This window comes from Leucopleurus acutus (assembly GCF_964270905.1).
Source record: "Leucopleurus acutus genome assembly, chromosome: 2".
Taxonomy (NCBI): Eukaryota; Metazoa; Chordata; class Mammalia; order Artiodactyla; family Delphinidae; genus Leucopleurus; species Leucopleurus acutus.
The window spans coordinates 57,946,950-58,091,128 of record NC_139143.1 but is presented as its reverse complement, the minus strand read 5'-3'; the positions used below and the strand labels follow the sequence as shown (position 1 = coordinate 58,091,128).

At 39.8% G+C, this 144,179-nt stretch overlaps 4 protein-coding genes across 12 annotated transcripts; 2 read left to right on the top strand and 2 right to left on the bottom strand.

Annotated features, from left to right (window-relative positions):
* Positions 1 to 25,678: 25,678 nt before the first annotated feature.
* Positions 25,679 to 26,789, top strand: FAM163A (family with sequence similarity 163 member A; the record flags this gene model as incomplete). The annotated part of the gene is made up of 2 exons (XM_082832796.1): positions 25,679 to 25,771; positions 26,379 to 26,789. The coding sequence occupies 2 exons, from the start codon at positions 25,679 to 25,681 to the stop codon at positions 26,787 to 26,789; spliced, it is 504 nt and encodes a 167-aa protein (XP_082688922.1).
* Positions 26,790 to 44,347: 17,558 nt separating this feature from the next.
* LOC309973225 (torsin-1A-interacting protein 2-like) lies at positions 44,348 to 88,003 on the bottom strand. Of its 5 annotated transcripts, none has more exons than XR_014326817.1 (6): positions 71,493 to 71,584; positions 56,260 to 56,438; positions 53,757 to 54,272; positions 51,462 to 51,563; positions 46,610 to 50,419; positions 44,348 to 45,887 (listed from the first exon to the last, which is right to left on the bottom strand). XR_014326817.1 is itself a non-coding variant. In XM_082857277.1 (6 exons), exons 3-6 carry the CDS (start codon positions 56,291 to 56,293, stop codon positions 49,659 to 49,661), a joined length of 1,413 nt encoding a protein of 470 aa, XP_082713403.1. In that variant the 5' UTR covers positions 56,294 to 56,438; positions 76,057 to 76,136; positions 83,271 to 83,362; the 3' UTR covers positions 46,355 to 49,658. The 5 variants fall into 5 exon arrangements, 4 of the variants coding, with proteins under 4 accessions (XP_082713403.1, XP_082713404.1, XP_082713402.1 ...); XM_082857277.1 differs by lacking the exons at positions 44,348 to 45,887; positions 71,493 to 71,584 and adding exons at positions 76,057 to 76,136; positions 83,271 to 83,362 and having other exon boundaries at positions 46,355 to 50,419; XM_082857278.1 differs by lacking the exons at positions 44,348 to 45,887; positions 71,493 to 71,584 and adding an exon at positions 87,913 to 88,003 and having other exon boundaries at positions 46,355 to 50,419.
* LOC309973245 (torsin-1A-interacting protein 2) lies at positions 68,399 to 71,504 on the bottom strand. Its single transcript, XM_082857318.1, has one exon. It carries the CDS (start codon positions 70,997 to 70,999, stop codon positions 70,604 to 70,606), a length of 396 nt encoding a protein of 131 aa, XP_082713444.1. The 5' UTR covers positions 71,000 to 71,504; the 3' UTR covers positions 68,399 to 70,603.
* Positions 87,327 to 139,116, top strand: TOR1AIP1 (torsin 1A interacting protein 1). 5 transcript variants are annotated; one of them, XM_082857228.1, is made up of 13 exons: positions 87,327 to 88,072; positions 89,780 to 89,854; positions 95,633 to 95,692; positions 96,598 to 96,642; positions 121,006 to 121,047; positions 122,104 to 122,190; positions 124,684 to 124,740; positions 127,054 to 127,095; positions 127,626 to 127,694; positions 128,526 to 128,546; positions 133,701 to 133,745; positions 134,098 to 134,154; positions 136,575 to 139,116. In XM_082857228.1, exons 1-13 carry the CDS (start codon positions 87,595 to 87,597, stop codon positions 137,360 to 137,362), a joined length of 1,866 nt encoding a protein of 621 aa, XP_082713354.1. In that variant the 5' UTR covers positions 87,327 to 87,594; the 3' UTR covers positions 137,363 to 139,116. The 5 variants fall into 5 exon arrangements, with proteins under 5 accessions (XP_082713354.1, XP_082713356.1, XP_082713355.1 ...); XM_082857230.1 differs by lacking the exon at positions 96,598 to 96,642; XM_082857229.1 differs by lacking the exon at positions 128,526 to 128,546.
* The last annotated feature ends 5,063 nt before the right edge of the window (positions 139,117 to 144,179 follow it).

Sequence of the window (144,179 nt, the reverse complement as noted above, 5' to 3'; positions counted from 1 at the left end):
AAATGGGGACAAACTATTTGAAATGTGATCCTCAACGCAGATGGTGGCAGTAGGCATAGAAAGGAAGAGACAGATTAAATGCAGGAGACAAGTAAAGGATGTCAGAGATAGTACCAAGGTTCCAAGCCTTTGGGATGGAAGGAATAACAACAACAGAGGTAGGAAGTATTATTAATAACAGCTGACATTTTTTTTGAGACGCTGTAATGTCCTAGCCACTGCAAAATTAAGAGCTTTTTGTGAATCTTTTCATTAAGTCCTCCTATTGGCCCTGTAACATAGCTAAAATTATCATCCCCATTTTAGAGATTTTAGAGGTAGAAAATTGAGACCCAAAGTGATTACATGATTTGCTTAAGATTACAAAGCTCGTAAGCTATGGACCAGTATTTCAACCCAAGTCTGGCTCACAGTCTCTAGAATCCACATTCTTAACCCAGCACTGAACAGCACTTTCAACCCACCTGCAGATATAAGCTGGGATAAAGGGAGAGTTGGTTTGGTGAGCTAGGCAAACCTGGCCTCTGTAGCTGCTGTCACCCCTAAGAGACCAAGTTCACCCTTCCACTGACCTGGGTAGATGGCAGTCAGTTCTCATGGAAATTGGGTTTTCTGTTTAAGATATTTGCTAAAGAAAAGGTGTACTGTAGACTGGGGGTGGGGGGTGTGAGGGGAGAAGACAACTTCAGTTCAGATTCTGGACAGACTTGGGAAGATAGTGGCCTTTGGAACATCAGAGAATAAGGAGAGGATGGAGCTAGAGATTATCATACTAAGTGAAGTAAGTCAGAAAGAGAAAGACAAATACCGTATGATATCACTTACATGTGGAATCTAAAATATTGCACAAATGAACCTTTCTACAAAACAGAAACAGACTCGTGGACATGGAGAACAGACTTGTGGTTGCCAAAGGGGAGAGGAGGAGGGGGAGGGATGTACTGGGAGTTTGGGGTTGGTAGATGCAAACTATTAGATTTAGAATGGATAAACAACAAGGTCCTAATGTATATCACAGGGAACTATATTCAATATCCTGTGATAAACCATAATGGAAAAGAATATAAAGAAGAATCTATATATGTGTATAACTGAGTCACTTTGCTGTACAGCAGAGATTGGCACAGCATTGTAAATCAACTATACTTCAATAATAAAAAAAAGAAAAAAAGAATAAGGAGAGAGAAGAGATCAGTGGAAGAAAGTCGTGGGATAGAGGAGGAAAATTCCCCAAAGCCCAAAACATTCTTTTAAGTAAAGGACTTTGTATGGGCAGCCAGGCAGGGAGAAAAGAGCAAAAACAAAAGGAAATGAATTCATTTCCACCAGTTATTTTATCTGGGTTTCTCCAGCAATATTCCCTTTTAGGCCTCTGCACCCAAAGTCTGACAGCCTAGCAAAGCTTCCCTAATGCCTAGCTCAGAATTATCCACCGTAGATGTCTTTGTCCCAGACAGAGGATTTTGCTCTTAAACTCAGATAATATAAACATCCAAAAGAAAGGAAAGACCCAAGGAACTTAACATCATGGGACTCTCATATTGGAAGTAGCCCTTAGACCCAGGCAAGAGAGGCCTCTGCCCTAGGTCTCCTTGGCCACGCCCCTGCTCTGTGAGGACAAGTCTGTGGGGTCAAAAGGACGTGTCTGTGCCTTCTCTTTTAAACCATTCCTTTTCCCTGTCCAAACAGCCCTGAGCTGCTTCCAGGACCTGTTCAGACCTCTTCTCCCTTGTCTGTCCTTCCACGGGTACGCATACATCTGTGCAGGGTGGCCAAGAGGCAATTCTTTGGGGACAGTGAATGGAGCCTGGACTTTTAGGCTGGAGTGTCCACACTCTGTGCACATGAGGTCCCTCATGGGTACAGGATCAAGTCTGGAGTGGAAAGAGGAGGGGGGTGAGCTGCAGGCTAACAACTGGGCCAGCTGTCCCCATGCTGCCTCAATTCAGCATGGAGCTCCAAGTAGTCTTGGCATTCTAAAATTGAAACTGGATGTCCAGGTGTCCAAGTATATTTATCAAGGCAGGAGGGTAGAACACTTTTTATCTTACAGGTGCTAGCTTGATTTTTAACTTTGAGATATTTAGACATATGGTCTGTGGCCTCCATTTGTCATCTTGCCCTGGGCCCCACAGATGTTAGGAGGAAGAACTTGGATAAAAGAAACCATAAAAGTCATCTGCTTCAATCACCCAGCCAAGCTTGGGATCCCATTAAATGCTTAAACACCTCCAGTTATGATTGGCGTTGGTCTCACTGCCCCCTGAGTCACTAGACTACTCTGCCTCAGCAGTTTCTCACTTCTAAAAAGTGCTCCTTTCTTTTGAGTGAAAGTCCATCTTCCTGTTCCGAAAATAACCTTTAGTAGTACTGACTGAAGGCTTACTCTGCCAAGTAATAGGGTGCTGAGGTCAATGAGCTTTGGTGTCACATAGACCAGGATCCAAGTCCTGACTCTGCCGCTTACTAGATGTGTGCTTTGGGCAAGTTTCTTAATCTCTCTCACGTTCAGTTCCTTCATTTGTGAAATGGAAATAATAATTCCCACTTCAAAGGATTGTCATGGTTAATAAATATCTATGATTGACACTATTCATTCATTTTTTTAAGGTAAAATTGACATATAACATTATATTAGTTTCAGGTGTACAACATAATGATTCCATGTTTGTATACATTGTGAAATGATCACCACAGTAAGTCTGGTTAACATCCGTTACCACACATAGCTAGTGGGAACCTGCTGTACAGCTCAGGGGGCTCAGCTCGGTGCTCTGTGGTGGCCTAGATGGGTGGGATGGGGGAAGGTGGGAGGGAAGTCCAAGAGGGAGGGGATATATGTATACATATAGCTGATTCACTTCGTTGTACAGCAGAAACTAACACAACATTGTAAAGCAACTATACCCCAATTAAAAAAAAAAAAAGATCCACTCTCTCTTAGCAACTTTTGAATATGCAATACAGTATTATTAACTGGTAGTCACCATTGCTGTATGTTACATCCCCACAACTTATTTATTTTGTAACTGGAAGTATGTACCTTTTAACCACCTTCCCCCATTTCTCCCCCCCCCCCAACCCCCTGCCACTGGCAACTACCAGTCTGTTCTTTGTTTCTATGAGGACAGTATCCAGCCTTGATATCTTAATAGAAGCTCCAGTTCCAGTGAGGAAGGACATAGTTAGTGCCAATAAATAGTGGCTTGCTTGTTATTGTTGCCTAGGTGCTCTTACACTTTTTCTCATGGGTAAGAAATTGGCATTCGACCTAGAAGACCAGAGAAGCAGTCTGCAACACCACTTACTAGTTGTGTGACCTTAGATGAGTCACCTGTTCTCTCTGAACCTCATTTACCTCATCAACGAAATGGAGTTGATGATGACTCCATCACCTCACAGAGCTCTTATATTAAAAAGCTCCTACCCAAACAGTCATTTTTCAGTTTTTCATTCTGTAAACATGCATGAAAGGTCTACTCTGTATTAGGTGCTGAAATAGGAAAGTGTGCCCCAGCTCCTGCCCTCAAGGGCCCTACACTCTAGTGAATGAGACAAAGAGATAATAATAATTTTTTAAAAAAGAATACAGTGTGATAAATGCTGGCAGCCTGATGGAGGGGACAGTTGGCTCTGTCTCGGCAAGGTTTCATGGAGGAAGTTGCGCTTGAAAGAGGTGGAGGCAGTGGGGGGGGAATATTATGAAAAAGAAAGCATGGAGTCACATCATTTAATGGAGCAGAAATACAGCACAAAAATAAGTCTTTCTTTTAAGAGACAGGTCTTCAGATATTTGACAAAAGTTATCATAGCCTCTCCTCCCATCTTTTCTCCAACATCTTCTCTATACAAGCTCAACAAGCCCAGTTTCTTCAACCATTGTTCACTTGATTGGCTGTGAACATGGTCCATTCCCTGTATGCTCCAATGGCAGGGAATACTTAAAGGTCTCTATATATCACATAATCACCATAACCAGTTTATTAGCTATAGAATAATTAAAACCTTATTTTAAAGCCATTTATACTTTCCAAAATTCCAGGAGTCTGTAAGCTACACTACAAATCAGGACATTCATCATCTATTCACATAGTGGTGTATGGGCTTGTCTCATGGACATAGAAAAAGTATGTGTGTGAAGAGAGTATAAGGCATATAGAAAAGAGGAAAAGAACGTGTACACCCTCATGCAGAGATTTTGTGGACTGCTGGCTTAATGCTATTAGGAGACAATGAAAACCTCAATTCTAGATGGTGTCTTATTAAATCTCAAGGGATCTTGGTGGAATAGGTCAGAGACTAGGTCAGGTGTCATTTTAAAACTCTCTTAGGCTCAAAGGTCTCAGAATTGGCTTTGATGGAACTGGGTGCTTTTCCATGATTGTAAATTAAAAGGAAAAGCAAAATGAACAGAAGGAAAGTTCCCCTGGAAGGAAACAACAGCCCAACCACAGGAGCTGGAGGCCCTGCTGCTGTCTTAAATATCACACTGGGCATCGGGCAGATGACAGAGCCCCACCACAAGCTAGGTGGCTCTTGTTGGCCCCAGGCTGTCTGACTTAACATGGTGTTCATTCTCACTGTTGAATATGGGGCATTATTTGTGTAAATGAAGTCCCCTTTAAAGCCCCATCTCTGGGTGAAAAGAGCCTGGTCCTTGAAGGATAGCTGGAGGGGTACACTGGCACCAGTCCTGTCCGTTTCATTCACGGTGGCCACAGCCAGCATCTCTCAAGGTAGCAGGAGGCCATTGTGGGACAAGATCTACCTAGGACACTAGCTGTCCTTGCTCACACTCTCAGCCATCTTCTGCTTCTGCCTACCCCAATGGTAGTACTGTAGCTGCCTGCTCAGCCTGTCAGTTCAGGGCCTTGTCCTTGCTGTGGCCTACTAGGGAATTAAAGGAGGGAAGATACCTGGTTTCCATCATGAAAGAATTAGAGCCTTGGGCAGTGGTTCTCACACTTCACTGTAAAAGGAAATACTTGAAATGAGGGTGACTATCCTGGTTTATGCCAGTTGTCCCAGCATAGTTATTAATAGTGCCCCCTTTTACTCAGAAGTGTTCCAGTTTGGGCCATAAATTGAACAATCACCCTACTTAAATTCAGATAACCAGACCTCACCCACAGAGAGTCTGGTTTACTAGGTCTAGGGGTTACCAGGAATCTGGATTTTAAACTAGCATACTCAGTGTTTCTGTCGCATGCTTTAAGAAATTCTCATAGTGAGGTAAAAGCGAGTAGAAACAGAAAGAAACTATAAAAACAGCCAGAAGACAATTAACAAAATGGCAACAAGTACATATTTATCAATAATTACTTTAAATGTAAATGGACTAAATTCTCCACTCAAAAGACATGGAATGGGTGAATATTTTTTTAAAAACAAGACTCATTTATATGCTACCTCACTTTAGATGTGAGGACACACACAGACTTAAAGTGAAGGAATGGAAAAAGATATTCCATGCAACTGGGAAACCAAAGAAAGCTGCAGTAGCTATACTTATATCAGACAAAATAGACTTTAAAACAAGACTATAATAAGAGACAAAGAAGGGCATTTATGACAGACATAATGATGTAGGGTCAATCCAACAGGTTGGTATAACATTTGTAAATATTTATACACCCAACATAGGAACAACTGAACAACAACAATAAAGCAGGTATTAACTGACCTAAAGGGAGAAATAGACAGCAATACAATAGGAGTCGGGGACTTTAATACCCTGACTTACATCAATGGATAGATCATCCAGACAGAAAATCAATACGAAAACATCAGCTTTAAACAACATGTTAGAACAGTTGGGACGTAACAGATATTTACAGAACATTCCACCCAAAAGCAGTAGAATACACATGCTTCTCAAGTGCACATGGAACATTTTCCAAGATAGGTCATGTTAGACTACAAAACAAGTCTTAATAAATTTAAGATGATTAAAATCATATCAAGCATATTTTCCTACCACAATGGTATGAAATGAGAGATTAATTACAGAAGTAAAACTGGAAAACTCATAAATATATGGCATTTAGACAGCATGCTACTGAACAACCGACGGGTCAAAGAAGAAACCAAAAGATACATTAAAAAATTACCTTGACACAAATGAAAATGTAAATGTAACATACCCAAATTTGTGGGATGCAGCAAAAGCAGTTCTAAGAGGGAAGTTTATAGCAATAAATGCCTACCTTAAGAAACAAGAAAAGTCTCAAATAGTGAAGGCTTACACCTCAAGGACCTAAAAAAAAGAACAAATAAAGCCTAAAGTTAGTAGAAGGCGGGAAATAACAAAGATTAGAGCAGAAAGAAATGAAACAGTGACTAAAGAGATAATAGAAAAGATCAATGAAACTGAGAGTTGGTTCTTTGAAAGAAATCAAGAAAATTGACAAACCTTTAGCTAGATTCACAAAGAAAAAAAGAGAGAGGACTCAAATAAATAAAATCAGAAATGAAAGAGGAGATGTTACAACTGATACCACAGAAATACAAAGGATCATAAGAGACCACTGTGAAATTATATGCCAACAAATTGGATGACCTAGAAGAAATGGATAAATTCCTAGAAACATACAACCTACCAAGACTGAATCATGATGAAATAGAATATCTGAACAGACTAATTGCTAGTAAGAAGATTGAACCAGTAATCAAAAACCTCCAAACAAACAAAAGCCCAGACCAGACAGCTTCATTGGTGAATTCTTCCAGTCAAAGAAGAATTGGTACCAATCCTCTTCAGACTCTTCCAAAAAAAAAAAAAAGAAGAGGAAGGAACTCTCCCATACTCATTTTATGAGGCCATCATTACCCGTATACCCAAACCAGACAAGAATGCCACGAGAAAAAAAATTACAGGCCCTACCCCTAATGAATATAGATGTCCTCAACAAAATATTGACCGACTGAATTCAACATTTAAAGGATTTAATTAAAGTACATTAAAAGGGGGGCTTCCCTGGTGGCGCAGTGGTTGAGAGTCCGCCTGCCGATGCAGGGGACACGGGTTCATGCCCCGGTCTGGGAAGATCCCACATGCCGCGGAGCGGCTGGGCCCGTGAGCCATGGCCGCTGAGCCTGTGCGTCCGGAGCCTGTGCTCCGCAACGGGAGAGGCCACAACAGTGAGAGGCCCGCGTACCGCAAAAAAAAAAAAAGTACATTAAAAGGATTATACACCATGATCAAATGGGATTTCAGAGATGCAAGGATAGTTCCAACATCTGCAAATCTGTCAATGTGATATACCACATTAACAAAATTAAGGATAAAAATCATATGATCACGATCTCAATAGGTGCAGAACATTTGACAGTCTTCACCATCCATTTATGATTTAAAACTCTCAACAAAGCAAGTACAGAGGGCACATACCTGAACATAATAAAAGGCCATATATGGCAAGCCCACAGCTAACATCATACCCAACAGTGTAAAGTTGAAATCCTTTCCTCTAAGATCAGGAACAAGATAAGAATGCCCACTCTTGCCACTTTTATTCAACATAGTATTGGAAGTCCTAGCCAGAGCAATTTGGTAAGAAAAAGAAATATAAGGCATCCAAATTGGAAGGGAAGAAGTAAAGCTCTCACTATCTGCAGATGACATGATATTATATATAGAAAACCCTGAAGATTCCATCAATAAAAAAAAAAAAAACTGTTAGATCTAATAAATGAATTCAGTAAAGTTGTAGGAGGCAAAATCAATACACAAAAATCTGTTGTGCTTCTGTACACTAATAACAAACTATCCGAAAGAGAAATGAAGAAAACAATCTCATTTATAATTGCTTCAAAAAGAATAAAATACTTAGAAATAAATTTAACAAAGGAGGTGAAAGACCTGTATATTAAAAACTACAAGACATTAATGAAAAAATTGAAGACACAAGTAAATGGAAAGATATTTCATGCTCATAGAATGGAAGAATTAATATTGTTAATATGTCCATACTACCCAAAGTAATCTACAGATTCAGTGCAATCTCTATCAAAATTCCAGCAGCGTTTTTCACAGAAATAGAACAATCTTAAAATTTATATGGGGGCTTCCCTGGTGGTGCAGTGGTTGAGAGTCCGCCTGCTGATGCAGAGGACACGGGTTCGTGCCCCGGTACGGGAAGATCCCACATGCTGCAGAGCGGCTGGGCCCGTGAGCCATGGCCACTGAGCCTGCACGTCCGGAGCCTGTGCTCCGCAACGGGAGAGGCCACAACAGTGAGAGGCCCGTGTACCGCAAAAAAAAAAAAAAAAAAAAATCCTCCTGATCCCCCTGGGTCAGAGACCCAGGTGCAGGCTGTGCCTTGGCCTAGGCTGGGGCTTATGTTGGCTGGTCCCAGAGGGGCTACTTACTAGGAACATTTTGAGAAACTGTTTATCATTTATGTTTCCTACCAAATCCCTATCTTCTTTGTGTCTTTCTGTTTAGGAAGTTCATAAATGCTGATCTCTCTGTCTCTCTTCAACTTTACCTAAATTGGCATCCTCCCATCTCTGAGAATTACTGGTAATTCCTACTGATCATTTTTCTTTGGACAAGTCATCCTCCTTTATGATGATAACCCTTGAAAGAACAGGAAAAGTTGCCTGTGGGCTCAGTCTCTTCAAGGTGTCTTATTTAAAGAAACTCAAATCCAATATGCAAAACGTATGTGGAAAGCAATTTAAACCTTTATTGAAGATTTTGGGGAAGTCCCAATGGGATAAATTTCATTCATAATATACAAAAAAACTTAAAAAGTCTCTTTCCCATTTCCATCTCTCTCAATATCTCACGCACACAGCAGCCACCTCGAGTCTACTCCTCCCTGCAGTCTCTCCAGAACGTTTTTCAAGTACCTTTCATGCCAGCTCTTGAACTTCTCCTTTTCTCCTTTCATTGTCTAAGTGTATTCAGGTCAGGTCATATCAGTTCAAACAGCATGGTATCTCCCGACTTATCTTTTATTCTCCCCAGTCCAGGACATGAGCTGGTAGGCAGAGTTTAGCAGAAAGCAGAGGATATAAACATTATATGTTTCCCTATTACACAGTATGTTTTCCTATTGCACCAAAAAGTGTAAAGTTGCTCTTTTAACCTGTTTTTTGAGAAAGCATGGCTCATCTGGATCAGCCTAATAGTGGAGGCTTCCCTGATGGGTAGTCTGGCCACATGCAGTTTTCACCCACTTCAGCCCTCAGGGGCCAGCGGATGAAATGGGACTCCTGTCTCCATCTTCACTTCTGGGGGGCAGTTGGAAGCTCAATTTAGAATCAGCACAAGCCTCCCCACCGCATCTACAGGGTGCAAAGTGAGAGATTCCGCTGGAAGAGCCATCACAGGCCCCTCCCATGGCCAGAGAAATTAGAGCATGTAATGCAGAGAGAATTACGATTCATGGAGATATAACTACTGTTTGCTTAGTTTTGCTCCCTCTGGACGACAATATGTTGATAAGTCAAGTAGGTCAGTTTTTAGAAAAGTTTAACTTGGAACTTCACGAAGACACCCAAGGGATTAGTTGAGAATTAGCAAACCCAGAATGTGGAATAGGAACCATATATATTGTGGGATGCAGTTGACTTGAGTGTGTGTGTGTGTCAACTATTAAGAATAGGAGGCATATCTGGATGTGAATTTCCCATTCTGCTCACTAGGCCCACGGGGTTCTGCCAGGAGCTCTCCCGTGGTTTTCGTGGAGTCCCGCGCCCACCTGCACAAGTAGCAAAAGGTCTGCTGCCTGCATCACTTCATCACCTGCAAATGGACTTTTGAGAGTCCTCCTCAGGGCCCTCTTGCCCATTTTAGAATGTTTTCATTGAAGTGACTAAGGATCCTGAATAAATCCTGGTGCAATTGTTAAGGCCCCCAAACCCTGTAGCTGCCTCGTCACACCCTCATCCTGCCCTCAGCCTGGTTCCGTCAGACCCGACTGGCAGGATGAATGGACCAGGTCTCTGGGCTGGAGGACAGGAGAGGAGGCAGCTCAGTAGTGCTTCCCACACCTCCCTGTACCACATGGGTTGACAGTTTTCCAATCTTCCTGCTACATTTGTTTGTGTCCCATGAGATTTGCCTTAGATTTGGTCTAAATTTTCCTTGGTCTACTTTTATCCCATTACTTCAAATCCTGTCCCCCTTGGAGCACATTGAGCAAGCCTCCCCCTTCCTGCTACTCTGAGTTAGATGACTCTAGGGTCCTGTGACCAGTCCCTCACAGGCTAGCTCCCTCTGGCCCACTCATTAGCCTAATGCCTTGCCCTTCCTTATCTCCATCTGGCCTCAGAAATCAAACTCTCTGTCCCTTCAGTGGCCTGGGTTCTCTTATTTGTATCTCTTCCAGTCTCCTGACATCTTGCCAGCAAGGAGAAACAAACCCCATAGATGCTTCTGCCTTTCCTAACAAGCCCGTTCAGTAGTCATCAGGCTGGAGGCCTGCTGCCTGGGGATCTCGGAACACCTTCCAAACAACAGTAGAGATCAAATGGAGAGAAATCCAAGCGTGTGGTGCAGAGCAATGCATCTTGTGGAAAGGAAAAGTGAACCCCTTCCCAACACACAGGCCATGGTGCCCCTGAGCCTCCTGCAAATGGTCAGATCAGGAAACAGAACGTGGAGTCAGAACTGGGGTGGGACAGAGATGGGACCCATGGCACAGGGCACATGTTCCCTGCAGAGCTAGAACTATGCTAGTCATGGAAGAATGGTGTGGGCAGGGTGTCCCAGCTCTTCCCAAAATAGCTGTGTGACCTTGGCCAAGCCACTTGGCCTTTCTGAACTTTTTGCTTTCTGTGAAATAAGAGAAATCAAAAAACTGCCATGCCTGAACATCAAACAAGATGAACATAAGAAAACTATCAGCAGTAATGAACGTTGTTTTGAAAGGCAGAAACGGAAAGAGAGCCAAGTCCAAGGTGAACAAAGCCCTTGATACTTTTACTGGCTTCTGCACCCGTCTTTCTGAAGCAGAGAGAACAGATCCATGATCAGGAACCCTGACCCCAAGAGCTGCAGGGACAAGTGTCATCTGCACAAAATAGCCCACACCCATCTAAAATGACACATAATTAAGTCCCTCCGTGCCCTCTAGACTATTAGCACAGTGGGAGTTGGCAGGCAGAGAGCTCAGGGAAGGCTGAGAGGTGGGGCAGGTGGGGCTGGAGGTGCCGTGAGATGCTCTGTGGCAGGGGCGGGGGGGCGGTGGGCGGTGGGGGTGAGCGGGGGGAGTGGCGAGGAAGACCTCCCACAAACCTGGCATGTGTCTATTCACTAGTCTCTTTGTTTGACAAGCATGTATCGAGCAGCTGCTACATTCTAGGGCTGGGGATTCGCTGGCAGACACAAAGCAGCGTGCTTACTGGGTTTTAGATCAAAGTCACACCCCCTCCCCAGCCTGAGGGGCCCATAGCCAGGTTCTTAGGCTCTGAAGGTTTGAGGGCTCCTACACACACGCACCCACTGTTCTTCCATGATCGGCATGGTTTTTACTGGGGGACCACACAGGGCAGCCCATCTTTGGGACACCCTCGTCAGGGAGGAGGTGAGCTCAGCCTCACCTCTGACAGAGGCATCAAGGACACAGGCAGCACCTCTGGGGTGACGCTGGGCTTTGAGGAGCAGGGCTGTCTCCTCTTTGCTGTTTGTCTGCAGCAGATACTCGCTGATAACCCCGAGCACTGGATGAGCAGCTCTTCCTGCCCCAGGGAGTTTGCAGCCTCACGCACTGTGTTAGGCTGATAGGAACTGCAGAGTCACCCCCAGGCCTTCCATCTGGGGGTCCTGGGACCTGAGGACAGACTGTGCCCACTACTGTTTACTAGTCTCCCAACCTGTGAGCTCCTTGAGAGCGCTCTGCCTGTTCATCTTTGTTTCCCTGGAGCAGAGCTCAATGCCAGGCACTTACTTAGTGCTCAGTAAATAGCAGATAAAGAATAAGTGAGGGGAATAGCACAGTTTCCACGAGTATCATGCTGAGACAACAAGGTCCCAGCCAGAACGCTAGTCACGGTCATGATCAGGGGCCTTAGGGACACATTTAATCTGAGAGCTAGGTCTAGGCTAGAACAAAAGAGGAATGACCATCTATTTTCACATGCAATACCTCAGGCATAACTCATATATCAGCTGGGATCATGTGTTCTAAGGATCTAGATCGGACTTGCTCTAACCCCTGTTCCAGGGCTCATAGGAAGCCAGAATCTGTCCCAAGGGCCATCGTTCTCACGGTGACCTCTGGCTCTAAACTGCGCACACCGAATTAGTTCCTGTGTCATTTGCGTTCCACGGATATGCACCCAGGTCTGAGCTCAGTGCCTTCACTGGATTGCCACAAACAAGAAAAATATCCCTCACATTTGTGAGTTACCAACAGTTTGCGAAGACAATACAAAAAACTTAGAGACCTCCCAAATCTTAAAAGGCTTTGTCTCAAACTAACTGCTGGGGTTTTATCTGGCCAAGAGGCTCAGCAGGGTCCCCCAGTCTGGGCCATTCTTTCTGGCTCCTCTCTCTTCCTCACGCTGCCCTCCCTGCTCTTCCTGCCACCCTACACCCCAATAAATTCTTCTCACTCTCTTACACCGAGTGGTCCAGCTCTTACCAGGGTCTGCTCCCCAAACTTGGCATAGCCAATTCATCAAGGGATGAATGAGCACAAAGGGCCATCTCTCCTGTTAGCAGCACAGAGGACTTCAGGGACTCTGAGTCCTCGGAACAACACCCACCCTCCTTATAAGGCTGCAGCATTTTAAATAACCACACCCTTTCCCATAATCCTCACCCCGTAAGGGAAGATAAATCATTTACCTTCGTTTTGTAGATGAACCTCAAGGAGATCATTCATTGTCCAAAATCGCCCAAGCAATGAGCGTAGAAAACAGAATTTAACCCAAAATCTTGGGACTCTTAGCCTTGTGCTCTTTCCACTACATGCAGCAGGTGAGACCAGAATGGAAGGCTGTGTGTTGGGACAGCACTCTGCATGCAAAGCAGCTTCCCATTTGACCTGCCATCCCACTGTCTAGAATGTGCAGAACACCAGGCATTGGGAACGGAACTTTATGAAGACACAAGATCCCAAGTCTGTGCCCTCAAATGGTCTGGAATTTAAGAAGGAAGCAAAGTACAGCCACTTGACACCAGTGTGTCAACAGTACAGTTACCTGAGAACAAATAGGAAGGTCAAATAGAAATGTGCAGCATTAAGTCAATCATGGAAGGCCTCCTGGGGGTGGTGAGAGACCCCTTCTTTCTTTTTTGAGTTGGACCTCAGACATAGAAGGTTAAGTTAATTATACTCCTCAGTGTTACTTCTCAGATAGTCCACATTATTTTTCATCATTGGTCTTGGCAAGGCCCCTCTCCTCTATTATTTATTTTTTTCTCTTTTATTCTTATTCCTGTTCTCATTTTCCTCCTTCCACAGTCAGCCATTCTAGTGTATTTAATGTGTATACATTTTGGGGTGTGTGTTTTCGGTTTTGTTTTGTTTATTGAGATATAATTGACATATAACAGTGTATTAATTTCAGGTATACCACATAGTGATTCCGTATTTGTATACATTGCAAAATGATCATCACAATAAGTCTAGTTATCATCCGTCACTACACATAGTTGCCCAAAAATGTTTTTCTTGTGATGATAACTTTTCAGATCTACTCTCGCAGCAACTTTCAAATATACAATAGAGTATTGTTAACTATAGTCGCCATGCTGTACATTACTTCTCCATGACTTATTTATTTTATAACTGGAAGTTTGCATCTTTTGACCCCCTTCGCCCATTTCTCCCACCTCCACTCCCACCCCCACCCCTACCTCTGGCAACCACCAACCTGTTCTCTGTATCTATGAACTTGGCGGGGGGTTTGTCTTTGTTGTTTTTGTTTTGGTATGTGTTCTTGAAAATGTAAATTGTTGGTCTGTGTGCCTGTATTTTAAATTTATATAAGCAGTATTATACATCTTTATACATCTAATTCTGGGGTTTTTTTTTTTTCACTTAGCCTTCTGCTAAGGTTTATCCTTGTTGCTCTGTGTTACTATGGTCCACTTGGTCCATTGCTTTCAGCAGTTGCATTATCCTCTGAGGTGTGCCTCTACCTGACTTTACCCCTCCACTCTAGTGATGATCACTGAGCCTGCTTCCAATTCCCTGCCACCATAAAACACAGTGATGAACGTCTCCACACGTGGCCCCTTATGAATATATTGAGAAATTTGGGGGATACAGACCCAGGAGCAGAGTTGCTGCTTCATGGGGTCTGAACTTAACGTGACCAAGTAGTGCCAGGTCTCTCCCTCAACAGTTGTCGTAACTACACTCCACCAGCAGTGCCCTTAAATTCCCACATCTGCTCCAACACGTGACGTTATCCAGCATCCTAATTTTTGCCAGTCTACCAGTGTAGAGCGATAGCTCACTGTGGTTTCAATTTGCGTTTCCCAGATTACTAATGAGTTTGGGCATCTCTTCATTTTCTTGTTAGCCTTTTGGATTATTTTTTTTTATAAACCACCTGTCTATTACCCATTATTATATTGAGGGTCTCTTTTTTTCCCTTGATGATTTGCAGAGGTTCCTTGTATCTCTTAGAGAGGCCCCTTCTCAAACAGCACAGGCCTCTCTTTGCTGCTGTAGTACCTCATCTGGAGCAAAGGAACCGATCTGACCACCAACTCTTCCCACCCTCATCCGCGGGGTCAGGGCTTGGTGATGGCCATAAGTACAGTCAGAGTGAAAACAGCCCCTTCCTCTGATTCCCTCTGCCAGCCATGCCTGAGCATTGATGTCCGACGAGACAGGGAACAAGGAAAAAAACTGTTCCTCTTCTCCGGGGCTGCTAACCTGCTGTGTCAATTTCATGAGTTAATAAATGACTGGAGAAGGCTTAATTGCATCGGAAGAAATTGAGATCAGCCGGTGCTTAGGCCCCACTCAATTAACTTGCGCTCCTAAGGGGGCCAAGCAGGGTGCAGGGGGCAGCCAATCGTTAATTACATGTGCTAGGGCCAGCTACAGCAGGCGTTCTGCCACTGTTGGTCCAGGCAGTGAGGGAGGTGACCCTGCCTCTGGGCGCTGAAGTCACTGAGGGCAGGGGCCCTTCAGAGAGAACATAGACCCCTGGTCTTATGGGGAATGGGAAACCCATTTCCAGCACATTCTACCAGGGTGGCTTTTAATGCTCCCCCAGCCCCATTCTTCCCCTAGAAGAATGGCCTTAAGGTTCCGCATCCTGACCTCTTTATTGGCTCCAACCCACCCAGAGACACCATGTACTTTTGGTTCTCCTTGCACTCCCTTCCTCCTCCTTCTGGCCTGCTTGGCCCGAGGACACAGAATCCAGAGCCAGCCTTGTTATGGGCAGCAGATGATGCCACAAACTCTGCAAGGTCACCCGCCTCCCCTGCTGCCTCCACCCGCCTTCCCTGCTGCCTCCAGCCACCTCCCCTGCTGCCTCCAGCCTGAAATCCTCCCAAAGACCTTCATTCCTGCATCATTTCCCGAAAGGGCCAGATAGTAAGACTCAAACCTGTTAAAGACACAGATTCTGGGCCCCTCCCCTGGAGATGCTGCTTCAGTAGGTCTGGAGTCTCTGCTTTAACATGTGGCTCAGGTGATTGTTACCATCAAGCCAATTTGAGAAACCCTATTTCAGGGGACACCTTAGCTCCTGGGGAGACAAGTGCAGATGTTCTAGGAGGAGAGACAGCATCCTAATGGCAGGGCCCTGGACTGGGGCCAGGAGGCTTTGCTCCCAGCACCTCTCCAGCTCCATCTCTATCTTGCTGTGTGTGGTTAAGCAAGTCACTTGTCCTCTCTGAACTTGGTTTCTTCATCTAGAAAAGTAAAGATATTGGGCCAGATCTCTTAGAGTCCTTCTATTTCCATGGACCATTTTTGTGTAAGTAACTGGTTTGTTAAACAAGCATATTGCATGGTTTATGCTCAAAAAGCAACTTTGATTTTTTTTTCTTCTAGTATCCCTTTATTTTTTAATTTTGATTTTTTTAGTATACCCCTCCATTTATTTAGTAACCTTTAAAAGTCTTTATAGGCTCGGTGCTTTGTGACCGCCTGGAGGGGTGGGATAGGGAGCGTGGGAGGGAGGGAGACGCAAGAGGGAGGAGATATGGGAACATATGTGTATGTATAACTGATTCACTTTGTTATAAAGCAGAAACTAGCACACCATTGTAAAGCAATTATACCCTAATAAAGATGTTAAAAAAAAAAGTCTTTATAAAAATAAAATTTTATAGATTTCTACATAAAGTCTCTGTATAGCTTGTGTTATGTATATACCTAGGACCTAATAATTTTATCATCATTTTATATGTCTTTAAAATTACATTTTCTTACTGTTTTTTTGCTAGTGAAAAATGATAATAAGATGACTTAGAATGTTTCTTCTTTTTCTGTTATTGGAATGCTCTGTGTAAGATAGAATGATTTCTTTATTAAATGTTTGGTAGGTGTTTCTGGTGAAGCCCTCTGGGCCTAGGTGTTTTCTTTTCTCTTTTTCTTCTTTTTTTTTGAAAGTCAATTTTCGATGATTTGATTCTTCACATTATGTTTCAAGTAATTTACTTCTTGAGGAGGTGTTAGTAGGTTACATTATTCCATAAATGCATTCATTTCATCTGTATTTTTAGATTATTGGCATAAGGTTGTTTTTAATACCCTTTAGTTTCCTTATGTTTGCAGCATATGTGGTAATATCCATTTTCATTTCTCCTAGTCTGTAGTTGTGTTTTCCCTCACTTTTATTGATCAGAATCTCACTGAAGCTCTATCACTTTATTTTTAAAAAATTTTTATTGACATATAGTTGATTTACAATGTTGTGTTAGCTTCTACTGTACAGCAAAGTTATACATACACATATCCACTCTTTTTTTAAAAAAAATTTATTTATTTATTTATTTATTTTGGCTGCGCTGGGTTGTGTTGCTGGGTGCGGGCTTTCTCTAGTTGCGGCGAGCGGGGGCTACTCTTCATTGCGGTGCGCGGGCTTCTCATTGCAGTGGCTTCTCTTGTTGTAGAGCATGAGCTCTAAGCATGCAGGCTTCAGTAGTTGTGGCACACAGGCTGTAGAGCGCAGGTTCAGTAGTTGTGGCACACGGGCTCAGTTGCTCCACGGCATGTGGGATCTTCCCGGACCAGGGCTCAAACCCGTGTCCCCTGTATTGGCAGGCGGATTCTTAACCACTGTGCCACCAGGGAAGTCCTATCCACTCTTTTTTAGATCCTTTTCCCATATAGGTCATTACATAGTATGGAGTAAAGTTCCCTGTGCTATACAGTAGGTCCTTTTATTAGTTACCTATTTTATATATAGTAATGTGTATATGTCAATCCCAAATCTCCCAATTTATCCGCCCCCCCCTTATCCCCTGGTGACCATAAGTTTGTTTTCTACATTTTGTGACTCTACTTCTGTTTTATAAATAAGTTTATTTGTACCATTTTTTTAAGATTCCACATATAAGTGATATCATATGATATTTGTCTTTCTATGTCTGAGTGACTTCACTCAATATGACAATCTCTAGGTCCATCCATCTTGCTGCAAATGGCATTATTTTGTTCTTTTTTATGGCTGAGTAATATTCCATTGTATGTATGTACCATATCTTCTTTATCCATTCCTCTGTTGATGGACATTTAGGTTGCTTCTATGACATGGCTATTGTAAATAGTGCTGCAGTGAATATTGGGGTGCATGTATCTTTTTGAATTATGGTTTTCTCCAGGTATATGCCCAGGAGTGGGATTGCTGGGTCATATGGTAGTTCTGTTTTTAATGTTTTAAGGAACCTCCATACTGTTCTCCATAGTGGCTGTACCAATTTACATTCTACCAACAGTGTAGGAGGGTTTCCTTTTCTCAGCACCATCTCCAGCATTTATTGTTTGTAAATTTTTTGATGATGGCTGTTCTGACCGGTGTGAGGTGATACCTCATTGTAGTTTTGATTTGCATTTCTCTAATAATTAGTGATGTTGAGCATCTTATCATGTGCTTTTTGGCCATCTGTATGTCTTCTTTGGAGAAATGTCTATTTAGATCTTCCACCCATTTTTTTATTGGGTTTTTTTTAATATATATTGAGCTGCATGAGCTGTTTGTATATTTTGGAGATTAATCCCTTGTTGGTCAATTCATTTGCAAATATTTTCTCCCATTCTGTGGGTTGTCTTTTCATTTTGTTTATGTTTTGCTTTGCTGTGCAAAAGCTTTTAATTAGGTCCCATTTGTTTATTTTTGTTTTTATTTTCATTACTGTAGGAGGTGGATCAAAAAAGATCTTGCTGCACTTTATGTCAAAGAGTGTTCTGCCTATGTTTTCCTCTAAGAGTTTTATAGTAGCCAGCCTTACATTTAGATCTTTAATCCGTTTTGAGTTTATTTTTGTGTATGGTGTTAGGGAGTGTTCTAATTTCATTCTTTTACATGTAGCTGTCCAGTTTTCCCAGCACCACTTATTGAAGAGACTGTTTTTTCTCCACTGTATAGTCTTGACTCCTTTGTCATAGATTAGGTGACCATAGGTGCATGGGTTTATCTCTGGACTTTCTATCCTGTTCCATTGATCTATATTTCTGTTTTTGTGCCAGTACCATACTGTCTTGATTACTGTAGCTTTGTAGTATAGTCTGAAGTCAGGGCGCCTGATTCCTCCAGCTCCATTTTTCTTCCTCAAGATTGCTTTGGCTGTTTGGGGGTCTTTCATGTTTCCATACAAATTGTAAAATTTTTTGTTCTAATTCTGTGAAAAATGCTATTGGTAATTTGATAGGGATTGCATTCAATCTGTAGATTGCTTTGCGTAGTATAGTCATTTCCACAATATTGGTTCTTCCAATCCAAGGACATGGTATATCTCTCCATGTGTTTTTGTCATCTTTTATTTCTTTCATCAGTATCCTACAGTTTTGAGTACAGGTCTTTTGTCTCCTTAGGTAGGTTTATTCCTAGGTATTTTATTCTTTTTGAGGCAATGGTAAATGGGATTGTTTCCTTAATTTCTCTTTCTGATCTTCTGTTGTTAGTGTATAGGAATGTGAGAGATTTCTGTGTATTAATTTTGTATCCTGCAACTTTACCGAATTCATTGATGAGCTCTAGTAGTTTTCTGCTAGCATTTTTAGAATTTTCTATGTATGGTATCATGTCATTTGCAATCAGTGACAGTTTTACTTCTTCTTTTCCAATTAGGATTCCTTTTATTTCTTTTTCTTCTCTGATTGCCATGGCTAGGGCTTCCAAAACTATGTTGAATAAAAGTGGCAAGGGTGGACATCCTTGTCTTGTTCCTGATCTTAGAGGAAATGCTTTCGGTTTTTCACCATTGAAAATGATGTTTGCTGTGGGTTTGTCATATATGGCCTTTATTATGTTGAGATATGTTCCCTCTATACCCACTTTCTGGAGAGTTTTTATCATAAATGGGTGTTGAATTTTGTCGAAAGCTTTTTCTGAATCTATTGAGATAATCATATGGTTTTTATTCTTCAATTTGTTAATGTGGTGTATCACATTGATTGATTTACATATATTGAAGAATCCTTGCATCCCTGGGATAAATCCCACTTGATCATGATGTATGATCCAAGTATTCCTTTACTTTAAAATGTATTTAGTGAGAGAAATCTGCCCCTGCCCCTAGATTAAAACTTGTGCCAGCCCCATTGCTTTTTTAAAAATGTATTTATTTTTGGCTACATTGGGTCTTCGTTGCTGCATGTGGGCTTTCTCTAGTTGCGGCGAGCGGGGGCTACTCTTCGTTGCAGTGTGTGGGCTTCTCATTGCGGTGGCTTCTTTGTTGCAGAGCACGGGCTCTAGGCACACAGGCTTCAGTAGTTGTGGCTCATGGGCTCAGTAGTTGTGGCTCGTGGGCTCAGTAGTTGTGGCTCGCGGGCTGTAGAGCACAGGCTCAGTAGTTGTGGTGCCAGTCCTTGAGGCATGAAAATGTCTGTCCTTTGACCTCCAGCTTCTGGCTGAGGCAGAGAACCTGGAAGTGGTTGGCCCTGTCCTTGTGGTAGGTGGCTCAGTGCATCCCGTTAATGGTTGAGTTCCCTCCCCAGTACAAATACACCCAGTGGGGCACGTCCTTCTCAGGACAGTGAGCAGGGGCCCAGCATCACCACCAGGGGGTGTCCTTCACCCCTCCACCCCACCCTCACCCCATTCCCAGTGTAAGGCCTAGATGCTCCATGTTGAGTGGGTAAAGAATTTTGGCTTGAAGGGACCCCCCAGTAATTAGACTACACTGGGTTCCTCAATAGGGTCTCACCTCCCCCTCCTCCATCAGCACATCTGCGTGAACTTACCCATCCAACTCTCTGGTTGGTGGGTTGGCCTGAGGAAGTCGGGATATTGGAGTAAGAGAAAGGAGTGATCAGCTCTGGGCACTGGGAATACGGACAGGCCCAGGAAAGAATGGGGAAGGAGATGGGAAAGAGGTGTGTGGGACCAGAGAGAGGGGGATTGGCCATGCAGCCAACAAGGACACATCCGCCAGGGAACAGGTCAGCATTCTCCAGTGGAGTATGAAAGAGGCAGCTGGACTCCCTTCCCCCATTGAGCCTTGCTTCCCAGAGCAGGGAGAGGCTCTTGTCCTGATGGTGCATTGGGCAAGGGTTCCGGACAGCGACACTGAGGGAGGGAAACAAGGACGGGATACGATGTGGCCTTAGAGGTCTGACCTCAGGTTCTTAGGCTCAGGGACCTCAGACCAAGGCAGCCGTGGAGGTCAAGAAACAAGCTCCCTTGGGGATGTCCACTCCAGAGTCTTGGGGTCACAACCAGGTGCCAGCGTGTGGCCGTCTGTCCTCTCAGCCTCCCTTTCCAGCTCTCACTGACCTTCCGCTCTCTTCTCTGTCAGGGACTGACACCCTTGGCCATGACGTGCCCCCAGCTGCTGTCTGCTCAGGCACAGCCTGCGTGACTGGGCCGTCGCTGCTCCAGCTGTTTCACGTAAGTGTGAGGCACAGGAGAAGGTGCCCGGATGCTGGGTAGAGAGAGGTGTTGGTGGAGAGGGAGCTCCAGAAAGTCCTGGTCATAGAGGGCGGGCCCCGGGGGTCTGCAGTTGGCAACAGTTTTGTCCTTGTTGGCTGTCCTCAGCCCCTGAGTTGGTCGCTACTGAATCCATTCTGTCCAGAGCTCCTAGACCCTGCGAGGGAACGTAGGGACCTTGTTCTCAAGGCCTGAGGAAATTAATCAGGCAACTGGTGCGACAGAAGCTCCACAGCCCTGGCCCTTGGGTCCTGACTCAGACACTTGCTATTGTATGACTTTAGGCAAATCGTATAAAGGTCTGGCTTTCCCTCCTGTGAGTGGGGTTTTTGTATGGTTCAAAGGAGGTGTGTTAGTTATCTTTCGCTGTATAACAAACTACCACAATTTAGCAGCTTGCAAGAACACACATCGATTATCTCACAGTTTCTGTGAGTTAGGAATCCAAGCATCGCCAGCTGGTTCACCGTTTCAGGGTTGGTCAGGAGGCTGCATTCAAGGTGTCCACTGGGATTACAGTTTAATCTGAAAGCTCAACTGGGGAGGGATTCACTTCCACTCTCACTTAAGTGGCCGTTCGGTTCCTTTTGGGCCATTGGATTGATAGCTTTAACACCCTGCTGTCCACTGGACTGAGGGCCAGAGGCCATCCTCAGTTCCTTGCTACAACATGGGCCTCGCCAGAATCCAACTTGCTGCATCAAAACCAGCCAGGGTGAGAGCTGGCTCACAAGAGGGAAGTCAGAATCTTTGAGAATCTACTCACAGAGTGACATCCCATCCCCTTTACTGTATTCTGTTAGTTAGAGGCAGGTCACAGGTGGCACCCCCCCTCAAGGGGAGGGGAGTACACAAGGCATGACTGCCAGGGGAGAGGCTCATTTGGGGCCATCTTAGAACCTGCCCGTCATAAATGGAGACAGAAATGGAAACACGTTGTAAACTGTACAGTGAATGCTGTTTAGATTCAGGGAGTTATTGCGATCATTTGCATCTAGTTGCAAAGAGAAAATAAGCACCCCTGAAATCATAGAGAGCCACTGGGTGTGGGAATTTAAATGCTAAGTTGCACCACCAGGACTGGGCCCTCTGGGAAGCTGGCTGGGACCTGGCTAGTTGACCACATGCACTTCACATGTGCCTTCTTGGTTTCTGACTGTCAAGCCAGACTTAAGTGATCACAGAATGTCTGGGCCTTCCTTCTCCCCACAAATAACCGTGTTTGAAGGACAGAGGTTACAAGGGGCCCTCACATACATGAATCTTTTTCCTGAGTTTTTTGGTCATCTCTCTTTTACCATGAGAAAGAAGGTCAGTTTCCAAGATGGGATGTCCGCTAAGCGGCACAGTTGGGCCCTGAATGGGCCTTCAGCCCTGTGGCTCAGCCTGCACTGCAGTGCTCCCCATTTCCAGGCCACTTCTGCTGTGCAGTCTTCATGGTACTGAAAGAGGGAGGCCAGGCGTGGAAGGCAAAGAAGGGAGGGCTCTGTTCTTGTATGGCTTCATAATTCCCCGTTCTCTAAAACAGCCTGGACACATCCCAGGGGACTAGGCCAAGACTTTCAGTAGAGTGGACCACTGCTGCCTCTTCCAACTAAAGGTCACTAGGCCCCTCTGTCTCCCTCAGGGGTGAGCATGCAGGGGAAGCAGGGGAGGGTGGAGTGGTGTGGCTGTGATGGTGTGTAAGTCCTCCCAAGGCTGAGGTTCACCTGCCCGCCCCCAACAAATACCCCAGTGAACCCTGAAGCATGGCTCACTGTGCATTTGGGCAAAGTCAAATTGGTCTTGAACAAGGATGCTCTGGTCTGCATATCAGATGTGAGCGGAGAGATACAACTTGCTGCCCTCTGGTGGCAGATCAGAGTCATTACTGCCAGGCCTGTGAAAGAAACGCTGTATGGTGAGATGATTACCAAACTTTTAAGTACCCGCTGTGTGCCAGGCACTGTGTATAATGCTGCAGGAGGATAGGCTACAGTATAAGACGCAACTCCTGATCCCAGAGGACTCATAATTTAGCACAGGAGTCGAGATGTTCCCACATGAAAGTTGACAAGCATCATACCAAGACAGGATTTGAAAAGTGGCACATGGAAAGGCATTACAGTAGAATTCCAGCAGGAGAGAGTGCATCACCATGAGGCAGTCAGGGAAGGCTTCTCAGAGCCTTGAAGGATGGGCAGAATTTAAATAGATGGAGACAGTGAGAGCGTGCTCTCCCCTACCGAAACCCTTCAGGAACCCCCACTGTCTTCAAGAGAGTTAAATCCTAATTCCTTGCCTGCCTTACAGCCTCTCCAGCTTCATCCCTACCCCCAGCCTTCCCGGATTCCTTACAGTTCCCGGAGGCTCTGTGTTCTTTCACACTCCTGGACCGTGCATTCCGTCCTCTCCACCTGGTCTACTGGACAAGCCCCCATTCAGCCTTTAGGAGTCAGCTCAAATATAACATGTTCCATGGAACTTTTCCCCGAGTGGTTAGCTGCCCCCTCCTCTGTGTTCCCACAGCCCCTGGTCTGTGCATCTCTGGTTCATAAGGTATATTAAGTGTCTTTTCATCACTTGGCTATAAGCTTCTTAAGAACTGAGACTACCTGATGGGCAGAGGATTCATGCAGGGGGGACAGTGGGCGGTGAGGAAGAAAAGATAATTGGTGGTGAGCATGCAGGGAAGTGGGAGAAGGCAGAGCCTCTGAAGCTCAGTCTGAAAGTCTCCAAAGGAAGAGGGGTGCAGGGGCATGACGAAGGGCTAACTGTGGGTGACGTGAAGGGTGCTCAGAGACAAAACCAGCGAGATCTGTTAGGAAACCTTTGCACCAGGGCAGGTATGCGGTGCAGAGTCATAATTGGTGTGAAGAACAGAAGACTGGAAGAAACCAAAGAAGAATTTGAGGATTTGAAAGTCTGGGCATCTAGGGGAACACGCCACAGCTTTGTCAAACTCTAATATGCAAATTATCACCCGGGACCTTGTTAAAACGCAGGTTCTGACTCATTAGGCCTGTGGTGGGGCCTGAGATGCTACATTTCTAACCAGCTTCCAGGTGCTGCCAGGCTGTGGTCCACAGACCGCCCTGTGAGCACTTTGAGTGATTTAGAAGCGGAGCCAGGTGCACACAGGGCTCCAGGAGCACAATGGTGAGGAGCAGATGGTGTCTGGGTGAAGACAGGTGCCCCTTCCCCAGGTGAGCACAGCAGGGCGCCCGGCTTCCTGAGCAGCTGGCGTTCCAGCCCTCACTTACCCTTCGAGTAACCGACAGCCTGCAAAACCTTTTGTGGCAGCCCTGGTGGAACCACTAACAGAGGGGTTGGAGGCGGGGAGCCCACTTGGAGAGAGGGCGATGACAGCCTGTCATAATTGGGTTCGAGGTGCCAGTGTGGGCATCTGAGGGACAAGTCTCTGTCCACTAAGCACTTGGAGACACAGCTGGAGCTGCAGATTTGGGACCTCTAGGCCTGTTGATGATAGAGCCCATGGTGAGAGAGCAGGGTGAGGTGAGGTGGAGCTCAGGGATTAATCTAACCCTTGGGGCCTTTTTCAGGCTAACACTCTTCTAACAACATCTCCGTCCCTTTCATTGTCTTGCAGGTCACCGTTCCCTTTATGAACGTAAGTGCTTACAGTCATTCTGTCCTCAAGATGCCAAGTCTCCTCACACGTTCCTGCTCCGTTGACACAGCCCACCTTGGTCCCCGTGTGCCTTGGGGGTCAGGAATCCCCGTTCAGTGGCCTGAAAGGGGATTCGGCCCTCAGACAGCCTCACGTCCGGAGCGCGCCTCCCCTGTTAGCCCCCATTAGCAGGACCTGTCTGGCCAGCCTCGCCCCAACCTTCCAGGGGCCAGAATGTGCCTGCCGGCTCCCCCTGAGCTCGCCTTGCCCTTGTTTTCCCCCAGAATTGGAAAGAGAGGAGATACGCCCCTCAAATGAGTTGGAGCCAGGGTGGAACTTTTGAGGTTCAGACCCTGTCCCCTCCACCTGGGTCAAGGGCTTGGGGACCGTCAGCTCTTGTGCCCCAGAGGGCAGTGGTTAAGAGCATGGCCACCGGGGTGAACCAGGCTGGGTGGACTCTTAGCCACATCAGTCAAAGCCCCAGTTCATCGTGAGTGAAATAAGGATAATCAAGAACTATCTCAAAAGGTTATTTTTTTTTCAAAAGGTTATTTTTGAGGGTTAACTGAGATAACCAGGGGAGCGCTTAACACAGTGCCTCACACAGACTAAGGCCTCAGTGAACAGAAGTTATTATTCTCTGTGTCTCGGCCCCGTGGGGTAGGGGAAGGGGTGAGGGTTAAGCCTGATGTGAACAGAGGGGAGAGGGGAGAGGAGAGGGAGAAGAGAATTAAAGCAGAAAGACAGCAAGAACCTTTGAAAGTGGATGGAAACAGGGAGCAGAATCACACCTTCAGTTAGCTCTGTGCCGCCTCTCTTCCCTTCCTCAGCTATAAGCCCCCCAGGTTAGGCTGGCCCAGGCCACAGCTACCCTCTGTCTTCAGGAAGCCCCTGGTGTTCCAGGGCCCAGGGCCCTCCCTGCTCTCGGCTCCCCCATGCCTTCAGCTGAGAAAGTTCCAGGAGGGCTCCCGGCCCCATGCCCAGGAGGGCAGCTGCCCCTCACCTCTCCGCACACGTCTTTGCAGAGTTTGATGGGGCGTCGGGCGGATGACAGCGGGAACGGTTGTGATCACTGGCGGAATCCTAGCTACGGTCATTCTCCTCTGCATCATCGCCGTCCTGTGCTACTGTAGGCTCCAGGTCAGTCCCCTGGGCCTGTGGCCAGAGACCACCAGCAAACCACGTCCCCAACATGGGGGCAGAACCTGGAGGCCCACTTGCGGGCGTGACAAAGCCCAAAGCCATGGAATGTGGGAGGCGTAAGTCAAGGGGGCCGGGAGTTGGGGGGCTGTCAGAAGGGAGCTATGTTCCCCTCACGCCCTGCACACTTCGGACACCCAAGAGAGTGAGCTGGGAAAATACCGGGTCACTGTGTTGTGTCTCCCGCGCGTCTGAGATTTCTGGAGTGCTGGGAAGGGCACCGTGTGGGGAGACTCTGAAAGCAGCTCCCCGCACCCCAGCCTGTGCTTAGTAGGATCTGTATGTCCCTCCGTCTCTGCCTCCCCGCTCTCTCAGCCTCCGCCTGCAGTCAATGCACTAGGAAGTAGGGGGAGGAAGAGGGAAGGAACTGGTCTTGCAGGGCTGGGAGGACATCGCTGTGGACCGTGGGCCTCTGGTGTTGAGTTTTCTCTCCGGGGCCAACCAAGCGCCTGGCGCGGGGTCCTCAGCGGAGCAGGGCCGTGGGCACCTGTGCGCAGCCAGAGGGGGGCATTCAGCCCTCAGGCAGCCCTCCCCACTCTCCCCTCAGTATTACTGCTGCAAGAGGAGCAGAGCCGAGGATGCACGCGAGGAGGAGGAGGAGGATCACGACCTGCCCGCACACCGCAGAGGCCCCACCTGCAATGCCTGCAGCTCCCAGGCCCTGGACGGCCGAGGCGGCCTGGCGCCTCCCACCAGAGAGCCCTGCGGCCAGCCGTGCGGGGTGGCGGCCAGCCACTGCACTGCCTGCTCCCTATACAGCTCTCCCTTTTACATACGGACGGCTGACATGCTGCCCAACGGGGGCGGAGGCGAGAGGTTCTCCTTTGCTCCCACATACTACAAGGAGGGGGGACCCCCATCCCTCCAACTGGCAGCGCCCCAGAGTTACCCGGTGACGTGGCCAGGCTCTGGCCGTGAGGCCTTCACCAATCCAAGGGCTATTAGTACAGACGTGTAACCCCTTCCACCCCCGCCACGCACCAGCGCTGCTGCCCCAGCAGGAGCAATGGGGACAGCGGACGACACCCCCCAGCACGGCCCACAGGGACGGTCTCAGTTTTCCTGGCTTTCCTTTTCCCACAGTGGAGGGCTCACCCGGCTTCAGGCTATTGAGGGCGTTAAGAACCAGGGCAGGGCCTGGCCCCGCGGTCCACAGGTGGCGGCCTGACAGGTCATGTTGGCAGCTTAGACAGTTTCTCTGTTGGGACTGTCCTGTGGCCAGTGCCAGCACTGCCACCACCCTCTCACTTCCCTCAGTCCCCTGGCTTTGCCGGACCAGGGGAAAGCTGAGCAAAGGCTCTGGGGGTCTCCGGAGTCCTTGGGGGATGGAAGGAGAAAGGAGGGTGTGTAGGGCAAAGGGAGAGGCCAGAGCTGAGGCATTGGCAGAACTCGAGAAGGGAGAGGAAGGGGTTAAAGGGACTCTTCCGGACCTGCTTGCTGAAATGAATCCAAGAGCTAGTTCACAATCTAGTTTTGTACTTCGCCTGTTCTAGAGACTGCACTCCCTGTAGCTGTTCCAACACAGATATTGCTTCCTGAAACACATCACATCTGCATCTGCCTCTGTTTTCACAGAACACGTCGACTGGACTTTAAAGGCTGTGGCATAAGGTTATTTGTGAGGAATGCACCCAAAATGGATGTCTCCCCACAAATCCTCTTTCTCTGCCTCGGGAACCAGCTGCCCTGGCTGGAGAACCTTTTGCAAGTTTTGTTACTAGAGTTTGAGTAGCTTAGCAAAGGAAAGCCTGCTGATGGTCTCGGGGCCCTGGTCCGCCACGCTGAGCACTGTGCGTGGATGCAGCCCTGCGAGGACGTGTGCATTCCCAGGTGTGTGCACACGGGCCTGTCACCAACAGTGCACACCAGGACTTTGCCACCTGCAGGAGCTGCAGGGCGGAAGGGTCTCTGATGTACCAACTAGAAAGAAAAATCTGACTCCAGACAGCAGGAGCGAAAGGTGATCAAGGTGGCGGCCAATCCCCACGGCAGCCAGCTGGCTGGTACAGGAAGAGCCTGCGGAGTCTCCCCTGGGATAACGCTGCTGCGTGGAAGCCACGGAAGCCCCTCCAGAGACCTGGTGTTCTCCCTGGGCATCCAGCCACGAGGCCACAGAGCAGGACCCCTTCGTTTCACCACGGATGGCAGCCCTCGCTCTGAGGATGGGAGGGATTTGACTTAGCAGTCAGGTTCCATGCTGGCTGCCCTCCCTCCGCTGACCCACCCCCCAGTCACAGGACAGGGGCCTGTTTATTGCTGTGTCACTCTAGCCCCAGTCCAACTCCCAGTTGTAACTCAGCTGTGGCCTTATGCTGCTTGAGTGAATGCATCTGATGAGTTTCCCAGTTGCCTCTGCAGTGAGGGGTGGCTGTCCCCCCACTTCCTAAGGGCATTAGGAACCCCCAGACTCCCTTGCGTCACCGAATGCTGCAGAGCGTGGGGCAGGGAGGGAGCTGGCCCCTCTGCTGAAATCTTGATTTTTGCATTTGCGACAGGGAGGGTGAAGCTGGGGAAGGGGAAGAGAATTCGCCGCACCTTTTGCATCACTCTGGGCACTGGTCACCTTGCATCTCAACCTGTGATCGAGCATCACAGGGTTGAGAATCAGAGGAGCTCTAGGACCGGTCTCTTATCTCCTCTGAGATTCCATTTTCTCCAGGGAAATGAGACTTGCGCAGGTGGACTCTGAGGACCCTTTAATGCTCCATGAAGCCAGCACTCCTTGAACAATTCTGCCAGCCAGACCACTCTTTCTTGCCGCAGTCCTGGCAGGGGCTGGATGCACTTGCCAACTGCCCGATCCTGTGTGCAGAGATTTGTGTTAATGCATGAAAGACCACAGTAAAACACAGTAAATCATCAGTGGAAAGCAGACATGTTTGACCGTCCTACTGAGTGACCTCAAATGATAATATTTCTCTGCTACCAGGAGACAGCTCTAGGTGGGGTAATGAGCTGTGTTTCAGAGCCGGGAGGGACCAGCTGAGGACGGCAGCTTTTCATGCCCATCCCACTGCCAGCCCTTACTGGGCTAAGCACGCCCCCTTGACACTAGCTGCTGGGCCTGGGCATCCTCGCTGCTTCCTGACGACCAGCCCCAGTGCCTTGCTTGCCGCCCTGGGATTCCACGGTCACACAACCACAGCAGGGGCTGCCCCTCCTCACCCAGAAGTTCCAGTACCACCCGCCTTGGGAGAAATCAAGACCCAGTCAACTCTCACCTGCTTCTTGGCCCTGATCTGTTGGGGTCCCTGAGTGAAAAGCATCTCGTGCAATCCTGTCTCCTCCTAGAGCTTTCCCAGCCTAAATCAACCCACATATCAAAATCTGAGTTTGGGGCATTGGAGAGATGGCGGCCGCGGCCCTCGCCACACAGCCGCATGTTGCTCAGGGCACGGGCTCAAGGTTGCCTGCCCGCCTCCCTGCAGCCACAAGGGCCTTGCCTGTGGAAGAGGAAGCTCACCCCACTCAACCACACTGTACTTTTTAGCTGCCGAGTCTGTGCTCTGGGACACTATGTGGACACTTTTCAAACTGCACCCTAAACAGGAAGAGGAGAGGCAGGGGACACCCTGCTCTCTCCGCCTTTTCGCTCCACCCGCACTTCACTGCTCCTGCTACAGATTTCTTGTCCTGCATCTTTGATAACTTGGAGTCACAACTAAGTGAATGTCAAAATAAAGGAGGAATTGGACATAGAAATCCCACAGGGTCCTCCGTTCTTTACCTGGGGAAGGGGCAGCTGGGCATGGATTTAAGAGTGAAAGCCCCTTCTCATCGCCCAGAATGTCCTTTTTCAACACTGAGATCTACCAGCTTCCTCTCCCTTCCTGCTTCCCTCTGCCATGTCCACCCCGACACCGTGTCCTCTACCCGACACCCCCATCCCTCTCCTTGCCTCCGTCGGAGCTTTCATCCAGGAAGGATGTGTCATTTGTTGGGAAAGGGGATTGAAGGGTAGCCACGGCTGTCCCTGAGGCGGAAGGAGCTCAGTGAGTGATGCGGAGCCCTGGGGAGCAACCTGCCTCCACTCCAGGCCCCTGGGGTCCTACCTGTAATTTGGGTCAAGGTCCCCGCTCTAAAGTCGGAGGAGGCCTCTGGGTGTCTCAGGGTGCCCAGCACACAGCACCGTCCAGCCCCTCGTCCCCCAGCCACAGCTGGTGTGCTGAGCACCACAGGAATCAGGGAAGGAAGAGCTGCTGGGGCACAAAGCCTCCTCTCGCCCTGTGACCTAACATCCCAGCAATCTAGTCCTGGTGGTCAGAGGGTGGAGTTTTGTGTTAGACTTCACTTTGAACTCTGGTTCCACCACTTACCGTGTGACTTTAGGGAACTTTCTGGACCTCTCTGTGTCTCAGTTTCCTCATCTGTACAACTGGGCTCACGATGCCTACCTTATTCCATTGCTGTGAAAATTACGTGAGCCTGGCGCACACGGTAGCCATTGTCGTTAGTGGGATTTGGTGGGGACTCAAGTCTGAGCTGTGGAGGCAGCTGGGATTGCTCAGGCATCAGGGTGGAAGCCTCCTGGGGGCTCTTTTTCATCTCTCCCCCAAGCCTTCCAGAGCCTCTCCTCCCTCGCCACTTCTCCCTGCCTGTTCCAGACGCTGCCAGGACCACCTCTCTGCCCATTACTGCCTCCCCCTTCATTTGGAAACTCCCTCATAACTGCTTGTGACTCTTTGAGAGACCAAGGGTCCTATCAACCTAGGACTGAATTTTGGCGTCACATTTGCCCCAGTAAATTGTACGAATGAGGGAGAGAATATTCGTACGTACAACAGCTCAGCTCTCAGCTTGGCGCTGTGCATATTTCACTGGTTTCCAAGTTCAAGGCTTGGGTTTGAAAGTCAGGTCAGAAGGGGTCCAGAGGACATCCAGCTCCTCCTCTTGAGCCTGGACTCCCCAGATTGTCCATCCGTGGCCCTGCTGAGCCTCACTCAGAACTTGCTAGACATCTGGCTGCTCTGCTCCCAGGTGTTAGTGGGGAGGTGAGAGCGGGAGAAAGAGCAGGAGGGAGGGAGTCCCAGTGTTTGGCTGGGAGGAATGGGAATGTGCTTCTGTAGGACACCATCTGCATCTTCACAGAGTTAGGAAACCAGAGGAGAACTGGACCTGCCTCTCCCAGTGCTTTTTAGATGGGAGGAAAGAGAACCTGTAAGTATAATGTTGACACTTTGATCCTGAGTTTTGTTCTGGATCTAACTACACAACTCAAGGTTAAACAGAGGCCTGAACCTCTTCACAAAGTCTTCTGAACTCTTCTCGAACATAGGGCCCAACCAAAGGGAGAGGCCATCTCCAGACAACCCACTGTTCCCCACAACAACAGTGTAGCTGAGGAGGCCACGACTCAACCCCCAGGGGGGGTTCTCTCGAACTCTTCCTCAGGCAGGACTCCTGAGCAGGGCAGGGTCCTGGGTGAGGGTGGGAGGAGGGTGGAGAATGGCACCTCCCCCTTCTAATCTCTAAAAGGCAGGATCATCAAAAGCAACCACACACAGGCTCTGAAAAATCTCCGCGTTCTCCCAGTCTGTGAAGGCACTGTCCAGCAAACAAATTCAAATACATTCAAGAATAACAGACTTATCATGAATATTCTTAAGGGTAATATTTTCTGCCTTTTAACCCATTTGTTGGGCAGCCGTGAACTCTTCCTGAAGCTTAGGAGACGAACATTCACCCTGCCCTAATCAAGGCGGAAGTCCCCCTTTCTCAAGCAAACTGCCCCCCACAGTCCCAGGCGAGCCTGCTTCCCCAGGATGTCCTTTTCCAAGGGTGGCTGGTCTCTTGGGGACAATCTGCCCAGGCCTCCAGGGAAGTACTTGGCTCCCAACTTCTTCTCCATCCTGTCATCCCCCCCACCTCCTTCCTACACACACACTACCATCACCACCACTACCCCCAGCAAGGAACCACAGCCACAGCCAGGAGTTGGCAGGTAGATGAGGCAGCCTTCTCCCCGAGCTCACTGGCTCCCAGGCCTGCTCCACCCAGTGGGCAGGACAGTTCCAGTCTTCACAGGGGTGAACATCCAGAAGCCGGGTGGCTGGATCGCATTGGGCATCTGAGATCACCTTCCCCTCCAAGTCTCAACAGAAGATGACACAGCTCATCCAGCGCTGGCCATGGGCGCCTGAGGCCTTGGAGGCACACAGGGCTCGTGTGCTGGCCTGCCTGCAGGTACGAGCCAGGTCCCACATCCGCGCCAACCCATCCCAATATCTGCATATCCTCCTGGGCTGCGTTTTGCCTTGGGCCAGAGGTTTTCTTTCTACCCATTGGGAATTCCATCCTTGTTTCTATCAAAAGATCATTCCCTGAGAGGATCTGTGTTCCGGGTCTAATCAAGCATCCTGAAATTATAGCAGAGGCCTGACCCTCCTCACAACATCCTCTGAATTCTTTCTCCAAACATATAGGGCCCAACCAAAGGAATCCAGCATGGTCAGAAGACCCCAAAGCCCAGGCCCCTGCATAGACACTGAGGGTCTCACCAGACCCTCACCCTCCTCTTGCCTCCTTCCCACCATATGTGGCCCCGGTACCCCAACCTGAGGAGGAGCCCTGAGCTGGTGACAACAAATGAGCAGGAACCCAAAAAAAGAAAATTTAAGAATTGAGAATTTCCAATGAGGTCAAAAAGTGGGAATATAAAAGGTTGGACACCGGAAGGATACATAAAAAACAAGTACAAATGGCTTCCTATCGGGAGGGAGTGGGGAATCAATAAGATGAAGGTAGAAACAAAGCTTTTCAGTGTATGCCTGGTTATATTATTTTGACTTTGTAACTCTACATTTTGAAAAGTTTTTTCGTCTGTTAAATTATACCAAACTGTGCCTGAGAATAAGCGAGTACCTTCCTGGCAGTCACGTGCAGGTACATACCCAGCTGTGAGCAGAGCCCTTGCGGGGAAGCCTGCTGAGGCCCGTGCTCAGAAGCCTAACCGAAGAGAGGCCGAGTCTCCTGAGATGCTGCCGCATTTGGATCCTCCCAGCCCTGGGGCTGGGTCACAGCTTCTGCCTGGGGAGCCTCCACAGGCAAAGAGGCTTCTGCGCTGCAAGTAGGAAGCAGTCTTCTCCCCACAAGGCCAGCAGGCAGAAGGCTAGAGGGAGAAACAGTGTCAGCCAGCATAGGTTCCTATCAGATCATCATTTTTGAATATTTTTTGTTGTGGTAAAATATCTGTAACAAAAATTTACAATTTTAACCATTTCGAGGTGTATGATTCAGTGGCATTGGTTCAGCAGTGGACTGATTTATTTATTTATTTGAGATACAATTGACATATGACATTGTATTAATTTTAGGTGTGCAACATAATTTAATATCTGTATATAATGCAAATGATCACCACAATAAGTTTAAAGGCTATTAGCACATATAGGTACACATTTGCAGTTGTTTTTTGATGAGACTTTTAAGATCTATTCTCTTAGCAACTATCCCATATACAATATATATATTTTTTAATACAGTATTGTTAACTATAGTCACCATGCTGTACATTACATCTCCAGGACTTTTTATCTTACAACTGCAAGTTTTACTTTTTTAAATTTGGTAACAACTTAAGTTCAAACACATTCTAAAGCTACTTTTTTACCCTCACCGCCCCGCCATGCTATGTTTTTGTTGTCACAGTAGGTTCTTTTAATACTGTGCTTCTCCAGTTCACTTGCTAGCTTTCTCCAGTAGAGAAGGCAGTAGCCAAGGGCTCAGGATCTAGGCTCTGGTCTCAATTTTGCACTAATAACCACGTGGCCTTAGATGTCACTTAGTCCCTCAGTTTCCCCATCTGTAAAATGAGGGATTTAGACTATACAGCTATTCCAATCATTTCATTTTGGTATTTTACGCCCCCTTTTTTTAGAAGCTTCTAGGCAATGAAACTCAAAGCCAAAGTGTAAGGAGCCTATTGGTTCTCTAAGTCCAATCAAATGATGTCAGAACGTTTCAGTAAAGACAAAACAACCTGGTTGTCAGAAACCTGACTCGTTTGTAGCTTTCAGGAACTGATGTGTTGCAGAAAGTTATAAATGAAGTTCAGGGGCCAGAAACCATCATTCCCTTGGGTGACCCAAGTGGTTCCCTCTGCAGCCGTGTCCACAGCTTTGAGCCATGTGACCCAATTCTAAGGGTGAACCAAAGTGCTCCCAAGCTGAGCTAGGCAGGAAGGCCAAAGGGCACAAATTGTGGAAAACAGCCATGAGAGAGAAGGACTAACATAGACAAAACTGTTCATTCAACTAGCATTTGCTGGGGATGCAACACTAGGTAACAAACATTGTGCTAGGAGCTGGAGAAATATAACTGAAAAGTACCACCCCTGCCCTCAAGAGGTTTATACTCCAGGATGGAAAATTAACACATATTTCACAGGTAAAATACTAAACCCTCCAGGTATTCACTTGCCCTGGACTAAAACAGAGACTGGAGACTCAAAGGGTAGAAGATGGAGCTCATTATCCTCAGACTGGCATGGTCAAAGACAGGAAGGGGCAGTGTTCAGTGGCTGCCAGATGTGGCACCATTACTTTAGGAAGTTGATACCAGCCTCAGCACTTCTTTCCTGCCAGACATTGTCCTCATGTTAGAAAGAGCGAAGTTGCTAAGTCAGCTCAGGCTGACAAATGACCATAGATAGGTGCCTTAAGCAACAAACATTTATTTCTCACAGTTCTGGAGGCTGGGAAGTCAAGATCTAGGTATTTTCAAATATGACGTCTGGTGAGGGCCCACTTCCCAGTTCATGGATGGCCATCTTCTCACTGTGTCCTCATATGGTGGAAGAGACGAGAGAGCTCTCTGGGGCCTCTTTTATAAGGGCGCTATCCTATTCATGAGGGCTCCACCCTCATGACCTAATCACTGCCCCCCCCCAAAGACCCCACCTTCTAATACCATCACGTTGTGGGGTAGGATGTCAATACATAAATCTTGGGGGAGACACAAGCATTCAATCCATTGCAGATGGGTCTCAGGTCACTGAGACAAGAAACCATTGATCAAGGCAATTTGTAGACAACGAAGAGAGACTGAAATTCAAGCAGAGACAGGTACAGACATGCAGAGGATGTGCTAGGTTAAAGGCCTTGAGGAGGTGAAGGTACATAATGTGGTGAATTAAAGAGACACAAGAAGAAAGAAGATAGACTCTAAGACTCGATCCCAACTGTCAGGATCACAGAGTCCTAGGGCCAGAAGACAGTCAGAGGTCACATAGTCAACCCCACCTCAATGCACTGTCAACGCAAATAATCCATAACCAATCTAAAAATTGAGGGGAGTTTTACTCAAGCCAAACTGAGAACTAGAGCCCTGGAGACAGCCTCTCAGTAGCTCTGAGGAATTCCTCCAGAAAGCATGGTTTTCAGCACAGTTTTATATCTTATCAGAACGAAGAACAACAAACATGACAGGGGTACATTCCTTCAAGTTTTCCAAAAAAGACAGATTAGCAAATACACAGTGAGTCAGTATGGCCTTGGCGCCTGGGAAGGGAGCCTTATCATCAAAGGAGTACTAGCATTGATGTCCCAGGAAGGGAGGCATTTATCTTTATCTTCAAAACGGACATTCTTTACTTCTGCACAGTGCACCCTCTTCTTTAATGGTTAGGGCAGATGTACAATGTACGTGTGATGGGCCACAGACAGACTGTCCTAGTTGGCATAAAGTTCAAGCCAAATCGCGTACAAGCTGGAATGACTTCCGCATCCCTCAATATGAGAAAATTTCTTCCATCAGCCGTTAGAAACCATCTGACAGGGGAGAAAAGTGTCCTGTTTTGAGGGATAACCAGACAACTTTGGAGTCTAAGGCGATCGTTACAGAGCAAAGCCAGCCCTGGCAGAGCATGCCCCGGCGGTGCTCGGCAACTATGATTGAGTCAATCACAGGTAAATGTTGAAGGGCAAGAGCTTGAATTTGTCTTCTCATTCTCAGAAAACTTAAGCCCCTGCGGCTTCTCTACCAATGGGAAGAAAAGGACTGAGCTACAGAAAATATCTAGGTGGGAGGTGCTTACAAATAAAAAGGGAGTCATAACTCCCCCTTGAGTGTCAGCTTCTTAGACACTGGAGCCACAAGTACCAAACTAGGAAAGCCAGGAGTGGCTCCAGGAAGGGCAAGAAGGACATGGAGGATCCAGGACTTGCTACAGCTTTGTGGTTCTACAAGAAAGTATGTTTACAGCTTCTGGGCCAAATGGAACAGGGCTTGGTCATGCATGCGTTTGTGTCTGTTCCCCACGTGGCTGACAGAGCCAAAGCCCTGTCATTTCATTGCCTCAGCAATGGTGGTGGCCAGGTCACAACCAGCTCTCGGCAGCTTTGAGGAGGAGGGGAGTGTGGAATTTGGTAGACCTCGGCAGGGCAGTCGTGATGGGGATGATCAAACCAGGCAGGCATGGCTCAGCAAGCCTCCCTTCCCCCACAGATTATCTGCAGCGTCACCTGATGAATGGAACCAGCGCTCACTCCACTTTTCAATATTTTAAGAATGTTAAACTAGGGAAATTTTTTTTTTTTTTTTTTTTTTTTTTTTTTTGCGGTACACGGGCCTCTCACTGTTGTGGCCTCTTCCGTTGCGGAGCACAGGCTCCGGACGTGCAGGCTCAGCGGCCATGACTCACGAGCCCAGCCGCTCTGCGGCATGTGGGATCTTCCTGGACCGGGGCACGAACCCGTGTCCCCTGCATCGGCAGGCGGACTCTCAACCACTGCGCCACCAGGGAAGCCCAAACTAGAGCAAATTTTAAATTACAATGCCTAGTTGTGTTTTTTCCCACAGGGGCATTTCTACTCCTCCCATAGACATCTGCTCTAAACTTTAGACAGAACATGGGATCCCAAGACCACTGGGAATTAGAAAACAGAGTGAAAATGGTAAGCAAAAGTCATTTACTCATTTTTCCCAAGTATATCTGTGAACTCAAAAAACTGTCTATTTTTGCTTTTTAATATAGTGTGTTTTTGCTATATGACTATGAAAATTCCTGACAGCTGATGCTACCAGGTGGGGTTGGTGTACGGAGAGTTATTTAAAACACTAAACAACAAAAATCTAGAAGTTTAAATCCTTCCTCTGCAAAAGGCCATCCATGGACTTGAACAAGCCATCCCACTAGTCTTTATTTAGTGTTCTGTGTGCTGTAAACTTAGGCTCGATGCTGCCCACCAGGATGTAGGGAACCAGGATGTAGGGAACCAGGATGTAGGGAGGGGCAAATTATGGGGACTGAGTGCTGTCTGGACCATACCTGTGCATGCTCTGCACCCAGTTTGCTCTCCCCGTTAGATCATATCTCTTCAAGACCTTTCTGAAGGGCAGCTGTCACCTTCCCACTGGGCCTGATAGGGTCACCCCCTCAGAGGAACACTTGCATTTTCTTTCTGTGTTTTGTGTTTGGGTGCTGTCAGATGAAACCCTGTCAGGGAATAACCAGCCCCAAAACACAACTGGGAAGATAGTCTGCTGCAATGAGTGATTTGCAGGCTCTGGTGGGGTCGATCATCTCTAATGCAGGGCTGGTGACCCCTCCTGTAGCCTCTTGAAAGCACGATGCTATTAAGCCCCCAAATATCAATCTCCTTCTTTCAGACTTTGGACAGCATGTTGTTTATGGGTATGCGACTGCCAGCAAGAAGGACATTCTGCCAAATATATATTCTTGGTCATACTTCCCACAGATAGAAGAGGCAAGATCCTATTCAAGATTACCAACTTTGGGGGTGGAAGAAAATATTCTCCCAAACCAGGTGAAAGTATTTTCCCGTTGCGGAGCACAGGCTCCGGACGCGCAGGCTCAGCGGCCATGACTCACGGGCCCAGCCACTCCGCGGCATGCGGGATCTCCCCGGACCGGGGCACGAACCCGTATCCCCCACATCGGCAGGCGAACCCACAACCACTGCGCCACCAGGGAAGCCCCAGGTGAAAGTTTTGATTTTTCCTAAGTCATTGAGATAGCCAATGTTCTGTTCAGTTCTCGGCACACGGTGGGCACTTGGGAAATATTCACTGAACTGAAGGTAGCCTCATGCCTAAGATTACAGAAAGCAAAGTCAGGGGAGGAGAAAGAGCATTACAGGATGGCGGGGGAGGGGGGGGTACTAGGAGAAGACTTAAAGACCACCAATAGCCTTGGTAAGAGGGCATTTACAGCCTTAGGCCAGGAACAAATATTCTCATAGAACTTCTGTTATTCATCATTATTTGCAAAATAATCAGAATTCCATGGGAGAGGGGCTTCCTTTCACAGAGAACCATGGTAGTTAGCGAGCAGCACAGGCAGTATTGTTTTCTGTGAAGATCCTCAGTGAACTGAGTGATTCCAAAGATGAATAAATTCTCCCACTATTGGGGGTTGGGTGGGGAGGGACGGAGGGATCACTCTTATATTTGAGTGTGAATAAAATTGATGCTTTTATAGCGCAAAAGCTAAGGACTTCAGCGTACGGTAGGTTTTTAGATTTGAGAAGCACATTTTCTAGCCTCTTCTAGCTACGGTGTAATCAAAAAAACAAGACAACCCAAACTAAGCAGTTTATTTGCTTCTTGGATATGCAGAGTAAATGTCAGGAAGATGCCAATTTCCCACCAGATCATTAAAAATTGTAATACAATCCCCATGAAAAACTCTAATCTTTTTTAGACAAGGTGATGTTAAAGTTCATTTGAAAAAATAAGTAATAATGGTAGGAACTTTGTAAAAATAAATAAATGAACCACCACCAGTATTAAAGCTCCAATAATTAAAACTGTGGTGTTTATGCCTAATGACCAGCTCAATGGATCAGAAAAGAAAATTCAGAAACAGGCACAAACACATATGAGAACTAAGTTTGTGACAAAGTGGCACTTCAGATCAGTGGGGGAAGATAGATTCTCAGTAAATGATGTTTGAACAGCTACAGTAATTCAGTGAAGTAGGTCACTCTTTTTGTTAAATGTGAATATTCACTTTCAAATATGTAAACGAAGTCTATAATGTAACTCAAAGTTAAAATCACCATATGTGATAGGTTTGAAAAATCTATCATTTAATTTAATAAACAGTTATCATTGTAAGAGTAAAATACTGAATCAGTTACGTTTGTGAAAGTTGTTAATTTTATGTAAAAAAATATGAACTTGAAAACACTTAATAGGGAAATAAATTGACAGTTGATATGAATATCAAGAAAGATACATTTAGGAGAATAACATTACATTCTTTTTGAGATAAACACCACTTATTAAAATGTAAATAATAATAAGGAGATGTTGTCAAAACTTTCAGCTGTAGGTTCTGGAAATCTAAGGTACAGCATGGTGACTGCAGCTAATACTGTATTGTATACTTGAAATTTGCTAAGAGAGTAAATCTTATGTTCTCACCACAAAAAAGGGTAACTATGTAAGTTGATGAATATGTTAACGACTGTGGTGATCATTTCACAATATACGTATATCAAATCATCATGTTGTACACCTGAAATATACATTAGTTTATTTGCCAATTATACCTCAATAAACCTGGAAAAATAAATAATTCAAAGCAGATAAGAGATTAGATATCATAATTTTAATCTTCCTATGATTATTTGGGGTGCTATTAGTTAACAAAATAATCTTTAAACACTGTATTTAATTTTTAAGTATGTAATAGGGAAGAACCTTCGTATTCTATTACAGGTTAATCACTGAAGGAATGTTGCCTATAAGCTTAAATTATACATAATGGCCCATCTCTGGGAACCCTGCCTCCCAGGTAATGAGCATTAAGCTAAAATGCTTCGCAGGAATCATCCTGACCAGGCCCACCTGTGAATGACTGTAGGCGGAAAGAAATTATCAGATCCTCCCAGAGGCTGATGGGAACCAGGAAATGCTTGACTCTGCTCCCTCCCCTTTTAGTATAAAAGAAGCCTGAATTCTAACTCAGGCAGGATGGTCCTTTGTGACACGGGTTCACCATCTTCTTGGCCTGCTGGCTTTCGGCATAAAGTTGCTATTCTTTGCCCCATCAACTCGTCTCTCGACTTACTGGCCTGTCGTGCGGTGAGCAGTACAAGCTTGGACTCAGTAACAGGTATTTATTTCCATTTAGGTCATGAGTCTTTTTTTTTTAGTCTTATTAGGAATTTTTCAAATCTTGTACAGATGCATTAAAAATGATGTCAGGGCTTCCCTGGTGGCGCAGTGGTTGAGAGTCCGCCTGCCGATGCAGGGGACATGGGTTCGTGCCCCGGTCCGGGAGGATCCCACATGCCGCGGAGCGGCTGGGACCGTGAGCCATGGCCGCTGAGCCTGCGCGTCCGGAGCCTGTGCTCCGCAACGGGAGAGGCCACAACAGTGAGAGGCCCGCGTACGGCAAAAAAAAATAACAGAAAAAAAAAAAAAAAAAAAAAAGATGTCAACTTTGCCACCTCAAACTATCATGGGGAGGAAATAATTCCAAAATTATGTATAAGAACACCTATGAATCAGATATAATAAAGAACAGAGTGTATGAAGAAAAGAAGTACAATATAAATGCTAACAACTCTTATTAAATAATATTCATTATTATTTAATAAAACAAAGGGACATTTAGTCATATGAAAAGAACACTAATGGTTTTGACAGCATGCTGGACTGATGATGAATTCATCTGTGCTTCTGCTTTTCTTGCTTTCTGAGAAATTTCTGAGAATTCCTGATCACTCAGAAAGCAATATGGTGAAAATCTGATTGAAGAAATATACAGCTTATCTATGCTGTTTCTTTTGTAATTGGAATAGCTAACCACTTGGTAATCATGCCCCAGACTTTCACCACTAAATAATAACCATTGAACTGATGGCTCTTGTCAAAGGTACTTTCTTTCTTTGTTTAAATTTGCTGATTCAGGCATTAAGTTTAAAGACAACTCTATAGGAAGAAAGACTATTACCTCGAGTTCACTTGTAGTGATTATTTGGGGTGATATTTTTTAATTAAAACAAGGGGGAGAATCATTTTTCTTCCTATACCTACCAAGAGTATAATGTAAAAAATGGCACCAGCTCTTGTGCTGTGGCTCCTGTTTATTCTGGCTGCTGCTGTATACTTAAATTTTCAAATCAAATGCAGTCGCTAAAGTTTTTTTGTTACTTCGTTAGTTTCCTGTAAGCATACTGACATTCTTCTAAAAGCCATTCATCTAGATTTTACCTGGAGAATATTCTACATACAGCTTACTTTCTCAGTGAAACTCATAAACAAATGGATGAAAAATTGATAAAATGTTGTGCAATATCATTGACAATAGACCAATATGGTGATTTAGTAACCAGAAGCATATGTTTGCACTGTTCAGTAATGTGTCTGACAAGTAATTATAGCCCCACATCATGTGATGAAATTACTGGCTATAATCAGAAAGACAGTGGGGCATATTCAAATTATCTTTCTCCAGCCAAACTACATGGCATATAAGAAATTATGAAACTAACTTGTAGCATACTTACAGGAGGCATTCAAACAAGATGTTTTTTTAAAAAGCTGCTTGAAACAAAAGAATTACTGACTTTTTGTGGATAACAATACTAACTTTGCAGGGCTTGCCTAGCAGCCATCTTGCTTATATAACCAAACTGGTGTGCCTCACATGGGGCACACCAGAGCCTCTGCCTGACTGGATGCAGGCCCAGGAGGCCTATGGCTTTAGCCCCACTCGGCACTTTGTTTGTACCGTTTCTGATCCTTAAAGGTGCATCTCTTGGCTTTGTGTTATTTTTGTTTTTTACCTTTATTGAAGTATAGTTGATTTACAATGTTGTGTTAATTTCTGCTATACAGCAAATTGATTCAGTTATACATATATACATTCTTCTTCATATTCTTTTCCATTATGGTCTATCACAGGATATTAAATATAGTCCCCTGTGCTATACAATAGGACCTTGTTGTTTATCCATCCTATATATAATAGTTTGCATCTGCTAATCCCAAACTCCCAATTGTTCCCTCCCCCACCCCCTTGGCCACCACAAGTCTGTTCTCTATGCCTGTGAGTCTGTTTCTGTTTTGTAGATAGGTTCATTTGTGTCATATTTTAGATTCCACATGTAAGTAATATCATATGGTATTTGTCTTTCTGACTTTCTTCACTTAGTATGATAATCTCTAGGTCCATCCATGTTACTGCAGATGGCATTATTTCATTCTTTTTTATGGCTGAGTAATACTCCATTGTATATACATACCACATCTTCTTTACCCATTCATCTGTCAATGGACATTTAGGTTGTTTCCATGTCTTGGCTATTGTGAATAGTGCTGCTATGATCATAGGGGTGCATGTATCTTTTCAAATTAGAATTTTGTCTGGGTATATGCCCAGGAGTGGGATTGTAAGATCATATGGTAATTCTATTTTTAGTTTTCTGAGGACCCTCCGTACTGTTTTCCATAGTGGCTGCACCAACTTAGATTCCCACCAACAGTATAGGAGGTTCCCTTTTTCCACACCCTCTCCAGCATTTGTTGTCGACTTTTTTTTTTTTTTGCGGTACGCGGGCGTCTCACCGTTGTGGCCCCTCCCGCTGCGGAGCACAGGCTCCGGACGCGCAGGCCCAGCGGCCATGGCTCACGGGCCCAGCCACTCCGCGGCATGTGGGATCTTCCCGGACTGGGGCACGAACCCGTGTCCCCTGCATTGGCAGGCGGACTCTCAACCACTGCGCCACCAGGGAAGCCCTGTTGTCGACTTTTAATGACGGCCATTCTGACTGGTGTGAGGTGGTACCTCATTGTAGTTTTGATTTGCATTTCTCTAATGATTAGTGATGATGATGGCTCTGTGTTTTTCAATTTCCCGTGAATTTATTCTATTATTGTTACATGTTTGGAGTTACAAAAAGATGTTAAAATGGCATCTTAGGTAATATAATAATAAAAGGCATTACAGAGTTGACGGTTCATCTTAAGTACTGGTTTGTATATTAGAAAATCAGGGATCCTAAAAAGTGTCAGGCTACAGGTCAAAAAAGACGATTTGTGTCTCATTTGTACTGTTTGTGTGGATGAGGGCCTCCGGAGGCCCTAAATTCATGTATCATGTGGGTGGATTCTTCAGTAAAGTGTGCCCTGCCCATATATGAAACAGGATCTCCTTAAGTAGCTAAGGACTTCACTCAGTAGCTAAGATCATTCCCTAGTTTAGCTTGATGAAGCTACTTTGTTAAAGAAAAAAATATCCAATGACGCATGTTAAAAATGGTAAGGCAGACTTGATTCAGGACCCTCATTATAGGTATAGGGACCACTGCAGTGGGATGTCACAGTGGGGAGAGAGATTGGGTTCAACTCCAAATACAGCTTGGGCAAGGAGGAATTTATAACCAAGGAGCAGGGGTAGAAAACAACTAAGAGGAAACACCAAGGAAATGGGGGTTCTGGCTAAACTGACCTATCAGGCCAGAGTGATCAGACATCACCTAGGGGATGCTGGAAGATGAGGAGCCAGGTAGGATATTGAGGGTGTGGGGTTCTAGTTAAATTGACTTAGCAGGATTCTTGCTAAAACTGTGTTTTCCAAAGAAGTACACAGATAGGCCTAGAAAAATATTCAGGAGCCTGACTAAAGTTTGGTCAAGCAAAGAATCATTGTCAGCTTCTGCATCAAACGCTCCATGACCCAGACTGCAACTTCAGACTTGACATCATTTTTATCGTATACTATTTAAAATTACAATTCCTACAGTAACTAAATAACTCATAGCACCTCTCTTCCTTATTAAGCAGTTTTCACAGTATTGAGGCTTAAGTCTGTTCCTACGTATTTGGAGAAGTATCTTAACATCCTCTAGTTGTGAGTTTATGAATTAAAAAATCACGTTGCTGAAAACCCTATGTTCTTTGCCTTCAGGCTTATCTTGTCCTTTGACTTTAGCCCATTCCACTGAAAGCTCTTACTTAAGACATGCTGACTCCCAAGAGTTCCTATTTTTCTAAACTGCAGGAATAAATCAGATTTTCAAAACTGAATTCAGATTTGGTGGAAAAGTGTTCAATAAAATGTCGATAGGTCTGTTGTTTTTAGTGGGGTACAAACAGTGGGGACAGAAAGCTGGGAGAAGGGTGGGTGAGGGGCTGAGATGGGTATTCAGGTGCTTCTGTGCTCTAACTCTGGTTTGACAACATTTTACGGCAGAAATTCTTAACACACTGTCCTCTCCCACCCCCGACACACAACTGAAAGATGTCCACTCTTAACACATTCCCAATCAGCACACCTAGGTTAGGAGCAATTCCCAGAGCTCTACTTACAAGCCCTCCCTCTCTCATACTGAAGAAAACCTCGCTAAGTAGAAAGAGCAAACGAAGAATGCTAAATGAGGCCTGCAACTGATGGCCTGGTGCCTCCTGACACTCACAGGATTCTTTTAGCTCTTGAACTTGTTACCAAAGGAGGGCAGTTTCCTTTCCCATCATTAATGACCATATGCCCATTTCTATAAACTTGCTATTTGGGGAACTATAATCAAGAATGAGTCAACGGAGAAAAATTAAGGAGATTTATTTTTCGTAAAACCACACAACTAATTTGAATAAGGCACATTCTTCAACATCTATAAGAAACAAATGCAAACACAATCATGATTACATAAGGAAGAAGGGGGATGCCAAGAATTTTGACATTAATACTGGCAAAGCCTGTTTCTTTTTGTTAGGTAAAAAAAAAAAAGCAAATTGCAGTTGTTTGAAAGTTAATGTGCCGTTTCTTTTATGACAGGGATGGCAAACAGATTTAAATCTCCTGTAATCCGCTCAACCAGAAGCAGCTGCCTGGAGCTTTGGGCTGAGAAGGCTGAGGCTAGTGCGGGCACAGAAGGAAGGCTGGAACTGCCGCGGGCCTTCACATCTTCTTGCCAGCTCTACCCTACCTACTGAGCCCACTGCTTCCCAAGTCCAAAAATATTCTTTTTGGTTCAGGTAACTGCTCTTAGCCAAGGGCAAAGTTAGTTTATGAAGCCTCAATGAGGAAAAGTGGGAGATCATTTCCCAGTATAGGAACCAATCTATGGATTTTTAAAGACATCAAAACAAGCTGAAGTAAACACAGCATATAATCCTGGAAGGAAAGGCATTGAAAACTGAATTATTTATATCTTTACCAATTATTTACAGATTAGGGGATACTGGTTGTGTTCTCAGGCCCTTTGGATAAGGCTAGTGCTCTTAACTAGTTTGTATATTTTTAAAAACAGATCGAGAAGCACTGCCATATACAGAACTGATAGGGCCGTGTATTAGTTGGAAGTGAGTTTCAGTAGCCCAGTCTCAGTCTGAATGAGGCAAATTTAGGCCCACATCATTAGCTACTTTACAACCTAATACCTAAAACTTAACATAATAGGAATAAGGCATATTTTAAAGTCATCTGGAAAAACTGTTTTACACAGATATCTTTAGTTCTCTCTAGAATTGGTAACACCTTCTTTGCAAATATATTATTCATAGCAAGTATTTCCCGTGTGACTCATAAGCCTCAGTATTTCATAATCTCATAGATACCCTTAGAAATATTTTAAAATAATCATTTCATCATATTTCTATGGATTATGATAGTGATTCATAATCATTAATATTCACAATACATATATAAAGACAAACATCAACATTCCCATTGAACAAGTGATAGTGTTAAAGGTACTTTAATTTTTGAAAAAAACAAAAACAAGAGAAAACAGAACCACTAACTTTTCAACAAATTTCAAAATGAAATATATTATGCTCAGATTGGTGGACAAAATATTAAAATAAAGATTAATATTTAACCATACATTCAACATGAAAAGCAGACTAAAAACTGCTTTTATAAAATGACATATTGAGGGCTTTACAAAGATGTCTTGGTTTATTTTTATAATTGTTAGATTTTATTTTCAGATGATAAAAGAAAAAAGGTATCATGTTCCTATTTGAAAGTACTTCTCTACAAATAAACTGTGTATGGATATAAGCTTTATTCCCAATAAATGATAATCAGCTATAATGATTATATCTTCTGCTTAACATTAGTTTTTGAAGTACTAAACACCTGACTATGCTGCATAGAAACTGGTCAGATGTATGCAAATATAGTCCCAAGGCATATTTTAAAGTCATCTGGAAAAACTGTTTTACACAGATATCTTTAGTTCTCTCTAGAATTGGTAACACCTTCTTTGCAAATATATTATTCATAGCAAGTATTTCCCACGTGACTCATAAGCCTCAGTATTTCATAATCTCATAGATACCCTTAGAAAAATTTTAAAATAATCATTTCATCATATTTCTATGGATTATGATAGTGATTCATAATCATTAATATTCACAATACATATATAAAGACAAACATCAACATTCCCATTGAACAAGTGATAGTGTTAAAGGTACTTTAATTTTTGAAAAAAACAAAAACAAGAGAAAACAGAACCACTAACTTTTCAACAAATTTCAAAATGAAATACATTATGCTCAGATTGGTGGACAAAATATTAAAGATTAATATTTAACCATACATTCAACATGAAAAGCAGACTAAAACTGCTTTTATAAAATGACATATTGAGGGCTTTACAAAGATGTCTTGGTTTATTTTTATAATTGTTAGATTTTATTTTCAGATGATAAAAGAAAAAAGGTATCATGTTCCTATTTGAAAGTACTTCTCTACAAATAAACTGTGTATGGATATAAGCTTTATTCCCAATAAATGATAATCAGCTATAATGATTATATCTTCTGCTTAACATTACTTTTTGAAGTACTAGACACCTGGCTGTGCTGCATAGAAACTGGTCAGATGTATGCAAATATAGTCCCGGAGAAGATCATCTTGCTGAATTAGTATCACTTTTACATGCTGAATTTGTTATATTTTATCATCAATGCTCCTTATGTTTCCTGTATAAAACAAAAACTGTGAAAGGGTCAAAACCACCTCAGCTGCTAACACTGTTCAACTGTGTCATTACCTGGAGGATGGTGGGTCACAGGCCTGCTGAACCTTACCACATAAGCTTGGCAGCTTTCAAATGAAATATATTTAAATTACTTTATTGATTTAAAAATTAGAAGTAGAAACAACAGCATTGCTTGGGAGCTAACTGGGAAACCTAAAATTTACCCCACAGGGGAAAAAACTCAAGTCGAGAGACAGTTTATAATTCTACCAGTTGGTTCTAGAACTCTGGTATCACTCAAGAAGTGATTTATATTAATATATAACATAATTAGAGTTGTTCTATGATAATAATTAAATGGTGATGTTTGGGTATCATATATCGTATCAAATGCCCACAAGTCATTGTTCTAAGTCAAACAACCAAACTATCTATTAGAGTAATGAAAGATGAACTACTAGACACACAAAAGAAAATTTAGAAACTTGAAAAATGTAAAAAAAAATAGGTACAATTGAATAGAAATTAACCTAAGGGTACATTAGATAATAGATTTTATTTGTACATTTAAAAAATATAAAGTTTTATGCTTTAAGAATAATCATTTTATTCATGAGGACACAGAGCTAATATACTGCTTCTTTTAAAAATGATTTTTGAAATAGTGGACAGAAAACTGACAACAGTTTCAGTTGATTGCACTTATACATGGAAGGAGACATGTTTTTTTAACAAAGGCTGAACAGTAAAAAAAAAATTGTGACATTTGGAAATATTTTCTAAATTATACTGAAAGGAAATGATGAAAAACCATATTCAACTGAATGACGAAACCATCTTTGTCTCAGCTGTGATCTGAGTCACTGACAGATTAGATGTGCACACTTCATACTGGTTCTTTATAAATCTGAGGTAGCACAGGTCAGCAGGCACCAGTTCTACAAGGCACCAATGGTTTTGTGTGATGTAATGCTAGCATCTGAGATCCAGAAATATCAAAAAATATTGAATATGGCATATAGATTTTCTTCAATTTCCACTGATTTTAAATTGGATTGATATTATATTCACTATGCTTTAACTTTTTGTTCAGGAAGGTCTCTCCTCAAATCTAGTGGAAGAGTCCTTCACAAAGTCCCAAATGAAAACAGTTCCTTTAGGTATGGCCTTACGTTCAGTTGAGCACAATGTCAGGTCTTGGTTAGAACAGATCTGTTTTTCCTGTGACAAACACTTTCAAATAGATTCTTCCCCCCACGTCTTTATGCTCTCTGTTTAGGCATCAACAAAGACCCCTATATCTTCTTACTGTTTCCAAAAATCCTTCCATAATTTAGTCACATGACTTCAGAGGCCAAAACCTAACTGAAATATTCCAGGTTCATGGTGATAGTTCCTAGGTATGCCATGTAATGGGACAAATCCTTCATTAGGTCAAGATCATTTTACTAAAGTTCTGCCTTCGGGGTTGAGATGCAAATCAACAATCACTGTCTCCATAAACATCTTTCTCAAGCTTTCTTACAATCACAGAACATGGTCCAACAATTAATACTAGCTGTTAAAACCTCTTAGAATCTATATACCATTTCCACTTCCTCTCACTAAGTATAGCATCTCTTGCATTTTTCTAATTGTTAACCTAATCATACTTCTAACTAGCTGGCCAAGAAATGAACTGCATTAGATAAACGTTCCATCACTGTATAATAAGTAAACAGTATGGTAAAGTTATGCTAATGTACCTATATAAAAATCTATGATTCAACTGGTTATTAAAATCTGTTCTGCTTAAAGCACTCAAACTCTCATTGTAGACAATTATAAAATTCCATTCAGGGGAGACAGAAATGATAACAGAGATTAACCAAAAGCACAGAAATATGCTAGTAAATACTAGTTTATACATTCTGCTATTCATCTGTAAGTCTTCATTCTTCATAAATAGCATATCTCTTGATAAACCTGTATTTTATTTTCAACCTACTCATGAGTTTTAATATTTTCATTTTTTTCCTATCTTCCAAGATGCTTTTTCACTTAATCAGTGATTTTCAAACTTCATTATTAGTGGAACTCTTTATTCCAATTAAATCCAATTAAATCGTACAGAGGAGCCCAATATATAAAATGGGAAAAAGAAGAACTTCTTTGATACAAAGGGGAGGGGTGCCAGTAGACAGCCTGAAAACCACTGCTGTAAATCATTCAAGAAAATTGAAGCGAAGACACAGCCAATTGGAATTTCTTCATTTGCAGTGATTATAAACAATTCCCCCATTGTTTTCAATTTTTAAGAACACTTCTTGAGCACAGCTGCTTTTCCCTCAGAGCTCATTAACGGAACAAAAACACAGTGCCTTACATATAGTATTTAGGTAAATAAGTATTTGAATTCTTATTTCCTTTTTCATACTATTCAAAAGTGCAAAAAAGCATAAGATGTAATCCCACAACTAGGTTATTAAAATGAATTTAAAAAATATTTAACATGTGATAGAAATTTTTTTTAATTTTCAGTTTTATAATTGTAATTGCTTTAATCTGAGTCCAAATACTATCCAAAAGGCTCCTTAGAGCCTCAAGAAAACAAAAATCACTCTGTAGTTACTGAGAAGATTATCTTCCCGTGTAATGATTCTGTTGCTCTACTTTTGGATTGAAGAACATTCCTCAGTTATATATACCTGATTTGCTTGAAAGGCAAGGAAAAAAAGTCAGGTCAACTTTTAGCTTTGTCAAGCTTAGATTAGAAAGATTTTACAAAAAGTAAAAAATGAAAATTTCTTTTCTCAAATAAGCTCATTTGTGCTTTCCAGGCTATTTCCTCACATTCTTCAACCTCCTTCCATATAAATGGAAGGCTTTTAAACTGACTTTTTAATAAACCCATGCTGAACATAACCAACTCTGTGCTTAGCTTATAGAAAGCAGCCCTGTTCTTCTATGCTCCTCACTGGCTGGACAGGCAGCACCAGGTGGGAAATACGGCTCCACAGTCCACTCAGTTTGTCTGAATCCATGTGGCTGAAGGAGCTGGGAGTGTTAGAGTTGGTAAACCTCGCCCAAAGTAAATCTCGCACTTTCTCTTCAGTTTCCCTTGGGCTGACACTTGGTTCTAATGTTTCCTCCTCCAGTAGGATGGTCAGGACCAGGGCCACATCTTTAAAGGCAGCGTTCTCATGGTCACAATACTTGTAGAAGATCAAGGTGGAGCCTGCAGGAAGGGATTCAAAGCGGTGGACCACAGCAGCCTTCCGGCCCTTCTCAAATCCAGAGCTCAGCTTCTCGTCAACTGAATGCTTGACCTCATCACTGTCCTGAAAGGTTTTTCCAGCTCCATCAATCTGAATGGCAGAGACTTTCTGGGCAGATGTGTAGGCATCCGCAACGTGGTGGCTGAGGCACTTCAGGGTCTCTCTTCCCTCTCGAGCTGCTGTAAATATGATGGTGGCTGGCTCAGTGGGGTGTGAAGCATTGAGGTGCTTCTGGAGAAACTTACGTCCTCTCTGCCACAGAAAGGAACTCTGGCCTGGAAATTTATCCTTCAAATGGCTGAAATGAACCAAGAAGGCCTCCAAAGCTGGATTTTTGGGCACTTGCTGGGCCGGAGAGGAATAATAGCTACTAACAGAACTTAGCAAAACAAGAATCAGAACCAGGAAGCCAAGAAAGATGGAGCCTACCAGAGAAACAGAAAATAAAAGACAAAATTAGAATGTGAGTCAGAAGTAAAGCCTGTGGTAAACTGAAAAAAGGCAGATACGCTGTCAGATTTTACTGGCCTGTGGTGAGTTTCTTTTGCCTAAGTCCTTTAAACGTTCAGCTGTTGAAATCTACTGGAAATACTTTTTCTTTAACTTCTTAAGAAGAAATTTGAAGATAACAACATCTTTGTTAAAAGGTAAAATCTGAGTTTATCTGTTTTTTGCTGTGGCTACTGACGTGACTTAGAAATGAACTATCAGTATATTCTTCTACCATCTCAAAAGTATCTACTGCCCACCTGTAGATAGGCCATTTTTTCCTAAACCGTCAAAATGTAAAAATGCCATTTGAGAAGTTAATACTTTCTTTTTCATTGAAAAGACAGCTTTAACAGGGAACTATATTCATTTTTTTTTTTTTTTTTTTTTTGCGGTACGCGGGCCTCTCACTGTTGTGGACTCTCCCGTTGCGGAGCACAGGCTCCGGACGCGCAGGCTCAGCGGCCATGGCTCACGGGCCCAGCCGCTCTGCGGCATGTGGGATCTTCCAGGATCTTCCCGGACCGGGGCACGAACCCGTGTCCCCTGCATCGGCAGGCGGACTCTCAACCACTGCGCCACCAGGGAAGCCCTATTCATATATCTTATAATAGCCTATAATGGAAAATAATCTGAAAAAAATATACATATATAACTGAATCACTTTGCTGTCCACCTGAAAACAACACAATACTGTAATCAACTTTACTTCAATTAAAAGAAGAACAGTTTTAGTTTCTTGTTTATGAAAAGCCCTTCCTCAGGTGGGAATTCCCATTTTGTTAAGGATGGCAAAATACTGGCTGCCACCCCAAGGGAAAAATCCCCAGAACCTATTGCTCTATTCTAATAGTACTATCAAACATTAAAAAAAATATTAAAACAATGTTAAAACTATTTAAATCTGCTAGTTTTCTAGGTACTTCTCGGAGGATTTCTGAATGTGAATCACTACAGTAAGACTAGTTTTGTTCTTACCATAGCTCCGAAAATCCTTTTTATTAATCTTTCTTATGGTATCCTGTGCATTCTCCTTGTTTCCTTCCAATTTTTGTGTTTCTTGTTGATGTCTCTCAACCTCTGGGAAAAAAAAAAAAAGGAACATTATTTTTAGACAGTACACTATTGAGAGTGTGTATACCTTTATACCTCTTACCGAAGCAAAGAATTACCTGACAGGATTTCCATACTTTATAAAATTTTGCTTTATACAAAGCTAACTTCCTGTCTTTTCCTTAAGGCTCACCATTACCTTTATTCTACTTAGAATAAAATGAAATGCTGTGAAATTCACTTAAGGATAGTGTTGCTACACCCACAATCCTTCACTGGCTCTTACATCAAGGACAAAGAAACAAGCATCCTAATATTGCAGCCAAACGTATCTTAACATGTGATTTAAGAAGGGATTTAAGTAATAATGTACACAAGACTCAACATCACAGGGCAATGATGCTCTAATTCCAGTGTTCACATCTCAAAAGGCTCCTGAAGACCCCCTAATATACAAATAACAGAGACATTAAGTTTAGAGACAGGAGAGATTACTGTACAGTAATAGCTTACCTTTGCAAAATAGCTTACAAAAGCAAGCTTGAAACTTAGTGAACGAGGTATACAAAGCAAGGAGTACAAGGTTAAGAAAAGTTATGAACTATATAAAAATGTAGGTGTGGGGTGAGACACCAATCATAAAATGTGTGGGTGAAAAGGAGGGCAGTATTTTGTAGACTCTGAGCTAAGTCACTCTAGAGTCTAGATGTGTGCTTGACCCCGGCCAGGTACCTCATATAACAATGAAAGCTGACTACTGCCCATAACCCTTACTGGAGAAATAACTCAAATAACATACTCTATTAACATAAAGAAGTAGAGTCATCCTCACCTATAAACGATAGTTCATTTAGTTATATCACACCAAAACACGGGTTTTTAAAATACCATGTCACAGAATTTAAGGACTGAAAGGATCTTTAATGATCACCTACTGTAGCCCCCTACTTTACCTATTGTGACAAAAGGTCCAGGGATGTTAAGGGCTTTGCCCAAGGTCACATAAAGAGACATGGCCAAGCTGAGATTAGAATGAGGTTCCTCATTTCCTAGATTAGCTCATTCCATTATATTATGTTGCTTCCCACACATAAACTGCATTTTTAAAACAGTATTTTCTTCCTCTACTCAGTGACCCTGCATACCGGTGAAAGTCTGATGGCAGATAGTGGTCCATACAAATCATATCCATTCATTCACTTAACAAATATTCATAAAGTCGCTTCTCTGTGCCAAGTGCCACAGAAACACAATAAATGAGAGAGACATAGCCCTTGCCTTCCCGGAAGTTACAGGCTATTCTAATATTAACTAATGAAACATATATTTGAGACCAGACATTGACTTATGGTGAAACATGGAATTCTAGCCCTTAGTCAAGTCCCTGATGAACAGAATGTCTTATATTTCTTTGCTCTGGCAAATAGGCATTTCAGACTGAGCTTTCAGAGTACTTATAAAATACAAATCCACACAGTCCAAATCCATAAAATCACAGAAGGTAAAAAAAGCTGGAAGAGACCAGCTGGATAGCATCTTGTCCTACTTCTTCAGTCTGCAAATAGGAAACTGAAGTACCAGGAAGTTGAGAGATTTGCCTAAGTTCACCCAAGTTAGGAAGTGGTAGGGCCACAACTAGAATCCACATCTCTTGAGTTCCCGTGTAAAGACCTTGCACATTCCAACTATTATCTTTGTAAGGAATGATACGATGCTGTTCTCCGTAATATACAAGTGGGGAAAATCAGGTATAGAAAAATTAATCTGCTTAAAGTCCTATAAAACTGAAAGATGACCGAGTTAAGGGTCCTATACCACTGATGTTGGTTTTTAAATATACCTATCTCTTGATTTATGTAGCATTTAGTTTCCCCCAAAGTAAAAGATTTTAAAAAGTGAAAGTGAAGATATGCTCATTAGAAATAAAGAAAAAGCCAGAGGTAAATTTTTTAAAAGTCATGCCTTTACAAAAAATCATACTGGACTAATACAGACAGCAAATAAATAAAAACCGTTAAAAAATGCAGCTTATGTGTGGGAAGCAACTTAATGTAGTGGAATGAGCTAGTTTAGGATATGAGAAACCTCATTCTAATCTCAAGTCAGTTTTATCTCTTTATGTGACTTTGGGCAAGGTGCAAAGGCCTTAATCCTATGAAGGAAAGAGAAGTTCTCTGAAAAGAACAGTACAAAACAGGACAAGCTCAGGGGTTCTCTCACCTGGTGCCGGCAGTCGCTTCCTCAGTGTGTCCTGGCTCTCCAGCCCTGCACTGGAATGCCCAGGACTCTGGGTATCCTGAGGGTCAAGGACAGGTGGCTCCTGCAAAGCTCCGGGTCTGTCGCTCACATGCTCAGGGAGGGCTGCAGAGCTGCTCACTAAGTGTGCGTCTGTTCTTCCCACCTTGTCACTTGGAGAACAGTTGGGTTCTGGATCCAAGAGGTCTTCACCCAGACTTTCTGAAGGGAGCGGATGCCCTTGTTCTCCACCCTGGAAACTCTGGCTGTTCTCACCTTCTGTATCCTTTGGATATTTCCTATCATCTGTTTCATCTGGACTTTCTGATTGATCATCTGTATCTGTACTTCCTGGACCAACTGATGCTACCTCTTGGTGGTCTTTGTTAAGACCAGAGGCAGGGTTTGGGGTCTGAGCTTCTTCAGTGGGACTTGCTGTCACTGTAGTCTCCTGTGCCTGACAATTTATTGATGGATCATTTTCCAAATCCTTTTGAGGGTCTATTGAGATAAAAATTTGTAATTTTTATTTTAAAAATTTCCCTATATTTTTGTATTTTAACAAGGTCCCTGATTAATAAAAATATTTATATAGATTTTTATGGCTTATGAGGCACTCTTCCTAAACATTACTTCTCTTGATTTTCACTAAAGGTGACTGATTAAACAAATTCACTATCATGTTAATCTAACAAATAATATGAATGTAAAACTATTTTGAATGACAAACCAATTTTTGGTAGTATTAAATACATCCTCTTCCCTAATGAAATAACAGACCTAGGCAATAATCACCAACAGCAACTAAAACCATTATGCAAAAGGATAATGAGGAATTTTATGAACGAGATGAGTGAGACTGACAACTGCTGAACCCACTGATCAATCTTAACATCACAAAAAGAAGGAAAACCAGACATTACTATAACCTCCCGAATTCAATGCAATAGGAAGTACACCATACCACTTATGAAGTATTCTTGCCAAACTGAATCTGAATCTGATCAAGCTTCTAGAGCTAACTACCAGTTTCCAAGAAACACAGGGATAGAGGGATACATTAATTATGCCTCAGGAATGTAATCAGCAAAACCCATAATGAGGGAGATTCTAAGGGACAAAAGACTTTGTTTATTTAATAACAGCAGGAAATAAAAATAAATGGCAAGAAAAAAAAAAGGAGTAACCTATTGATTAAGAGGTACTTGAATGCATCAACAATGTGTGGACCACACTTTAGATTCACTGTCCTGCAAACCAGTTGTTAAAGAAATATTTATGATATAATCAGAAAACTTTGAACACCAGATATTTGATGAGACTCAGGAATTATTGTTCATCTTCTATTTATGATAAAGGTATTGTGAGAGTGTTTTTACAAAGAAATCCTTATCATTTAGAGATAAGTGTTCAAGTATTTATGGCTAAAATTATGTGACACCTAGAATTTGCTTCAACTCAATGATATGGGGGTAAGGAGAAGTAAGGGAGTATAAATGAAATCACATTAGCCATATGTTGACAGCAGATGAAGCTGTTTGATGGGTACATGAGATTCATTTCCTCTCTCTACTTTTATATATGTTTGAAATTTTCCATAATAAAGCTTAAAAAAAAAAAGAGCAACCAAAAAGATGTATCAATCAAATGCAGTATGTGGCCCAAATGTAAAGAAAAAAGAATTTAAAAACCCAACAGTGAAGAAAAAAAAATTATGAGACAATGGGGGAAATGTGAATACTGGCTGTATATATATGATGACAGCATGGAATAACTATTAATTTATTTTTTAGGTGTGATAATGCTATTTTGGTTCTTTTTTTTAGTTTTTAAATCTATCTTTAAGAGATGTAAACTAAAGTATTGACAAATAAAATGATATAATGTCTTGGGTTTGCATTTAAATATTCCAAGGCAGGCAGCAAGAGTACTATTATGTAGGTAAAAGTTGAAGTTAGATTTTGAGTACATGGGACTTCATTATACTGTTCTACTTTCATATATTTAAAAATATCCTTAATAAAATATTTAAATATACCCTTCTCTTCTGAAAAACCTACTTCATATTTTGCCTATTTTATATCATATATATATATAGACACATACACGTAAGTAGGATGAAGAATTTAAATTTCATCTTTCCTTATAATTGAAAGATCCCCCTCTAAATATATAGCATATAGCTTACTTGAGTTTTAAAAATGTAATTCTAAAGATCTACCATCTTTTTTTAAGATGCATTGTAATTTTTCCAATACTATAGGTTCCTACTATGGGAGTCTCTAAAATATAACTCTTTTTCATAATTAGGGTCTGGTATTATGGTAAAATTCAGTAAATATCAAAGAATAGGAATCATAACAAATTAAGCAATTAAGTTAATTTCTTTTTTACTTCCAAACTTCAGTTTTAGTCACCAGAGACTTTCTCTCTAGCACAGCCCTAGTTTCCTACAGCACAAACCTAGTGTTGTACAAACTAGTCTTACCCTCTGGAGGATCCCTAAGTCCTCTGTCGGTCATGTTTGCGTTTTATCTCTTCAGACTTTGGGATACTTTTTGTTAGTGTCTGGTTTTCCTTGTGCAGATGTCTTGTTTTCTTCTTGTCCCAAGTCCCAACAGGCTCATGCTTCCCGTGGACCCAGGAAACAAGGTATATATACAGGGACTAAAATAAAATGAAAAAAATTAAATGACTTTTTTATTCATACATGGGAGAAATGCCAATTTCAGCTTTATTTACTAAATCTGTTTAGTTTGAGTAATATTTCCTCTCTGAAACTTTTCTAGTGAAGAGAAAGTGTTTTCTGGATTTCATGAGGATCATATTCCAAATCCTAGACTACAAACTGAAGAAAAGCTTCAGATTATTAACCTTGTATAGATGCCATAGCCTTCTAATACATTCCAATGTGTCTGGAAGGATGTAAAAAGTAAGACCAAGTGACCAGAATCTTGAAGAGAACATCTTTGAAACTGAAATGAAAAGTAATTCTAAGAGTAAAAATTGAAATGAGAAGTAATTCTAAGAGTAAAAATTTAAGTCACTGTTGAGTTAATCACTGCAGATTTCCTTTATGTCTTCAATTTCTGTCCCATATAAATTTCTCAGAGTTTGCCTATCAGAAGCTTTCACTTATCATTAACAAGTAACAATGCACACGGGCTACCTACAAACTAAGATGGCTGTCTTGGTGTTAGGAAGAGGAAATACACATTTTGTGTTTAGTCACTGCCTTCTTAGTGGTTTTCACACAGTATTCTTTTGTAAAATATGGAGACAGGTATCGCTTTATACAATGCCCTTCTATACAGTGCTCAAAGAAGACTAAATATAAATGATTATGATCTTAAGACATTATGTTTACTCTATAGTCTTTAATTAAATGTTTCTGTAAGAAAAAACAAAAAAATAAATGATTATGAGCTGTATATAAAAGGAATAAAAATCAGAGGCAATTTATAAGTAATAAAAACTTAATCATGTCATTTTATAGTTAAATCTTATTTTTTGTCAAAAACCATACCACTCAAAGTTACTTAACCTTCACTATCTATAAAAATGATTAAGGATTGCTATGATGACTAAATATAAAAATATGTGTGAAAGAGCTTTGTAAAGTGCTACATTTTTTGGATAGCCTAGTTGAGAAGTTAGGCAACTAGCCTTTTTTGTGTCCTTCTCACAACACTCTTTTATAAAATCTAATTTTACAAGTTAAAAAATTTAATCCCAAATGCCTAGCACAGATCTTAGTATACAGCAAGAACCCCATATTTTAATTTAAAAGAATATGAATAAGTGAATGAATGCTTGAATGTACGAATAGAGTGGTGTCAACTATAAACTGAATGTGAAGGGAGGGGTTAAAAACAGGCCTCCTTTCTGCTGGTGTGAACACTTAGAAACAAGTCTCAGATTTGGAGGGTTCCTTGTCACCCTTTTATCTGCTTCAGACTCCTGGGACTAGGCTTATACATCTCCTTTTCATTACCATCATATGTTGCAATGAGGGTTACCTCCTATCCTATTTTGTGATAGAAAATAAAAAGTCCCCAATCCTGGGCTTCCCTGGTGGCGCAGTGGTTAAGAGTCCGCCTGCCGATGCAGGGGACATGGGTTCGTGCCCCGGTCCGGGAAGATCCCACATGCTGCGGAGCGGCTGGGCCCGTGAGCCATGGCCGCTGAGTCTGCGCATCCGGAGCCTGTGCTCCGCAACGGGAGAGGCCACAACAGTGAGAGGGCCGCGTACCGCAAAAAAAAAAGTCCCCAATCCTTTAAAAATAAAGTCCGGTTACAAAAATTTTAGAAAGCGAAGATGCTATTCACAATAACTGTAAGGTACCTCATGATAAAAACTAAAAGGTACCTAGTAATAAATCTAACAACACATATGCAAGAATTTTAGAGTAGGGTGAAGTTTATGGTATGTAAATTATACCTCAATAAACTTTTAAGAAAAGAACTTTTAGGGAGAAAAGTATAAAACTTTACTGAAGGACATAAAAAAGACCTAAATAGAGAAATACATATAGACAGTAAGACTCAAAGCCATTTAATGCCACTTCTTTCCAAATTAATCTATAAATTCATTGCAATTTGAAACAAAATCTTGAGACAATTTTTTTATTGTTATATGTTTCTTATGGAATGAACAAGTTGACCCTAAAATTCACAAAGAGCAGTAAAGGATTGAGAAGAGTCAAGATAATTCTGAAGAAAGAAAAAAGAATTTTGAAGAAGGGGGGATATTTTTACCAGATGTATCAAGACGTTAAAAACAATAGGGCATTGGTGTAAGAAGACACAGATTACACAGAATAGAGAGACAAGAAATACATGCATACATAAATAAAGGAAATTGAGTGACAAAAGAAAAAGAATGGATCAGTGAATAAATAGTTTTGGGACAAATGACTTTTCAAATGGGAAAAAAATTAGATTTCTACCTCCACAAAAATCAATTGCAGATAAGAGACCTAAATGTAAAGAGCAAAACTTTGAAATTTTTGGATGAAAGCATGGAATACCTTTATAATCTCAAGGTTTTCTTGATCAAGATATAAAATATACAAACCATAAGGGGAACTTTGACAAATGTGATGACGTTAAAAATGTTAATCTCTAGACAAATCATCAAAATCATGGTTAAAAGATAAATTCACTGACTATAAAGATATCAGCGACACATAATCATTAAGAGATTAATATCTAGAATACATAAAGACTGCTGCAAATCAGTAAGAGACAAATAATGCTATTTTAAAAGCAGTGGGCAAAAGAGATGAACAAGCAGTTAAATAAAGAGGACATCTAAAAGTCTACTGAATTGGTAAGAAACTTAGTCAAGGAAATGCAAAATGAATTAATGATGAGATACCATTTCACAACCACCAGCTTGGCAAAAATTTTTAAATCAGGCAATACCAAGTGTTGGTGAGGATTTGGAGATACAGAGATCTTTACTGGCAATGAAGTAAACTGTTATAGCTTTGGAGAGCAATATGGCAATACCTAGTTAAGACACACACACATTCTATAAATCGGCAATTCTTTTAGACAAATACCTTAGAGAAACTTTTCCTCAAGTGCCCAATGATGTTTGTAGCAGCATTGTTTAAAATGAGGAAAAATGAGAAAATCTTAAATGTCCATAAATAAGGAAGTGGAATTTTTAAATTGCAGTATATTCTTTTTTTTTTTTTTTTTTTTTTTGTGGTACGTGGGCCTCTCACTGTTGTGACCTCTCCCGTTGCGGAGCACAGGCTCTGGATGCGCAGGCTCAGCGGCCATGGCTTACAGGCCCAGCCGCTCCGCAGCATGTGGGATCTTCCCAGACCGGGGCACGAACCTGTGTCCCCTGCATCGGCAGGTGGACTCTCAACCACTGCGCCACCAGGGAAGCCCATTGTAGTATATTCTTAAAACATAATATTGTATATAAATTAATGAGTTAGATATCAAAAATTTATAAAGGTACAATATTAAAGCATTTATATAAAATTTAATAAACACAATAATATATAGAGTGATTCAAAAATAATTGAACAAGTAACTATATGCTAATAAAATGGACAACCTGGAAAAAATGGACAATTTCTTAGAAATGCACAACCTTCCGAGACTGAACCAGAAAGAAATAGAAAATATGAACAGACCAATCACAAGCACTGAAATTGAAACTGTGATTAAAAATCTTCTAACAAACAAAAGCCCAGGACCAGATGGCTTCATAGGAGAATTCTATCAAACATTTAGAGAAGAGCTAACAATCTATCCTTCTCAAACTCTTCCAAAATATAGCAGAGGGAGGAACACTCCCACACTCATTCTATGAGGCCACCATCAGATACCAAAACCAGACAAAGATGTCACAAAGAAAGAAAACTACAGGCCAATATCACTGATGAACATAGATGCAAAAATCCTCAACAAAATACTAGCAAACAGAATCCAACAGCACATTAAAAGGATCATACACCATGATCAGGTGGGGTTTATCCCAGGAATGCAAGGATTCTTCAATATACACAAATCAATCAATGTGATACATCATGTTAACAAATTGAAGGAGAAAAACAATATGATCATCTCAATCGATGCAGAGAAAGCTTTCAACAAAATTCAACACCCATTTATGATAAAATCCCTCCAGAAAGTAGGCATAGAGAGAACTTTCCTCAACATAATAAAGGCCATATATGATACAAACCCACAGCCAACATCGTCCTCAGTGGTGAAAAACTGAAACCATTTCCACTAAGATCAGGAACAAGACAAGGTTGCCTACTCTCACCACTATTATTCAACATAGTTTTGGAAGTTTTAGCCACAGCAATCAGAGAATAAAAAGAAATAAAAGGAATCCAAATTGGAAAAGAAGTAAAACTGTCACTGTTTGCAGATGACACACTATACATAGAGAATCCTAAAGATGCTACCAGAAAACTACTAGAGCTAATCAATGAATTTGGTAAAGTAGCAGGACACAAAATACACAGAAAGCTCTGGCATTCCTATATACTAATGATGAAAAATCTGAAAGTGAAATCAAGAAAACACTCCCATTTACCACTGCAACAAAAAGAATAAAATATCTAGGAATAAACCTACCCAAGGAGACAGAAGACCTGTAGGCAGAAACTTATAAGACACTGATGAAAGAAATTAAAGATGATACAAACAGATGGAGAGATATACCATGTTCTTGGATTGGAAGAATCAACACTGTGAAAATGACCCTACTAACCAAAGCAATCTACAGATTCAATGCAATCCCTATCAAACGACCACTGGCATTTTTCACAGAACTAGAACAAAAAATTTCACAATTTGTGTGGAAACACAGAAGACCCCGAATACCCAAAGCAATCTTGAGAAAGAAAAACGGAGCTGGAGGAATCAGGCTCCCTGACTTCAGACTATACTACAAAGCTACAGTAATCAAGACAGTATGGTACTGGCACAAAAACAGAAAGATAGATCAATGGAACAGGATAGAAAGCCCAGAGATAAACCCATGCACATATGGTCACCTTATCTTTGATAAAGGAGGCAAGAATATACAGTGGAGAAAAGACAGCCTCTTCAATAAGTGGTGCTGGGAAAACTGGACAGCTACATGTAAAAGAATGAAATTAGAACACTCCCTAACACCATACACAAAACTAAACTCAAAATGGATTAAAGACTTAAATGTAAGGCCAGAAACTATCAAACTCTTAGAGGAAAACACAGGCAGAACACTCTGACATAAATCACACAAGATCCTTTTTGACCCACCTCCTAGAGAAATGGAAATAAAAACAAAAATAAACAAATGGCACCTAATGAAACTTCAAAGCTTTTGCACAGCAAAGGAAACCATAAACAAGACCAAAAGACAACCCTCAGAATGCAAGAAAATATTTGCAAATGAAGCAACTGACAAAGGATTAATTTCCAAAATTTACAAGCAGCTCACGCAGCTCAATATCAAAAAAACAAACAACCCAATCCAAAAATGGGCAGAAGATCTAAATAGACATTTCTCCAAAGGAGATATACAGATTGCCAACAAACACATGAAAGGATGCTCAACATCATTAATCATTAGAGAAATGCAAATCAAAACTACAATGAGATTTCATCTCACACCAGTCAGAATGGCCATCATCAAAACATCTACAAACAATAAATGCTGGAGAGGGTGTGGAGAAAAGGGAACCCTCTTGCCCTGTTGGTGGGAATGTAAGTTGATACAGCCACTATGGAGAACAGTATGGAGGTTCCTTAAACTAAAAATAGAACTACCATATGACACAGCAACCCCACTACTGGGCATATACCCTGAGAAAACCATAATTCAAAAAGAGTCATGTACCAAAATGTTCATTGCAGCTCTATTTACAATAGCCAGGACATGGAAGCAACGTAAGTGTCCATCAACAGATGAATGGATAAAGAAGATGTGGCACATATATACAATAGAATATTACTCAGCCATAAAAAGAAACAAAATTGAATTATTTGTAGTGAGGTGGATGGACCTAGAGTCTGTCATACAGAGTGAAGTCAGAAAGAGAAAAACAAATACCATATGCTAACACATATATATGGAATCTAAAAAAAAAAAAAATGTTCATGAAGAACCTAGGGGCAAGACGGGAATAAAGACACAGACCTACTAGAGAATGGACTTGAGGATACAGGGAGAGGGAATGGTAAGCTGGGACAAAGTGAGAGAGTGGCATGGACGTATATACACTACCAAACGTAAAACAGATAGTTAGTGGGAAGCAGCCACATAGCACAGGGAGATCAGCTCAGTACTTTATGACCACCTAGAAGGGTAGGATAGCGAGGGTGGGAGGGAGGGAGATGCAAGAGGGAAGAGATGTGGGGATATATGTATATGTATAACTGATTCACTTTGTTATAAGGCAGAAACTAACACACCATTGTAAAGCCATTATACTGCAATAAAGATGTTAAAACAAATTGAACGAATGAAAAAAAAATGAACCAACTACTGATACATACCATAACATGGATGAATCTAAAAAGTGTGATGAGCGAAAAAAGCCACACACAAGATTATATGCCAAATGATTCCATTTATATGAAGTTCTAGAATTGCCAATGGTCTGCAGTGATGGAAAACAGATCAGAGGTTCCTAGGGGAAGGACTACTGACTGGAAAAGGGCATGAGAAAACCTTCTGGAGTAATGAAAGTGCTTCATATTTTTATTGAGGTAGTGTTTGTCACCAAACTTAAAATCTGTACATTTTATTGCATGTAGAATATCCTCAAAAAGCTTTTTTTCAAATAACAACTGAATGCTTTAAAAAACGTATTACTTGGAAACGGGGTTGTGGTCAATAAGCAGTCTGCAAAGAAATCATGAGAGATATTTCAATAATCTTGCAAATGTTCAATATACACCTTTCTTGTCACAAGGCACACATCATTCCTACAGCCCATTTCACTCAGACCCTTTGTAACATCGTTGTACATAGCCAAAACGTAGTCCCTCGAGGCTACAAGGAAGAAGTGGTACAAACACAGAGGTTCTTGACACATCCTCACAAAAAGTCACATGGTGGGGTATCTGGGAGATCTGGAGGCCACTATTCCAGAGGCAGGTCAATCTTTTCAACAGTGTCCAATCAATACCAGGAAATGTATACATTAGGAATCTCTGGACTGTGTAATAGAAGTGAGGCAGAGCCTCATGCTGATGGAAAATAGGCATGTTGGAGACTTTCTGCAGCTGTAGGAAAAACCACTCCATAAGAATGTCCAAAAAAAAATACCTTTGATGGTATCTTTTGCAAAAAGGAACTGATGAAGTGAATCCCTTTCAAGTGCAATTGTGAAATGTTGGTTTTCAGTGCCCCATTTATGGAGGTTATGATTCATTTTTCCACTTAAAGAAAACAGCCTTATCACTGGTAGTTATCTCCACTTCTCTGTGACCCTGAAATCTGCACCAAAACTTATTGTTTTGCTTTAACTGTCTCCATGAGGGCGTGAACCAGGTTAAAGTAGTAAGGCTGCATTCTCCATAACTGGAGAAAATCAACAGATAGTAGGCTGAGGGATGCCTACTATTTCGATATCCTGAGACCTCCCTGAAGAGGGACACAAATTTGCCTCAGTGCCTCTTCTTCTGTTGTGGCTACCCTGTGCTCTGTCTTTAAGATGCACCTTTTCTGCTCCATCTCAATGTACCAGTGGTAATGTTTTGTCAGCCTGGTAGGTGTTCATTGTCTGGTATATGGAATGACCTCTGCACTGCAGTAATACAACCAAGTTTAGCAGACTCCAACACATAAAATTAAATGTTGTAAGGTTATCTCTACAGATTGATGCATAATACATGTTTATATATGAATGTTACTGAGTAATAAAATTTTGAAAGTGTTCAACTATTTTATTGCTCTGTACATTGTTTAAACACATGAACACAAAGGATATATGCTTGCTTCTATGGAGGAAAGGACAGGAATAGGATGAGAACAAGAATCGGTTTCAACTGTACCTGTAAAGCCTCTAAAAAAAAGAAAAAAAAGGTTTATGTGGCAAAATGTTAGCGCATTTTATCTATTTTTTCAAATTGAAGTATAGTTGATTTACAGTTGTGTTAATTTCTGTACAGCAAAGTGATTTGTTATACATATATATACATTTTTATATTCTTTTCCATTATAGTTTATCACAGGATATTGAATATAGTCCCCTGTATTATACAGTAGGACCTTGTCGTTTATCCATTCTGTATATAATAGTTTGCGTCTGCTAACCCCAAACTTCCACTCCACCCCTCCCTCCACCTTCCCTCCCCCTTGGCAACCACAAGTCTGTTCTCTATGTCTGTGAGTCTTTGTTTCGTACATAAGTTCATTTGTGTCATATTTTAGATTCCACATATAAGTGATATTATATGGTATTTGTCTTTTTTTTTCTGACTTACTTCACTTAGTATGATAATCTCTAGTTCCATCCATGTTGCTGCAAATGGCATTATTTCATTCTTTTTTATGGCTGAGCAGTATTCTGTTGTATATAGGTACACCTTCTTTATTCATCTGTCAATGGACATTTAGGTTGTTTCCATGTCGTGGCTATTGTGAACAGTGCTGCTATGAACATCTTTTTGTTTTTGCAATGCCATGCACCTTGCAGGATCTTAGTTCCCCGACCAGGGATTGAACCTGGGCCCTCGGCAGTGAAAGCACGGAGTTCTAACCACTGGACCGCCATGGAATTCCCTATCTTTTTGAATTATAGTCTTGTCTGGGTATATGCCCTGGAGTGGGATTGCTGGACCATATGGTAATTCTTTTTCGGTTTTCTGATGAACCTCCATACTGTTTTCCATAGTGGCTGCACAAACTTACGTTCCCACCAACAATGTAGGAGGGTTCCCTTTTCTTCACACCCTCTCCAGCATTTGTTAAAATTTGTAAACTTTTTAATGATGGCCATTCTGACTGGTGTAAGGTGGTGCCTCATTGTAGTTTTGATTTGCATTTGTCGAATAATTAGTGATGTTGAGCAGCTTTTCATGTGCTTCTTGGCCATCTACATGTCTTCTTTGGAGAAATGCCTATTTAGGTCTTCTGCCCATTTTTCAATTGAGTTTTTTTGGGTTGTTGAGTTGTATGAGCTGTTTGTATATTCTGCAAATTAAGCCCTTGTCAGTCGCATCATTTGCAAATATTTTCTCCCAGTCTGTAGGTTGTCTTTTCGGTTTGTTTATGGTTTCTTTTGCTGTGCAAAAGCTTGTAGATTTAATTAGGTCCCATTTGTTTACTTTTGTTTTAATTTCTATTGCCTTGGGAGACTGACCTAAGAAAACACTGGTATGATTTATGTCAGAATGTTTTGCTTATGTTCTCTTCTAGGAGTTTTATGGTGTCATGTCTTATGTTTAAGGCTTTAAGCCATTTTGAGTTTATTTTTCTGTATGGTATGAGGGTGTGTCCTAACTTCGTTGATTTACATGCGGCTGTCCAACTTTTCCAACACCACTTGCTGAAGAGACTGTCTTTTTCCCATTGTATATTCTTGCCTCCTTTGTTGAAGATTGACCATAGGTGTGTGGGTTTATTTCTGGGCTCTCTATTCTGTTCCATTGATCCATATATGTTTTTGTGCCAATGCCATGCCATTTTGATTACTGTAGCTTTGTAGTATCATCTGAAGTCTGGGAGGCTTATGCCTTCTACTTTTCCCTTTTTCCTCAGGATTGCTTTGGCAATTCTGGGTCTTTTATGGTTCCATATAAATTTTAGGATTATTTGTTCTATTTCTGTGAAAAATGTCATGGGTAATTTGGTAGGGATTGCATTAAATCTGTAGATTGCTTTGGGTAGTATGGCCATGTTAACAATATTAATTTTTCCAATCCAAGAGCATGGGATATCTTTCCTAAGTTAATGTATTTTAGACCTGGGTACATAGGTGAATGTTATTTCCTGCACTTTTCTATATGATTGATGTTAATATATTTTTTAAATGAGTAATCAAATAAAAATATATTAGCTTCTGTGAGGAAAAGTAAAAATCAAAAGAAAAGGCCTGTGGTATGATGAATTGGGAGATTGGGTTGACATATATACACTAATATGTATAAAATGGATAACTAATAAGAACCTGCTGTATAAAAAAATAAATAAAATAAAATTCAAAAGAAAAAAAAAAAAGGAAAGGCCTGTAATGGTAACTCTGAGCCCACACACAATGAACTTATGTTACAGAGGCACACTTCAACCACAGCCTCCTATACATTTTGTCATATCCAGTTGAGAAGAGATAGGACAAAGAAAAGCTACCCATGAGAACAAAATCAGAGCTGGGAGAGCAGTAGGACCTCACCCAACCTACTCCATCCTGGAAACCTCAATCTTATGATGTATGGACTATTAATATTCCTTCTATTTTACAGATAAGGAAACTGAGATATAGAGATGTTAAGAATCTTACCCAAGAACACACAACTAGTAAAAAATATATATATGTATCATAAACATACTATAAGGCATCCTGATTCTATATTTGAATTGTGACTCTAGCACATATGACCTGGGTAAATTTGCACATATTCTTCAACTCTTCTCAAATTGCTTATTTTGGTGTTGTGAAAGTCTCAAGTGATATAATAAATCATGTAGCAACTACATCTACCACAATTATGATTATAAATGGGCCTAAAAAATGTGACAATGATTTGCCTTGGGTCATTCATCCCACCAGGCCTCTTAATCTTTACATCTAAGACCATCTGACATACATAATTACAGGATCGACCTCAGTCCCAAGATTAATCTTGTTCTTCACCAGGAAGGATTTAAGAAGTTTTTAACAATTCAGCATCAAGTTCTAACAATTGGCTTTAATCCCTGTTCTAAAACTAAGACTCTCCCTTATCCCTAGTTCTAACTTCTGCCTCATTCTCTTATACCCGTTCTAGTCCTAAAGACGTACTACATGCCATATGATTGACATGTTATCACATTTAAACCTCACAACAGTATGAGGTAAGTATTACTACATAACCTATTTCACAGATGAAGAAACTGGATACAGAAAGGTTAAAATGCCCAACGTCATTTAATAGTGCCAGAATCAGAAGACAAACCTAGATCAGCTGGCTCCAAAGCTATTATTTTTCCTCTATAACAAGTAGTTTTCAAGCTGTGTTCCCAAGCTTCCATGGAGACTCAAGGGCTGCCAGAGGAGACTGAAGAGATAGAAGGGGTATGGCTCAACTCACTTTTACAGATATCTGTATTCTGCTGATTGCCACATACACTTTGGATGTCATGGGATTCTTTCTTGCGTGCCTGTCTGCCTGGGCTACCTTCTCCTACAACTTAGAGATGAATCTTAACTTAGTCACGCACAACTCAAGACAGACTCTGCTTTAGTAGGTACTTTCCAGTTGCCCCAGCACAGTTTCCATTAAACTTCCACTCCTAGGTCTGCATTAAAATAACAGAGAGTAGTTCTAGAAGTCTAGAAATGGCCATCATTACGTGTAAGTAATTATCAACTCTCCTACAGTACAGAAGTATAGATTAATATGGCTCATATAATCCAAAACAGTGAATCAATTGTCATGAGAATTTTAAGAATACACTTATACTTTAAAATTCATTATTCATAACTATGAAGTAGAGTATTTTAGAATAATCTGCAATATTTTAAGCCAAGTAAAGTCATACTTAAAAAGACCGAAGCTGAAAAGCTACAAAGCTTTCTAAATTTTTTCCCTTGCTCAATTTTATGAACTCTACCCCATGATGTTAGTTCTGAGAGCTGACCATATATCAGGTATGTAATGATAATCATGTATGAAGGCAAAGTACCCTTCTTAATGTAATATTAAAATTAGTAATTTTGATTCCTTTCTCTTGCCTATATACTCACATACCTTATAATGACAACACACAGAACTGTTTTTGAGGAGGGCTACAATAGAGCCCTCCTCACAGTTGAGAAAAATGACTGAGTTACAACCTGAAATATCAGCAGTGACCTTCACTCTGATGTGAAACCTCTTTATATGTCACCGGCAAAGTACAATAACTATCACTACCTTACAGTATTATGAGTACTCAGTTCCTATTCTTTTTTTTTTTTTTGCGATACGCGGGCCTCTCACTGTTGTGGCCTCTCCCGTTGCAGAGCACAGGCTCCGGACGCGCAGGCCCAGCGGCCATGGCTCACGGGCCCAGCCGCTCTGCGGCATGTGGGATCTTCCCGGACCGGGGCACGAACCCGTGTCCCCTGCATTGGCAGGCGGACTCTCAACCACTGCGCCACCAGGGAATCCCTCATTTCCTATTCTTTTAAGCCAGATAACTAAATACCCTGGATATGCTGCTATGGTATTTCTCAAAGTATAGTTCATAGAGTACCTGCATAAGAATCTCCTGAGGCACTATTTGTAAAATGTAGCTACCTGGGCCCCACAAGCAATCTAAGGAATAAAAATTTCTGTAAGATCGGAAAATTTGCATTTCTGACAAGCTCACCCAGGCACTGATTTGAAAACCAATTGTATAAATCCATTTAATATGTCCTTACTATTTAAGAATGAGATTGGTTAAAACAAAGACCCTTTCTCTATTTTGCCGATATTTAAAATTGCACACATGTAGTGCTTTTTGGTATGTGTCTGAAAAAGTTTAGGAGACAATAATATTGATCATAACACCACACTCAAAAGCAATACCTCAAAGTAAATTTTCACTTTTTAGAAAGAGCTTTAGGATAGTGTAGTTCTTAACCAATGGTAAATGATAAACTAATTAGTCTTCACTCAATTTAGCAGTCCACACAGTTTATTCAGCAATAGAACAGAAGAGAACTTCCATCATGACAGACATAAGGCAGATACAGGGCAGATCTCTGGGGTACATTCTTTAAGCAGACTAACAAGTGACTTTTTAACATGTGGCAGGCATGATTTGTTGCATACAGCCATTTATTCCTTACTTCTTCCTTCCTAAAAGAGCCCTGATTTTATTAGGGGAGACAATGTGTCCTACCCAGGCAGTGCAACTCCATTCCCCTCTGCCAGGTTTCCCAGGCTCCTTTGTGAATCAAGGATGTAAGAAAAAAATCTGTGAGGGACTTTTGAGAAAGATCTTCTTCCCAAATAAAAGACACAGACTTGAAAGGAGAAAGCTTTTTGCTCCTTACTTCCAGCCTTTGACTGGGACTGAAATGTCTGGAGCAGCAACAAGCTACATTGTACTCGGTGAGAACTATGAGGACAAAATGCCAATATGCTAAAGATCCCAGAGGGGAAAGATAGCAAGAACCTGGGGCCTTGAGAACATTGTTGAGTTGCTACACAAGCACTGGATTATCTAGAATCTTAAGTGGAATTTTTAAATTGTTCAGTGGCCTCTGAGATGTTTTCTAAGTTTCTTAACCTGAACTCTAGTTTCATGATTCTTATGAACAAGTGAAGGCCAGAATGAGGCCAATGTCAGGTAAGACCTTCTTAGTTCTAAGAAAAATGCTTCCCCTAAACTGTTCATAATATATATGCAGTCAAGCTGGGTAACTCCTTGCGTCACCTATCTCCTAGGACAGGTACTTTTCCATTGCCAGGGGAGGACATTCTAAGTTCAGTCACCACAAAGACAGGATAGTCCTTGCTTATGTAGAGCCAAGGAGGTGTAGACAGAGGCATTTCTGCATGTTTTTATTGTCACCTATATAGGTGCTGCCTGACTGTGATTCCTCTGACAGTGACCAGTTATGGATAACATCATAGCCACACTGAGGATGAGCTAAATAGAGCCAATGATGAATAAATGGTTATATATGAATGAATTATATATATATATATATATAATTATCACTGATTAATATTTAAGAGGTGGAATTTAGAACAATATAGTTTATTATTAAAATGTCTAGTTGTTTTACTGGAATAATCTAGAATTCAGCTACAAGGATGCTTTCCCAGAAAAGTTTTCACTAGAATATAATGAAAGTACACACAGTATGGGGCTTCTCCTCCAGGACTACCATGTCATAATAACGTCAATAATTAGGCTGTGGAGATTTTTAGGAGTAAGCTAATTCCAAAACATAGGAAATATGGATTAGTCAGGTTCTAGATGAACAATCTGGCTTGGAATACTGATTAAATTCATGCTGAAGAAGAGATGCACAGACCCTGGAAGCAGATCCAACAACAATTTAAGCAGTTTCCCAGAGTAGTGACAGTCTGGATCAGATATAGAAAGGAGTCATTTTTCCATCTTCCTTGGGCTACTAGTACAAAACCCTCTAGAGTCTCCATGATTTTGACTGTTTCAGAAGTTATTTGCTTTGGCCAAGTTTTTTGTTCAAGGTTTTATCTGTTCTGGTCAGGATTAACTGTAATGCAGGGTTAAAACCAGCAACTCTAGAGTCATGTATCCTTTTTCTAACCAGTGGAGGACCCAGAAGAAATGGGTGGCAAGCTTTTTCAAAGGTCCACCTGGTAAGATTTTGGGGAGCCCACTCAAGTGGGAAAGACCAAGGAAGAACAAGGCTTCTATTAGCAGGATTATCAGGATAACACTCAGGGCAATAATCAGCTCTGTTAATACGGTCTAAGAATACTTGGTAACATTCATTCTCAACCAGTTCAGTTTGGTACAACCAATGGCCTAGTTCTAAACTAGGGAACCATTGCTGTCCACAGTCAGGGCAATGTGAATTATCTGAGAACATTGGGACCTAGAGAGACAACACAGAAAGCAATGTAACTGTAAGAGGCAACAATGATAAAGAGAGACACCCAAACAACCAGTCCTATTACAGGTTTGGTTTAGCACTTTCTCAGTCCAACCACCATTACTTGGAGAGGGTAAAATGTGGCTTGCACCTCCGTGCAATTCTTCAAGATTTCGTTGTCTATTTTTCACTCACTTGCAACCCAGTCTCTGAACTCAGGGACTGATCCAGTCTATGTTATCAGTCACTTACTAACAGCACAGATCTCAGAATAGCTCCTTTAAATCCCAGCTTCTCAAGAAAAGATAGGGTTCTAGTCTAAGTTAATTATTTTTTCTTGTGTGTTATCAGCTGGTGGTATCATGCAGAGGCATCTGGCTTACTCTGCTTTGCTGGTAAGTTATTATGTCTGCTTGGTGAAACAGAGGAGCTGACAGGTCCAATGGGTCTTTGGTGGGCGCTGGCACTCTTGCCGTTGTAATACACGTACCCAAGTCTTAAGGCCTTGGCACTTTATAGCGATGTAGAGGGGTCAGGAAAACCTGGCAGAGTCCTCTTGAGCGTGGATCCAATGAAGTCTTTCTTGGGAGGACCTTAATCAGGACCCAGTCACAGGTAAGTAGCTGCTGTTGAGTTGGTTGAAGGGTCTGGGAATGCTTCACATACCTGTAAATAATAAAACTTCAGACGACTCATGTGGGCTTTGAGTTGCTCACAATATTATTAGAAACATGCATTTGGATGAGAATTGTCTCATGGGTTTCCCCATAACAACTTCATATGGGTTCAAACCAATTTATCTGTTGGGAGTTATTCTTATGCTTGATTGGGCAACAGGGAGGATTTTGGTTCATTTAAGGTTTGTATTAGCTTAATTTTATTTTAGGACTATGTATTTCTTTTTCCTACTCCTTTGGAACTTTGGGAATAATAAGGTCTGTATAATCATGGTTAATGTGGTAAAACTTTGAGATTTCTTGTCTCTCTTCTGTGAAATGGGTGCCGTATATATAGTTCTCCCATAATGGGTGGGATAACATTAACAATGGTGACAGCCTTCTAAAACAGACTTCAATCCATGCAGGGAAAAGCTTACAAAATTATTAGATAATATTCTTAATAACTAACCATAGGAAGTTGGATGAAATCCTTTTGAAGGCTGAAAAAGAAAACACAAGGGACACGTCTCATTGTCCACATCTGCCTTTATAGGCTCATATGCATTTTAAGTTTAAGAAGGCAATTAAGGCACGGTCCTGAGCTATTCTTGGAAAATATATAGTAAATCAGTTGGAATTTACAGATGCTTTCATCATCTTTGTACTCCTTCATGACACTGAATGTAACAAGTAAACAAGGTAGGGTAGAGCAGGATGCATGGAACAACTAGACAGGCACCTAGGAAGTGCCACAGATCACCAGAGCACAATATATAGTCTGCCTTTCTCCAGTGTTCTTTTGTGAATTCTGAGGCCTGATCCTGTGAGAGCACTAAGGGACACTGGGGAAGATGTGAGTGTTAAAACTGTATAAAGATACAGCCTGGGGCTTCCCTGGTGGCGCAGTGGTTGAGAGTCCGCCTGCCAATGCAGGGGACACGGGTTTGTGCCCTGGTCCGCGAAGATCCCACATGCCGCGGAGCAGCTGGGCCCGTGAGCCATGGCCACTGAGCCTGCGCGTCCGGAGCCTGTGCTCCACAACAGGAGAGGTCACAACGATGAGAGGCCCATGTACCGCGAAAAAAAAAAAAAAAGATACAGCCTGAAAAGCAGAGGGAGTTATAACCCTTAGCTGTGATCAGCCAAAGCATTTTCCTTACAGACTATCAATAGCAGCTGTGATTCTCAGATTTTAAAACGGCAACTTTAAAAGACAACTGAAGAGCAGCCTCTGCCAGTGCTGCAACCTGGGGTCAATAGTCTGATGGGAGCCCCGGATGGGGTGGGATAGAATCAGTGTAGATACACTGATGTGTTTTTTGAGGTTAGGTGACAGTATGCATGAAGATTACCAACTCAGCTCCTCAGGCAGAGTGAACAGAAAGTAGGGTTCCTGACCTTTGTGGTGACAACATAGAGTATAACAGATTTCCCTGAGGGTCTACTGTCAAGAGCCACTATAGTAAAAGTTTCAGTTGTTGAATTGCGAAATCTTGGATGTCTAGTACATGAAACAAATAGATGATGAATAAAACCCACATGATTGTGGGGTTTATCACAGAAGTTAGTAGTAAAGTTATATGACTAAGTCTGACATTGAAAAGGTATAGAATTTTGGGTTTTTAGAAAGAAAAGGGGAAATTCAATTAAAACCACAACAAGATACTGTATTTCACATCCACCAGACTGGCAAAAATTAACAAGTTTGACAATGTGGGCTCTATATACTCTAGGCAAGACTACCCTCCCCTCAAACTCCACATCTCTGTTGGCTAAAGCTCCATTCCCTAAGCTCCAAATGCTCAGAATGAAGGATGCCCTTCCCCCAACCTTCATTTCTCCATCTTCAAGAGTTAAGCAAGACTAGAGCTCCAAGTATTCCTGAATCAAGAGCAATCTAGTGTTCCATATGTTCCCGACAAGACCACCCCTCCCCTCATCCTCCAAACCACAATGGGCAAGAGGGGAGTCAAAACAGGGCTCCAAAGCACTAAATGCTCAGAATAAGATCACCTATTACCAGCCTCCTAACTCATTCCTTCCTGAAAATACTCCTGGCAAGATTCTCGAACTACTCCCCACCCCCAGCCTCACAAGCTTCACTACCATTATCTGCTTGAAAGCCTGAGGACCAACCAATCTCATCACACCTGTACCTCTTTTTATGTCAATCACCACATGGAGCCCAGAGCTTCCTGGTTATACTTCATCCTCTTATAGTCTCTAATCCCCATATGGCTCTGACAGCAGTAAGATAATATCCCCTTCTCTTCTTTTTTTCCCATAAAACATGTATCATTTTGATATTAAATATTTTAGCTATTTGTCTCCACTAAAACCTAAACTCCAAGAGTAGGGAGTTTTGTTTTTATTTACTGCTGTACATACCCAATAAACATTTCTTGAATGAATAAATAATGAGACTATAGAGTAATTTGAATCCTTATACCCTAACACTAGGAGCATAAATTAGTATAACCACTTTTGGAATTAATTTGGCATTATCAAGTAAAGCTGAGGATGTGCATTTCCTGTAACTCAGTAATTACCTGAGAGTAGTCTCAGGTAACTACCCTAGAGAAAATTACACGTTTATTTAAAAACATGAATAAAAATATTCAAGGTAGTTCTTTGTATAACAGCAAAACAACAACCAAAATGCCCAAAACAGTAGAATGGATTAAAAAAATTGAGATAGTCCCACACAGACATAGATGAAACTCAAGAATATTGAGCTGAAATATAAAGAGCAAGTAGCAGAAGAATACACACATACTCACTCTCTTATATAGTTTTATTTACATAAAGTTTCAATATATTGCTTAGGAATAAATGCAATAAAGCTAAAAAGAAAAGGATAAGTACAAGGATAACTATTACCTTTGATGGGATAGGGAAGGGAATGGGATTGAGAAAGGCATACAGAGTATTTCAAAGATAACTGTAAACATTTTTTCTTTGAATGGCTGGAGGTACAAGAATGCATCATAAATCATAATAGTTTACATAATCTCTATTCAATATTTTATTTTTTTCTACTTCTGTCTTCATTTTTACTTTTTTTAACTTTTAATTTTTATTGGAGTACAGGTGATTTACGATGTTGTGTTAGTTTCAGGTGTACAGCAAAGTGGATCAGTTATACATCTACATATATCCACTCTTTTTTAGATTCATTTCCTAAATAGATCATTACAGAGTACTGAATAGAGTTAGTTCCCTGTGCTATACAGTAGGTTCTTATTAGTTATCTATTTTATATATAGTAGTGTGTATACGTTAATCCCAATCTCTATTCAATATTTTATAATTAAAAAAAGAAAAGAGTGGAAAATAGCAGTGGGCTAGAAAAAGAGATTAATAGGCAAAACCAACTTTCACCCTGTGGACAAGAAGACCAGGAGCAGTTACTCTGCTCAGAGGCAAAGTGGGTGACTGAGGAAAACAGGAGTCCTACAGAAAGACATGGATCTTTGTTTTTCTCATAATATTGGAAGCAACTATCTCTTCATGGAAATAAAGTAACAGAAAATATATTGTAAATCAACTATACTTCAATTTAGAAAAATCTCTATGGAAAGAAAAAAGAAATAAGGTAAAAGAGGCCTACCTAATGTTAATTAATGGAATTAATTTTTCCATTAGGCTACCTAATGGAAAAGAACTTCACTTGGCCAGATATTCAACAGAAAAACTCCATCTCTGAAATAATACTTTTTTTTTTTTTTTTTTTGGCCACGCATGGAGCATATGGGGATCTTAGTTCCCAACCAAGGATTGAACCTGCGCTCCCTACAGTGGAATTGCAGTCTTAACCACTGGACCACCAGGGAAGTCCCCAAGATAATAATACTTAATAATAATAGCTAATACTTATTAAGTGTCACTATCTGTTCTAATACATGTAATACATTTTACATCTATTAACTCATGTAATTCTTACAATAATCCACTCTATAGTTAAAGAAACAGAGAGGCTGAGCAACTTGCCCAGAGCCACATAGGTCTTTGTAGAGAAATCAGTATTTGAATTCAAGAAGATTGGTTCCAGAGCCTGTACTCTTAACCACTATAAGACACTGCCTTTCTGAAGCAGTGACTGTTGAGTTTTAGAAAACCCTTTCATAAGCTATTTGCAAAGCTACAGGATACTCTTCAATTGTGTGTATTATATTAAAGTGGGGGTGGGAGAAACTCTCTCCCATAATTTTCCACTTTCACACAAAAAAAGCCAGGATACATTTCAGGGAGTCCTAAATCCCCTGAAATTACATATAAAATTTTTTATGTACACATGTGCATTTTTTTCTGGAAAGAGAGTACAGCTGATCCTTGAACAACGTGGGGGTTAGGGGTACCAACCTTCAAGTAATCAAAAATCTGCATGTAACTTACAGTCAGCCCTTCGTATATGCAGTTCCTCTGTAGCCATCGTTCTGCATCCTCGGATTCAATCAACCACAGACCGTGTAGTACTGAAATATTTATTGTTGAAAAAAATCTGCATGTAAGTGGACCCACACAATTCAAACTGTGTTGTTCAAAGGTCAACTGTACACACTTTTAGATTCCAAAAGGAATGGTTCAGAACCATTGGGCATGAATGGTTCCTAATCATTTTACCATCAAAGGCAATTTTTATTCCTGGCACCCCCCTCCCCAGATCTCAATATGGAAGGATCCCTGAACAACTACCATTCTTGTAATAACTTCGTTTTCTCATTTTATTAATTAGACATGTAGGTCTGCCAATCAGAACTTCTAATAAAAACAAGAAAAAAACTAGTGTTAATAGCCCTGATTTAGAAATTTTCAATATTTTAAATTACAGATAATATTCAAAATGCCTATAACATAAAGTCAGAGAGATTTCGGCTACTCTGGATTTGTTTCCTTCCTCAACTCCATTAGCTTAAGTCAAAAGTGGTTGATCTGGAGAAAAAAAAAAAAAAAAAAGTGGTTGATCTGAGGTAAATGTATGATTACCACCAGGCTGGTAGAAATGCAAAAAATACCTTGGGAACCACCATTACTCAACTGATTATTGTTTAAGTTATTGAGGAAACTGCCACGTACTAGGCCCAATGCCAAATACTATACATACAGAGAGAAAAATCTTACAGAACTTCCAGATGTCGAGGGAATCCAGATTGGAACCAATGCTTTAGGTAAAGGCTAAGAGCTTTTCGATAGATATAAAAAGACTGCCTGTAGAGATCACAGGAAATTCAGGAAGGCCCACAGAAGTTGGAATGTCCTTATCTTCAAGCGAACCTTGCAGCCAACAACAGTGGGCAAAAAACAAATTTAAAGGGCTTCCCTACCACATAAATGCTATACAGTCATCTTTCAGTATCAGTGGGGGATTCATTCCAGGACCACCCACAGATACCAAAATGCAAGGACCAGAGGTACACTCAAGTCCCTTACATAAAATGGCGTAGTATCTGCATATAACCCATGCACATCCTGCTGTATACTTTAAATCATCTCAAGATTACTTATAATACCTAATGTAATGTAAATGCTATGTAAATAGCTGCCAGAGCACAGCAAGTTCAAGTTTTGCTTTTTGGAACTTTCTGAATTTTTTTTCACAAATATTTTCTATCAGATTTTTTTTTTTTTTTTGGCTGCGTTGCGTGGCTTGTGGGATCTTAGTTCCCCGACCAGAAATTGACCCTGGGCCTTGGCAGTGAAAGTGGCAAGTCCTAAGCACTGCACCAACAGGGAACTTCCCAGATCAGACTTTTTGTGTATGAGAACTAAAGTAAATTTAAGTTTCATCCTGTAGATTTATTAGAGGAAAATTTAGAAAATAAGCACTTTAACATCAAAATAGAAAATGCAGTTCTATTCAAACCAGTGAAATTTACACTATTAATGATGGCAGCTTAATACATATTAAATAATTATCATCTCTAAATATTGAGTCTGTATCATTCTTCGCTATTTCCTGAATTGATGTTAGTAAGCTAGCTCAAATCTGCCTCTGATAAACAAAAATTCTCTTGTTCTTTTTATTTATTTATTTAGAATATTTATTTATTTGGTTGCAATGGGTCTTAGTTGTGACAGCTGGGCTCCTTAGTTGTGGCATGCATGTGGTATCTGGTTCCCTGACCAGGGATCGAACCTGGGCCCCCTGCATTGGGAGCTTGGAGTCCTATCCACTGCATCAGCAGGGAAGTCCCTCTTGTTCTTTTTAGTGATAGGATAATATAAGTTTCAGATTGAGTCAGGACTGGGATGACTTCTCCAGGCAAATATATCACTTAAACTTCAGCCTCAGCCAAGTCCTCATATGATATATAAAATCAAAAGAACAGACACATAGAAAAAATATAAATGCTCTAAATTTTCTTGCATTTCCATTTTAAATATTTTCTCCCATGGAATAATTTATTCTAACACTACTCAATAATCAAAACTATTTTTTGTATGAGATAGCTTCTCTGATAAGTTTCACACATGAAGTGAAATCTCAAGAGCTTCATATTTCATTAACTAGTTCTGAATTTAGATGTTGGGAGATTAAGGAGTATGAAAAAAAAGAATCACTCTTCTTTTTAAATTCACATAATCTAAAATAATTCTTTGCTTAAAATATATTATGAAAATACATGCTCCTGAAAAAAGGTTTCAGCCTGTTTTGTGAGGAACTACTTTTAATTTGGCAGTCTTGAGATCACAGAGAGAAGGCACAATCATCAACACTGTTGAGCACACACACTGTTCCCTCTTACGAAAATAGATAAGCCAAACAAAAAATATGATCTTGAGTCACCCAGGAGTTGAGAAACAGGGAACTCCCTGGCAGTCCAGTGGTTAGGACTCCGAGCTCTCACTGTCGAGGACCTGGGTTCAATCCCTGTTTGGGGAACTAAGATCCCACAAGCCTTGCGGCGAAGCCAAAAATAAAAATAACAAAAAAAAAAAAGGAACTGACAAACATAACAGGTGTGTGTGTGCATTGCTGGCATTCCATAAAGGGGAACAACTGGTTTAAAATTTTACTGGTGCACTTCAATCTACTTTGCCCTAATGGACAAAAGTCCATGGTTCAAATTCTATCTACAGTTTCAATTTAAAACACCAGCAGCCAAACCTTTAAAGTTAATATGCAGTTTTCAACAGTGAGACCTAGTGCTAAGGTTAGGTATTTATATACTTGTACCAGCTATTTGTGTCTGTCTTGAAAAACTAAGTATCTAAGTCTTGCCCACGCCTCTGCACCATATCCATTGTCATAATATGCCAGGATTATTATTTTCAAGACTTCCCACTCATTTCCCAGTGTTTTCACTAAATAGTACTTATTCCGTATTTTTGAAGGGGAGGTTGAGAAAGTACTAAAAACTAGAAACAAAAAGCACTCCACTTACTTTCTTAGGGAACTGTTTCTTATATAGGGACTGGATGTCTGGAGCAGTTCAGATATAAATTTTTTCTGAGGATAGAGAAAAAATTTCCTTTCCTTCTTACCCTTCTTACTCCCTCGATTTGCATTTCACATTTAGGCTGACCCACGCAGAGGCAAAAAGCAACACACAAAGATCAAAGAGTTTGCTACGATTTCCAACAGTGGGTGGCATAACTGATTTCCAGTTTTAGCTCAACTCCTCTAATCATCTTTAGTATCTACAGGAAGCCAGCACGTTGTTATTAAATGTTTTATTTTGAACGAATTTTAAACTTGTAGAAAAGTTGCAAAAATAGTGCAGAGAGTTCCTTATACCCTTTACCCAGTTTCTCCTAAAGTCAACATCTCATAAAATACAGTTACAAAACCAAGAAATTAACATTGGTACAAGTCAATTAACTAAACTACAGACTGCTCGAATTGTACCAGTTTCTCCACTAATGTCCCTTTTCTGTTCCATAGTCCAATCTGGGATCCACTACTGCATTTAGTTGTCAATTCTCCTGAGTCTCCAATCCGTGAAAGTTTCTGTCTCTAATTATCTCTTGTGACTTTTCCTGGTCTTTATGACCTTTACACTTTTGAAAAGTACTAGCCAGTTATTTTGTAGAATGTCCCTCAATTTGTGAGTAGAAAGATAAAGAGTTTATGCATTTTTGGCAAGAATACCACCACAGAAATGATGTTGAGTCCTTCTAAGTGCATCATATCACTGGGGTCATGATGTCTGTATGTCTTATTACTGGTGATGTTAACCTCAATCAGTTGGTAAACACAGTATCTCCACTGTCAAGTTACTATTTTTCCTTTGTAGCTAATAATTATATTGGGGAGATATTTTGAGACTATGCAAATACCCTGATTTTCCTCAAAATTTCACCTACCAGTATTATAGGTAGATTTTATCTGCAATAATTACTACGCGGCTGTTTGTCTAATAGTGATTTTGTTTCCTTTTTACCATGTTTACTCATTGGAATTCTTCTCTAAGAAAGAGCTGTCCCTTCTTGAATTCTATTTATTTATCAACTATGTCAGTATGGACTCATGGCCACTTACTTTACTTTATTCTATGGGTTAAAACCCAGTACTACCATTACTCATTTTATTACTCAGGTTGTTCCAACTTTGGCCATCAAGCTCCTTCAAGTTCCTCCTGTGTCCTTTCAACAAGCTCCCAAACCTTTTTGAGCATTTACTTAATTTCAAGCACCACAAGATGTTCCAGGCTCACCTTGTATTTTCCCTGACTCAGACCTGGAATCAAGTACGTCTCCAAAAAAAAAAAAAAAAAAAAAAAAAATCCTAGTTCCTTTTATCAGAGGATAGTGTTTAAAAACAAGAGCTGGGTGCTCATTGCTACTGGGGTTTCACCATCGGGTCAACAATTTGGACAACCCCCACTATTATTTGTTTCCTTACTAAACTCATTAGCTGGAAATCATTAGCATCACCTGGGAACCTATTAGAAATGCAAACTCTTGGGACCCACCCCAGACCTACCAGACTAGAATCTTTGAGGGTCTGGTGCAGGAATTTGTTTTAACAGGCTCACCAGATGATTCTGATGCTCGCTATAAAATTTAAGAAACATGAAACACTGCTTTAATGAAGAAGAGTTAGCTTTCCATCACTATAAACCCTATGTTTACTATATCTATCCCTAATAAAAAAAAAGGGAAAATTTACCTTTTTTTCCTTTTGGAAAATTTACTCTTAATAACTTGTGCATAAATTATATTTTTACTGCCACAACTAATAAAACTATAGGTGAATGCCTCATCTGTTAAGGCACTGAACACTTCCCTACTCTTGTTTTCCTACAAAATTTTTTTTACATGTGGTGGTCATGGTAGTTATAAAGTACAAATATTGTTACTCTTATACAAAGAAGTTTAAGTCAGCCTGCAGGACCATCTCCTGCCTACATATATGACTCAACATCCATATAGTGAATCTATAAATATGAAATCCTCACAGCACAGTCCTCTAAAGTCAGACTGCCTAGGCCTGAATGACTGCTCCAGCACCTGACTTGGTGAACTCTGCTCTATTTCCCTGGTTTTCTTAACCACAAAATGGAATAACTACCCAGATGAAAGAAGCATTATGAGGGTTAAAGTGATAATGTGCAGCACTTACCGCTATGGGGGCACAAAAGAAGTCTCAGGATGTGTTTATTATTATTTGAACTGTTAAGTAAAAGTGCAACTAGACGTTTTATTTTTCGGAATGGGGAAAGCAAGTGGACACTGTGCTAAAGGAAAGTTCTGCTGTTTCACTAGTAGATCAAAATAAAGGCAGAACCAGAGAGCTCTATTTATATAATTAAAACAAAACCCTCAGAAGTTTACAAATTAATGTTTTAAATTTGCCTTTTGGCAAAAATGTTATTATATTTACATTATGTACACCCATGATCAAGAGCTAAAGAAGAGTATATAAAAATAAAAACAATTTGATTTGTTCAGGTAGTGGAATTATTGGTGAATTTTCTTCTTTTCTATTTTGATTATCAAAACCATGTGCCACTTCCTTTAATATTAGTAAAGAAGAAAGTAGTCCAATTAGTAATAACTGTTTCCACTTATTGAGTCCTTAAACCCATTTAATATTCCAAATAACCCTATGACTCTCCACTTTAAAGATGAGGTAATGGGCTCAGAGAGATAAAGCAACCTGCCCAAGCCACAAATTGACAGAACAGGAATTCAAACTCAGCTCTGACTCCGAAGTCTACGCTCATAACCAATGTTGGAGACATCTTTCTTTATTCACAAATGCTTGATTTGCTGTGCAAAACTTACGATAAAGTATAATCACTATATTGACTTATCTCTTGTGGGACACAGTAGTCATTATAAAATATAGACTATTAACGAAATTTTAACACAATTAAAATTCTAAATGAAAAATGAAAAACAGCATAAAGCAGACAAGGCTTCTCTCAGCAAACTTTCCTTCAGGAAATTCAAGTGGCACTTCAGAGAAATGTGGATTTCCATAGTATACAGTTTAAAATTACCGCCTACGCAAAAATAAATTACATACAAGATGCTATACATTATTTAAATACCCAATAATCCTCATAATTAGCTAAATTCTTGTTACTTTATTTGTTACTTATAGAAGCTCTCAGGCTAGTATTATCTCTACACTAGGAAGAAAAACAAGTGAAGTAGAGCTTAACTGAGTCACTTATGGTTACGATAAACCAGAGTAAAACTGGTAATCAAGTTCTGGGCTCTGCATTCAGCATAAGCATTACTCAGGAGAGACTCCCAAAGTTTTCACAGCAAATGTCAGTTTTCAAACTGTTCTAATCCACACAAAGGCTTCCAGGAACATTTTTAGTTCCTCTACCAGTAAGTTCCTTTTTAAATTAGATTATTTCCCACTGACCATTTATATAGTAATCCTGTGCTTGAAAAACAAAACTGATAAATACAGATAACAGCCACAGCCCTAATTCTTAACAAACAGAGACAAGGAAAGGATCTCTAATATAGATCCAAAATAAAATGTTTTAAAACCTAAAGACAGGTAAAATTGAAACAGTGTGTTGAATCAGATTAACTGATTTCTGTAACTGTGTATAAAGTCTAACAATTAAGCACTACTGATTAAGTAGAGAGTAAACTTTTTTGAAGGAAGGAAAAAGGGGTAAACTTTCTCGGGTATGAAATACAATTGGGAATACATATATAATATGTAATTAATTGGTAATTGCAGGGTCTTACTAAAACTTCGCTCTTTTTAGCACCATTAAGGCTAAAAGGCAGGGGTGGCAAGTGAGGGATGGCGGGGCGGCGGCGGGGGAACACGGACACTATCTTATAAAGATTAAAAAGACGAATGACGGGATCCTGTTAAGCATGAAGGTAAAGGGAGTAATCAACACCTGCACTGGTAGATTTCCCGTTTACATTTGAACCTTATAGGAATTCTGCTTCTCGTCTCAAAGTCCAAACCAAACATTTATTCCCACCTTATTCTGTTTAATGTTTATATGATTCTGTTTCTCTTTTTCCACTCCAAAACAAAAATATACCTCCAACCTGCTCCGTTTAAGGTTTTTGCGGTAAGGAGGTGGGGGTGGGGAAGGACCGTTTCTGAAAGATATTTAAAAAGAAGGTATCAGATCAAATATTAAAACATGGAAAAGTTGTATACAAATTTTACTTACAAATTCTAGCGGGATTTTAAATCGTCGACTGTCAATGTCAGGAGAGCCCTTAGAGTGTTCTTTCTGCTCCACAACGCTGAGCTGCACCCCTCGGACGCGGCGGAACAGAACGTCTTCCCGTCCCTGCCCACGTGACCGCGACCTCCGCTGGGAGGGTAGGCGCCCGCGGAATGCTGGGACTGGTAGGCGCCGGCCCCTCCTCCCCGCAGGCGGCCAGCGGCCGAGCTGGAGGCTGGAGGTGCGGTGAGTGCAGCGGCAGAACCGCAAGCCTCCCCGCGTTCTCAGGCTGCTACCAGACCCGGAGGCAGGCATCCCTGCAAGACCCTGGAGGACCCTAAACCCTCATAAAGACCTAAAGTTCATAGGCTCGAGGAACTAATGGAACCAATACAGTGAGAGGTACTAGCCAATGATACTGGCAAGCACCAGACTTGACTTAGAAGCCGGCCTCTACCATTACGAGGTGCATGTCCTCAAAGGAGTTGCTTAATCTAAGCCCGAGTTTGCTCTTGTCAAATGCAGACAACGCTACATACATAGTACCTCATAAGGTGGTTGTGAGTAAATGAGCTAATGTACATAACAGTGTCTACTAAACGACATTAGTAAATGATGAATAAAAAATAGCTATTATCTTAATCTATTAATTTTATAAAAATGAAAATTGAGAGATGGCAAGCAATTTACGCAAGAACACATAATTGGTTAAGGGCAAAGTCAAGTAAGTCTAAAAGTCCTGTTCCTGACCTGCACCAATTCAATACAACATAGAAGAAATCTACTCACATAAATCTCACTTCCCCTTTCCTGATTTTTCCCCATAACACTCCTGACCAACACACTATTGTACTTATTTTGATTTTTATCTGACTCCCATAGAATATAAAAGCCTAGAAGGCAGGGAGGGTTGCCTTCTGGTCTCTTCTTTTACTGCTGTATCCCCAGCACCTAGAACAGGGTTTGCCTAGTACATAGCACTAGCTCAATAATTTACTGGATTACTGATTCTTCATGTAACTGACTTTTTGGTGTCTTCACCTCTCAACCATCCTTTTTTTGGCAGAAGACACGGGATTTGGGAACATTCTTAGATGCTGTTTAATTGACTGCAATTTCTAATTCAACAAAGAATAAGTGGAAAACTTATATTCTAATCACTTCATTTCTAGACATTTTCATTTGTATTAACCGTCTTTAAAGTATTTTTTCTATCACTTGTGAGGATGGGGAATAAATGCAGCTAGCTACTGTCTTTACTTTCTCTTATTTAATATTTCAATCTTTTCCTTATTAAAAATAACAATGTTTCCTCCTTCTACTAAGATATAATCCCAAAGTTATTTCTCTGATCAAAAGTGTGGATATTATGCACAATTAATTGATAAATGCTTTCTCAGTAAACAACAGGATTTCTACTTACCCTAAACAAAAAACTCATGTACAAAAATTATCTTATTGGGGTTTCCCTGGTGGCGCAGTGGTTGAGAGTCCGCCTGCCGATGCAGGGGACACGGGTTTGTGCCCCGGTCCACGAGGATCCCACATGCCACGGAGCGGCTGGGCCCGTGAGCCATGGCCGCTGAGCCTGCGCGTCCGGAGCCTGTGCTCCGCAACGGGAAAGGCCCCAACGGTGAGAGGCTCGCGTACCGCAAAAAAAAAAAAAAAAAAAAAGCTTTATTTAGAAATCCATTGTCAAGAACATTAGATTTCTAGACTTAGGCCTAATAGCTAGGTCCTTAAATTGCCAGTCATTTAACCTGAATTATAATTTTTTGTATATCTGTCTTCCCTAGTATATGGCAAATTCCCTCAGGGTAAAGAACACTCATTAATTTAATTCATATATTTATTAAGCATCTATTCTGTGTTTAATAAATATATGAATTAAATTGATGAGTACATTCTTTGTTGTAATCATTTCTTCTCTTGTTCTCTTTTGATTCACTGAATTCCTCTACATATCTCAAACTCCCAAAGTAATTGTTTAACATCTGGAGCTCATGCTTCCTCTCTTGGTATTGGCAGCCCAGCAATTCCCTTATAATATTAGCTATGAGTCTGTCTCTGTCTCACCTCTTTTGGGCCACCCTTGTAGTTTGGAAAACATCTACAGCAGAATATCTGGTTTGACAAGGGTTTACCTTTACCTCTCAGTTAGTGATGAAAGTTGGTATTTGTAAAGTTGCTAAGGCGTGGGAGGCACGTATGGCAGGGCTAGGATTATGTATCCTTATTACCTAGATAAAGAGGGAAAATCCTAAGCAAATATGTGTTAATGCTAAATTAAAGTTGCCGTTCCTCTGATTTTACTTCAAGCGTCTCATGATCTGTTTCTTTGAAAACCATTCCTAAACTCTTACAAGCATTTTTAATTACAAAATAACACATGTACTGAATATTCAATAATATATAGAACCTCCTGTCCTCTCTTTCTTAATATGTCCCCCCAAACTAAGTTTTACGATCTGTAACCAAGTTTCCATATAGTCACCTGTCCTGGTAACTGTTTTAAAGAGGCTCTTAATATATGCATTACTGTTCATAATATGAACTTTGTATATTAATACTATAAAGTTTTATATTCTTTAATAATTTCATCTATTACAGAACTTTTACTATTATATGTTAATAATGAGTAATATAGTAGGTACCTCATAAAGCATTAGTTAAATAAAAGCCAGGTATTAACCAAGTATCAACACTTCTCAGCATTTTGTCAGAAAAGACTAAGTCCCACGAATCTTGCAAATATACTATCTAACTCAGGCTGAAGAGGGAGAACATGCTTTTAATTTTCCCTTAAGACAAAAGATTTTTTTAAAAGGTAGCATCTTCCATGTTGCTATTCCTTCAGTTTCTTTGTCTATATTGTATACAGTAAAAACAAAAGCTCAACTAAATGAATCTCCTAACAGGCAAAAACCTAGGTGATTCTCTAAAGCATGTAATTCCTCTTGTCTGTGGCCAAATTTTTGGACAATTAGTGAAAACATTGAACACCTTAAGATTTCATTAAATTGAAATCTGTGCCCAGTTTGGACAAATGAGTTGCTCAAAAACATTCTAAAGTGATTTTAAATACATGAAAGAATAAACAAATACCTTCAAATTTTTCAGGCTCGTTCATTATAATTGCTATCCAAATTGCAACTTTTTAAATCTAGTCACTAAAATCAATTATAGAAAGCCGTCCAAGAAGTGTGTGTATATTTGAAGGCAAGATTAATCTTTTTTCAATAATTGTTCAGACTTTATACTAAATTAACATTCCTTCAGTGTGTCTAAATTTGGTTAGATATTTGCAGATTATCCACATCTGCAAATACGATACACAGAGGTGGAACATAGGCTTTTATCATGCTTTCTTATTCAGTAAACTAAACGCAGGAAAACCCTATATCAAATGCTGTATATCAAGTCATGCCCAGAATCAAAGTAAAAATAATGGATCACAAGTTAAAATTACAGTGCCGTCATTAATTAAAGTATTTGTTCATTTCTCACTGTCCATAACACAGCACTAGCAAGCTTTCTGAACAGTGCTGCTGGACTAGAGCTTTTATACGAAACCAGGAATAAGACTGCTTGCTATGCGCACATTTTGCAAATGTTAATCCACCCCAGTATGCCTGTAGATCCGATTTCGTACACTCAACGAGGGACTTAAAACTTAAAAAGTGGTTAAATGCCTTCCCAAGGACCTTGAAACTAAAATTTTCTCCAAGATGACACCTGCAAAAGTATCTTTCTTATCAACCCCTGCTAAGAAACACTCGGAAAGGTACGGCGGAGGCAGCAGTCGATCAGAGACTGCGGGAAAACTGCGCAACAGCCTGGGGGTGAGGACCGAAACTTCCCCTCCACTCCGCCTTTCCCAGGTTCTCGGTACTGGGGGACGGGCCGGACGTCTCCTGCGTGCCGGCAACAGTTGCCAGGAGCAGCGGGCTGAGTACCGGCACTCTGCCCAACCAGTGGTCTCTTCTCCGTCGTCCCCTCCTTCCCTCCCTGAAGGCCAAGGACAGCGACGTCCTCCTCCCTCTTCTCCTCCTCTTTGGTGCCTTCAGCCAGGAGGCGGGAGTGACCCGCGGCAGCTGACCCAGCACAGGCACTGCCTCTCTCACAGCCCTCAGAACACACGATGGGCCCAGAGGCGGGTTTGCAGCACAGCAGCGACGACGCAGGCGGCAGCCCCAGCGACTCTCAACTGCCTCCCTGACCGTCGACACCACTGCCGAACACCCGAAAAACCATCGCCACCAACGGCGGGAGACTCTACAGGCCCTCCAAAACACCTTCTCGATCGACTCAAGCTACGTCAACAACTATGGCAGGCGAGGGGTGGCGGGCGGAGCCGGAGAGGGAAGGACGGGGGCTGTACGTCACGCCCAGGGCTCCGCTACGCGAGGCGAGGCCCCGGCTCGCCCCTCAAAATGGCGGCGGCAGTGACGCGCCTGCGTATAGATCTCCTACGCCGTCGCGCCACGGCCGGCGGGAAGTGAGGTTCTCAGAAGAGCCGCCCGAAGTGTACGGCGACTTCGAGCCCCGGGCGGCCAAAGAAAAGGCCCCGGTGGGAAGACAAATTCCGCTAGAAGAGTTCCGGCCCGATTCGGCGAAAGAGGAAGTGAGAGAACGCTCCTATTACCTTCGGTCTCGGCAGCGGAGGCAGCCGCGACTCCAGGAAGCCGAGATGAAGACGCGAAGGGCTACTCGCCTCCAGCAGCAGCAGCACTCACAGCCGCCTCTGCTGCAGCCGTCTCCGGTTACGACCAGGAGAGGATTACGGGACTCCCATTCATCCGAAGGTGAGGCCGACAGAGGTAACAGTCTCAGCCCCAAGCCAGGAAGGGAGTGCCGCGAGCGTGCGCGCGCAGAGGGCGTGTGCGCCTCGGCCGGGCGTGTGCCTTTCTGGACCTCACCCCCCTCGGGGCTCCTCCGCCCGGATGGGCGTGCGACCTGACGCCCGGTCCGCCCCGACCGCTGGCGGGAAAGCGGCAGGGGCGGGGGCACTGGAAGGGAAGGCAGTCGTGCGGAGCTACTTGAGCAGAGCCGTGGAGCCGCGTGCATCCTTGGGCATCAATTTAGGGGTGTCAGGATTGCCTCTTTTCTGCAGGCTTGCACGTTGGGACGGCGAGTTAGGCGGCAGGCGGGACACTGAATCACTCCGGGCTGTGTTTCATATCGGTTCTCTTTGTCCTGCGGATGTTTCTACCAAAGCCACTTCCATTTCCTCTTTTAACTCTCAGAGGCCAGAAGTCCCTAGCTGAGAATTTTGGTTCTCATCTAACCTTCCAGTCTTTTTCCATCACTACCCAGGTGGGGAGAGAGGGAGGGGAATTTTGTGAGTGGCCGTTTTGAGGACAAGTGTAGTTGATGAATTGATTTGAGGGCCCACCCAAATACTTACACCGAAATAGGGTAAGGCAGTTATCCTGAACTTGAAGCTTCCCAGTGCCTGATAAACTTGAGCTGATCGCTCTTTCTAGAGTGTGGTGGTCTCTGGCAAAAATTCGCATGTTGGGGACCGTCAATGGTTAAGTAGTAGCCAGACAAAGCAAGACTTTTAATTAGTTGTCGTCTGAATGGGCCGCAAGGATACTGACAAGGTGATTGTATAGTTTTAGGAAAGTCACAGATGAATCAGCTCCCTTAATCCATCCTCTCCCACCCTGCCCCCTCTCCCCTATCTAACACTGAGTCACAGATGAAGTTTCATGTTGGCTCCCCGTAGGGCACCTATGAGGTAAAATCGGGGGATTTGAATCATAATGGAATTACATAGTTAGTGATAGACCTTTGATGGATATGATGAAGAGGAGGTGGATTTTCAGTTTAGAGCAGAGTAATAGGCTGCACATTTACGAGCTAACACGTGAAGTGCTGCCACATTGGAAGATGTGTTGATTTTGGAAACTATGTTAAAGATAATGTAAATTAGTATTGGGAGTAGCAATTCAAGACAGTTTAACCCATATATATGTTAGTTTTATCTCTCTTTTAAGATTGTCAACTTCTGAAGACAAAGACCCTACATATATATTTATGTATTTGAAGGACCACGTTATACTTCCGTGCTTATGTTTATTCTGTATCTCCAATATCTGGAAGACTGCTTTAGAAGGCAAAAAATATATATGTTAAATTGTATTGACTCTCCCACACAGGCTGGTGCAGTTGTATAAGCTAATTTTTTTTAACACATAAAGGATATACTTCTATTTTAGTAAATCTATAAGGATCTACACGTTTTTCATTCTTCTGCTTTAGCCCATCTTTTAAATTTTCTAAAGTAATGTAATTTTGTTGTAAAGCATCATTGGTGAATAGTTTATTTTTATATTGTCTTAAAGAGTAGTTCTGGCTAGTTAAATTCCTAAGTTTTGGTAAACCTAATAACACATTTCTGAAGGGACGAATTACTTGCATTTCTGTTTATATATTGCTGTTAATATACATAATCTCTACTCAGTTCACATATTCTGAATTTTAAAATTGTCATATCTTTTCTTTAGAGGATGAACCACCTTCACAAACTGTTTTAAGCCCAACTGTCTCAAAGAATACTATCAGGAGGACACAGACTCCAGGTAAGAAGAGTGAGTTTATTGTTTTCCTTACGTGGCTGCTTTTTTTATGTATAGATGATAGCCTGGTCTATCAAGGGTCGCAGATCATACCTCATTCAGGGTTTCAGTGAATCTTCTGTATAGGTTGTTTATTGAATTAAGCAATAGTAGGATGTGTCAAGAAAAGACAGGGCACATACCTGAGTACCTACTAAATACCATATACTTGGTGTATGTTAATTCATTCACATAACTATGCAGGATAGATGTACCCATTTTTTGGTGAGAAAACTGGAGCTCAGAGTAGCTAACTTTTCTCTAAGATTACTTGCTTGTAACTGAGCCAAATTCAGACCCAGGTTTGTCTTCTCCAAAGCCCTTTCATTTGCCCCAAGTACCTCACTGTCACTGTCCCGTGTAATAATTACTACTCAGTAAAGCTTGTTAAGTGTTGAATGAATGAATATGTCACACTACTTTCCATTTGAAACGGATTAAGGGCTTCCCTGGTGGCGCAGTGGTTAAGAATCCTCCTGCCAACGCAGGGACACAGGTTCGAGCCCTGGTCCGGGAAGATCCCACATGCCGTGGAACAACTAAGCCCGTGCGCCACAACTACTGAGCCTGCGCTCTAGAGCCCGCGAGCCACAGCTACTGAAGCCCGCGCACCTAGAGCCGGTGCTTCACAACAAGAGAAGCCACCGCAGTGAGAAGCCCGCGCACCGCAACAGCGAGTAGCCCAGCTCGGCGCAACTAGAGAAAGCCCGCATGCAGCAATGAAGACCCAATGCAGCCAAAAATAAATAAATAAAATAAAATGGATTAAATGGTCTGCATTGTAAAATCATGACACAATATGGTCGATCTCAGTTTGATAATATATTTCATCAAATCTAAGATCTCATCAGTTGTAAGATATACTGTCATTGTTTTATGTACCACCTAAGAGGAAGAAATGCTGCCAATTAAACTGTAATATGCCTTAGATTTTATGATACATCCCACTTTCAGAGATGTTAAAGTGTAAAAATATTTGCATCTTAGTATCAATGTAACATGACAATAGGGTACATTTGATAGTCTACTTAACGTTTTAAAACCTGTTTAAACTATTTTGAAAAGCAAGGGAAAGGATTAAGTTGTCATTAACGCGTAACATCCTTTGGTTTTTAGTTCCATTTATTTTCAGTTTGCTTTCTTTGATATTAGGAAAGTCCACAGCAATAAATGATTGTAGCTATTGAAACTGATCATCTCTGGCTTTTTATTTTTAAACGCAAATCCTGACTTCTTTCCTTACCCATTGCTTCTAATAAGATTATTCCTTATAATTTAAACTGTTCTGTTCTCAGTTTAGAATGAATAAATATCTGGTTCAAGTTCAGTTCCAAATAACACACCCTTTATGCTTAATTCCTTGAATAGCCTATGGTACTGTATTAAGATTATAAAGTACCTTAGGAAAATGCTTTGAGTGATAGGTGCTATAAACAGATTTTCCAGGCCATTGTTTTTTTTAAGATTTATTTATTTATTTTTGGCTGCGTTGGATCTTAATTGCTGTGCGTGGGCTTTCTCTAGTTGTGGTGAGCAGGGGCTACCCTTCGTTGCAGTGCATGGGCTTCTTATTGTGGTGGCTTCTCTTGTTGCGGAGCACGGGCTCTAGGCACACAGACTTCAGTAGTTGTGGCACTCAGGCTCAGTAGTTGTGGCTTGCGGGCTCTGGAGCACAGGCTCAGTAGTTGTGGCACATGGGCTTAGTTGCTCTGTGGCATGTGAGATCTTCCAGGACCAGGGCTCGAACCCGTGTCCCCTGCATTGGCAGGCAGATTCTTTTTTTTTTTTTTTTTTGCGGTACACAGGCCTCTCACTGTTGTGGCCTCTCCCGTTGCAGAGCACAGGCTTCGGACACGCAGGCTCAGCGGCCATGGCTCACGGGCCCAGCCGCTCCGCAGCACATGGGATCCTCCCAGACCGGGGCACAAACCCGTGTCCCCTGCATCGGCAGGCAGACTCTCAACCACTCTGCCACCAGGGAAGTCCTTCTAGGCCATGTGGAAAAACCATATTCTTGAAATTTTATTTACTGGAGATTTAATTCATGTCCCTTATACCGGGAGGAACAAAAATCTCTCATTTTTAAAATCTACAGTAAATTTATAAAAATTATGGAGTTAAGTAAATTGATGTAACGAAAACTGTTGAGCACCAGCCTATAGACCATTATAAAACGATTATAAAATACAATGTCTCGTACAGTCTTTTGGAGTTCACATTAGGCCTGTATTTAAGGACTGCTGTTGAGGTACATGGCTGCATAATGTTGTGGAAAGAGCACTGGACCTTGGTTGAATTAGCTACTCACCTTGAACCTCAGGCCTTTATCTGTATGACTTACCCAGCCTAACTCACAAGGCCACTGCAAAAATGATATAGTACTTGCCAAGTCAGTTTGTACCCAGTAAAACATACAGATATAAGGTGGGGTTTTTTTCCTCACAGCACTTTACAGGAGATGTGAAGTTCATAAAATTTTGCTTAAGCATTTCTTTTTTCTCAAGAAGCTTATGCTATAGTTGGTAACGGAAAAGACAAAACATTTCCCAGTATAGATGATAGATCGATGGAACTCATGCATAGATTACCTGGAATATATCGATATCATACTGTGCTACAATATAACTAGAAATAAGGATATGTGCATCTTTGGGAGACTTGAGATACTCGGGGTTCTCTTACTCTAAAAGGTGCTTTTAAAAATTATACTGCATTAGCACTTGGCATGCTCCTGTATCATTCCTCTTAATAAAAGGAGAAAGAGTTTAGGGAAGTCATTAAATGAATGGTTATAAAGTCTTTCTAGCAGAGGAATTATTTAAACAGGAGTCAACTTTGATGGAAAACTGCTTTAAGTGCAAGTTTAAGGTAGGCCCTTCCTTGTTTGAGGGAATGTAAATTGGTGCAGTCACTATGGAAAACAGTTTGGAGGTTCCTTAAAAAAACTAAAAATAGAGTTGCCGTATGATCCTGCAATCCCACTCCTGGGCATATATCCAGAGAAAACTCTAATTCGAAAAGATACATGCACCCGTATGTTTATAGCAGCACTGTTTACAGTAGCTAAGACATGGAAGCAACCTAAATGTCCATCAACAGCTGAATGGATAAAGAAGTGGTATGTGTATATGTATATGTGTACACACACAACACACAATGGAATACTACTCAGCCATTAAAAAGAATGAAATAATGCCATTTGCAGCAACATGGAAGGACCTAGAGATTATCATACTAAGTGAAGTCAGACAGAGAAAGACAAATATTATATCACTTATATGTGGAATCTAAAATATGATACAAATGAACTTATTTACAAAAAAGAAACAGATTCACAGACTTAGAAAACAAATTTATGGTTGCCAAAGGGGTAAGCGGGGTGGAGGAAGGATAAATTAGGAGTTTGGGATTGGCAGATACAAACTATTGTATATAAAATAGATAAACAACAAAGTCCTACTGTATAGCACAGGGAACTATATTCAGTATCCTATAAGAAACCGTAATGGAAAAGTATATGAAAAAGAATATATATATATAACTGAATCACTTTGCTATACACCAGAAACTTAATACAACATTGTAAATTGACTATACATCAATTAAAAAAGAAAAAAGATAGTCCCTTCCTTCTTGTAGAATCATAGACTTTCAGTTTAACTTTGGTATTCAGAGTTGTGCCATAATTGTATATAGGGCCAGTGGTGTGGTCTGAGAGAACTTTATCCAAAAATGTCCTTGAAACTAATGACCTAAAGCAAGGGGCCACTTTCTAAAACAACCTAGTAAAGACAACTACATCATTTGTCATCCTGTTTTTGAAGTTGTGAAAAAATGTTGATTGTATTAGTTTAGAATAGGGATATGGTTTAAACTCTGCTTAATGTTTGAAGTTTCAGAATTGCATTATTTTCACATTGAGATAGCCATTAGGTTGTTCAGTCAGTTCAGTCCACAATATCTATATAACTTCTTCTATGGCCAGGTTCATTCCTTTCATGAAACTAATTTCATAATCTAAAAATACAGTAGGAAAATTTCATTTACTTTTCCTAAAGTTAAATATTTTTAACAGTTATGGTTTCTGGCTAAATAATTATAGTTAAATATTTTTAATACCTTCTATTTTGTCATCAACATTTGATTCTTTGGCTCCTGTAGTTACAGCATTCATCCATTCTCCAGATATTATTGAGCACCTACTTTATACCAGTCCCCTTTCTAGAGCCTGGGGGTGCAGTGGTGAGCAAAAGCAGCAGACAAAGGAAGGAGATTGCTACTAAAGAAGGGTACTTGTTATTTTATTCTCTAATACCTCTCTGGGCTACTCTGTCTCCTTCAAGTATCTTACATAGGGCTATATATATGGTAGAGCATACAAGAAAAGCTCAAATGAAAAGATGGGGACTGAAATAGTAATTGATGTCTATAGAGTAAGTTAAGTTTTAGGTTTTAATTAAACCTGAAAAGGATGGGAATACAGAGGAGAAAAAGAGGAAGGTAGTTGTAATAATAAGAGTAACAGACATGTACAAGATTTCTTTTTAAAGCTGCTTATGTAAGTTCTAAATACCTGATATGTGAAATTCTAACAACTGATAATAATCTTAGAACTGGAAGATTTAGGGAAGTCATCTACTCAGAGTTTCTATCAGTGTAGGTGTCCCTCTGTTAACATGTATCTGTGCATTGTTGATCATCTGCAGTGATGTGGAAATCACTCCCTCACTCTCCATTCTGTTTTGGAGACAACACTTAATTTGGTTGTTTTTCGTTTTACTATTGAACTAAAAGCTACTTTGCTGTAACTTTCTCTTGATCTTAGTTCTGTGTTTTTGAGCTACACAAAGTCAATTTAATTGTTTCTCTACATCTCTGTCTTGAAGATGTACAAAATCATGCTCAGTAAGTATTTTTAGAACAAATGAATGGGTGTCCCTTCAAGATTTCTCTTCTTGATACTGTAAAGGGAAATTGGATTAAGTCAGTTTTGTGAAAACAAACATAGGCAGCCAGTGTAATGGCAGGGGTCAGGGATAGCTGGTTCGGAATGTGGTTTTTGCACTTCTCATACAGAGCCAAACATACTGCTTTTTTATAGAAACAAATGAAACAAAGCATAATATCACCCAAATTTAGATGTAGATTGCATTTTATTTTATGTTGTGTGAGGCTGTTTGAGGAAACACACCTTGGATTTCTAGGCTAACATTAATATTTTATTTAATGGGATTGGCTTCCTCATTAACCCTATGCCATTGAACCATAGACAGTCTGAAACCTGGCTAACATTAACATTGTTTTAAAAATTGGAGTTTGCGTTTCCTGAACACACACAAGGTTAAATAATTGGAGGGAGTGTATTAAGTCTCAGGAAGTTAACCCTCAAATTAAAATATGACATAAATAATCCACAATTAGGGTATGCCACAAATGGGGTAGATAATTGAGTTGGTGCTATGGTACAGATTTTGGTTCTTAATTGAGAAATTTAGAAGCGTGTTATTTGATATTCCTTTCTTGTTATACAAATATGGTCTGGTGAGAAAAACTGCAAAATTTTCCATCAAGTCCATAAATTTTTTATAGCAGGAAACTTTTCTCTAGTTCACTATTGTATTCCCATACTTAGCAAAATGGAAAGCTCAGAAAAAACTTGGCTGACTAAATAGATGATTGTATAATAAATCTAATATGTTTGACATTTTATATTTTTTTTAATGTTTTCTCTTCCTGTATTAGTGGTGAGTAAAGATCCTGTAATTGGCCTGTGTAGACCCCCTCTAAGAAGCTCAAGATTTGGTAAGAGACTGTTTTGTCTGTTGGTTCAACTTTCTTATATTTTTAAATAGAGTACTACATGTATTCATATGGTTCAAAATTCAAAAGTTTCTATAAATATACAATGAAAAGTCTCCCTGCCCCTTCTGACCTTTGCCCACCCAGTTTCCTCATCAGAGGCAACTAATGTTGTCAGTTTCTTAAGTATTTTTCCAGAGGTATTTTATGGAGATATAGGGAAATTCATGTATAAATGATATTTTCCTCTCTTTTTTTAACCCAAATTTTAGCCCAATAAATACTCCTTTCTGTACTGTCTTATTGTTTATTTATTTTTACTTAAAATATATTGCGACATCTTTCTATACAAGTGTATAAAGGACTTCCTCATTCTTTTTAAGAGGTTGTTTCTTATATGTTGCTATGATTCTTTTTGTTAGCAAAATGGTTTTAAATTAGGGTCAGGGACTTTTTATTCTTCCCAGTATAATGCTAATAAAAAATTCAAGACTGAGGCTTTGTGGCTCAGGGCTATAAATTTTCCCTGCCTTAATTACGTTTCTTTTTGACTAAAACCTTAAAAGAGTATTGCCCTTAAATTGATTTCATGACTGTGAAAGAAAACTAGTCATGTCATTCCAAGAGGTCTACTTCTACTTAATTGTTAGAGTTTACAGACCCATAAGGGTGCTTTATCATGGGAACTAAGAAGGAAGCATATTTATCTTCACATGAGGTTTCTACTCCTCAATCATTCCCTTTAAAAAAGAATTCGGTTGATTTTTTTTTTTTTGATAGATGGCTGTCCTTTTAAGTGTTATAAATAATAAAAATCTGTTAAGGTTTTGATGATGAACCTGTGGTAAAGAACCATATGATGCATTTCCTTTTCAGCTCTAATCATTTTCTTGCTATCTCTCTTGCAGATTCGTCATATAAAACAAATGGAAATACTAAAATGAGTGAATTAGGTTTGTTTATCTCTAATTCTTGTAGGTTCTCTTTGAGGTGTCTAATTATCAGTAGAATACAGGAGTACATTCATTTGGTCACTGGCTTGAGAATATTACTTTGTTCATTATCTCAGCTTGAGGGGCAGTGTCCTTATGACCATAAACTTTCTTAATCACCTGGGTTTTTATTCTCTCTAAAATTATGTCTTTTGTTATATTATTGTTTAAATTCATGTAAGAAAATATAAGAACATATATTTTAGTTTTTACTAGCAGTCAAGTTCACACTATTGGGAGAAAAGGATATCAATTTACCAATTAAGGTTTTTCCTTGATTTAGAAAGTGAATTTGAGCTTTTTCAAGGTAAGTTCAGTGTTCTTTGCCATGTTTGTTGAAGTGGTTTATATTCTTTTCAGTGTTTGCCTTGGTGTAAGACATGAGCTACCAAGATCTGCGGCTTTAAGTGAATTTACATTGATTGTGGTTGGACTTAGGTTACAATTCTTTTCTAAATTTGGAGATGAGTCAAAAGGAGGGAAGCTTCATTTTTCTTTATAAATAGTTGCAGCTTGTTTTAAATTTCTTTCACTTAAGCTCAGGCTAATTTTTTTTAGAGACTTCAGCATTTATAGTGTCTGGGTACTGAAAATGATCCTTGTAGTATGCAACTTATCATGTGTACTTTCACCCACCAGTTTCTCAAATGCTCTATTTAAAAACTTAGAAAAAAAATTTTTTAAGTCACAGAATCTTAATTAGAAGAGAACTTGGAGCTGAAATAATCTAGCACTTTTATGTTCTTTGTATGCTAGATTTAGAAATCATTTCTATAAGTACTTTATAATAAAAACTAACTTTAAAAAAGTGCTTTCCAGCTTAAAGGGAATTTCTGTGAGATCAGTATAGGGAATGACACCCTCTTTTTTTTTTTTTTTTTAATAGTAATGCTAATACATCTTGGAGTATATAAAATGGCTATTCATGGAGCTTGAGCACTAGTGATACTTCCAAACTATTCTTTATTCTCTTTTTCTTGCAGCCCCACTCTGTTCTCCAAAACATGATTGGCACTGAATAGTCTTAAAAGGTACCTTTCTTGAAGGTATCTATAGCAGGGGTCCACAAACTACAGCCTCTGAGTAAAATCTGACCTGCAATCTTGTTTTTGTACAGCCTGTGAGCTAAGAAAAGATTTTTACGTTTTATACTCACACACACGTGTGTGTGTGTGTGTATGTATGACAGAGACCGTATGTGGCTAGAGAAACCTAAAATATTTACTATTTGGCCCTTGATGGAGAAAGTTTGCCAACCTCTGATTTTATCAGTGGCAGAAATAAACACAGCATATCACCCAAATTAGCATTTGTTTGTTCTAAGTAAATTCAGAGAGTTCCATACTTGTCTGGACATAGATTTATTGCAACATTCCACACTAGGTTTTCCTGACAACACAAAAGACAGGAGACACAGCGACTCTCCTGTATTCTATCTAGTCTTCTCTTTGAGAAGGCATGATAGTGTCACTTCTGAATCTTCATGTCTTTGTCCCACACAACACAAGTGAAGTTTATATTTCCTTGAGTACCCTTCACTACTCACACGAACACATTCCATAAGTCTCTAGGAATAGGAACGTCTATAGTAGAAATATACCTGGGACTTTGTGTTTTTCTTAAAAACGATGACCAGGAAAAAGAAAGTGAACAGAAAGTGATACAGTTAGTGGATGCTCCACCCACCAGAGAAAGTGGTTGTAAGTGGTCTACGTTTACAGCAGACATAAAGACCTGGGACTTCTGAAAGTACCTTTTCCTAATTGGTTGAAGTTGTTAGAAAAGTGACACCTCCTTAATAGCACATTTAATTATTGCCATTTGTCTAAAAGCCACAGCTTTTATAATTTAATAACTTTTTTTGATTAAGGGTATTATTGCTCCAAATGGGATTTTAATTTCTTAAAGTTTCTGCATGAGTGTAGGGAAGAGTCATACCTTTTTTAAAAAAAATTTTTTTAAATGCTCTAACCTTCCACATGTAGCAGCTAAGAAGTTTAAAATAAACGAAACTGAATGACAAAAGAGGGAAATGAAATTAAAAGCTATGTAGTCATAGATACTGCTGATTCACCATGAGATTGTATTTGAGATTGTATTTGAATATTTATCTGTACATTCTCTGCAGCTTGGGTTAAAAAAATGAAAATTGTTTTAAGTATTAAAATAGTGGTATATATATATATATATGGTAGCCTAGAGAAGCTCCCTACTCTGGAAGAAGTCAGGAAGGTTTTATGGAGATGGCATTTGAATTGAATTTTGAAGGATGAATAGCAGGCAAAATGGGGAAGGAGAATTACAAATATCGCCAATACTTGTAATTGTTTTGTAATAGAATGTCACTCTTTTACCTTTAGAGTTCAGGCAATATGAGAAACTCCTTTACATTAGAGGCAACACTCACATTAACTGTGGCTCTTTGAGATATTTTATGTTAAATATTTTTCAGAATGACATTCTAAATTGGTAGACTTGGGTTTCTAGAGTTTCATTTTCTAGAGTGAGAAACATGTTTAAAAATGTATATACAGTCAAGACGAAAGCCTATTACAGTGATGATTACTTGTCAAATGTACAAGAGTTATTATTATTTAAGCTGTCTAATTCATAAAATATTACTGGATTGTAAGGCACAAAATAATACCGTTTTTTGTTCTTAGTGATGTTATCAAGATAGCCTAGCTTGACAAGTTATTGTTTATGTCTTGTATAGCGCTGATAAATATTTACTGTTAGGAACATGGAATTTTAAAGAAAGGATTTTTAGACACAGATTAAAAGTCTTTAAAGTGTTCAAAAATAACTTAAATACTTCAAATATGATAATAACATATTAGAAGTATTAAAAGTAAATGGGGAACTCTTTTATAAGCTGGTTAAAAAATAATTCTTAAATCCTCCCCCATGCTAATTAGAACACTAACATAAACAGAAAAAAAGGAGATTGAATTTTAGGCAACCTGGTATATGGACTGATTATTAGTTAATTGGCTCTAGACAAATTGACCTGGAACTTCAAAAGTATTATGGAAATAAATTGTATCACGTTGAAAAAGGGAAGGATTACTGTATAATTTATTTTTTCTGATAGTTGGGTGAATGAATATAAATCTTCAACATACTTTTCTTTCCATTAAAGCAGACTCAAAAATCAGTTCAGCCTTAAAGAAAGTTTGCTACACCAAATAAATTTTAAACTATATAAAACATAATGCCCTAATATAATTGTAACTTTAGCCCAGCTGCTGTATTACATGACTTACACTTAGGTGTTGTTGGAACCTCTCATTTTAGGAGGAATTCACATCTCAGCCTTTTCCCATCATTCATTCATTTATTCAAAAAATTATTGAGGAAGGGACTTCCCTGGTGGTGGTGCAGTTGTTAAAACTCTGCTTGCCAGTGCAGGGGACATGGGTTCAAGCCCTGGTCCGGGAAGATCCCGCATGCTGCCGAGCAACTAAGCCCATGTGCTGTAACTACTGAGCCCGTTTGCTACAACTACTGAAGCTCGCGCACCTACAGCCCACGCTCCGCAAGAGAAGCCACCATGATGAGAAGCCTGCGCACTGCAATGAAGAGTAGCCCCCACTCGCTGCAACTAGAGAAAGCCTGCACGCAGCAACGAAAACCCCATGCAGCCATAAATAAATAAATAAATAAATAAAATTATTGAGGAAGACTTTTTGGTTCCACGTGTAAGGAGCTTGGAAGTCACCACTTCAGCCTAATAACAAGTCAAAAACTGACAACTGAAAAATCAACAACTCTTAGATCCATAACAGAGGAGATGACACAGGTAAAACCACTGACCCCAAGATTGGAGAAACAGACAAACATAGGAAGTCATGGCTTACTGGAGCCAAGATTCACAAGCAGAAGCCTCTGCAGGAGGTAATGCTGGGTAGGAAAATCTGAGCTGCAGTTGGTGACTTGTTGGAGGCTCAGTGTGGACAAGTCTGAAGAGTTAAAAATTCCAGGAGGACCCAGTCAAAGGTGGGCCCCTACTGTATTGTGAAATTTACCTCCAGAAGCTCAGCCAGGCTCCCATAATGAATATCAGCAAAAAATCCCCTTGTACTTATGCAAGGTAAAGGGAGAAAGGAAACATTTTGAAATATGCAAGGGCATTCTGTTCTTCTTAACAAGGCAAGCCCTCAAGGAAATCTAGTTAACTGGAACCTAACCTACTCTATAAAGCCCGACTGACCTGAAGGAAGGGAAATACGCAATGCCAGCCCACTCTGAACATCCTGTCACACCTGAAAGGGAAGGGAAAAAAGGTGAGGAACTGTTTTGAAGTTCACGGTCCAGAGGCATAAGCTTAACCAAAAACAGAGACCTAGAGCTATAGAATACTTCCCCTTCCCCAACACCTGACCACCACCTTACTAAAGATCTATTTACAGCAGTTCTTTTTACCCAGTACAGCATGTCCAGCTATCAAGAAAAAAATTACGAAACATGCCAAAATGCAAAAAACACAATTTGAAAAGATACAGCAACATCAACCAGACGTGGCAGGGATGTTAGAATTATCAGACCAGGAATTTCAAACAACTATGACTAATATGCTAAGGGCTCTAATGGATAAAGTAGACAGCATGCAAGAACAGAAAAACAGTGTCAGCTGAGAGATAGAAATCCTAAGAAAGAATCAAAAAGAAATGCTACAGATAAAAAAGCACTGTAACAGAAATGAAGAATGCTTTTGGTGGGCTTATTGGACTGGACACGGCTAAGGAAAGAATCTCTACAGGATATATCAACAGACTCCTCAAAGAAATTATAATTATGTGACATGATGTGTTAGTAAGTGCTATGATGATAATCATATTGCACTATATAAATGTATCAAATCAACACATTGTACACCTTACCCATAACACAATGTTAAGTATCAGTTATATCTCAATTAAAAAAAATAGAATCCTTGAAACCAAAAATCAAAGAGAACAATGACTGAGGAATACAGAATATCCTAGACTGTGCGACAGCTACAAAAGGTGTAATAATGCATGCATAATGTGAATAATAGAAGGAGAAGAAAGGAACAGAAGAAATGCTTGAAATAATAATGACTGAGAATTTCCCAAATTAATGTCAAACACTAAATTCAGATCCAGGAAGCTGACAAACACCAAGCAGGATTAATGCCAAAAAATAAAAATACGCTTAGGCATATCCTTTTTAAACCACAGAATGTCAAAAATAAAGAAAAAAATCCCAAAAGAAGTCAGAGGAAGGCAGCACATGACCTGTAAAGGAATAAAGGTCAGAATTACATCTAACATCTCCTCAGAAATCATGCAAGCAAGAAGAGATTGGAGTGAAAGAGTTAAAGTGTTCAAAGAAAAAAAACCCACCAACCTGGAATACTGTACCTTGCAAAACTATCCTTCAGAGGTGAAGCCTCTACCCGAGCTAACTAAGAAAAAAAGAAAAGAAAAGAAGAAGAAAAAAAAAAGGGAGGAAAAAAAGGACACAAATTACTGATGTCAGGAATAAAAGAGGGGACACTACAGATCCCATGAAAATTAAAAGAATAACACAGGAATATTATGAACAACTCTATGCCACAGATTTGATAACCTAGATGAAATGAACTGACTCCTCAAAAGACACACTCTGCTAAAACTCACTCAAGAAGAAATAGGTGATCCAAATAGATCTATATCTCTTCAGTTAATTGAATCAATAAATAATAACCTTCCAAAACAGAAAGCACCAGGCCCAGATGAGTTTCCTAGTGAATTCTATCAAACATTTAAGGAAGAAATTATACCAATTCTCTACAATCTCTTGGAGTATAGAAGCAGAGGAATTACTTCCTAACTCATTCTGTGAGGCCAGCATTATGCTAATACCTACACCAGACGAAAACATCCTGAGAAAAAACTATAGACCAATGTCAGAAATACAGCAGAGTGAAGCATCTACCTTTGCCTCTCCCCTTCACTGTACAACCAGTGAAACATCCACAACTTAACGAAGGTGCCTCTGCCCAAAACAACAGGATGCTGGAGAATTCCACACAGCTGTACATCTAAAGCTGGGTGAATTTTAACACTTAGTGGAAGTGGAACTGAGGGAACAGTAGAGATGGGGCCTGCAATTTGAGTCCCTTAATGGGACAGCAGAGCCCACAGCTTCAGAGAACGCAGTAACTGCAAGAAAGGCTACATGCATGACTTGAGCCAACTGACTGCACCAGCACCCATGGCCACAAGTAACTGGTGGGTAGCAGCAGTGGGGCCTAGGACCCCATCACAACAGCTGCTGAGGTGCCCACATCCACAGCCCCCTCCACCTCCTATTCACAGTGGCAGAGCCTGCAAACCTTACAACAGACAAGGTAGAGTTGCCTTCATGACTCCAGCTCCCTCTGCCCCCTCCGTCCTCTCCCCTTCCCCCAATGGTGGGAAGTGACCTCTAAATAGAAATCTAGAAATGATACAAGTAGAAGAGGAAAGAGAAATAAGATGTTTTAAAAACGAGGAAATCCTATGAGAGAAGTCCAACTCTTTTAGGAAGGGCAACGTTAGGATAATGGGTATCCCAGAAGGAGAAGGGAGCAGAGAGATTATTTAAAGAAATAATAGCTGGGCTTCCCTGGTTGTGCAGTGGTTGAGAGTCTGCCTGCCGATGCAGGGGACACGGGTTAGTGTCCCGGTCTGGGAAAATTCCACATGCCACGGAGCGGCGGCGCCCGTGAGCCATGGCCGCTGAGCCTGTGTGTCCGGAGCCTGTGCTCTGCAACAGGAGAGGCCACAGCAGTGAGAGGCCCGCGTACCGAAAAAAAATAGTAATAATAATAATAGCTGAGAATTTCCCAAACCTAGGGAAGGAGCTGCATATACAAACCCATGAAGCTAAGAGGACACCTAATTACCTCTATGCAAAAAGACCTCCTCCAAGACATAATATTAAAATTGTCAAAATTCAATAACAGTATTCTAAAGGCAGCCAGGGAAAAAATAATGGTGACCTACATACAAAGGAACCCCCCATTAGGCTATCAGTGGATTTCTCAGCAGAAACCCTACAGGCCAGGAGTAGAATGACATTCTCAAAATACTGAAAGATAAGAACTCACACAAGAATACTCTATCCAGCAAAGTTAGCATTCACATATAAAGGAGAAAAAGACTTTCCCAGACAAAAGCTGAAGGAGTTCATCAACACTAAACCTGCCTTGCAAGCTCTATTGAAAGGAGTTCGTCAACCAGAAACAAAGTGGCCAAAATATACAAAACTTTGAACAAGGTGATAAATAGAACTAGAAAATTGCAACGGTCTGTCAGATTTTTTAAACCCTCTATCATCACATAAAGGTTAAAGGGAGAAAAAAAGCAGAATAATATAACTATCTCACCTTGATAACAAACTCACAATATAAAAAGGAATAACTTAAGACAACAAAAACATAAAAGGGGAAAAGGACAGAACTTGTATAGGTAAATGAAGATATCAGTAGAAAAAGGACTATTTTAACTAAGGTGTTTTATACAAACCTCAGGGTAAACACAAACATTAACATAGAGCAGAGACACACAACATAACGAGAAGAGCCTGAGAAAAATATCTTAGAAAACCACCAAACCAAAATGGCAGACAGGGGACTTCCCTGGTGGTCCAGTGGTTAAGACTTCACCTTCCAATGCAGGGGGTGCAGGTCCAATCCCTGATTGCGGAGCTAAGATCCACGTGCCTCATGGCCAAAAAACCAAAACATGAAACAGAAGCAATATTGTAACAAATTCAGTAAAGACTTGAAACAAATGGTCCATATCTAAAAAGAAAAAAAAAAAAAAATGCCAGGCAGAAGCACTAGGAGAAACAAGGTATAGATCAACTAGAAAAAAAAAGATATGATGGCAGTACTATGTCCTTATCTATCAATAATCACCCTAAATATAAATGGATTGCACTCACCAATCAAAAGACACAGAGTGGCTGGATGGATTGAAAAACAACTATATGTTTCCTCTAGAAGACATAGCTCTAAAGACAAACATAGGCTAAAAGTAAAAGGATGGAAGATGTTACATCAAGCAACTAGCAGCCAAAAGAAAGCTGGTATAGCCATACTCATATTAGAAAAAGTAGACTCCAAGGCAAAAAAGGTAACAACAGACAAAAATGAACAGTATGTAATAATAAAGGAGACAATTTATCAAGAAGACGCAACAGTAATAACATAACAGATCATTCAGACAGAAAGTCAACAAGAAAACACTGGCCTTAAATGAAACATTAGACCAGATGGAGTTGATAGATTTTTAAAGAACGTTCCATCCAAACACAGCAGAATATACATTCTTCTCAAGTGAATGTGGAACTTTCTCAAGGATAGGTGATATGTTGGGACACAAAACAAGTTTCCGTAAATTTAAGAAGATTGAAGTCGTATGCCATCTTCTCTTACCACAATGGAATGAAACTAGAAATCAACTTACAAGAAGAAAACTAGAAAAATTACAAATATATGGAAACTGAACAACTATTGGATCAATGAAATTGAAGGAGAAATAAAAAATTACTTGAAAACAAATGTAAATGAAAATACAATATACCAAAATCTATGGGATGGAATAAAAGAGGGAAGATTTTTTTTGTTTTTTTTCTTTACATCTTTATTGGAGTACAATTGCTTCACAATGGCTTGTCCCTCTCCGCTTCACAACAAAGTGAATCAGCCACACACATACATATGCTCCCACATCTGTTCCCTCCTGCGTCTCCCTCCCCCCCACCCTTCATATCCCACCCCTCTAGGTGGTCACAAAGCACCGAGCTGATCTCCCTGTGCTATGCGGCCGCTTCCCACTAGCTATCTATTTTACGTTTGGTAGTGTATATATGTCCATGCCACTCTCTTTCTTTCTCACAGCTTACCCTTACCCCTCCCCATATCATCAAGTCCATTCTCTAGTAGGTCTGTGTCTCTATTCCTGTCTTACCCCTAGGTTCTTCATGTCATTTTTTTTCTTAAATTCCATATATATGTGTTAGCATATGGTATTTGTCTTTCTCTTTCTGACTTCACTCTGTATGACAGACTCTTGGTCCATCCACCTCATTACAAATAGCTCAAATTCGTTTCTTTTTATGGCTGAGTAATATTCCATTGTATATATGTGCCACATCTTCTTTATCCATTCATCCGATGATGGGCACTTAGGTTGTTTCCATCTCCGGGCTATTGTAAACAGAGCTGCAATGGACATTTTGGTACATGACTCTTTTTGAATTCTGGTTTTCTCACGGTATATGCCCAGTAGTGGGATTGCTGGGTCATATGGTAGTTCTGTTTGTAGTTTTTTAAGGAACCTCCATACAGTTCTCCATAGTGGCTGTACCAATTCACATTCCCACCAGCAGTGCAAGAGTGTTCCCTGTTCTCCACACCCTCTCCAGCATTTATTGTTTCTAGATTTTTTTTTTTCTAGATTTTTTGATGGTGGCCATTCTGACTGGTGTGAGATGATATCTCGTAGTTTTGATTTGCATTTCTCTAATGATTAATGATGTTGAGCGTTCTTTCATGTGTTTGTTGGCAGTCTGTATATCTTCTTTGCAGAAATGTCTGTTTAGGTCTTCTGCCCATTTTGGGATTGGGTTGTTTGTTTTTTTGTTATTGAGCTACGTGAGCTGCTTATAAATTTTAGAGATTAATACTTTGTCAGTTGCTTCATTTGCAAATATTTTCTTGCATTCTGAGGGTTGTCTTTTGGTCTTGTTTATGATTTCCTTTGCTGTGCAAAAGCTTTGAAGTTTCATTAGGTCCCATTTGTTTATTTTTGTTTTTATTTCCATTTCTCTAGGAGGTGGGTCAAAAAGGACCTTGCTGTGATTTATGTCATAGAGTGTTCTGCCTATGTTTTCCTCTAAGAGTTTGATAGTTTCTGGCCTTACATTTAGGTCTTTAATCCACTTTGAGCTTATTTTTGTGTATGGTGTTAGGGAGTGATGTAATCTCATACTTTTACATGTACCTGTCCAGTTTTCCCAGTACCACTTATTGAAGAGGCTGTCCTTGTTCCACTGTACATGCCTGCCTCCTTTATCAAAGATAAGGTGACCATATGTGCGTGGGTTTATCTCTGGGCTTTCTATCCTGTTCCATTGATCTATCTTTCTGTTTTTGTGCCAGTACCATACTGTCTTGATTACTGTAGCTCTGTAGTATAGTCTGAAGTCAGGGAGCCTGATTCCTCCAGTTTCGTTTTTCGTTCTCAAGATTGCTTTGGCTATTCGGGGTCTTTTGTGTTTCCATACAAACTGTGAAATTTTTTGTTCTAGTTCTGTGAAAAATGCCAGTGGTCGTTTGATAGGGATTGCATTGAATCTGTAGATAGCTTTGGTTACTAGGGTCATTTTCACAATGTTGATTCTTCCAATCCAAGAACATGGTATATCTCTCCATCTGTTTGTATCATCTTTAATTTCTTTCATCAGTGTCTTATAGTTTTCTGGATACAGGTCTTTTGTCTCCTTAGGTAGGTTTATTCCAAGATATTTTATTCTTTTTGTTGCAGTGGTAAATGGGAGTGTTTTCTTGTTTTCACTTTCAAATTTTTCACCATTAATGTATAGGAATGCCAGAGATTTCTGTGCATTAATTTTGTATCTTGCTACTTTACCAAATTCATTGATTAGCTCTAGTAGTTTTCTAGTAGCATCTTTAGGATTCTCTGTGTATAGTATCATGTCATCTGCAAACTGACAGCTTTACTTCTTCTTTTCCAATTTGGATTCCTTTTATTTCCTTTTTTTCTCTGATTGCTGCGGCTAAAACTTCCAAAACTATATTGAATAAGATTGGTGAGAGTGGGCAACCTTGTCTTGTTCCTGATCTTAGTGGAAATGCTTTCAGTTTTTCACCACTGAGGACGATGTTGCCTGTGGGTTTGTCATATATGGCCTTTATTATGTTGAGGAAAGTTCCCGCTATGCCTACTTTGTGGAGGATTTTTATCGTAAATGGGTTTTGAATTTTGTCGAAAGCTTTCTCTGCATCTATTGAGATGATCATATGGTTTTTCTCATTTAATTTGTTAATATGGTGTATCACGTTGATTGATTTGCGTATATTGAAGAATCCTTGCTTTCCTGGAATAAACCCCACTTGATCATGGTGTATGATCCTTTTAATGTGCTGTTGGATTCTGTTTGCTAGTATTTTGTTGAGGATTTTTGCATCTATGTTCATCAGTGTTATTGGCCTGTAGTTTTCTTTCTTTGTGACATCCTTGTCTGCTTTTGGTATCAAGGTGATGGTGGCCTCGTAGAATGAGTTTGGGAGTGTTCCTCCATCTGCTGTATTTTGGAAGAGTTTGAGAAGGATAGATGTTAGTTCTTCTCTAAATGTTTGGTAGAATTCGCCTGTGAAGCCATCTGGTCCTGGGCTTTTGTTTGTTGGAAGATTGTTAATCAGTTTCAATTTCAGTGCTTGTGATTGGTCTGTTCATATTTTCTATTTCTTCCTGATTCAGTCTTGGCAGGTTGTGCTTTTCTAACAATTTGTCCATTTCTTCCAGGTTGTCCATTTTATTGTCATAGAGTTGCTTGTAGTAATTTCTCATGATCTTTTGTATTTCTGGAGTGTCAGTTGTTACTTCTTCTTTTTCATTTCTAATGAAATGAAAAGATTTGAGTGTTCTCCCTTTTTTTCTTGATAAGTCTGACTAATGGTTTATCAATTTTGTTTATCTTCTCAAAGAACCAGCTTTTAGTTTTATTGATCTTTGCTATTGTTTTCTTCATTTCTTTTTCATTTATTTCTGATCTGATCTTTATGCGTTCTTTCCTTCTGCTAACTTTGGGGTTTTTTTGTTCTTTCTATAATTGCTTTAGGTGTAAGGTTAGGTTATTTGAGATGTTTCTTGTTTCTTGACGTAGGATTGTATTGCTATAAACGTCCCTCTTAAAACTGCTTTTGCTGCATCCCATAGGTTTTCGGTCGTCGTGTCTCCATTGTCATTTGTTTCTAGGTATTTTTTGATTTCCTCTTTGATTTCTTCAGTCATCACTTCGTTATTAAGTAGTGTATTGTTTAGCCTCCATGTGTTTGTATTTTTTACAGATCTTTTCCTGTAATTGATATCTAGTCTCATAGCGTTGTGGTCGGAAAAGATACTTGATACAATTTCAATTTTCTTAAATTTACCAAGGCTTGATTTGTGACCCAAGATATGATCTATCCTGGAGAATGTTCCATGAGCACTTGAGAAAAATGTGTATTCTGTTGTTTTTGGATGGAATGTCCTATAAATATCAAGTAAGTCCATCTTGTTTAATGTATCATTTAAAGCTTTTGTTTCCTTATTTATTTTCATTTTGGATGATCTGTCCATTGGTGAAAGTGGGGTGTTAAAGTCCCCTACTATGAATGTGTTACTGTCGATTTCCCCTTTTATGGCTGTTAGTATTTGCCTTATGTATTGAGGTGCTCTTATGTTGGGTGCATAAATATTTACAATTGTTATATCTTCTTCTTGGATCGATTCCTTGATCATTATGTAGTGTCCTTCTTTGTCTCTTCTAATAGTCTTTATTTTAAAGTCTGTTTTGTCTGATATGAGAATTGCTACTCCAGCTTTCTTTTGGTTTCCATTTGCATGAAATATCTTTTTCCATCCCGTTACTTTCAGTCTGTATGTGTCTCTAGGTCTGAAGTGGGTCTCTTGTAGACAGCATATATATGGGTCTTGCTTTTGTATCCATTCAGCCAATCTGTGTCTTTTGGTGGGAGCATTTAGTCCATTTACCTTTAAGGTAATTATCGATATGTATGTTCCTATTTCCATTTTCTTAATTGTTTTGGGTTCGTTATTGTAGGTCTTTTCCTTCTCTTGTGTTTCTAGTCTAGAGAAGTTCCTTTAGCAGTTGTTGTAAAGCTGGTTTGGTGGTGCTGAACTCTCTCAGCTTTTGCTTGTCTGTAAAGGTTTTAATTTCTCCATCAAATCTGAATGAGATCCTTGCTGGGTAGAGTAATCTTGGTTGCAGGTTTTTCTCCTTCATCACTTTCAATATGTCCTGCCAGTCCCTTCTGGCTTGCAGAGTTTCTGCTGAAAGATCAGCTGTTAACCTTATGGGGATTCCCTTGTGGGTTATTTGTTGTTTTTCCCTTGCTGCTTTTAATATGTTTTCTTTGTATTTAAGTTTTGACGTTTGATTAATATGTGTCTTGGCGTATTTCTCCTTGGATTTATCCCGTATGGGACTCTCTGTGCTTCCTGGACTTGATTAACTATTTCCTTTCCCATATTAGGGAAGTTTTCAACTATAATCTCTTCAAATATTTTCTCAGTCCCTTTCTTTTTCTCTTCTTCTTCTGGAACCCCTATAATTCGAATGTTGATGTGTTTAATGTTGTCCCAGAGGTCTCTGAGACTGTCCTCAGTTATTTTCATTCTTTTTTCCTTATTCTGCTCTGCAGTAGTTATTTCCACTATTTTATCTTCCAGGTCACTTATCCGTTCTTCTGCCTCAGTTATTCTGCTATTGATCCCTTCTAGAGTATTTTTAATTTCATTTATTGTGGTGTTCTTTGTTTCTTGTTTCATCTTTAGTTCTTCTAGGTCCCTGTTAAATGTTTCTTGCATTTTTTCTATTCTATTTCCAAGATTTTGGATCATCTTTACTATCATTATTCTGAATTCTTTTTCAGGTAGACTGCCTATTTCCTCTTCATTTGTTAGGTCTGGTGGGTTTTTATCTTGCTCCTTCATCTGCTGTGTGTTTTTCTGTCTTCTCATTTTGCTTATCTTACTGTGTTTGGGGTCTCCTTCTTGCAGGCTGCAGGTTCGTAGTTCCCGTTGTTTTTGGTGTCTGTCCCCAGTGGCTAAAGTTGGTTCGTTGGGTTGTGTAGGCTTCCTGGTAGAGGGGAGTAGTGCCTGTGTTCTGGTGGATGAGGCTGAATGTTGTCTTTCTGGTGGGCAGGTCCACATCTGGTGGTATGTTTTGGGGTGTCTGTGGACTTATTATGATTTTAGGCACCCTCTCTGCTTATGGGTGGGATTGTTTTCCTGTCTTGCTAGTTGTTTGGCATAGGGTGTCCAGCACTGTAGCTTGCTGGTCGTTGAGTGAAGCTGGGTGCTGGTGTTGAGTTGGTGATCTCTGGGAGATTTTCATCGTTTGATATTATGTGGAGCTGGGAGGTCTCTTGTGGACCAGTGTCCTGAAGTTAACTCTCCCACCTCAGAGGCACAGCACTGACTCCTGGCTGCAGCACCAAGAGCCTTTCATCCACACAGCTCAGAATAAAAGGGAGAAAAAGAAAGAAAGAAAGAAAGGAAGGAAGGAAAGAAGGAAGGAAGGAAGGAAGGGAAAGAAAGAAAGAAAGCAAAGAAGGGAGGGAGGGAGGGAAAGAAAGAAAGAAAGAAAAGAAAGAAGATAAAGTAAGATAAAAAATAAAGTTATTAAAATATAAAATAATCATTAAGAAAAAAAATGGACGGATAGAACCCTAGGACAAATGGTGGAAGCAAAGCTATACAGACAAAATCTCACACAGAAGCATACATGTACACACTCACAAAAAGAGGAAAAGGGGAGAAAATCATAAATCTTGCTCTCAAAGTCCACCTCCTCAATTTGGGATGATTGCAGGGTACATCAAGTTGATTGTGGAGCTTTAATCTGCTGCTTCTGAGGCTGCTGGGAGAGATTTCCCTTTCTCTTCTTTGTTCTCACAGCTCCCGGGTCTCAGTTTTGGATTTGGCCCTGCCTCTGCGTGTAGGTTGCGGGAGGGCGTCTGTTCTTCGCTCACACAGGACAGGGTTAAAGGAGCAGCTGCTTCGGGGACTCTGGCTTAGTCAGGCCGGTGGGAGGGAGGGTTACGGAGTGCGGGGCGAGCCTGCGGCGGCAGAGGCCAGCATGATGTTGCACCAGCCAGAGGCACGCCGTGCATTCTCCCGGGGAGTTCTCCCTGGATCCCGGGACCCTGGCACTGGCGGGCTGCACAGGCTCCCCGGAAGCGGGGTGTGGATAGTGACCTGGGCTCGCACACAGGCTTCTTGGTGGCGGCAGCAGCAGCCTTAGCATCTCATGCCCGTCTCTGGGGTCCGCACTTTTAGCCGCGGCTCATGCCCGTCTCTGGAGCTCCTTTAAGCAGCGCTCTTAATCCCCTCTCCTCGTGCACCAGGAAACAAAGAGGGAAGAAGAAGTCTCTTGCCTCTTCGGTAGGTCCAGACTTTTCCCTGGACTCCCTCCCGGCTAGCTGTGGTGCACTAACCCTCTGCAGGCTGTGTTCGCGCCGCCAACCCGTCCTCTCCCTGCACTCCGACCTCTCCCTGGAGCCGGAGCCTCAGCTCCCAGCCCCGCCCGCCCCGGCAGGTGAGCAGGCAAGCCTCTCGGCTGGTGAGTGCCGGTTGGCACCGATCCTCTGTGTGGGAATCTCTCCGCTTTGCCCTCTGCACCCCTTTTGCTGTGCTCACCTCCACGGCTCTGAAGCTTTCCCCCTCTGCCTCCTGCAGTCTCCACCCATGAAGGGGCTTCCTAGTGTGTGGAAACCTTTCTTCCTTCACAGCTCCCTCCCACTGGTGCAGGTCCCGTCCCTATTCTTTTGTCTCTGTTTTTTCTTTTTTTCTTTTGCCCTACCCATGTACGTGGGGAGTTTCTTGCCTTTTGGGAGGTCTGAGGTCTTCTGCCAGCATTCAGTAGGTGTTCTGTAGGAGTTGTTCCACGTGTAGATGTATTTCTGGTGTATCTGTGGGGAGGAAGGTGATCTCCGCGTCTTACTCTTCTGCCATCTTCCCCTCATCCTGTCATTTTTTTTTTCTTTTTTTAAAATTATTTTTATTGGAATATAGTTGATTTACAGTGTTGTGTTAGATTCAGGTTTACAGCAAATTGAATCTGTTATACACATATCCACTTTTTTTTTAAGTTTCTTTTCCCATATGGGTCATTACAGAGTACATCCATGTCTTCTTTTTTTTAATTAATTTTTATTGGAGTATGGTTGCTTTACAAGGAGGGAAGTTTGTATCAAGAAAAAGGAAAAATCTTAAACAATCTTACCTTACACCTAAAGAAAGTAGAAAAAGTAGAACAAACGAACCCCAAAGTTAGTATTATTAAGGAAAAAGTAAAGATAAGAGCAGAAATAAATAAGAAACTAAAAAGACAGTAGAAAAGATCAATGAAACTAAGAGCTAGTTCTTTGGAAAGATAAACAAAATTGACAAACTGTTAGATTCACTAAGGAGAAAAGCAACAAGGCTCTGATAAATAAAATTAGAAACAAAAGAGGGGAAAAAAACGATACCACAGAAATACAAAGGATTATAAGAGAGTATTTTCAACAGCTATACACCAACAAATTGCACAGCCTAGAAGAAACGGACAATATCTTAGAATCATACAACCTTCCAAGACTGAATCAGGAAGAAATAGAAAATCTGAATAGGCTAATCACTTGTACAGAGATTGAAACAGTAATCAGACAACTCCCAAAAAACAAAAGTCCAGGGCCACATGGCTTCACAGGCGAATTCTACCAAACATTCGATGAAGATTTAATACCTATCCTTCTCAAACTGTTCCATAAAACTGAAAAGAAGGGAATACTTCCTATCTCACTTTAACGCATTATTGACCAGAGATGCCACAGGAGTTAGTTTCTGCAGAAATCCCCTGGTCAATAATGTGTTAAGAGGCCAATGTCACCATGATACCAAAACCAGAGGATGATAACAACAACAAAAAATTACAATCCAGTATCTCTGATGAACATAAATGCAAAAATCCTGAACAAAATATTAGCAAACTGAATTCAACAATATATTGAAAAGATCCTACACCATGATCAAGTGGGAGTTATTCCATTCAAGGATGGTTCAACATTATAAAATCAATCATTGTGATACACCACCTTAATAAAATGAAGGACAAAAGCCATAAGATCATCTCAGTAGATGCAGAGAAAGCATTTAACAAGATTCAATACTGATTTATGATAAAAATTCTAAATTTGGAATAGTAGGGACACACCTCAACATAATAAAAGCCATATATGATAAACCCACGACAACATGATACTCCATGGTGAAAAATTGAAAGCTATCCCTCTAAGATCAGGAATAAAACAAGGATGTGCACTCTTACCACTCCTATTCAATATAGTATTGGAAGTCCTAGCCAGAGCAATTAGATAAGAAAAAAGAAATGAAATGCGTCCAAATTGGGAAGGAAGAAGTAGAAATAATAAATGAATACAGTAAAGTTGCAGGATATAAAATCAATATATAAAAATCTGGGGATTTCTCTGGTGATGCAGTCGTTAAGAATCTGCCTGCCAATGCAGGGGACATGGGTTTGAGCCGTGGTCCAAGAGCATCCCACATGCTGCAGAGTGACTAAGGAAACAATGTGCATAGCACGGGGAGATCAGCTCAGTGCTTTGTGACTACCTAGGTGGGTGGGATAGGGAGGGTGGGAGGGAGACGCAAGAGGTAGTAGATATGGAGATATATGTATAGCTGATTCACTTTGTCATAAAGCAGAAACTAACACACCATTGTAAAGCAATTATACTCCAATAAGAATGTTAAAAAGAGAAAGAAAGCAATGTCACTTACGATTACAATAAAAATAATAATATACGTGGAAGTAAATTTAATCATGGAGGTAAAAGACGTGTACAGTGAAAAATACAAGACACTGTTGAATTGAAGAAGACACAAATAAATGGCAAGATATTCTATGCTCATGGATTGGAAGAATTAACATTGTCAAAATGTACTTATTACCTAAAGCAAACTACAGATTCAGTGCAATCCCTATCAAAATCCCAAAAACATTTTTCACAGAAAAGAACAAAAAATTTTAAAACTTATGTAGAACCACAAAAGTCCCCAAGTAGACAAAGCAGTCCTGAGAAAAAAGAACAAAGCTGGAGGTATCACACTCCCTGATTCCAAACTATACTACAAAGACATAGAAACAGCATGGTTGCTATGGCAGGAAAACATACGTAGATCAATGGAACACAGCTGAGAACCCAGAAATAAGCCCACACACATATGGATATTAATTTATGACAAAGGAGCAATGAACATAAAATGGGAAAAGGATAGTCTCTTCAATTAATGGTATTGGGAAAACTAGACAGCCAAATGCAGAAAAATGAAACTAGACCAAACCATACACAAAAACTAACTCAAAATGGACTAAATATTTGAATATAAGATGAAAGCGTACACTTCTAGAAGAAGCAGAGACAATATACTCTGTGACATCAGTCTTCGCAGTATCTTCCTGGATACATCTCCTCATGCAGGGGAAACACAAGCAAAATTTAACAAGTGAGATTATATCAAGCTAAAAAGCTTCTGCAGCAAAGGAAACCATCAATAGAATGAAAAGACAACCTACTGAATGGGAGAGAGTATTTGCAAATGACATATCAAATATGGGGTTAATATCCAAAATATATGAAGAACTCATACAACTCAAAAACAAAAAACCCCAAACAACCTGATTAAAAATTGGGCATAGGGGCTTCTCTGATGGCGCAGTGGTTGAGGGTCCACCTACCGATGCAGGGGACACGGGTTCGTGCCCCGGTCCGGGAAGATCCCACATGCCGCGGAGAGGCTGGGCCCGTGAGCCATGGCCGGTGAGCCTGTGCATCTGGAGCCTGTGCTCCGCAATGGGAGAGGCCACAACAGTGAGAGGCCCACATACCGCAAAAAAAAAAAAAAAAAAAAAAAAAAAAAATTGTGCATAGGAGCTGAATAGACATTTTTCCTAAGAAGACATACAGATGGCTAACTGGCACATGAAAAAATGTTCAACATCACTGATTATTAGGGAAATGCAAATCAAAACCACAGTGAGATATCACCTCACACCTGTTAGAATTCTCAAAAAGGCAAGAAATAACAAGTGTTGGCAAGGATATGGAGAAAAGGGACACCCTCATACATTGTTGTTAGGAATGTAAGTTGGTACAGTCGCTATGGAAGACTATTTAGAGATTCCTCAGAAAGTTAAGAATAGAACTACCATATGATCCAGCTATCCTACTTCTCGGCATTTATCCAAAGAATATGAAGATACTAATCTGAAGAGATATCTGCACCACCACCCTCCCCCATAATCATCACAGCATTATTTACAGTAGCCAAGGTACAGAAACAACCCAAGTGCCCATGAACAGTTGAATGGATAAAGATGTGGTATATGTATAAAATGGAATACTACCCAGCCATAAAAAAAGATGAAATTTTGCTATTTGTGACAGTGTGGATGGACCTTGAGGGCATTATGCTAAGTGAGCTAAGTCAGACAGAGGAAGACATACATATGATTTCATTCATATGGGGAATGTAAAAAAACTAATAAACATTTAAAAATACGTGAACATACCAAACAAAAACAAACATGTAGATAGAACAAAGTAGTGGTTATCTGAGGGAAAGGGGCGGTGGGGAAGGGAAAATGGGTAGAGGGGATCAACTGCGTGATGGATGGAAAATAAGGTTTTTTAAAATAAATTTATTTATTATCTATGTTTGGCTGCATTGGGTCTTCGTTGCTGCGCACGAGCTTTCTCTAGTTGCAGCAAGTGGGGGCTACTCTTCATTGTGGTGCATGGGCTTCAGTACTTGTGGCACACAGGCTCAGTAGTTGTGGCTCACGGGCTCTAGAGCACAGGCTCAGTAGTTGTGGCACACGGGCTTAGTTGCTCCACTGCATGTGGGATCTTCCCGGAGCAGGGATCGAACCCGTGTCCCCTGCATTGGCAGGCGGGTTCTTAACCACTGCGCCACCAGGGAAGTCCCAGAAAATAAGTCTGTGGTTGTGAGCACATTGTAGGGTATATAGAAGTAGAAATAAAATGCTGTACACATGAAACTTACAGATCAATGTTACTTAAATTTTTTTAAAGATGTTTAAAAAATATTTCTCATGAACACAGATGCAAAAACCTTCAACAAAATGTTAGTAAATCAAAATTTTAAAAGTACGAAAAAAATTAATACACTACAACCAAATAGGATTTATCTCAGGTGTGCAAGGCTGGTTTAACATTTGAAAATCAATTCATATAATCCAACACATCAACAGACTAAGGAAAAATCATATGATCATATCAATAGATGCAGAAAACAACATTTGATAGAGTCCAATACCCATTCAGTATAAAAATCCTCAGTTAGGAATAGAGATAAACTTTGTCGGCTTGATAAAGACTGTCTACAGAAACTACAGCTAACATGTGTAATAATGGTAAGAAACTGGAAGCTTTTGTACTAACATCAGGTACAAGGCAAGGATGTCCTTGCTCACCAGTTTTCAACATTGTGCTGGAAGTTCTAGCTAATGCAATAAGACAAAGGAAATAAAAGGTATACAGATTGGGAAGGAAGAAATAAAACTGTCTTTATTCACAGATGACATGATTGTCTACGTAGAAAATCCAAGAGAATGGACAAAAAAACCTTCTGGAACTTATGCAGTTATGCAAAGTTGTAGGATACAAGGTTAATATACAAAAGTCAAGCACTGTCTTATATACCAGTAGTGAACAAGAGATACTTGAAAATAAAAACACAATATAATTACCATTAGCATACCCCAACATGTAATACTCAGATATAAATCTAATAAAACGTGTACAAGGTCTATATGAAAAAAACTACAAAACTTTGATGAATGAAATCAAAGAACTGCTAAATAAATGGGGAGATATTCCATGTTTATGGATAGGAGGATTCAATATTGTCAAGGTGTCATTTCTTCCCAACTTAATCTGTAGATTCAGTGCAACACCAATCAAATTCCCAGCAAGTTAATTCATAGATATCAACAAATTAGTCCTAAAGTTTGTATGGAGAAACAAAAGACCCGGAATAGCTAACACAATATTGGAAGAATAAAGTAGGACAGTACTCAGCCTCAAGCTAAACTAAACCTAAAGCTACAGTAATTGAGACAATGTGGTATTGTCAAAAGAATAGACAAGGGGCTTCCCTGGTGGCGCAGTGGTTGAGAGTCCGCCTGCCAATGCAGGGGACGCGGGTTCGTTCCCCGGTCCAGGAAGATCCCACATGCCGTGGAGCGGCTGAGCCCGTGAGCCATGGCCGCTGAGCCTGCGCGTCCGGAGCCTGTGCTCCGCAACGGGAGAGGCCACAGCGGTGAGAGGCCTGCGTACCGCAAAAAAAATAAAAAATAATAATAATAAAAAAAGAATAGACAAGTAGATCATTGGAACAGAATAAAGAGCCCGTAAGTAGACCCACATATAGTCAACTGATCTTTGACAAAGGAGCAAAGGCAATACAATGGAACAGAGAGTCTTTTCAACAAATGGTACTGGGACAACTGGACATTCACATGCAAAAAAAAAAAAAAAAAAGAATCTGAACACAGACCTTAACACCTTTCACAAAAATTAACTCAAAATAGATCATAGACCTAAATGTAAACACAAAACTATAAAACTCCTAGAAGATTACATAGGAGAAAAATCTAGATGACCTTGGGTATGGTGATGCCTTTTTAGGTATAAACCAAAGGCATTATCCATGAAAGAAATAACTGATAAGCCGAACTTTGTTAGAATTACAACTTCTGCTCAGCAAAAGACAATGTCAAGGGAATGAGAAGGCAAGCCACAGATTGTGAGCAAATACTTGCAAATGACTTATTTGAGAAAGGACTATTATCCAAAATATACAAAGAACTCTTAAAACTCAACAATAAGAAAACAACTTGATTTAAAAATGGGTTGAAGTCCATAATAGACACCTCACCAAAGAAGATATACAGGTGGCAAATAAACGTTTGAAAAGTTGCTCTACATTTTATGTCATCAGGGAAATGCAATTGAAAACGAGATACCACTACATACCTACACTAACAACACCAAATGCTTATGTGGATGTGAAGCAACAGGAAATCCTATTCATTGCTGTTGGGAACGTAAGATGGTCCAACCACTTTGAAGTTTGTTTTACAGTTTCTTACAAAACTAAACATACTCTTACCATACAGTCCAGCAATCACATTCCTTGATATTTACCCAAAAGGGTTGAAAACTTATGTCCACACACAAACCTACACACACATATGGCAGCTTTATTCATAATTGCCAAAACTTGGAAACAACCAAGATGTCCTTCCATGGGTGAGTGGATAAATAAACATCCAGACAATGGGATATTATTGTGTTAAGAGCTATCAAGCCATGAAGAGACATGGAGGAACCTTAAGTGAATCTTACTAAGTGAAACAAGCCAATCTGAAGAGGCTACATACTGTATGATTCCAATTATATGATATCCTGGAAAAGGCAAAACTCTTGAGACAATAAAAAGATCAGTGATTGCCAAGGGTTTGGGGTGGGGGTGGGAGATGGGGGAGCAATGAATATAGGTAGAGCACAGAAGATTTCTAGGACAGTGAAAATACTCTGATATCATAATAGTGGATACATGTCATTACACATTTGTCTAAACCCATAGAAGGTACAACATCAAGATTGAGCTGTTATGTAAATTATGGTCTTTGGGTGATTACGATGTGTCTGTATAGGTTCATCAGTTGTGACGAATGTATCACTCTGATAGGAATGTTGGTAATGGGGAAGACTATGCATGTCTGGGCACAGGGAGCATATGGGAAATCTCTCTCCCCCTCAGTTTCATGAATCTTAAACTGCTTTTAAAAATGAATTTTAAAAATGAATTTAAAAATAAATTTAAACAAATTACTGAGTGCTTACTATGTGCCATTATGAACAAAACTGATGCAGTGGTAGAAGGGTAGTAGACTAGGAATCAGAAGAGTCTGTATTCAAGTCCTTTTTTGTCACTTGTTAGTCCTGACACCCTTAGACAAGTCACTTAGTATCTTTGAGCCTTACCTATGATAGTATTCCCTTATGACATTATGGGAATCAGATAACAGACATGAAGTTTTTTGAAAACTAACTAGCAACATGAAAATATTAAGGACTTACTATTATTAAAATAATAACTAAGACATGACCATTGACTCTTAAGAAAAAATTTTTTTTGCATGCTATGTGAATAGTTGCATAAATGAATAAAGCAAAACAGCTGTCCAAAAAAGAAATACTGTAATACTTATGCACTTAGAAAACAAAACTTCAAAAAGGGAACAATACCTTTTTATGTGAATGGAAATATTAACAAATTTTAAGGGAATAGCACTAAGACAAGTTTGACTTTCCATTTTTCTGCTTGGAGGAAGAAGATAAACTGAAAAGACAGTCTTTCTAAGGAAAGAGTAGCATAGTATTACTAGCAATTTTCTCAGGGTTAATTAGTTTTATAGCAGAAATGTTGGCAAATACTGATTTGCACTTGCCACTATTAAGAGTAGTTTGACTAGTATTATACCATCTAATTAAACTGATTTTTAAGAAGTATTTCCAAATTCACCATATAATGTTTTGGTAGTTGCTTTCTACAGTACAGTTTTTTTTTTTCTTTTGTAAAGCAAATGGGGGTTAAAATCAATAGAAGAAAATCTGAAAGCAAACACAAGTTTTCAGCTTTGTGGAACATACTACTTCTCATATGATCATTCAGCAGTATGTTAGCCCAATTGTGCAATGCTTGCATTTGGGTATATCTTCCTTTATTAAAAAAAAAAAATCACAGAATTCCCTGGCGGTCCAGTGGTTAGGACTCTGCGCTTCCACTGCCAAGGGTCTGGGTTCAATCCCTGGTCGGGGAACTAAGGTACCATAAGCTGCGGGGTACAGCTAAAAATACAAAAATAAAAGTCAGAATAGCCGATGTAAAAATACTGCATTTGTTTGACACATTTTGCTCATTTATCTTTGTCCAGATTCTCTGGCTCTTAGAAATAGTGGTGTATGTGGACCTGCTGGAACTAGGAGAGTTTCTTTACCTTTCTTACATCCTCTTTGGATGCACTGATTCATTAAAGAACTGGTTTTTCAACTCTACTGGTGTGGTTGGCTTTTCAAAAGAGTATAGGGAATCTAGCAGATATGAGAATAAGAATATAGTAAACCTATAGGGACTGTATTTATCAACATAGAGTTTCATGTTTTCTGCAAACAAAGGTTACATTTTATAATACAAACAGACCTCTGGGTGAAGGAACAGTAAACTCTTTCTGATTCTAGTTTGTAGCAGACTTATACCTGAAATAATGTAAAGGGAATTAATTGATTCTTTTTTTATAATTTAACAAAAAAAAGTTTAATTGGTGTGATGTAATGTTCACTTCCCTAAATTAAATGCTCTTATTTATTCCTGAGCTTTGGCTTATGATGTTACATACAGCATGTATGCTTCTCTCTTCTAGAAGCCACCAGTGTCCAACAGAAAGTCAATTTCTCAGAAGAAGGTATTTTCTCTTAAAATATCATGCAATATATTCTAAATCTTTTTGTTAAGATTAGAAGCAATTTTGCTAAGTACTTAAGAGAGAGAGCAGAAAATAGTGTCTTTTTGGAAAAAAAAATTGATGATTATCTGAACTGTTAAATGGAAGGTAGAATAGGATAGAATGATAGCCTTTCTGTGCATTTTTTTTTTTTTTTTTTTTTTTTTTTGGTACGAGGGCCTCTCACTGTTGTGGCCTCTCCCGTTGCGGAGCACAGGCTCCGGACCCTCAGGCTCAGCGACTCATGGCTCACAGGCCCAGCCGTTCCTCGACATGTGGGATCTTCCCGGACCAGGGCACGAACCCGTGTTCCCTGCATTGGCAGGCGGACTCTCAACCACTGCGCCACCAGGGAAGCCCCCTTCCTGTGCATTTTAAGCATCTTTTGTCTGTTTGAGTTAATTTAAGCAAAGCTAATATTTTCTGTTTCTGGCATGTGCTGGCCTTTGATTATGGTATTCAAATAATCAGTTTTCAAATTCTCATAACCAGTCTATGTTTGAATAGTACGGTAAAATTTAGTCCATTTTTAAGTTCACCATAATCTGAGATTAGTCACCTGCATACAGAAATGTTTGTGTATGGGTGTATGTATCCACACACCCTGTTTGCAAACACACACACATATATGCAAACACATATGCATGCATATACTAATCTTGTCTGAATTTATACACTAACTATATGTACTTTTCCTCTCCATAAGTTAAAACTTTTCTTCTATTTAATGTTCATTTGTTTACTTTTCAACTCTACATTAAAGCCTCAGAATATAATCTTATTGAATATTCGTTTCGGATATAATTATTTACCTCAGAGAAAATTTAAAAAATGAGCTCAATTTTAGCTTATTTAGACCTTTGTGACTCAGGATAGTAAGCATAATAAATAGCAATTCTATATCCGATTATTTAAAAGGCTTCATTTTAATGTTGAATTACTTGTTTTTATTTTTTAATCCAGATCTTTAGAGCCTTAGAATAAAGACTATACTAGTATATTTTTATTTCTTTTTAGGGGAAATGGAGGAAAATGATCAAGACAGCTCTGACAGTGATGTTACGGCTGTTAAGGTCAGATCCGGGGATTCTGTTGAGTCTGGAGGTAACGTTGCTTTATGTACATATGACTCTTATCTTAGGAGCTGTATTTTTAGTTAAAGTATAAAGGTATTCTGTGAATTTGCTTTTTTAAAGTATTTATTAAAACTACTTTTTAAAAAGTTGTGTGCTTTTAAACATTTTTTAAAATTACTGACTCCATGTATACATCTGATTAGTAATGTAATATCTAAACAAACAAATCACTTTTACCTTGCTTTGTTGTTTATGGAACATAAGATATTTTTGTGCTCAAAAGAAGAGTTATTTGTGATTTTTTTAAAAATTTAATAGAGAGACTTCCCTGGTGGCGCAGTGGTTAAGAATCTGCCTGCCAATGCAGGGGACACTGGTTTGAGCCCTGCTCCGGGAAGATCCCACATGCCGCAGAGCAACTAAGCCCGCGAGCCACAACTACTGAGCCCACATGCCACAACTACTGAAGCCCGCGCACCTAGAGCCCATGCTCTGCAACAAGAGAAGCCACTGCAGTGAGAAACCTGTGCACCACAACACAGAGTAGCCCCCGCTCGCCGCAACTAGAGAAAGCCCACGTGCAGCAACGAAGACCCAATGCAACCAAAAATAAATAATTAAAAATTAAATTAAAAATTAAAAAAAAATGTTTATAGAGAAACTGATCACACTGGCATTGACTCACTACACTATCAGGAGTATTAGTTAGCTTTTAGGAAGTTTTAATAAACTTAGATTACTCCTTTTATCTCTGATTTGTTCAAATTCACATCCAGTTAGCAATAACAATTTCTGATTGTTCCTGTGAATTGATGTTTAAGTTTATTCAAGGAAAGAACTGACTGAAGAGAAAAAAAATACCAACTTGAGACTTATGAGGGTGCTGATTAAATTTGTAAACAGTGGAAATAATAAATAATTTTATATTTTAGTTCCATTATAGAGTAAGTCTCTACTTACCCCTCACCACCTTTTGAGAATTTCTGTAATTCCTATGTTTTACTAAATCATTCCATTTTAAAAATAAGCTCAGAAGCTGGTTTATGGGCATTTATTCTACATATTTCCCACCCTTCCTCATTTTTCCCCATTCTTTCTTTGTTTTTTTTTTAATATTTATTTATTTATTTGGTTATGCCAGGGCTTAGTTGCGGTACACAGGATCTTTATTGCCGCATGTGGGATCTTTAGTTGCAGCATGCGGGATCTAGTTCCCTGACCAGGGATCGAGCCCGGGCCCCCTGCATTGGGAGCTCAGAGTCTTAACCACTGGACCACCAGGGAAGTCCCTCACCATTCTTTCTTGATACAGAAATCCCAAAGGAGATATGCAACACTGTAGCCTAGTGGTTAAGATCTTGGGCTCTGGAGTTTCACTGGGTTTCACTCTTCCACTACTAGGTTTGTGCCCTCAGGCAGTTGCTTAACTTCTCTGTTCCTCAATTCCCTCATCTGGGTTGTTGTGAGGTTTAATTACTTAGAGAGTACCTAGCACATAGTAAACACTCAAATTGAGTGCTGTTGTTAGTTTTCATATATGCATACATACAGCTCTAAAAATTAGAGACTAATTAAGTCATGAATCATATAGCCAGTAGCTTGATGCCATTGCTACCAGTGTGGCTCTTTGATGCTACATAAACCCCAGGCTCTGTGATCCCTTTTGAATTCTAATAAATTCTTATTGAAGCATGCATACCCCATACAGAAGAAAACTCTAGCTAAAGAACAAAGATGTGAGGCATATTCAGAAGAATACTGATCTTTCTAGATTGTCTTCTGGGCCAGTTATTACCGAAGAGGTACTAGAAGGTCCACTGGAGTGCAGGAGGAAAATATTAGAATTTAGTTATATACATCTTTTATTTCATCCATTTAAAATGTCTATTTTAGTTTGTTTTATAATATATACAACACATTAGTTAATATATTATTTTAGTAATGCTTGTATATAATATTAAAAATATATTTTGCAGATAGATGCTCAAAATTTTTTTAGAGGAGTACACCAACAAAAATACTTAACCACCACCTGGTTGTGTCAAATGCTTTTGCCTCCAAGATAGCAGTCTGACTGCTTTTAGACATACTTTGTTATAAATTCCACTTTTAAATGAAAAAAAATTAAGATTTTTAAGAAGGGAAGGCTAAAATACATAACATATCGACCACTTGCAAGAAGAATTTAAGACAAAATGGATAGTAATGATTTCCAGAAGATCCATTATTGTAAACTTTCAAGATTTTCCCCAGCTCAAAGGTTTCATTATCTTCTTTACCTCATGCCATGCCCTATATCTTTTTCTCTCTTTAAAAAGAAAAGACAGATAATTAATTTTTTAGACATAACTTGACCCTTTAGAAACTATTTTTTAAAATAAATTATACATTCAAGTGTTGAATTCCCTGGGGTTTATCTGAATATTCTTGCTCTTTTGATTATTCATCATTCTCTGGTTAAATGTGCACTTAGAAAGTTAAATATGCTTTATAGTATACTATATTTCTTTTTTGTTTTTAGACCAAACCACCAGATCATCAAGTCAATATCCAGAATCATTTTGGCAGTCATCACAAAGTAAGTAAAACCATGATTTTTACTCTTAAAAGTCTACCTGTGGGTGTGGTCAAATGCTATTCTTATTTTTGAAGATCTTCTTTTGCAGTTTAATGTAAAATGTTGAAAAAGAGGTATAGTGAATGCTAAAAAAACCCTCATCTTGCATCTTGAATTTGCTTCTTGAGTTAATCACCTCTGTACCCAACCTTGATTTTGAATTAAAAAAAAAACAAAGGGCTTCCCTGGTGGCGCAGAGGTTGAGAGTCTGCCTGCCGATGCAGGGGACATGGGTTTGTGCCCCGGTCTGGGAAGATCCCACATGCCGCAGAGCGGCTGGGCCTGGGAGCCATGGCCACTGAGTCTGCGTGTCCGGAGCCTGTGCTCCGCAACGGGAGAGGCCACAACAGTGAGAGGCCCGCACCGGGTAAAAAAAAAAAAAACTACTGCCTTCTTTGATTTGTTGAATGTCCTCATTTGCAATATAAATTTGTTGATTGTAGTAGTTTGAACCTACTTATATGGTATGATTTAAACTGTGTTGCGAAAGTTTGGAAGGATGAATAAATAAGTGGTAAATCAGGTAAAGTAAAAAGTTAATGGTAAGTTAGTTGGTGTGTATATAAAAGTCTTACAGCCCAGCTTACAGCTTTGAAAATTTTCATAATAAAATATTGAGAAAATGTAACACACATGAAAAGAATGGGAAGTAGTATGCTAAAATGCTAACAGTGTTTGTTCAGGATGGTAGAATTGTTGACATTTTTCGTTTACTTTTTTTCTATAGTTTGCAGATTATCTACAATGGATATGTATCTCTTAGGTTAAGCAGAAATTACACTGTTTTTTCTTTTTCCATTTTTAAATCAAGTCCCAGAATTCAAATTAATTATTAGTCAACCAGAAATATCCTGGAATGTAAAATCTTCAAGAACTTTTTTTTCCTTCCACAATACCATTTTAAAAATATGAGACTATTTTTGAAGAAAAAGTCTTTGGAAATCTGTTTTCTAATCACTGTGTTCATAGAATTCCACTTTATATATGTGTGTATATATATATATATATATTTTTTTTAGTTTTTAGTAGGTTCTGGGTTTGGAATTAAAACTGAGACAAACAAAAGCAGGTGAAACAAAAATCAGTCATTTATGGAAAATTACTCTCTGGATTATCTTATATGTTTGCGCTTTGTTATTCTAAATCTTTGATCTTTGGAAGCTCTGAAATGTGTGTCCCTATATTAATTATGCTATACTTATGCAATGGTATACTTTTCAGTTATGGAAAATGAGTTGTTTGTATACAATTAGGTATATATTTCCTTGAATCTAAAATGCCATTGCTTTTATGTATTACTGAGAAAGAAAACCATCCAGTTAAACTGTGTCATATCACTGATTCTAAGATGCAGCCCTAAAGCAAAGGTGTTTTTAAAAAGTTACTTCACAGAGTCAGTGAAAAACAATACAAAAAAGTGTGTCTAGTTTTTTAAAAAGTTCTTTGTTAGTGTAGACTGAAAACAAATCTGGAATATACATCTATCTGTCTTATTCACCACGGTTTTCCTACAATGTTTTGCACGTAATAGGCACTTAATAGATATTAATGAATTTTTAGGTTATGCATTTCTAGAATGGTGTATTTCTGTTACAGCCAGCACATACTGCATTTTTAGTCAGAAAATAAGTCGAACATAAATTTATATTGGTACTTGTATCAGTAGCTAGAAGTAACTTGTTTCTTCAGGGCAGATTTGCAAATTTACCATGTTATAATTGTTTGTAATAACATTTTCTAATTATCCCATTGTATCATTTTATAGTTGTCCTTAAATACCATCCCAAAACATGAAGTAGCATCTTGCACTGCATAACTGCTTTGCAGTGTTCACAAATTTGCTTATGTAGTATATACTGTTATATATGAACTGCCTGGGTTTATATCTCAGTCCTACTACCTTTTACGTATGTAATCTTGGAGAAAATTATCAATTTCAGTTTACTTATTTGTAAAATAGGAATAATAGTATCTACCACATAAAGTGTGAGAGTTGATAAAATTATACTTGGTACCTGGTAAGTATTCAGTACATTTAGCTTTTATTTTGATGGTGTTGCTCTTAAAGCTGGCTTCTTATTATCCAATTCCTGAACATTTTGAAGTTTAGAAAAGGGAAAATACATATATATTGTATATGTTTAGGACTGATGAAAGAAAGGTTTGATTGTTTTTGGTGTCAGTAGTAAACAAGTAAAATGTTTATGCAACATCTTCATTGTTTTTATTTCCATTCTTTATTTTCTATGACCTTATCTCTGTTCTCTGTTTCAGGTCCCGACTTCACAGCTTTTGATAAGCAACCATTAGTGCTATGTAAGTGGTTGGTTGTCTATTCTTTTATCTATCAACCCAGTCTTACTAGCCAACAAAAATTTGAATAGAATTCAAAGTCATTTTACCCTCTTTGCCTTTTAATCCACCACAGATTGATACTATATGTAATATTGGTACTCTGTGATGTAGAAATGTGTTTAGGACTACTTTACTGAAAATAATTTATTTACAAAAGTAAATGGTTAACCTTTTTCTTCTTAATTAACACCAAAGTGTTAATGAAGTTCAAGTGTTAATAAATGCAGTCATAGACCATAGCAAAGGACTTGTACATAGTTTTGTCTATTAGGGGATTATGTATTTATTTGCTGCCTTTTTTGCTGTGGGAAGTAACTCATCCTCACTGATGTGATCCTTTGACATTATCTTTTACTTTTGAACCTATTGCTTTGGTTGTTTCCCTCGCCAAATTTTTTTGCCTTTCTGATAAATTTACCTTATAACACTGAGGTATAGTATACATTTTCAAAGTATGTGAAACGATATCTTGATATATATATCTGTCTCAGGCTCGGGATATCAAAAAAATCCTCAGGAATGGGTTGAAAAAACCACAAGAATAAGGACTAGTATGCAAAGTAAGTTGATAAATCTCTACCTGTTATTGAAGAAATTTTAAAATTGCTACCTGTTATTGAAGTAATTTTAAGTTTATTTGCTGTTTTTTTGACTATTTAACATATAAAACTGTTTAGTTCATCAGATAAGCATTTGGGTTGCTTGTGATCTCATTAATAAAGGACATTTATGATTGCTAGTTTAGTTATTTCCATCTACTTGGACTGGCAGGAGATGGACTGGGTGTAGAATGTAGAATCATGGTGTGAGAAAACCAGTGGATGATAGGTCTGTACTTGACAAATTGTCAGTTCTGTCTAGCAGCAGTACAATCTGCACATGAAAATGAAATTCTAATCTTTTGATAGTGCCTGTTTTTATTTTTAACAGTTGTTTACCGTTATATAAATAACCACTTAGAGCAGCTTTGCATACCCATTATTTTAAGTTATAAATGCTGAAATCCTCAAATTGTATTTTCATGTTTGGGTTTAGGATGGATTAAATGTCATAGAATTTAAGAAATATTGAAGAAATAAATAGGTGCGATAAAACATACTTTGAATTCAGTGTCTATCATAATTTCTATAGCAGTGTGTCCACATTAAACCTTGACTGTATAAAAAAATCCATGCCATGCCTTAAGTGACCTTTAACCTCTATCCCTTCCTTATTCCTGTAGCCACAGTAGGTCTTGAGGTCATCAGGTGTCCCTTATTTAGATAATATAAAAATCCCCATCATATAGCTCTTGCTCACAAAATAACTAACTGTAATTGGACAAGATAACCTCTGTGGCTTTGTTTTTCTATCAGTAAAGTAGTAATGGTTGCAATTCATTTTTTCCCCAGCAGTGAAGTATTACCGTACACGTAAGTGAGTTCTTCAGCTGTCTAAAACTGAAATAACTTTTTGCCCTCGCCTTATTGTTGGCTGTTATTTTTTTTTGGCCATGCTTCGCAGCTTGTGGGATCTTAGTTCCCCAACCAGGGATCGAACCAGGGCCCTCAGCAGTGAGCGTGCAGAGTCCTAACCACTGGACCACCAGGGAATTCCCTGGCTGTCATTTCTTATTGCTGTATATACTTGCTATTAGAAGACCATTTCCTCTTAAAATTTGTTCTTCTTGACCTATTATAGTTAGGAAACCAAATATTAATTCAGCTTTTTAAGATTATGGTTATAGCCAATATCAAAAATTAAAACATTCTGAAGATCTAAGAATTACTCTTGGAAGCAAAACTGCACGAGTTTAAGTGTATATACTATGAAAAGCTCAGAGTTTTATGATGTTATTTGTTCTTAACTATATATTCTGGGTAACTAATAGCAGATAAATTACTTCCAGAAAAGTGAAGTGTAGTACATATTGTTGTCAAAAAATGTTTGCATTGTCCTCTGTTAAGACACTGTACAAATGCAATGCAGAAGGGAAAATCATTATATTGAAGGTCTAGCTGGAATGTAGAAATAGATCTTTATGGTTGCTAAATTGATAGCTTATTTATAGTATTTTCTCTGTATTCCTATTTTGTCTTAAGTTTGTATATTTGTTATGGCTTAAATAGTTGTATACTGGTTGATAGACATCTACCATATATACAGAACTTCCAGAGTTAAAGAGAAACTATATAGCAGAAATTTGCACATTCGGGTTCAGGTAACAAAATTTTTTAGATTTTTGACCACAGAAGGACTTTAAGATAGGAAGAAAGAATTTTCAATCAGAGTAGACGATTGCAGGAAGAAAGAATTTTCAGTCAGAGTAGAAGATTGCAGTGATTTCCAAACAGCCTTATAGATTTCTCTTCAATCTAACATCATTTGAAAAAAACTTTTCCTTGGCATTCCAAGTTTCATATCTTATTGTCTTAACTATACACTTCTGCCTGCTTCAGTGAGAAAAAAAAAATCATTTTTAGATTTAGGTGTTCAAGAACCTGGATTTCAGATCATTATCACCCTATGTTAGTACCAGTTCTCTGGGTAGACAGGTCCCAGTTCAGGTTTCTGCAGGTATCCAGATCTTTGGGGAAAGATAGAACCACTGTCTATACTTTTGCTGTGTCCCAGATGATAAAACAGTCAGGCCTCTGAGTCTGTGCTTCATTAATATACATGCTGTGGAACCTGTCTCTAAAAGTGGTGTAGAGAAAAGAGGAGAGTTTGGAGTTAGAGCTATTGGGTTCCAGTCCCAGATCTTCTACTAATTGAGTCATCTTGGTAAAGTCTCTTAAACTTTGTGAACCTCAATTTTCTTAACTTTAAAGTTGGGACAATAGTGCCTATAACTAGGTTATTCTAATGAGCTTATTATATATGTGAACACAATTTTTTAAGTCTAAATGTACCACATAAATAATTAATGCTTATTTATTGTTAACAATATATTGTGTAATAATCAGTAGTAATAACTATGAAAGATTCATGCCCTCTGCTTTTGACTTTATAGAGTGATTGATTGTTACCATACTCTTCATACTAGAAAAACTCTGAGCTTTATCTTTTTAAAAAGATCTTTTTAACGGAATTTTTATTACTGTCTCTAAAAATATTTTTAATGAGGATAAAGTTTACCTTTCAGTGTGTGGCCTCAGCAGTATATATACCCTACTAAGTTTGAGTTCTTCAAATTATATAAATGTTTCATATGGTATATAATAACTGTTACTTATCTATTCTATATCATTAAAATCATCATAGAAGAGCACTTAACATTTTATGTATTGTCTCATTTGATCTTTGCAACCATGGATTAAAGTATTCAAGATAAACATTATCTTGATGGATTTATTTTCTAAATTGTTTCACATACTCTTTAACTAGGTTAAACTATTGAAGTATGATTGACATACATTGATTTTGGTTTTTAAAATATTTTGTTAAAGTATAGTTGATTTACAATGTTGTGTTAATTTCTGCTGTATGGCAAAGCGATTCAGTTATTCATATATATATTACTTTTCATATTCTTTTCCATTATGGGTTGTCACAGCATATTGAATATAGTTCCCTGTACTATACAATAGGACCTTGTTGTTTATCCATCCTATATATAATAGTTTGCATCTGCTAATCCCAAACTCCCAGTCCATTCCTCCCCTACCCCCACCTTCTTGGCAACCACAAGTGTGTTCTCTGTGTCTGTGAGTCTGTTTCTGTTTCATAGATATGTTCATTTATGTCATATTTTAGAATCCACATATGAGTGATGTCATATGGTATTTGTCTTTCTCTGACTTACTTCGCTTAGTATGATAATCTCTAGGTCCATCTGTGTTGCTGCAAATGGCATTATTTCATCCACTTTTATGGTTAATATTCCATTGATTATATATATACCACATCTTCTTTATCAATTCATCTGTGATTGACATGCATTTAATGTATACAACTTACGTATTTACTGTATACAACTTGATGAGTTTGGAGATAAGTATATACCTGTGAAACCATCACCATAGTCTATGCCGTGAACATATCCATCACCTCCAAAAGTTTTCTCCCACCCTCTTTATTTATTATTATGTGTGTGATAAGAACACTTAAGATCTACCCTCGTAGCAAATTTTTAATATATAGGACAATAAATATAGGTACTATGCTCTACAGTAGATTTCTAGGATTTTTTCATCTCATTTAACTGAAACTGTGTACCCTTTGACTGATATCTCCTGATTTCCCCCTCCCCCAGGCCCTGGAAACCACCTGTTTCTATGAATTTGACTAGGTTCCTCACATAAATGATAGTAGGAAGCATTTGCATATCTGTATCTGACTTATTTCATTAGGATAATGTTCTCCATGTTGTCCAGAGTGGCAAGATTTCCTTCTTTTTTAAAGCTGAATAATAATTCCATTGTGTGTGTATGTGTGTGAATACATGTATATGTATAAATACATCACATTTTCTTTATCCATTAATTTGTCAATGGACATTTAGTTTGCTTCCCTGTTTCGGCTATTGTGAATATTACTGCAATGAACATGGGTGTGCAGATATCTCTCCAAGGTCGTAATTTCTGTTCCTTTGGATATATATCCAAAAGTGGGATTGCCGGATCATATGGTAGTCCATTTTTAACCTTTTGGGGAACCTCCATAATTGTTTTCCATAGTGACTGCACCAATTTATATTCCCACCAACAGTGTACAGGGATTCTCTTTCCTCCACATCCTCTCCACATACCTTGTACTTTTGTTTTTTCGATAATAGCCACAATACATTTGATAATATGAGGTGATTTCTCATTGTGATTTTGATCACATAAGTCATGTGCTTTTTAAGTTTGATGTAATCCCATGGTCTATTTTTACTTTTGTTGTCCATGCTTTTCTTGTTATATCCAAGAAATCATTGTCAAGGCCAACTTCAAGAAGCTTTTTCCCCATGTTTCTTCTGGGAGTTTTATTGTTTCAATTCCTAATTTAAGTCTTTCATCCATTTTGAGTCGATTTTTGTGTGTGGTATAAGGGTCCAATTTCATTCTTTGTATGTGGATATCCAGTTTCCCCAGTACCATTTACTGAAGAGACTATCCTTTTGCTATTGTGTAGTCTTGACACCCTTGTTGAGGATCAGTTGACTATATCTTCATGGGTTTATTTCTGACTTTCTATTCTCTTCCATTGGTCTATATGTCTGTATTTATGGCAGTATCATAATGTTTTGATTATTCTAGCTTTGTGATATATTTTGAAATCAGAAAGTGTGATGCCTCCAGTTTTGTTCTTCTTACTCAAAGTTGTTTTGGCCTTTCAAATTTGGGGTCTTTTGTGGTTCCATATGAATTTTAGGATTGTTTTCTGTTTCTGTAAAAAATGCCATTGGAATTTTGATACCGATTGCACTGAACCTGTAGATTGCTTTCGGTAGTATGGACATTTTAAGAATATTAATTCTCCATTCCATGACCATGGGATGTCTTTCCATTTACTTGTGTCTGCTTTAATTCCTTTCATCAGTGTTTTAGAGGTTTCAGTGTATAATGCTTTTACCTCCTTGGTTACTCTTATTCCTAAATATTTTATTCTTCTGATGCTATTGTAAATGGGAGTTTTTCTTAATTTTGTTTGTGTTAATTTTGTTTTCTTAATTTTATGTTCTTATGAGTTATATGAATGTTACATATGTTTCATAATAACTGTTATTTAGCTATTCTCCATTATTAATATCATCATGCACTTCACAGCATTTTCATATATCATTTGATCTTTGCAACCATGGAATGAGGTATTTAAGATAAACATTATCTGATGGAAATTTTTTTTTTTTAGTAAGACAGTTTTAACTTTGGTTACCTAACTTTGAAGCTTCTAAATGATGCCATTTCCTAGACTAACCTAGTAATGCAAAACAATATGCCTTTAGAGTTAAGGTTGATGTCATTTTGTTTCATTTGAGGTTTTTTGTCATATGACCAGAAATAAGGCTGTTTCTGTAAAAATATATATAAAATAAATAAATCAGCAATGCTAATTTTATTCCTCCAGTTTAGTCCAGTGTTTCTCAAATGAAAACTGTTGATAAATACTAGGAAGATCACTTATACACATAAAGTTATAAAACTCCAGGCAAGTGCTAGATGACAGTATTGGTAATGTAGATCATACAGATGAGTAACTCAGCCTCTTCGCTTCCTGAACCCTGTCGTTGCATTTCCTCTCTCTTAGATGGCTATGCCAAGGAGGATGGAGAGGAAAAGGAAAGAGCTTTTCATTTGTTTTCTAAAGTATGATGGAAATAGAGATTTGATGGAGTTGTGGGAAAATTATTTTTGAAATCTGTTGTTTAACCACGAAGCTAAAACAATTACTTGTCTATTACCAGAAATGGTGAAAAGTTTTTCAGTGTAATTTCTAAAATATTACTGATATTTGAAATGGTCAGAAGCACCAGAGGACGTATTTGAATCAGATTGAGGTAGAAATTAGTGAAAATTAAGATTGAGTTTTACCTTAAAACCCCTTATCCAGAGAGCTCAGTAATCCATAATCATATTTTGTCCTTCTTTCCCTCTTTACAGCATCATCACCAGGCAAGCGTTCGATATATGGCAATTTTTCAGATGGTATTATTTGTTTCCTTTTATTATAGTTGTGCTTATTTTCTTTGTCCTCTTTGTCCCAGAAGTTTCACCACTCCCATTAAATAATTTGGGTCAAGTTCTTCAAGGCTTTCTCACAAAACTAATATGTTAAGAGTATGCTTTGTACTCGACCATTACATTAATTATGAAAGAAATCAATCTTGTGTCTCAAGCAGCTGTCAATCTAATAGACACTTGAATCTTCTGCTTTTTCTTCTGTTTCTGACAGATCTCTGCCTTATTTTCTCTTGGTGAAATTTGTATTCTCTTTTTCTGTTGGAAATACTGAAATTATGAAACATAAATTGATAGTCTTTATTACTTCTATCATTAGATGACGGTGTTCAGAAATCAGAGCTTGGAAACCAATCTCCATCAGCCTCCAGCCAACGTAAGTTTGTCTATTCAGCTTTCATTAAACGAGTCTCTAAAATTGGTGAACATAATGATTTTTTAATTTTTTTGACACCAAAGAACTTCATGCTATTTGAAGAATTATATTTTAAGTACTTCAAAAGAAAAAGTATATATTTTACCAGCAGTAAAAGTCTTTAAGGACAAACTCTGTGAAAAAACATCTGGCTTTCCCCTTTACTTTATTATCCATAAGACCAAAAGTGAAAGTTAACAAGTAAAGCAACTAATACTGTTAACCAAGTGAACCTTGTTGTCAAAAGAAAGATGCACATAGCATGACATAATGGGAATACCATAGTTTTTTAGAGTTCACAGACCTGAATTTAAATTAGTTTGGACCACTTACCTTCTGTATAGCCTTGGGGCAAGTTTCTTTAGTTCTCTAAGCCTTTTTATTATCTTAAAAGAGTACTAAGAAAGTAACAGTGATTCTCAGATTCTTTGGTCTCAATACCACTTTCCACTAGCAAAATTAATAAGAACCCCAGAGACCTTTTTTAAAAAGAGACTTAAAAAAATATATATGAGTTATACCTGTCCGTATTTACCTAGAGATTAAAATTGTAAAAAAAAAATTTTAATGTTTGTTAGTTATTTTTAAATAATTTAGTAAGGAGAGTGGTAGATTGCTTTGTATTTTCTCTGATCTCTAATGCCTGGCTTAATAAAATGGAGCTGGAGTTTCATTCTGCTTCTGTATTCAAACTGTTAAAATATATTGGCGATTTTGGTTTTTTTTTAATTTATTTATTAATTTATTTTTGGCTGCATTGGGTCTTCTTTGCTGCGCACAGGCTTTCTCTAGTTGCGGTGAGCGGGAGCTACTCTTCATTGCAGTGCACAGGCTTCTCATTGCGGTGGCTTCTCTTTGTTGCAGAGAACGGGCTCTGGGTGCACAGGCTTCAGTAGTTGTGGCGCACGGGCTTAGTTGCTCCGTGGCGTGTGGGATCTTCCCAGACCAGGGATTGAACCCGCGTCCCCTGCATTGGCAGGCGGATTCTTAACCGCTGAGCCACCAGGGAAGTCCCAGTCAGTTGTTTTCTTGAAAACAACAGGCTCACATTGTTTGTTTTCCAGAAAAAGTGTCCCAAATATGAAAGTCTGACTAACCAGTTTGTCACTTGTCTTTTCAAGTAAAAATTCTATGAAAAAAGCACTATTTCAGCTCACAACTCAGTTGCACAAAGTTCTTTTCTTTGAGACAGCCATATACTGTTCTATGTAGCAGAAGTGCTTTATATACATGTCCCATTTCTTCACATAGAATGTTAAGATTTCTACTCAAGGTTGAGTTCTAATAAGATAAATTCTTTTAAATGCTTCATGAAGGATGTCCTTAAGTGAAACTGATAACCTGGAATACATGGCCATGAAGAATACAAAGACAGTCCTAGTTTGGTGCTACTGCCCTGTGATTCATCTGAAGCATCAGTTATTTTTCCTACCATGGCTTTTTACACCATCAGTGCAGATGTCAATATGGTGGAAAAAGGCAAATAAGATCTTAGTGTCGGGAGAATAGTTTTAACCTCAAGGACCCCCTTGAAGAGATCTTGAGATACCCCACCAGTCACACTTTGAGAATTGTTGCTCTAGAGGGTCCATGGTACAATTATTAGTCTAAAGCAGTCAATAAATAGGAAGTGTAAAAATACTGTTGCTGTCATATTAAATTATTAAATGATGTGGTATATGAGAAAGTGCTTAAACTGAAAAGCACTAGGTAAATGTAAATTCATATCATCATTGCCAGTAATAATTAGGAATGAGTTGCAAACTAAGTTTTACCAGTGTTAACTTGCAATACAGCAAAAGATAGGCATCAGTGCAATTAAAGGGACAGCTAGCTATTATATGGAAGATTTCACTTATAATGCATCCTTTTCTTTATTCCTTTATATACATAAACATTCCACCTTGGATAATAATCCATGTTAATTTCTAAATTTAAAACTAAATTTCTTTATTCCTTTATATACATAAACATTCCACCTTGGATAATAATCCATGTTAGTTTCTAAATTTAAAACTATTTTGTAAAGTGTCTTTTAATATTGTTTACCTCCCAAATATTAGCAGTAGTAATAATAGTTTTGCTTTATAAATTGTATTCTTTCTGACTTGCACATGCTATTACATATACTTAAATTCTACTTTTTCCTCTAAGTCTCTTTATCATTTTGACATTGAAGAGACATGTGCATACTCATATAAATAACTTAAAACACATGTGCTAAATTATTTCTTTAAGAAAGTAAATTATCAGCTCCCTTCTTTAAATTCCTTCCTCTCTTATCTAATGTTTATAAAGATTAATATTGGCTTTAAAAGTCACTTGCTCTTGAATCTAAGAAAATAATATTTGTGTCTATCATTTCTTTTTTTCCTGAGCAGAAGTGACTGGACAACCCCAAAGTGCATCTTTTGTCAAGGTGAAGTGGTGGTGGCCCCTTGTTCTGATAGCCGCTCTTCTCATTGGGTGTTTTTTGTACACTCGTACTCCTGAAGCAGAAACCACTGCTGTTCAAGAGTTCCAGAACCAGATGAAACAACTTATGAATAAGTACCAAGGTCAAGATGAGAAGCTGTGGAAAAGGAGCCTAACATTCCTGGAAAAACATCTTAATAGCTCCCACCCTCGGCCTCAGCCTGCTATCTTGCTGCTCACTGCTGCCCGAGATGCTGAAGAAGCACTCAAGTGTCTGAGTGAACAAATTGCCGATGCCTATTCTTCCTTCCAAAGTGTTCCTGCAATCCGGATTGATGGGACGGGCAAAGCAACTCAAGACAGTGATCTTGTCAAACAAGAGGTAGATGAGGAACTGAGCAACGGATTCCGAAATGGCCAGAATGCAGCTGTGGTCCACCGCTTTGAGTCATTGCCTGCAGGCTCTACTTTGATCTTCTATAAGTATTGTGATCATGAAAATGCAGCCTTCAAAGATGTAGCCTTAGTCCTAACTGTCTTGTTAGAGGAGGAGACACTTGGAACCAGTCTAGGCCTAAAGGAAATTGAAGAAAAAGTGAGGGATTTCCTCAAACTCAAGTTCACCAACTCTGATACACCCAACTCCTACAAACATATGGACCCAGACAAATTGAGTGGGCTCTGGAGCCGTATTTCTCACTTAGTCCTGCCAGTACAACCAGAAAATGACCTGAAAAGGGGCATCTGCTTATAAGAGGAGACAGAAGAGAAAATCATGTCTCAAGTTCTGAGAATTTTTCAAACTTTCTAACCATAGACAGGATCCAGAGCTCTTTTTGAAAGAACTGGTTTCTTTTTAAAGGAGGTTAAGTTCTTAAGTAAACGTGGAATATCTAAATCGTTTATTCAACCTAATTATCTGTTTTTTGAGAGAATTGTTTCCTTGTCTCCATTGAGATCTGTGTTAATGATATCTGAGGACTGTAAATTATATGCAGTCCCATAGAGGATCTGCTTAGATTCTGGGTTGAATCATTATTGCTATGGTATGACCAGTGGGAGGGATTAGGCTCCTTCCTATGAATCCACCCAATTTTTTAACTTAGATTTTTTTCACAGTTTGTCGAGTTATTAGTAAGACAGCTCCCTGAACATAACTGTGGGTTTTCCCTTTTGTCCTCTTCTACATCGTTTAGATGTGAATTCCGTAGTCAGCTTCTGCTTATAGGAACAAAAATAATGAAAGACCATCCGAGTGTGTGTTTGGGATTTTTGGTTTTTGGTTTTTTCCTTTGATTTTGGAGGATAAGGAGAAGGAGACACGGGAAAAGTTGTGGAATGGGGAGAGAAAGGGGGGAAAAAGTCTTCAAGGTGAAATGTTAAAATAAGCCACTGAGGGAATTCCCTGGCGGTCCAGTGGTTAGGACTCCACACTTTCAATGCCGAGGGCCCAGGTTTGATCCCTGGTCAGGGAACTAAGATCCTGCAAGCCGCCCCACGTGGCCAAAAAGAAAGCCACTGAGGCTTAGGGTTAGTCAAACATAGTTATATGAACTGCATTCTCAGTGAATTCTGTTGGGACTTGTTTCTCACATGTCCTTTTTTTTCGTTTAAGAAATTTTTATTCCTCCCAGAGATTTTGAAGCATGTATATGATGAGGTTTAGTATATTTGTTCACTTGGCTCTTAAGAATGGGTAAGTTCAGAGCCATTTATTTTGGTCATATCCTGAAAGTTTTGTTAAGAAATACAATTTCAGGAATTGGTAAACCATTTGTTAACCAGCTCTCCTGGGCTGTTGAAGAAGGATTTGATTTTCTGCATGTCTACTTGTTGCATTCTGAGTCCTTTAATGACACTCTTGTAACAAGAATAAAGATTTACAATGCACGTGATAAATTCTACTAAGAGTGCCTCAAGCGAAAAAGAAAGTGAAGTTTACCATATATGAAGAATGTTAAAATGTACTACTGTACATTACTGTACTACTATAGAATTTCAGTTTTAACTTAGCATCACTAACAGCTTTCTCATCCGTCAACTGCTTTGGTTTTCTTAGAAGCTTAAAATTCTGGATCCACTTTATTTTTTTATTGTCTACAAACCTTTAAATGAAAATATTGTTTTTAGAATACTAGAGCCTGTCAATGGCTTCATCATTTACCTTTTAAGGATCCCATGACTGGTGGTAGAGTACAGTCTCGTTTCTTCCCACTAGGACTACCAGTATTCATAAATTTATACCCCTTATTGTAATTTGTTCCTGACTGTCAGAAGTCAAATATTCTGATTTATAGAGGATTCTAAAACAAGAGTTTTTGAAAAGACTTATTTTATACCTATATATATTATATGGAGAAACATGTTTTTTTAAATGTTTCATTGACCAAAATAATTTTAAAGTAATTAATATTACTTATATCAGGAAAAATAATTGTAGCAGCTGATCTGTAAATGACTTTAAAAGCTATTTTAGTAATTTAAATAAATTTACTTTCTTGGTTTGTACTCTTGTGTGTCATAAACTTAATGATTCATATACCTTTAAAAGAAATTATTCCTAGAGTTTTCTTTCCACTTGACCAATTTTAGTGACTTCTGCTAGGAGAAACAAAGGCCAAACAAAGAATTGCAGCCACTCACAAGTACACTGGTAGGAAATATAATCAGTGTGATTTTCTGTTTCATCCAGGGATTTTGAATTATCACTAAAATGGAATTAGTTTAGGTATTCCCCAGTTGGCAAAAGAATCCACACCATGTTTCTCAAATTTTTCATTCTCACCTCTCTGAAGAACCTTTTTAGATTTTTGTTTTCTAATCATCTACTCCCATGAAATTTTAATACTGCATATATACTCTATATCTGTTTATGGACTGCATATTTTTATGCTTTATATACCTGAAGAATAAGATTTTTTTGCCCCCATTGAAAGTGCATGCTCACGGACATCTGTATTTTATATCATTGATGCCTAAAACATTTTGTTTTGTTCATGTTACCATAATCCGTTTGGAGGGGAAAATTTAATAACTCATCGGCTTGAAAATAGGAACTTGGGCCTCTAGGAATTAGGCACATTGTGACTTTGGGTGACAACATTGGCCCAGGGAAAACCACAGTGCAAAACTGACCTTACAAATTTCTAAAAACTTAATCTGCTTCCCTTCTCTTAATGACTTACTTATATTACTCTTAAGGAGGTTTTCTAAACCTCCAGTCCTCAATGATAGGAAATAAACCTGATTTTCATTCTACGAAGAGAAGTGAAACTTAGAAAAGGTTTGCATAGTTAATACCTACACTAAAGATATAAAGCCCAATTTGCCTGTGACCTTAGGTCTTCTGAAAGCGGCCTTTGTGTTGTCAATATGAGGAAGCATTTCTCATTGATTGCAAAAAAAACAGTGGACTATTCTTCTACATTGTCCTTATCAAGGCCACAGAGTCAAATCTTATGGTATGAAGATTCTACTGGCATTAGCCACCTGGGATGAAGGTGTGAGTCCTGGGTCTGGGAAACCAAACTAAGTCTTCCATTGACGGCCATTGACTTGGAAAAAGAGGAAAGTCCTGCCTTAAACCTATCTTTGGCCTGGATTCAGAGAAGTCCTGGTGGGCTTGCAGATTCTTCTGGATGGTAGGGGAAATATAGCCCATCACCTGAGTATGAACAGGGAGAAACCTCTTGCAATTTACAAATTAAAATCTTGTCTTTTGCACACTCTTGGACTCCTCTGGAATATTTTTCATATCTTGCCTTCTCCCTTTTCCCAGCCTCACGCTCTGCTAATTCTTATTTGTTCTGAATGCTTTATTTTTTTTCAGACAGAACTTTACTGAACCTAACCTAATTCCCTACCCTGAAATACTGGTGCAGGTGCCTCTTCTTTACACGCTTGTTCATCCTGTATTACCCCTGTCACAGCACTTAGCACACTCCCACAACCATATGCCTCTTTTTTAAAAAAATTTTATTAGTATAGTTGATTTACAGTGTTGTGTTAATTTCTGCTGTACAGCAAAGTGATTCAGTTATACATATATATATTCTTTTTCATGTTATTTTCCATTTTGGTTTATTACAAGCTATTAAATATAGTTCCCTGTGCTGTACAGTAAGGCCTTGTTGTTTATCCATCCTACATAAAATAGTTTGCATCTGCTAATCCCAAACTCCCACTCCATCCCTCCCCTCCCCCCCACCTTGGCAACCACAAGTCTGTTCTCTTTGTATGTTTCTGTTTCATAGATAGGTTCATTTGTGTCACATTTTAGATTCCACATATAAGTGATATCATATGATATTTGTATTTGTCTTTCTGACTTCACTTAGTATGATAATCCTAGGTCCATCCATGTTGCTACAAATGACATTATTTCGTTCTTTTTTATGGCTGAGTAATATTCCACTGTAAATAGTGCTACTATGAACATAGGGGTGCATGTGTCTTTTCAAACTAGAGTTTTGTCTGAGTATATGCCCAGGAGTGGGATTGCTGGATCACCATATGCCTCTTGAGAGCAGGAGAGTGTGATCAATCTACGTACAGTGGTAATCACATAAAGTGCTCAAATATTTGTTAAATAAAAATTGCAAGCCCTGTGTGGTTAGCAAAAATAGGTAAGTCGCATCTTTCTCAGTGTTTTGCTTTTTTTCTGTTATTACTGAGCCTTTTTTTTCTAAATCTTTTTTATATAAACTATTTCAACCTGGATTCAGTAGGGCTATGAATAATTTCAGGAAAGAGGAAGGGGACCAGTCTCAGAAGGGAAACCTGGCCCTTTTCTGATGGAAGCAAGGATCATTAGTGAGAGGTCCCCGAGGGGAAGGTGAATGTTAAGAAAGAAAACTGGGAGGCCTTAAGGTCTTTCCACAGTAAGATTAGGAATTTGTGTTTTCTTAAAAGAGCTAGGAAGTTTCCTTACATCTTTTCATGTTGCCTAAGAGGGTAATTATAGTCCAGATAAGAGATGGCTATGGATGTGGAGAGAAGATGGATAAGAAAAATATTCGAGACATAGATATGACAAGGTCTGGTAATCGAATGTAATGTTATAGAGAAAATACCTCATAGAGGACTCTTCAAAGCACTGTACTACTAAAAATACCTCCTCAATCTATTTAGCTCATCTATCTTCTCTCCCCAAATACTAAGCACACAGTGGTAAAATAAATTCTTATCTCTGAATGTCTTTCTGTTGACTTTTAGCAGTTTGAAGTAGAGACTCACGTATTTAGTCAGGAATTATTTGATTGTAAATAAAAACCCTGTCTAATCAGCAAAAGAGGAAAGGAAGGGTGAGGTGGGTATTGTAAGAATATACATCTGAGACTCCAAGACAGGAAAGTATGGGAACTGTGAGGACTGCTCTGGACGGAGACCTCACAGCCATTCCCTCTGCCTCTCTACTTCTGGCTTGCTATGCCTCAGCAACTTCCCCTTGTGTCTTTTTTTTTTTTTTTTTTTTTGGTTGCGTTGGGTCTTCATTGCTGCGAGCAGGTTTTCTCTAGTCGCGGCGAGCGGGGGCTACTCTTTGTTGCGGTGCGTGGACTTCTCATTGCTGTGGCTTCTCTTGTTGCGGAGCACAGGCTCTAGGCGTGTGGGCTTCAGTAGTTGTGGCACGCGGGCTCTAGAGCGCAGGCTCAGTAGTTGTGGTGCACGGGCTTAGTTGCTCCGTGACACGTAGGATCTTCCCAGACGAGGGCTCAAACCCATGTCCCCTGCATTGGCAGGCAGATTCTTAACCACTGCATCACCAGGGAAGTCCCTTGCTTCTGTTTTATGTCCTGGTTTTTTGGCCACAAGGCATTGGAATCCTAGCTCCCCAGCCAGGGATCGGAACCGCACCTCCTGCTTTGGAAGGCGAAGTCCTAACCACTGGACCACCAGGGAAATCCCTTTCTTCCCCCTTTTAGAGAGCACCATTCTTAGGCTAAACTCAAGAAGAGAAACTGCTCCGTTCTATATAGCCCATAAGAGAATATCTACTCATAGTAGTTATGTGCATTTTTTGATGAGCAATTTTTTTAATCTACTCTCAATTTCGTAGTTTAAATGGACTTTCTCCTACTTTGTATACCATGAAGATGGAAAAGATCTATATCGAGACCTTTGAATATGTATTAAGTTGTCCCTCACCATTTTCTAGTTTTTGTTACTATTTATTGAGTGCTTATTAATGCCCCAAACACTGTTTCAACTTCTTTACATGTATTAACTGATTTAATTCTCACAATAATCCTGTGAGGTGGTAATATTATCCCAACATTATAGACAGGAAACTGAAGCACAAAGATAAAATGACACCCAAGAATACCCAAGTAAAAAGTGGTGAAGCAGAGATTTGAACCCAGGCTGTCTGTGTTTAAAACATCTATTCTTACCACTATGTAGAGAGTCTCTAGAACCCCATATATGATGTTTCTCCCCAATCTATTCAGGCTCTATACAGGTTGGAGTATTTTTCCAACATTGTAGAATCTTTTCTTCAATTGAACTATAGTTGATTTACAATATTGTGTTCATTTCAGGTGTACAGTGAAGTGATTCAGATATATATAGATGTATAGGTATATATATATTCTTTTTCAGATTCTCTTCCACTATAAGTTATTACAAGATATTGAATATAGTTCCCTGTGCTTTACAGTTTTTTGTTCCTTGTTTTTTGTCTCTTTCATATATAATGGTGTATATCCCATACTCCTAATTTATCCCTTCTCCCCTCCTTTCCCCCTTGGTAACCCTAAGTTTGTCTTCTCTGTCTGTGAATCTGTTTCTGTTGTGTAAATAAGGTTTTAGATTATTTTTTAGATTCCACATATAAACGATATCACATGATATTTGTCTTTTTCTGTCTGACTTACTTCACTTAGTATGATAATCTCTAGGTCCATGCATGTTGCATGAAAGGATATTTCATACTTTTTTATGGCTAATCTCCTATTATTATATATAGGATATATATATACCTTATACTATATATATTATATATAGTATATTATATTACTATTATATATAGTATAGTATATATAATATTTACATTATATAAATATTATATATATATAGGATAGGATATATATCCTATATATAGGATATATATATAATTATATATAGGATATATATATATAGTATATGTGTATATATACCACATCTTTTTTATCCATTCATCTGCTGATGGACGTTTGGGTTGTTTCCATGTCTTAGCTATTGTAAATAGTGCTGTTATGAACATTGGGGTGTATGTATCTTTTCAGATTAGAGTTTTTGTCTTTTCCGGATATATGCCCAGGAGTGGTGGGATTGCTGGATCATACTGTAGCTCTACTTTTAGGTTTTTAAGGAACCTCCATATTGTTCTTCATAGTGGCTGCACCAATTTACATTCCCACCAACAGTGTAGGAGGGTTCCCTTTTCTCCACACCCTCTCCAGCATTTATTATTTGTAGATTTTTGCTGATGGCCATTCTGACTGGTGTGAGGCGATACCTCATTGTAGTTTTGATTTGCATTTCTCTAATAATGAGTGATGTTGAGCATCTTTTCGTGCCTGTTGCCATCTGTA

Excerpts from the sequence above, each read along its gene's own strand:
- TOR1AIP1 (XM_082857228.1), top strand. The coding sequence starts at position 87,595 with ATGGCAGGCGAGGGGTGGCGGGCGGAGCCGGAGAGGGAAGGACGGGGG. Across the intron at positions 88,073-89,779 it reads GGACTCCCATTCATCCGAAG|AGGATGAACCACCTTCACAA; the intron begins GTGAGGCCGACA and ends TCTTTTCTTTAG. Across the intron at positions 122,191-124,683 it reads GGATTCTGTTGAGTCTGGAG|ACCAAACCACCAGATCATCA; the intron begins GTAACGTTGCTT and ends TTTTGTTTTTAG.
- LOC309973245 (XM_082857318.1), bottom strand. The coding sequence starts at position 70,999 with ATGTTCTCAGATAATTCACATTGCCCTGACTGTGGACAGCAATGGTTC.
- LOC309973225 (XM_082857278.1), bottom strand. The coding sequence starts at position 56,293 with ATGACCGACAGAGGACTTAGGGATCCTCCAGAGG. Across the intron at positions 54,273-56,259 it reads ACTTAGGGATCCTCCAGAGG|ACCCTCAAAAGGATTTGGAA; the intron begins GTAAGACTAGTT and ends TTATCTCAATAG. Across the intron at positions 50,420-51,461 it reads AAAGGATTTTCGGAGCTATG|GCTCCATCTTTCTTGGCTTC; the intron begins GTAAGAACAAAA and ends TTTCTCTGGTAG.